General features: G+C 39.9%; 1 protein-coding gene across 3 annotated transcripts; it reads left to right on the forward strand.

Moving 5' to 3' along the window:
- Nucleotides 1-36,239: 36,239 nt before the first annotated feature.
- ZNF638 (zinc finger protein 638) lies at nt 36,240-121,262 on the forward strand. Of its 3 annotated transcripts, XM_062209624.1 has the most exons (27): nt 36,240-37,754; nt 42,699-42,760; nt 47,975-48,013; nt 49,157-49,455; nt 51,880-52,154; nt 55,062-55,208; nt 56,469-56,594; nt 61,302-61,360; nt 61,758-61,810; nt 74,060-74,110; nt 78,614-78,682; nt 79,658-79,744; nt 79,973-80,041; nt 81,110-81,150; nt 82,459-82,590; nt 85,919-86,047; nt 87,607-87,648; nt 88,835-88,969; nt 90,677-90,802; nt 102,850-102,887; nt 107,772-108,990; nt 109,592-109,657; nt 110,506-111,457; nt 113,165-113,269; nt 118,404-118,505; nt 119,408-119,526; nt 120,941-121,262. In XM_062209624.1, the coding sequence occupies exons 1-27, from the start codon at nt 36,438-36,440 to the stop codon at nt 121,004-121,006; spliced, it is 5,925 nt and encodes a 1,974-aa protein (XP_062065608.1). In that variant the 5' UTR covers nt 36,240-36,437; the 3' UTR covers nt 121,007-121,262. The 3 variants fall into 3 exon arrangements, with proteins under 3 accessions (XP_062065608.1, XP_062065609.1, XP_062065607.1); XM_062209625.1 differs by lacking the exon at nt 113,165-113,269; XM_062209623.1 differs by lacking the exon at nt 109,592-109,657 and having other exon boundaries at nt 36,347-37,754.
- The last annotated feature ends 2,432 nt before the right edge of the window (nt 121,263-123,694 follow it).

The raw sequence follows: 123,694 nt of genomic DNA on the forward strand, positions 1-123,694 counted from the left end.
TCTGCTGATTTAGTCCACTACAGCCAGGACTGGGCTAGACCAGACAGGAACCTAGAATTCAGATTTCCTTCATGAGTGGATCCCGCTGCCTCTCAGGATGTGCATCAGCAGGAAGGTGGAAATGGGAGTAGAGGCAGAACCCAAACCCAGGTGGGATATGGGATGTAGTTATCCCAAATGGAATCTTAACCACTAAGCCAAATATTTACCCTTCTTGTGACTATTCCTTGTTTACCTGAAAAGCATGTAATTTCTGTTGATGAATGGAGTGGTTTATAAATAATAATTGGATTTATTTGGTTTATGATGTTATTCAGTCCCGTAATATTCTTGCTGCTTTTCTGTCTGCCAGTTCTATTTGTAACTGAGAAAGGAGTGTTTAAATTCCAACTGTGATTGAATTTGTATATCTTTCCTTTCAGTTTTGACAGGTTTTGCTTAATGTAATTTGTATTCTATTGTTAGGTGTAGACATACTTAGGATTGTTATGTCTTTTTGGTGAATGTATCCCTGTTAACTTTATCCTTGCTAATTTTCTTATCTCTTATGTCTACTTTTATCCACTTAATATGACCACTCAGCATTTTGTGATTAGTATCTGTACGGTGTATAATTGTTTCACCCTTTTACTTTTAGCCTAGCAATGTCATTGGCATTTGAAATGAATTCCTTATAGACAACATATATCTGAGTTCTGTATTTCTATGTATTTTGACAATCTCTGCTTTTAGTTGGTTTGATTGGACCATTTATACTTAATTATTGGTATGTTTGGAATTAGAAAAACTATCTTGTTATTTTCCCTTGGTTCTCTCTGCTTTTTGACTCATGTTTCATCTTCATTGCCTTCTTTTGGGATATTTTAACATTGTTTAGTATTTTTAGTTTTTTTTTTTCCATTGTGATTTTTGACAGTATATTTATAGAGTGTACTTCAGTTTCTGTCAGTATAGTGACTTCTTTAGCTGTGTTTGGCACCTCACAATCTTCCTAGGGTCCCTGTTTTACCATTTTTGTTTGAATTTGGTAACATGACTACCACATAGGTCTGCTTGTCCTTTCCTGTACATGCTACAGTTTTCCTTTATATTGTACCTAAATATGTCAAAACCCCAGCAGACAATAATTGTTGGTTTCAAAGAACAAATATAAGAGCAAGATTTTTGTGTAGTAATCAGTCCCTGCTTGGGCCACCCTCATCCCATATTGGAATATCCCATATTGGAATACTTGGGTTTGAATCCTAGCTCTGCTTCCAGTTTCAGCTTTTTGCTTAAGCACACCCGAGGAGGCAGAAGGTGATGGCTTAAGTAGTTGGGTCCTTCCACCCATGTGACAGACTTGGATTGAGTTCCTGGACTTCCTCAGCCCTGGCTGTTGCAGGCATTTGGGGAGAGAACTAGAAGATGAAGGATCTCTTTGTCTCTTCCCACCCCACCTCCTGTCTCTTAAATGAACAGCAATAAATAAATTAAAAGATCAAACATATTTAAGGAATGAAAAAGGAGAAAAACCTTTTTACCAAAGTACTTTCTTTTCTTTTCTTTTCTTTTTCTTTCTTTTTTTTTTTTTTTTGACAGGCAGAGATAGACAGTGAGAGAGAGAGAGACAGAGAGAAAGGTCTTCCTTCCATTGGTTCATCCCCCAAATGGCCGCTATGGCTGGCACTGTGCTGATCCGAAGTCAGGAGCCAGGTGCTTCCTCCTGGTCTCCCATGTGGGCACAGGGCCCAAGCACTTGGGCCATCCTCCACTGCCTTCCCCAGGCCACAGCAGAGAGCTGGACTGGAAGAGGAGAAACCAGGACAGAATCTGGCGCCCCAACCAGGACTAGAACCTGGGGTACCGGTGCTGCAGGCGGAGGATTAGCCTAGTGAGCCGCGGCGCTGGCCCTAAGGTATTTTCTTAAAAGTTTTTTTGTAGGGGAGGGTTGTGGGTGGGAGGGAAGTTTTGGGAGGGGGAAGCCATTGTAACCCATGAGCTGTACTTTGGAAATTTATATTCATTAAATAAAAGTTAAAAAAAAAGTTTTTTTGTGCCTCCTTTATATACTTAATGTTCCAAATTTCTGTATGGTGTCATTACCTTGTGGTCTGAAGAACTTCCTTTAGCAATTCTTTTAGAGTAGTTATGTTTATAAACACTACTCATGCTCTTTCATCTGAGAGTGTCTTCGTGTTACATTCATTCCTGAAGGATATTTTCATTGGTTATAAAATTCTGCACTAACATTCTCTAGGCACTTTAGAAAAGGGTGTGTCACTTCATTTTGGCCTCCATAGTTCCCGGAGTCTTCTGTCCTTTTAAATTGCTTGTTGGGAAGTACAAAAATAAAGATACAAAACAAGTACAAAAAGAAGTCTTGAGAATGGTAACAATGAAGCAAAGAGCTTGTCTTGAGAACCATAACAATGAAGCAAAGGATGTCTTGGAAAAGATTCTTTTAGACTCTGATTGCTTTTCACATACTCCTTCTTCAGATGAGGAAAGGGCTCCAAGATAATGTTTCCCCTTATAAAGTTTTATGCTTTGCATCATATTAAATTACTGCCTTTACCATAGAATAATTAAAGTAGGAATAAGAGCTATATCTAGCAAATGACTTATGAGTGAATTAGTAGGAAATTAATTCCCCCCATAAAGGACAATGGGACCCAAGCAAATTCGAATTTGAGACCCTAATAAACAAAAAACAGAGCCAATATTTTATGTGAGGAAGAATCTAGAAATAGCGAGTCACTTGTGTGATAGACTCACCAAAGCAGGGAACAACAGCTGCCTACTTCAGAGGGAACGCCTAGATGAGGGAGCCAGCGGATCTGGGGCTGGGTCAGGAATGGTGACGAGATCATATTCCATTGCTCTGTGAAAACTGACCCTTGGGCAGCGAGCTGGAGACTTGTGCTGTTTTTCTTTTCTATGTAGCCTTAAAATAACTCTCATCAGTTAGGGAAGGAAGCTTTAAGATAAAAATTTTATTGAGATGTAACTCGTATCATATAATTATCATTGAAAGGATACCATTCAATGGTTTTTGGTATATTCATAGAATTATACAGCTATCACCACAATCTGTATTAGAAAATTTTAGTCATTTCAACAAGAAACTCTGTACCACAAGCCCAATAACCTCTCCTATCATGGGGACTAGGGACAGTTCCTTGCTAGCCTGTGTAGTTATTCAAACTATCCAGTAACATCCTCCTGTGGGAACCAGAGACCCCCACCACCATCACCCTGCCTTCCTGAAATTGCAATGGCTTTCTTCCACAGACCCTGCTTACTCATTCTATTCTGGAATACGGCTCCCATGTGGCCCTGTGATATCCTCACCCTGGCTGTGAGTATATGTAACAGCCAGCTGCTGTCAGCCTCACTTTTCAAGTGTCAGATGGTACGTGTTTTACCGTCCCTGTAATCCTGGGGTAGGAGTCTCCCCTTCATGAATGGGGTAAATGAGAGGCAGTTAAAACAAGAGGCTCAGCAATAGTGCAGCAGGCAGAAGAAGAATCAGCACCCTGGAAAATAGCTAATTGAGATTATCCAGTATGCTGAACAGAAAGAGAAAAAGAATGAAGACAAATGAACAGAGCCTAAGACACCTACCTGTAGGACACCATCACACATAACCCTGTATGCATAATGGAAGCACCAACAGGATAGGAGAGAGAAAATGGAATGGAAAGACTCCCCAAAGAAATCATGGCCCAAATCTTTCCAAATCTGATGAAAAACATGAAGGTACACATCCAAAAAATCCAATGAACTCCAAGCAGGCTGAATTCAAAGAGATCTATATGGAGATATAATGTAGTCAAACTGTTAGAAGATGAAGATAAGGAGAGAAGACAGAAGGCAGCAGGAGAGAGGTGACTTGTCATCTACAAGGAATCCACAATCACATTGATAGCTGATTGCTCCTTAGATGGTAGTGGGATGACATATTTAAAGTGCTGGAAAAAAGAATCATGAACCAGGAGGCCAGTGCTGTGGCATAGCAGGTAAAGCCGCTGCCTGCAGTGCCAGCATCCCATATGGGCACTGATTTGAGTCCTGGCTGTTCCACTTCTGATCCAGCTCTCTGCTATGGCCTGGGAAAACAGTAGAAGATGGCCCAAGTCCTTGGGCCCCTGCACCTATGTGGGAGACCTGGAGGAAGCTCCTGGCTCCTGGCTTTAGATCAGCTTAGTGCTTGGGAAAACAGCAGAATATGGCCCAAGTACTTGAACCCCTGCACCCATGTAGGAGACCTGGAAGAAGCTCCTGGTTCCTGGCTTTAGATTGGCCCAGCTCTGGGTGTTGCTGCCATTTGAGGAGTGAACCAGCAGATGGAAGATTCATTTTCATTCTCTCTCTCTCTCTCCCTCTCCCCCCCACCCATACACACACTACCTCTGCCTTTCAAATAAATAAATAAATAAATAAATAAATAAATCTTTATAAAAATCACCAACCAAAAATTCTATATCTGATAAAACTATCCTTCAAAAATGAAGGACAAATTAATATACTCGCAGATAAACAAAGACTGATGAAGTTTACCATTAGTCAAGCAGCCCCATACAAAGTACTGAAGACATCTTTCAGGATGATATGATACAGGGCCCCTGCCAACCACGTGAGAGACCCAGATGAAGTCCTGGCTCCTGGCTTCCACCTGGCCCAGGCCTGGCTGTTGCACCATCTGGGGAGTGAACCAGTGGAAGGAATTTCTCTTTCCCTGCCCCTCCCCCAACTCTGACTTTCAAATAAGTAAATAAATATTAAAAAAAAAAAAAAGAAAGTGTCATGTGAGGATAGATCACATTCACAAAACATGAAGCTTGTTGAATATCACTGGAGGGGGTAGGCATTTGGGGCATTGGTTAAGAGGCCACTGGGACACCGCACCCCTTATCAGAGTGCCTGGGCTTGAATCCAGACTCTGCTTTGGATTCCCTCTTCCTGATAATGCATACCCCGGGGGCAGCATGTGATAACTCAAATAGCTAGGTCCATGCCACCCATGTGGGAGACTTAGATTGACTTTTAGGATCCCAGCTTTAGCCTGTCCAAGTCCCAGCTATTGCAGACATTTTGGGAATGAATTAGCAAATGGAAGACCTCCCCCAAACTCCTGTTCTGCATCTCTCTGCCTTTCAAGTGGATAGAATAAGTAATAAATATGTATAATTAAAATGTATCAATTAAAGTAAAAATATATTTAAAAATAAACTTTTTATATTAATATCACTGAAATTAAGTGTAAATCTGACATAGATTCTGAAAGTTAAGGTGTATATGGGTAAACCCTAGAGCCACAACTAAGAAAACAGATTTTAACATATGTAAATAATGAAAAAAATTGCTATAGTAATTAGGATATTACACTAGAAAATATTCATATGAGAAAGAAACCAGTAAAGGAGGAATAGAGGAAATAAAGGCATAAGAGTAGTAGAGAATGAAAAAGAAAATGGCAGACATAATCAATAACAGTAAATGTGAATGGATTAAGTAATCCAGCCAATAAATGGGATTGTCACACCTTTAAAAACATGTGTAGGAAAATATGTTCTCTAGGGAGTACACTTTAGATTCAAAGGTACAAATAAATTGAAAATAAAAGGATGAGAAAGCAGATAAATGAGTAGCAAAAACAGAAAGCTGAGGAGGCCATACAGGTTCAATGTCTCATCTCCAAAATATTTGGGACCAGAGTGTTTCAGATCTGGATTTTTTTAAATCTTTGGGATATTTGAATATACATAATGAGATACCTTGGGGATGAGACCTAAATATAAAGAAAAAATTCATTTTTGTGTCAAATATACCTTATATAGAGAGACTGAAAATAATTTTATACAATATTTTTATTGTGCCTGTGTTTTGACTGTGACCCATCACAGGTAACAGGGGTAGAATTTTCCACTTGTGCATCATGTCAGTGCTTAAAAGTTTTGGGGGGCTGGTGCAGTGATGTAGCAGGTAAAGCTGCCACCTGCAGTGCCAGCATGAGTGCCAATTAAAGTCCTGGCTGCTCCACTTTCAATCCAGCTCTCTGCTATGGCCTGGAAAAGCAGAAGATGCCCCAAGTTCTTTGGCCCCTGCACCTGTGTGGGAGACCTGGAAGAAGCTCCTGGCTCCTGGCTTCAGATGGGCACAGCTCTGGCCATTGCGGCCAGTTGGGGAGTGAACCAGCAGATGGAAGACCTCTCTCTCTGCCTCTCCTCCTCTCTTTGTGTAACTCTGACTTTCAAATAAATAAACAAATAAATAAATAAATATTTTTTTTAAAAAATGTTTTGGAATGTGGAGCATTTCATATATTGTACTTCTGGGTTAAGGATGTTCAACTTGAACATTAGACAAAATAGACTTCATCTCAATTAGTGTTAGTAATACAAAAAAAAAAAAAAAAGAGGGGCTGGTGCTGTGGTGTAGTAGGTTAAGCCTCCACCTGAGGCACTGGCATCCCATATGGGCAACAGTTCAAGTCCCAGCTGCTACACTTCCAATCTAGTTCCTTGCTAATGGTCTGGAAAAGCAGCTGAAGATGTATTAAGTGCTTGGGCCCCTGCACCCACATGGGAAACCTGGGAGAAGCTCCTAGCTCCTGGTTCCTGGCTTCAGATCAGCACAGTTCCAGCCCTTGTTGCCATTTGGGGAGTGAACCAATGGATGGAAGACCTCTTTTTTTTTTTAACATTTATTTATTTATTTACTTAAGAGGCAGATAGAGAGAGAGAGGGCTTCCATCCACTGGTTCACTCCCCAAATGGCATCAAGGGCTGGAGCTGGGCCGATCTGAAGCCAGGAGCCAGGAGCTTCTTCCAGGTCTTTCATGTGGGCGTGGGGGCCCAAGCATATCTATTGCTTTCCCAGGCCATCAGCAGGGAGTTGGATCAGAACTGGAGCAGCTGGAACTCCAACCAGGGCCAATATGGGATGCTGGCACTGCAGGCAGATGCCTAACCTACTACACCACAGGGCCAGTGCCTGGAAGACCTCTTTGTCTCTCCCTCTCTTTCTCTGTAATTCTGTCTCTCAAATAAATACATAAATATTTTAAAAACAAAAGATAAGCTCATTAAAAAAAACTCTTGCTTCCTCACAGCTGATTTATCCTTCCTGTTGTGATGGTCACAAACTGCATCTTCATGGATTCATCCATTAAAATCATATAGAGGGCTGGCGCCGTGGTTCAATAGGCTAATCCTCCGCCTGCGGCGCCGGCACACCAGGCTCTAGTCCCGGTCGGGGCGCCGGATTCTGTCCCCGTCGCCCTTCTTCCAGTCCAGCTCTCTGCTATGGCCCTGGAGTGCAGTGGAAGATGGCCCAATTTCTTGGGCCCTGCACCCGCATGGGAGACCAGGGGAGGCACCTGGGCTCCTGGCTTCGGATCAGCATGGTGCGCTGGCCGCAGCGGCCATTGAAGGGTGAACCAACGGTAAAGGAAGACCTTTCTCTCTGTCTCTCTCTTTCTCATTGTCCACTCTGCCTGTCCAAAAAAAAAAAAAATCATATCGAAAAAAACACCAAAGAAGAAGAGTTGAAATCCTAATGTGCAATACTGGTTTTTATATATTTACTAATGTAGGCACTTTTAGCATTTGCTATGATTTGGGTATGGTGTGTCTCCCAAGTAACGGACTTTCATAATTACATATTACCTTTCCTGTGTTTTTGTTAGGATTTGAGTCAATGTCTGAGGTCTCTTGCTTTCCACCCCAACATATTTCCTTAGCTTTTCTTGTAAGATGGAATTTCTAGAAGTCCTCTCCATTTAAAAAAAATGAGATGTGTTTATTTAACTTTAATTTTTGAAAAATAGATACATTGAATAAGTTTCTTGGTTGACATTTCTTTTTCCTTTCAGAACTTTGAAAATGTCCTTCCACTGTCTCCTGGCTTTCATTGTTTCTGATTAGACATCAGTTTGTGATGAGTCTTTTTTTTTTCTCTTGCTGCTTTTGAAATACTTTGTCTTTTAGAAGTTTTACTATATATTTGTTTGTGGATCTCACTATTTACACTACTTGAGGTCGAACTTCTTGGATGTATGTATTACTGTTGCCATTAAAATTGGTAAGTGTCCAGCTGTTATTTCCTCAACATTTTTTTTGTTCCTTTCTGTCTCTTTTTCTTCTGGTAATCCCATTTATGTATTTGTTGGTGCACTTAAAAGTGTCCCATATTTTTCTGAGGATCTCTTCATTTTTGTCTACACTTTTTATTCATATATTCTTTGGATTGTACAATCTTCATGAGCCTATCTTCAAGTTTACTGATTCTTCTGAAAATTGAATTCTGTTGCTGAATTCTTCTAGTGAACTTTTTATTTTAGTTATTATACTTTTTACTTCCATAGTGCCCATGTTGTTCCTCTTAAAAATGATTTTGCCCTTTTTATTGATATTGTCTACTTGTTACAACATTATTAGCATACTTAGCAATTTTTATCACATTTTCCTGTAGTTCTTTCGGCATATTTATTATAGGTACTATGAAGTCTTTGTTAAATCCAACATCTGGACCTTTCATATGCAGCTTCTATGGCTATTGTTATTTTCTGTTTAGGTAACACTTTCTTGTTTCTTTGCATGTCTTGTGATTTAGGAGTTGAAAACAGGACATTTTAGAGTCTCCTCTTCCCTTGAGATTTTTGGCCTTTATTGTTGTTTGCTTGTTTATTTATTTGGTGACTGAACTGAACTGTTGTAGGGAAGTCTATTCCTCTTGCAATCTGCAACCTCTGTCCTTGTTCCTTAGAGGTTGTAGTCTTGGCTATGCACACGAGACGGTAAACGACTGGGATTTCTCTAACCTTTCATTAAGATCCTGTGTTTATCCCAATACTTAGCTCTGGATTCTGAAGACAGAAGAAGGGCAGTAGTTGTCCTGAAATCCTATGTATTAGGCTACTGTCCCTAGAGCTGAAATGGTGATGGGATTCTCTGGGTGATGACACAAAGCCCATTTACACAAACAGATCACAGGAGAAAGGTTGTGATGACTGTCCTTTTTTGCACTGAGCAGGCATTGAGCTGTGACTGTGCTGAGCTGGCAGAGGCCTGAGCTCTGCAAAGAGCTGCTCAGTACTGGCCGATCAGCAATAAGAGAGGGCAAAAGAAGAGGGTGGGGAATTGTGGAGTAGAGTGGTAGTAAGAAGACATTGTAGGCTAAGATAGCTTTTCTTTTCCTGGCAAGAGTATTGATGTTTTTAGGTGGTGTTGTGGACTGAGAATGTTTGACTCCTCCACTCTTGCAGACGTTCAATCTTAAAGGTCTTGTGTTAACAGTTAATTAACTGTTGATGGGCTCCAGTGGAGGTTTGATCCAACAATGGGGTTTGAAGGTGTGGCCTTTGGGAAGTGACTGGATTGGATTTAGAGGCTAGTGTGGAGCCCCATGATTGGCTCATGATGGCATAAGGAGAAGCCTCACAGAGGGTAGGGAGGAATCTGCTCTCTCTGTCTTTTTGCTGCCTTGCCCATGTGATCCATCCTTCAGCACCCTCTGGCCTTGGCCAACGCCTAACCAATGGGCCTCCCACTCCTGGACTGGGAACCTCTACACTGGAAGTTGAAATAAACCTTCTTTCTTCCTAAGAAGTACCTCACATGTATTTTAAAGTAATGAAAAGCTGAGTAATACAGATGGGAAGAAGGACTTATAGAAGCAACTGGAGAAGATAAGTTAAAATCTACTCTAGTCTCCTCCTGTCCCACCTTTTACATGTGAGAAAACTGAAACCCTGTAAGGTTAATGTCCAAGCAGAGATTGTGATTGCCAATCCAGTGTTCTATTCAGTGTAAGGCTTTGTATGATCTAATCCCTGGCTTCTTGTCCATCCTCTTCCTTCCTCTCCATCATTCTCCCTCAATTGAGCAATGTTTGCTCCCTGCCCCAGGACCCTGACTCTTTTTTTTTTTTTTTTAAATTTTTGACAGGCAGAGTGGACAGTGAGAGAGAGACAGAGAGAAAGGTCTTCCTTTGCCGTTGGTTCACCCTCTAATGGCCGCCGCGGTAGCGCGCTGCGGCCGGCGCACCGTGCTGTTCCGATGGCAGGAGCCAGGTGCTTCTCCTGGTCTCCCATGGGGTGCAGAGCCCAAGCACTTGAGCCATCCTCCACTGCACTCCCGGGCCACAGCAGAGAGCTGGCCTGGAAGAGGGGCAACCGGGACAGGATCGGTGCCCCGACCGGGACTAGAACCCGGTGTGCCGGCGCCGCAAGGCGGAGGATTAGCCTGTTGAGCCACGGCGCCGGCCCAGGACCCTGACTCTTGATGTTTCCTCGGGTTTGAAAGCTCTTCTTCAGATATCTGTTTGGCTTTCCCTGCCTTCTTTCCATCCCTGCTTAGCAGTTATGAGATAACTTCTCTGAATACCCTGGCTAAAACATCCCCCAACCCCTGCCTCACATTTTCCCTTACCTGTTGCATGGTCTTTATTTCATATTACCACGTTATAGATTTACTTGGCTATTGTTTGTTTCCACTAAAATGTAAATTCTACGAGGGGAGGTACTTGAATTTTGTTCCCTGTTGTATCTTCCAATGTTTAGAATACTGGCATAGAGTAAGTATCCAGTGTAACATGAGTCAATATTATGCTACTCCTATGCTCCAAACCTACCTTTCTCATTTACAGTAAAAACTAAAACTCTCAAAAGTTACGGACTGAGTAGTGTTTCCCAACAAATTCGTTGTTGAAGGCCTACCTCCCCAGTGCACCTCAACATGTGGCTGTATTTGGAGACTTTTTTCAAGAGTTGTTTAAAGTTAAATGAGATCATGGCAGTGGGGCCTAATTCAAAAATGAGTGGTGTCCTCACAAGAAGAGGCAGACACTGGGATGCCTGTGCTCAGGGGGAATGCCATGTGAGGACATAGTGAGAAGGTGGCCAACTGCAAGCCACAGACAGGACTCGGGAGAAACCAAACCTGTCGACACTTTGATCTTGGACTTGAAGCCTCCGGAACCGAGAAAGTGGAAGTCTGTTGCTCAAGCCATCTACGCTTGGTATTTTGTCATGGCAGCCCCAGCAAACTAACATAGCCTCTCAGTGGTCCCAGCTCCCCTCCCCCTTCTCCGTGTGATGGTAGCCTCTGTGGCTTTCTTGGTGTTTCTCAAATATTCCAAGCTGGCTTTCACCTTGGAGCTTTTATATTTTATGTTCACTCTACCTAGAACGCTCTGCCTCCCAGATGTCTATCCTGTGTGTTCACATGTCAGTCAGGTTTCTGCTTAAACACTGCCTTCTTAGTGATGCCTTTCTTCACCACCTTAAATCCAATTGTCACCTGAGGGAAGGGGGAAGGCCATGGGGTCCTTGTCTTCACGCAAGAAAGAATTCAGGCATGAGACAGAGAGCAGAGTGATAAGGCTTTATTGGGGATAGGGCATCCCTCAGAACGGAAGGCACAGAGAGAGTGCCCAGTCACTCAGTCTGGGGAGAGCAAGGTTACATGGCTGAGTGGAGAGAATACACCTGGGCAGGCCAGGTGGGCGGCTCAGCAGAGAGGCAGAGGGCTGAGCTAGCGGTCTGTTTGGACTCTCTAGGTTTTTAAGGGAGTCTGTTTACCCACCTCCCCCTCTCCTCTAGGACAAAGGATAGAGAAGGGTTTGTTGAGTGAAAATTAGCAGATTCCTCCCTAGATTTGCTAGTGCCTGGGGAAGAGTAAGGGGGCTTTCCTTAGGGCACCTGAGAAAGTTTTGTTGACCCCTGTTATCAGGTCAGGTAACTTCATTTGGTCCTGAGAGAGAATTCTCCAGGGAGCTTTCCCTGGGGGAAGGGCTGGGGCCACCTAGAAAGCTATCAGGGTCTGAGCAGGACTTTGAAGGCAAGATGCTGGGCTCCTGGAGCTTCTGCAGTGGGTGCTGGTCTTCAGGCCTTTCTCACACACACACAGGCTGAGTTTCTGACTTGCTACCTAACAAGACTGCAGCTTTTGTTACTGCCTCAGACAGCAGAGTGGGCCCTCAAAGAGTTTCTTGTTCGGTGTTCTTATATGTGATGGTCAGTCAGGTGAGCACACAAGAGGACACCCGGGAGAGGCTCAGAGTAACACCCAGGTCCTGGAAACACCCAGGTCAGGCAGGAGGCAGGAGGGCCTCTAGCAGAGAGAGCTCCGTCAAGGCCTCTATTGTTTCCAAGGGAAAGGCAAGGTCAGGGAGGGGGCAGAAGATTAAAAAGGACTGGCTCTTTTGAGGAATTTTAAGTTCCAAACTATGGGGGTTGCCCCCTGGGGTGTGTAGGGCAGGTAGAGGCTTAGATTCCCTTAGTTTACCCCTGCTGAGCCCCCTGCTGTCTTGGAGAATTGGCCAACCTCAGGAGGGGAAATGACGCTGACCCATGGGTTGACAAATAGATTGTTAAGCCAGACCTCTGGGTTCACAAGCCCATATTTCTATATGGGAATCAAGTAGTTTGTGTTGTTTGCTTTTTAGAAGGTAAGACACGTTTCAATTAAGGGGGAAAGGATGATTTACTTAGTATCTGGAACCTTTATGATTGGCTTTACTCATTGGGAAGAAAACAAAACTTGATCTCTACCTCACATCATAAAATATTAAATGTTAGATTGATTGAACATCAAAATGTAAGAAAATAAAATTGTGAAGTTATAAAGAAAAGTTTAGGCAACTTAGGGAAATGTCATATAATTTCTGGGTGTGTATATTTCCAGGGGATGGAAAAAACTCAGAAGTCATAAGGAGAGAGATAGATAGATTTGATTATGTGAAACATTTAAGTTTATAATGGCAAAGACCCTCAAGAACAAAATATCAGTGGGGAAAACCAAAGGCACCATTTGACAAAGGGTTTGCATTTTTTCCTATAATAAGAAATGCCTCCTGGTAAGAAAAAGTCAGCTCACCAGAAATAGAAGCAAAGAGTGTAAAAAGGAATTGTTTTTAGTGAAGAAATGTACTGGGCTAGTAGGTGGAGAAGACACTGACAGCTCCACACAGGAGATGGGAGAGATTCTCTCACTGCCTTTCAAACAGATAAAAATAAATGAGCATTAAAAAAAAAAATAGGAACTATATGGTTTACTGGAAGGATTGTTGGAAAGTAAAGAAATGGCAGGTTAACATGTATATTTTTGGGGAAAAAAAACTTTTCCTGTTATATGCAGATCACATTTTTGTGCATGTTTAAGTAAATATAAAGAAATGTATGGAAGGAGCTTGTTGGCTTTTTCTGTTATTTTTGGCTTGTTGCCTCTAGTAGGATTTTTAGTTTGAAATGAAAATCAGTAGGTATCTTTAAAAAAAGACTTAGGCGGTCCTGTGCTTTTTTTCAGGTAATTGGGGTGCTAGGTAAAACTGTGGGAGGCTCAAGGTGGGTGGTGTGATTTGTGTACTATCCAGAAGGCAGAGCTTGTTGAGTTTTTCTTTCCGGATTTTGTCTGATGAGTTTTTTTTCTTTTTCTTTTTTTTAAGATTTATTTATTTATTTGAAAGGCAGAGTTACAGAGAGAGAGGAGAGAGAGAGGTCTTCCATCCACTGGTTCACTCCCCAAATGGCCATCGTGGCTGGAGCTGTGCCGATCGAAAGGCAGGAGCCAGGAGCTTCTTCCCTGTCTCCCACATGGGTGCAGGGCCCAACACCTGGGCCATCCTCCGCTGCTTTCGCAGGCCACAGAAGGGAGCTGGATCGGAAGAGGAGCAGCCACGACTGGAACCGGCGCCCATATGATTGAGTTTTCGTTAGTGTAGTAGGGCTCTATTCAGCAGATTAAAGCATTGGGGAAAACAATCTAACTTCTCTCAACCCAATATTTTTCACAGGTAAAATGAATATTAAAAGTGTCTATCACACAGGTCTTTTTATTTTGAAATGACCTATAAAAGGATTTTCAGAGGCTTAAACTTTTAGCTCAATAAGGCTTAGTTGAATTCTAATTTCCTGACATTTTGAGTGGCTACGGTATACAGCATACCATTCCTACCGGGCCGACAAAAGGGTCCAAGGTGCGAGGGTACAGGCACGCAGAATTTTCAAACCATACAAAGCATGAGGAAATTAAGTGCCAGGTGAAGGTTATCGGGCTTAGTGCTATCACCGAAGGCAGAAGTGATCCGGGGAGACTTCAAGGAGGCGGCGAGGCAGTGCAGGTGTTAAGGGTAAGTTTGCGGAGGCAGGTCGAGCGCCCCCTCCCGGGAGCCGGCCGCCTTCCCAGCCTCGGCCGTACGCAGGCGCCGGCGCCCTGGGGCGCGCAGAGGCTGGAGGGGCGCATGCGTGTAGCTCTGTGGAGGCGGTAGCTTGTTCGGCGTCGGGACTGGAGGCTGAGGGCTAAACTGAGGCGCGAATGGGATCCGGCTGTTAGTCGGTAGGCATAGGTAGGACCGCTGTTTTGAGGGGGAGCAGGGGGCTGGCACACGCGGGCCGTGGCGTGGGGGTCCGGAGCCGCTCCTGGAGCTCCGGGCGGACTATTGTATCTGTGTCGCAGCGACTGCGCACAAAATGGCGGCGGGCAGGCGGCGGGGGCGGGAGGAGGCCGGGGGACCCCCGGGATGGGGAGGGGAGCTGGGCGGCCCCGCGCCCGAGGTGCTGCGCTCACGCCCGGGCGGGCCGGGCCCCCGCGCGGGCCCCTGCCCTGGGAAGAGCCGCCCGACGCCGGTGCGCCGAGGAGCGAGAAGAGACCTCTGGCGAGGCCGGGCTGCCCCCTCCCCATCGGCGCGAGGCCTGCGGCGGCCGCGCGTAGCCTGACAGCCGCGGGAGCCCCGAGGAGGGAGGAGCCGTGGCTGTGGGGCACGAAGAGCGGTGGAGTTTGAGCCGAGCCCTTTGGCCCGCGACGTGGTGCAAGAAGCGATCGGAGAGGAGCGTGTTTGTGTTCGGGGCTGGCCTTGAAAGGGGGAGGTTTCGAGCGAGCGGCTTCTGCGGGCCGGGGTGGCCTGAGCCTGCCCGGCGCGGGAGTGGGAGCAGCGCAGGTGTCACCCGTGTGCGCGGCTGCAGGCCCGGGAGTCGTGGATGTGGGGCGTGAGCGATCGGTTTTTGTGTCATTGCGAGTTCGCTCCCGGTTCTTTTCCCGTGGGGAAAGTGTGTCCCACGTCCTGGAGACCTCTGTGACAGATCTTTTGTTGTTTGAGGTAATTGCAAAAGAGGGAACCCACAGTGTTAACAGCATCTTGAATTAGGCTGGACCGGGGAGGCAGCTTCAAGCTGGTTTTTCTTAAAAATCTTGAAATTCGTACTCAGGTGGCGTTTCGAGATAGGGGACGGGAAAGGAGTTCTGAAGTCAAACTTGTCACCAGCTGCTTGTGTTGATGTAATTCATTCTCTAACCAGCTTTGGAGTTGTGTACAAAAAAAAAAAAAAAACATACACAAAAAAACCTTTCCCCCTCATTTGTTGCAAAGGGTTAACTCAGTTTTCAAGAATGTTTTGTTTGCGGATGCAGATTTGGAATCAAAAATGGCACCCTGGAAAAATAAATTTGCCAGAAAAGATGTATTTAAGGAAATTTACGCAAAAAAGTAAATGCATAAATAACATCACTTCAGAATTGCTTTCAATTTTATTACTGATTTAGTAGTTTGAGACTCACTGGGCTCATGTTGCGTTTTTTAAAAAAAATTTTTTTGACAGCATTTCGTATACATTTTATTTTATATTTTCATATTCTGTAATGGATACTTTCAGGTAATTTTGTGGTATACAACGTGTACATACACCAAAATTTGCCAGGCCATCCCCTCCTTGGTCATTTGTGTTAGAACCAAGCTAAGGGTAGATATAAAACCGTTGGAAGAAATCAGAAAATTGCATTCGTTTTTCTAACTAGTTTTTAGAATGTATTTGTTCATGCCGTACATACCTACTGCCTTATGTATTGGTTATATTTGTAAATTTTTTGCATTTTATTACAGAGGGTTTGTACAGCGGAAACTGTAGTTTTGAAAAGCCTCATAATCGTCTCTTTGTATTTCATGGCTGCCTTAAAATTTTTCTCTTGGGTGCTTTTAAGAAGGTGATTTTTGTAAATTTTGTTTTTATGCAGTGGAAGAAAATTAGAGACAAATGGTTTATTGGAAAGCCAGTGGGCTTTGGGAATCAGAGTATCTGGATTCAAATCCCTGTTTTAGTGTGCTTATGAGACTTAATTTTATTTCAGTCTTTTGAACTTTTGTTTCTTTATCTGTGAAATGGTGATGATAATACTTCCTGTTTGGGATTTTTTGGACTGTTAAGTGAGACAACCCACGGAAAAACTCTCATTCCGTGGTGTACACTGGTTTCTTAATATATATTAGCCATTTTATCTCAAATTTTAAAATGTTGAGGTAGTATATTTTGGTAGAAAATTGCAACCTGTGGATACACTTAATACGAAAGATCATCTAATTTAACTTTCATTAAAATATTCTGTGCTTCTATAGATGTGAAGCATTTCCCTCTTGCAGTCCTTATCAAAATATTTTGTATCCATTTACTTACACAATTGTTAAAAATTATTGTATCAGCCTCTGTGTCTGGTGTATATTAGATGCTCAGATGTTGAGTAAATGAACTTAGCTGGTAGTTTGCCATTGCCTGGACTTTTTCTACCATTACTTAATGTATACCAATCAAAGTTTGAATAAACTTGTCCAACTTAATAATGAAATGCTTTATATACTAGGAAACAGTGCTTTAAGTGTGAGTACCCTAAACAGGAGCCAATGAATGTGGAAATGTGGTTTAGAGAGCCTCCAAATTGAAAACAACTGTTTAGCTAACACCAGTAAGCCCACATCTATATCTAACTTTTTTTTTTTTTTTAAGATTTATTATTTGAAAGAGTTACAGAAAGAGAGAGAGAAAGAGAGAGAGAGAGAGAGAGATGGATGGCTGCAATGGCCAGGGTTGGGCCAGGCTGAAACCATCTGGGTCTTCTATATGGGTGGCAGGGGCCCAAGTATTTGGGCCATCTTTTGCTGCTTTCCCAGTCTGTTAGCAGGGAGCTGGATTGGAAGTAGAGCAGCTGGGACAAGAACTGGCAACCACATGAGATGCCAGTGCACAGCTTTACCTGCTGTGCATAATGCCTGCCCTAATATTTCTAACTTTTTTACTCTTTCACTGTTTCAGCATTGTTTTGTACTGAAATTTTTGGATAAAAATGAAAGAAAAATAGGTAAATGGTAGATGAGAACAATGGGAAGAAACAATGGTGAGGAAAGGGCAGGGTATAGAAATACAATACAGCTGTAACAATGAAAGTCAAGCATAACAAGGGTTTTGAATTGAAAATAAAGAGCCAGAAGCATAAGAGAAATAGCTTTAAGATACGAATATTTTCATAGTGGTTACCTTGGGATCCATCGATTTTAGATTATTTTTCAGTTCTTTTTGAACTTTCTGATATTTAATCCAAAATATATTGATTATCCCAGTTTTCATTAAGTGTTTATACTTTTAACTGTCTTGTTTCCCTAAGTCGTCTTCTTATTGAACTTTCAAATAAATTTTCTAATGTTTTTCTGGGTGTAACTTGCTGACTTTCTTTTCCATTGAACTTTTTACAAAAAATTTTCTTGTAGAAAATTTTAAACATGCATAAAAGTAGAATTATGTAGTAGTTCACTCATGTTACCTATCAACTTCAGTAATTAAAAGCTAATAGTTAATATCTTTGTCTCTGCCTCTCACCTTATTTTTAAGCAAATTGTATACATTTCATCAATATAGTGTAAAATTTTTTCTAAAATACTTAGGATAAACATGTTTGTCAGATCTAAAATAACTAATTGCTAACAATAACTCAATAATTGCATGGATTTTTTTGTTGTTGTTGTTGTTGCTTATTTGGGAGGCAGAAGGATAAGTCCCATCTCTAGTTCACATCCCAAATTCCCTCTGTGGACCCTGGCTGGGGCTAGGGCCGGGGCTGAGATTTAGGGTGGAGCTGGGGAGTTGGAATCTCAGTCTAGGTCTCCTAAGTGAGAATCAGAGACCCAGGTACCTGAACCATCACTGCTGTATATCAGACAAAGTCTATATTAGCAGGAAGCCGGAGTCAGGAACTAGAGGCAGGTATTAACCCAAACACTCCAGTGTGGGATGTGACCATCTTAACTGCTAGACCAAATGCATGCATCTTAATAATAAATCTTTTTTAAAAAATTTATTTATTTATTTGACAGGTAGGGTTACAGACAGTGAGAGAGAGAGAGAGAGAGAGAGAGAGAGAGAGAGAGAGAGAGGGGCAGAGAGAAAGGTCTTCTCTCCATTGGTTCACTCCCCAAATGGCCACAATGACCGGAGCTATGCCGATCCGAAGCCAGGAGCCAGGTGTTTCTTCCTGGTCTCCCATGTGAGTGCAGGGGCCCAAGCACTTGGGCCATCCTCCACTGCCTTCCCAGGCCACAGGAGAGAGATGGACTGAAAGAGGAGGAACCAGGACTAGAACCCGGTGCCCATAAGGGATGCTGGCGCCGCAGGCGGAGGATTAAACAAGTGAGCCACGGCGCTGGTCCCTAATAATAAATCTTTAATATCATACATTCAGATTTCCCCAGCTGTATCTCATACACCATGTAGAAACAAAATTTCCATAAAATTTGTTGAGGTCAGGCTCTGTGTAAGGTGTATAATGAGAACAACTTGTTGATAATTGGTAAATACAACTCCTAAGTCTATTTATAAGCTCCCCACCTTGTGTGTATTGAAGAAAACTTTGCTTTTTATATATTGATTTATAAATAATATTTTGTTTCATCAGCATCTGAATCCATCAATTTCAATGGGACTTTAAAAATGTACTCAGTAGTTAGAATTTTTTAATTAACAAGTGTGTTCTGCTAGACCTCGATTTAGGATATACTGAAGACAAGTGAAAGTGAGCAGTTAATTTCTTTATCTAGTATATTGTGATTTTCAGATTTGTCCAAGTCTTAAAGGAATAAACACCCACCTCGTTAAGTAAAGCATTTTGTTTTATGTTTTTTGAGTACCTATTATCTTTCAGGAGATATAATTTCAAGTAATCCTCACAACATTTATAAAAAATTAATTTGTTATTTATTTGAAAGGTAGAGACAGAGATCATCCATTCACCAGTTTACGTCCCCAAGTGGCTGGAGCTGAGCCAGGCTGAAGCTGGGTTTCTCACTTGAGTGACAGGGATCCAGCTACTTTAGTCATCACCTGCTGACTCCCAGGGTGTGCATTAGCAGAAGCTGGAATTGGAAGCAAATTCAGGACTGGAACCCAAGCACCCTTTTGTTTTATTTTTCTTTCAAGATTTATTTTATTTATTTGAAAGGCAGAGAGTTAAGAGGGAAAGGGAGAGAGAGAGAATCTTCCATCTCCTCAGATGGCTGCAGCGGCTGTCCAAGGCTGGGCTAGGCTGAAGCCAGGAGCCAGGATCTAGGAGCTTCTTCAGGTCCTCCACATTGGTACCAAGCACTTGGATCATCTTCTGTTGCTTTCTTAGGCTCATTAGCAAGGAGCTGGATCAGAAGTGGAGCAACTGGGACTCTAACTGGTGCCCATATGGGATGCCAGCATTGCAGGCAGTGGCCTAACCTGCTATGCCACAGCACTGGCCCCGATATTCAAATATTTTTGAATGCTCTTATGTTGAAATTATTCAGATAGTTCTTTGAACTATTCAGTTACTGGCCCTGAACCCAGATACTCTAATAGGGTATATGGGCATCCCAAGCTGTATCTCCAGATGCTTGTTCTACTTCACAACATTCTAAATGAGTACTGTTTATATTTCCATGTTCACTTGTTGGATTGAAGTTTGGGTTAATCAGTTGGCTCATGGTCACACTGTTAGCAAGCAGGAAGACCAGAATTAAAATGCAGATGAAGGACCTGCATTTCAAAAAACATTATACTGCACTGCTTCTCTAAAGCCAAATTAATAGTGATAAACTTTACTTACGGGAGTAAACCAATTTTGCATGAAGTCATTTGCTGGCACCCCTCCTAGCAGGGTGGGTATCTTCAGATCAGTGGAAATTTCCCCAAAGATCAAATTATTATGAATTGCATAGTGGACTGACTAATAGTCAATAGGGAGGCCAGCGCCACGGCTCACTTGGCTAACCCTCCGCCTGCGGCGCCTGCACCCGGGCTCTAGTCCCAGTTGGGGCGCCGGGTTCTGTCCCGGTTGCTCCTCTTCCAGTCCAGTTCTCTGCTGTGGCCGGGGAAGGCAGTGGAGGATGGCCCAAGTGCTTGGGCCCTGCACCCTCATGGGAGACCAAGAGGAAGCACCTGGCTCCTGGCTTCAGATCAGCGCAGTGCACCAGCCGTGGAGGCCATTTGGGGGGTGAACCAACGGAAAAGGAAGACCTTTCTCTCTCCCTCTCTCCCTCTCTCCCTCTCTCCCTCTCTCCCTCTCTCCCTCTCTCCCTCTCTCCCTCTCCCCCCCCCCCCACTGTCTAACTCTGCCTGTCAAAAAAAAAAAAAAAAAAAAAAGTAGGGAGGCAACATAAGAAGGACCAAATTCAAAAGTGTGTTTGGAGCTGATGCTCTTTATTATGTTGCAGATTGTCTGCCTCTTGCCATGCTTGTGTGTATTCTTTTTTTTTTTCTTTTTTTAAAAAATAAATTTATTTGAAAGGCAGTTAGAGGGAGGGACAGAGAGAGAGAGACAGAGAGAGAGTGAGAGAGAGCTTCCTTCTGCCGGTTCATTCCCCAAATAGCTGAAGTGGCCAGGGCTGGGCCAGGCTGGAGGCAGGAGCTGGGAGCTTCCTTCAGGTCTCCCACGTGGATAGTAGAGGCCCAAGCAGTTGGGTCATCTGCTGCTTTCCCCTGGGCACATTAGCAGGGAGCTGGATCTGAAGTGGAGCAGCTGGGAATTGAACCCATGTCTTTCTGTGATACCTGCATTGTAGGCAGCAGCTTTACCTGCTATGCCACAATGCCAGCTCCATTTATAGTATTTTTGACTTTGTTTACAGTTAAGAAGTTACATGGTCATAAAATGGTCATTGGGGCCGGCACTGTGGCGCAGTGGGTTAAAGCCCCAGCCTGCAGCGCCAACATCCCATATGGGTACTGATTCAAGTCCTGGCTGCTCCACTTTCCGATCCAGCTCTCTGCTGTGGCCTGAGAAAGCAGTAGAAGATGGCCCAAGTCCTTGGCCTCTGCACTGCATGGAAGACCTGGAAGAAGCTCCTGGCTTCACATCAGCTTAGCTTTGGCCATTGCATTCATTTGGGGAGTGAACCAGTGGAAGACCTCTCTTTCTCTGGCTCTACATCTCTCTGTAACTCTTTCATAGAAATAAAATAATTCTTTAAAAAAATAATATATTGACAAGGTTCAAAAGTCAGTATATCTAAAGAAAGTTTGGTCATTAACAAATTTTTAATGAAAATAAGCTCCAGGTGATAAGGTAATTCTTTTTTGCACCCCCTTTCCTAAATTATTTTATAGTACTTGTAAGTTGCATATATTGTGCTCCTTTATCCCTGAATAATGTGTATTTCTAAAAATGGGATTTTTGCATTCATAGTCATAGTACAATGACCTGCTTCAGTAAATTTAACTTAAAATTCTTCCATCTACTATTTTTATTTCAGTTTTGTCAGTTGACTGAGTGGTGTTCATTGTAGCATTGCCCCCACCCCACCCCACCCCACCCCAGCAGGATTATTCTGGGATCAAATACTGTATTTAATTATTAGATTTCTTTAGTTTTCTTTATGCTGGAATTGTTTTTTAAAAGATTTATTTATTTATTTGAAAGAATTACACACAGAGAGGGGAGAGGCAGTGAGAGGTCTCCATCCGATGGTTCACTCCCCAATTGGCCACAATGGCTGGAGCTGCACTGACCTGAAGCCAGGAGCCAGGAACTTCCTCTGGGTCTCCCACATGGGTGCAGGGGCCCAAGGACTTGGGCCATCTTCTACTGCTATCCCAGGCCATAGCAGAGAGCTGGTGGGAGGTGGAGCAGCCGGATCTCGAACCGGCGCCCAAATGGGATGCTGGTGCTTCAGGCCAAGGCTTAGTTAACCCACTGCACCACAGCACTGGCCCCAGCTGGAATTTTTCTTTTTTTGAAAGATTTATTTGTTTGAAAGGCAGAGTTGCAGAGAGAGAGAGCGAGAGAGAGAGAGCGAGAGAGGTCCTCTATCTGCTGGCCCACACCCCAGATGGCTGCAGTGGTGGGAACTGTGCCAGGAGCCTCCTCTGGGTCTCCCACATGGGTGTAGGGGGCCCAAGGACTTGGGCTATCCTTACTGCTTTCTCATACCATAGCGGAGAGCTGGATCAGAAGTGGAGCAGCCAGGACTTGAACCAGTGCCCACATGGGATGCCAGCACCACCACAGCACTGACCCCTAGGCTAGAATGTTTTGATAGCTTGCTTCTTATGTTTTGTGAGGTTGACTTCAATACATTTTGCTATTTTTAATATAACATTTCTCAATTGGGTTTGCTAATGTTTCTTCTTGAATAGATTCAAATTATGCATTCCTGTACAGAAAAGTTACACAAGTGATGATAGGTCCCCAGAGTATCACTCCTCCATGAATAATATTGTTTGGTCATGTGTTTTAGTTAAAGTGTGTGCTGTGGATAGACATTCTAAGATTTCCCTCTGGATATAACATCCATTCATAATCCTCACTTGAAACATTTTTAATTTGATGGTTCCAAAGTGATATTTTCCAACTCCAGCTTTTCCTCTACATTTACAAACAGGAACTGAGAATTCAGTAAGAACCTTTCTCTTTTCTACTGATTGATTCATCGGTATGGACTTAGGGACTCCTGGATTTATGAGTCTTTATTACTGTTACATTCTTGCTTTTTCCTCACTTCATATCTGTGTTGTCTTCCACAGTGAGGGCCTTAGTTCCTAAAGCATTTACTTACTTGATGAGTCTTACCATAATATATTAAAGTAGTTTCACTATTTCTTCATCCAAAAAAAATAGCTAAGAAGAATGGAAATTTGTTGTTTATCCTTTCCTCTGCTTCACTAAAAATGAAGGTCTATAGATTGAATAGTGGTTTCATAAATTACTTGGATTAGTTTTCTTTCTTTTTTTTTTTTTTAAAGATTTATTTATTTTATTTGAAGGAGTTACACAGAGAGAGAAGCAGAGAGAGAGAGAGGTCTTCCGTCCGATGGTTCACTCCCCAATTGGCCACAATAGCCAGAACTGCGCCAATCCGAAGCCAGGAGCCAGGAGCTTCTTCCGGGTCTCCCATGCGGGTGCAGGGGCCCAAAGACTTGGGCCATCTTACACTGTTTTCCCAGGCCATAGCAGAGAGCTGGATCGGAAGTGGAGCAGCCGGGTCTCGAACCGGTGCCCATATGGGATGCTGGCACTTCAGGCCAGGGAGTTAACCTGCTGAGCCACAGCGCGACCCCTGGATTAGTTTTCTTTTCCCCGTCAGTGGGTTGTGGTATTTAGTGGAAATATGATTGAATTAATTTGCTTTCAGTTTTGGGTGTTTCTTTATCCTTACTGATTTTATTTTTAAAACATTTCTATTTGTTCTCTTAAAAACAGACACACATCTCCCATACACTGATTCACTTTCAAATGGTTAAAGCTGGGTGAACTCAGTTCAGGTCTTCCACATGGGTGGTGGGAACTCAAATATTTGAGTCATCACCTGCTGCCTCCCAGGGTATCCATGAGCAGGAAGCTTGAATCAGGAGTGGTGGGGGGACTTGAATCCAGGTACTCTGATATGGACTATGGGTATCCCAAGTGGCATCTTAACTACTAGACCAAGAATCTGCCTCTATAATTATGTCTTGTGTTGGGCATTCTGCTGCACAACAGTAGAACAGGTGGGGTGTGTGTGTGAGGGGGGAGGGTTGTAGATTGTTAACACAGTTCCAAAGGTTAAAACAGTAAGGGGCCATAGTTGTGGCACCACAGATTAAGCCACTGTTTGCAACATCAACATCCTATATTGGAATGCCAGTTTGAGTCTCCCGTTTGGCTTCCTGATGTGCCTGGGAAGGCAGCAGAAGATAAACTAACTGCCTGGACCCCTGCTACCCATGTTGGCAGTGGGGGAGGTCTAACTTCATCATTTCTTATTATCCTTCCTGTGTTTCTTATAATCATGAGCATATACTTGCGTATGTGTGTTTTAATATTTCCTTTTTACACAAAATATAGTTTACCATGTATGTTCTATTTTGTAAAGATTGCTTTTTGGCATTTTTAAAGTAAAAAAAAATTTTTTTTTTTGACAGGTGGAGTGGATAGTGAGAGAGAGAGAGAGAGAGAGAGAAAGGTCTTCCTTTGCCGTTGGTTCACCCTCCAATGGCCGCTGCGGCCAGCGCATCTCGCTGATCCGAAGCCAGGAGCAAGGTGCTTCTCCTGGTCTCCCATGCGGGTGCAGAGCCCAAGCACTTGAGCCATCCTCCACTGCCTTCCCGGGCCATAGCAGAGAGCTGGCCTGGAAGAGGGGCAACTGGGATAGAATCCAGCTCCCCAACTGGGACTAGAACCCGGTGTGCCAGCGCCGCAAGGCGGAGGATTAGCCTGTTAAGCCACGGCGCCGGCCTAAAGTAAAATTTATTTATTTATTTGAAAGGCAGAATTACATAGAGAAAGGGAGAGACAGGGAGATCTTTATTCTAGAGAGAAAGGGAGATCTTCCATATGCTGGTACACTCCCCAAATGTCTGCAATGGCTAGGGCTGGGCCGGGCAAAAGCCAGGAGCTTCTTCCTGGTCTTCTACATGGATACAGGGGCCCAAGTGCAGGCAGCAGCATTACCCACTATGTCCCAATGTGGGTCCCCATTTTTTGGAGTTTTTAAAAGCATATAGTTGGATAGTTTAAATATGCTTACTTGAAGATTCTGGAGCCCACTTTAGGCAGATGGGACTTTTTTTTTGGCTCATGCCTCCATTAATGAAACTAAAAAATGACAAAGAAGGCAAAGATGCAGTTAGGCCTCAGAAACAGTTGGAACTGGGTATTGAATGCCTTCAATATTGTGTTTACCTCTTGGACCTACTTAACTTTCATGTAATGGTTTATTTTGTTTCAGTGCTGTGCTTTCTCAGTAAGGCAGTAAATCTGGCTGTGAACACTACATATCTTCTAATTTATAGTTTAAATTTCCACATATCTTCTAATTTATAGTTTAAAAAGATACCAGAGAGCACTTCTTTATTCCAACTTGGCTCTTGAACTAATCCATTATATTTATTAGGGGTGGTAATGTAGGCAGCATCACCAGTGCATATCTTTAGGGGAGCATCATTTGCAATGAATACAGTACTGTACTTTAGAAATTCTTATAAGGATTGGTGCTGTGGCTTAGTAGGTTAAGCCTTCGCCTGTGGCTCTGGCGTCCCATATGTGCACCAGTTAGTGTCCCAGCTGTTCCTGTTCCGATCAAGCTCTCTGTGTATGGCCTGGGAAAGCAGTGGAAGATGGCCCAGGTGCTTGGGTGCCTGCACCTTTGTGGGAGGCCTGGAAGAAACTCCTGGTTCCTGGTTTCAGATCAGCTCAGCTCCGGCCATTGTGGCTATTGGGGCATGAACCAGCAGGTGGAAGACATTTCTCTCTGTCTCTCCTCCATCTGTCTGTAACTCTACCCCTAGAATAAAGTCTGTGAATAAATAAAACCCACCCTATTTTTTTTTTAAGAAATCCACTTTATATTTGAAGTGATATGCTCCTAAAAATAAAAAGGTGTATCTGATTATACTCAACCCATTTATTGTTTTCCTGGAAATTCATTGCCTTATGGAGTTGTTACTGTCTGTTTTTTTTTTTTTTTTTTTGACAGGCAGAGTGGACAGAGAGAGAGAGACAGAGAGAAAGGTCTTCCTTTGCCCTTGGTTCACCCTCCAATGGCCGCTGCGGCCTGCGCACAGCGCTGATCCGAAGGCAGGAGCCAGGTGCTTCTCCTGGTTTCCCATGGGGTGCAGGGCCCAAGCACTTGGGCCATCCTCCACTGCACTCCCTGGCCACGGCAGAGAGCTGGCCTGGAAGAGGGGCAACCGGGACAGAATCCGGTGCCCCGACCGGGACTAGAACCTGGTGTGCCGGCGCTGCAAGGTGGAGGATTAGGCTGTTGAGCCGTGGCACCGGCTACTGCCTGGTTCTTAAAGTGATTTGTTCAAGCATTGAGCATTAATAGAAGTTACTTTTTTCAAAAAGAAGTTCATGGTGTTTGTCCATCCTTTAAGGTAGCAGTAAAGTTTGTGATGCCCTTCAAGATGCCAAATAAACGTTTTAATTGTCTGCCTGTTAGCTTTCTGTTTCTTTGGCCATTTTATTTGCCAAATATTTGAGTCATCACCTGTGCATATGGGATGTCGGCACTGCAGGGATGGCTTTTACCCGATGTACCACAGCGCTGGTCCCTGGCCATTTTCTTGAGGCACCACATTTTGGCATTTTAATTTCTAAGAGGGTACTCTACCCACACTTGTAGCACTTCTGCAATTATGAGTTGTGTGAAACTCAAGGTAGAAAAGAGTTGGCAGAGTGGATATGTGGTCTGTTTCCATAGTGGGAGAGATTAACAGATGGATGGACAGTTAAATTGGAGAAAAACACAGAATGACATGTTAGCTTCTTGATTGATGAACAATTGGATTCCTGTGTTAACTGGCCATTGTAATAATTACATTCTTAAGTGCCAAAGTGGATTTATGTACTGTTCGACAAGCAGTGCTCTAACAAAGTAGTACCAAATGAGGTATATGAATGTAATACCTAGAAAAATGTTAGTGGTAGTTTTCCCTTTGTAGTAAGATTATATAAAACTTTTTATTCTTTTCTACATGTCATAAGGGCCATTTTTTCTTTTGGGGGTTTGTGAGTAATGGATGCTTTTTTTTTTTTTATTTAGAGAAAAGCTGTAAAATTTGCATTCTGTGTAGCTGGAATACAGCATGGAAGGAATATTGAGAGAAGATTAATTTTTTTTAGATTTTATTTATTTATTTGCAAGAGTTACACACAGAGAGAGAGAGAGAGAGAGAGAGAAAGGTCTTCCATCTGCTGGTTCACTCCCCAGTCGGCTGCAACGGCCAGAGCTGTGCTGATTTGAAGCCAAGAGCCAGGAGCTTCTTCTGGGTCTCCCACATGGGTGCAGAGGCCCAAGGACTTGGACCATCTTCCATTGCTTTCCCAGGCCATAGCAGAGAGTTAGATCAGAAGTGTAGCAGCTGGGACTCGAACCGGCGTCCATATGGGATGCCAGCACTGCAGACCGTGGCTTTCCCCACTACGCCACAGCACCAGCCCCGGAAGATGTATGTATTTTTGTGATCTTGCTTGCTAACTGCTTTCCGAGGTTTTACTTAATCTGTAAACTGGGATTCTTTTGCTCTCAGGGTTTTTGTGAAGCTCAAATGAGATAATGTTAAAATGTTTTGTAAACCATGAAGTACAATAAAGTCCAAGTGATACAAATCTCTTTATTATGAGTCTAGTGGAGCCATTATGATCTGGCTGACTAATTTATTGATGGTGTTTCTAGATTCTGAAATCTTAGGTCTGTCAACATCTAAAAATTAAAGACTCCCTTCCAGAAGACTGCATCAAAGTAATAGGCAGTTCTTGATTTTCTGTGGTAATGGGCTTCTCAAATACTTCATAGGATCTAGTAGTGATAGCTTTTTAATCTTTTAAGCCATTTCTTCATGCCTGCCTATTTCTGTTGTGTGCTTATAAAATAATTTTTATGATTGTCATTGAATATTTCTTATTGTAGAGTGACAATTTTTGGTTCTTAAAAGGACATGGAAGAGAATTCTTTTGGAACTTTAAAAATTTTATTTGAAAAATAGGGGGAGAGACAGAAACAGATCTTCCATCTGTTGGTTCACTTCCCAAATGCTTACAGTCATTGGGGCTGGATCTGGTCAAAGCTGGGACCTGAGTCTCCCAGATGGGTGGCAGGGACCTAATTACTTGAGCTCTTATCTATTGCCTCTCAGGATTAGGATTACATTAGTAGGAAGCTGAATTTGGGACATGAATCTAAGCACTGCAATATGGCATGTGGGCATCCCCAGAGGTGTCTTTTTGTTGTTGTTTAAGATTGATTTATGTTCATTCATTTGCAAGGCAGAGAGATGCAAGTGTTCCAAGTGGCAGCTTAACCCTCTGAGCTACTGCATCTGCACCATCCCTGCCCTGGGGTGGGGGGAATTTAAAGTGTTAATTGTCAAAATAGTTCATAGGTGCAAAATGTTTTGTGACCATTAAATAAATACCCTGTTTTTGAAAAATATTAAATACTCAGAAAAATGAAATGTCACTTGAAACAGCAGATACCATAGTTATGATTCTACACAGTGTTTGATGTTGCCTCCCATCACACTTTCATGCACATACACAGGAATAGAAGAAACTGTTCCAGAACGCGAGTTTGTGCTCAGTGATGGCTTTAAGGATTTTATTCGCTGTTTATTTTTTTGTTTTATTATATTTATTTGACAGGCAGTATTTAAGAGCGAGCTAAGTTCAATCTGCCATTTGCTACTCAAATGACCTCAAGAGCTAGGGCTGGGCCAGGCTTAAGCCAAGAGCTTGGAACTCCCTCAGGGTCTTCCACATGGGTGGCAGGGGACCAAGCACTTGGATCATCTTCTACAGCTTTTCCAGGCACGTTTAACAGGGAGCTGGATCAGAAGTGGAGAAGCTGGGACTCAAACCAGTGCCCATATGGGACACTAGCATCACAGGTGGCAGATTAACCCACTGCGCCCAATGCCAGTCCCATTTTTATTGTTTTCTATAAGTATCTTATATAATTAGGAATACATTTCTATTTTAAACCCTTTATTTAACTGCAGCTATTTTCTAAAATTGATGATTAAAAACTAAGAACTCAACTCTGGCTTTTCCAGGTTAGTTTAGTAATTCCCTGAGTTCACTGTCTATAAAGTTCTCTGAATGAACAAACCTGAATATGATCAGAACTCCTGGGTTAAATTAAAAGGGGTTTTATAATAACTGTCTTAACTTGTTTTGTTGTTTTCTAGGTGTTATGTCAAGTTCACCATTGTATTTTTGCTTCTTATCTTTGGTCAGATTGTTTCAGGTTTTACCATAATGATTCTCAAAAGGCAAGAAATTTATTTTCTTCCTTTTTTCCTTTCTTTGCTTTTAAAGATTTATTTATTTATTTGAAAATCAGAGTTAAGGAGGGGAGAGAGATTGATATCTGTATCGATATCGATCTTTGCATTTGCTGATTCACTCCCCAGATGCCACTGTAGCTAAACCAAAGCCAGGAGTTTCATCCAGGTTTCCCTTGTGTGTGGCAGTAGCCCAAGTACTTGGGTTATCTTTTGCTGCTCTCCCCAGGCCATTAAGAAGAAGCTGGATCGGAAGTGGAACAGGAACTGGTACATGTAGGGGATGCCAGCATCGTAGGTGGTGGCCTTACCTACTATGCCACAATGCCAGCTCTGAGTTTATTTTCTTCAGTATGACATGACCCAATTCTTAATCAGAGGTTTCTTATTGAGAATCTTTTGCTTGTTTCTCTTTTTTTACTTTGTTCATTTCACACAAAAAATATTTTTCTTTCAAAAAAGAATGAAACAAAGATAGTGAAATATGGAACTACTTAATACTTAATAAAATGTCAGAGAAAGGTATGAGGAATAATCAAAATTTGATTTTAGACTTAAATCTGAATTTACTGTTTACACATTGTTGTTAATCACACAAAATTAGCTGATTCTGGTTTTTGTTAGACCTTGGTGTGATATGTTAGGTTGAGAATCATAAAATCATTTTCAATAGCCAATATTGGTTGATTTATACTGCCCCTCAGTTTTTGTTCTCTGTTAAAACAGTCATGCCTAATATTTAACACTTAAAGTTTGTAGTCTGAAGTTTTTCAAACACAGAAAAAAGCAAAGGAAGGGTAATCCTATGGACCCATCACTCAGCTTCCAGAACTCATTTTTATTAGTTCTTCATTAAACTTTTCTTATCCCCCTCCAGATGCTCTGTAGATTACAAAAAAGAAGAAAAAATATCTAACACGCCTTATTCCACTTGTTAAGCATCTGAATCTGTAACATGACATGTTAATGCCAGTGGCTTTATCTAGATATGTGTAGATTAGAGCTCATAATAGCCAAGCAAAAGCTGTTAGTTGCAGAATGAATTGAGATGGATGCCAGGTTTAGCCATGAAAGCTTGTAAAAGGGTGGTGATAAGGAGGAAAAGTACATATGAGAAGTATTGACAGCAATGCATAGAATTTTATAAATAGGTAAAAATGGAGAATAAAATTTTGCTGAACTTGGATGACTAAAAGGAATTGGTGTAGAGACAGAGAAGAGGAGGATTGAGAAAGGATTGTTTTTAGAGAAAGTTTAAAAGCTGCCAAAAGCAGTAGCTAATGGTTGGCATAATGGAGATGGGTTTCTAATAAAAATTTTCTTCATAGATTATTTCATCAAATGGTCTTGATGTTACACTAGATTTGAGCATTTTAACTGATGCTTTATTTTGGACTAGAATGTCATGGTTTTGTCAAGACAAACAGGCAGTTTAAAAATTTACTTATAATTTATTTTATATCATTGCAGCACAGTTGTCTCATCCTAAGGTATTTTATTCAGAAACTATTTTCACAGTATTCTAAATTTCCTAAAATTTGATAAGCATGTTTATTAAGACCTTGTTGTCTGAAAACTAATTGTTTCCTAGTTCCTGTAAAAGATACTATCGTACACAACTGAAGCGTTCATTGCCTCTCCCAGAAATCCTTTTCTGATAGGTTAGCATTGCTATATTGACAAACTGTACTGTAGTTCATATACTTTGTTTTTCCTGTTATATTACTAACACTTTGTAGGGATCATGTTTTATTTATCTTTGAAACTTTAGGAACTAAAATAGTGACTGTTTTGTTAGGCTCTCAAAAAAATGTTAAATAAGTTGAAAGAGTAATTCTGAGCTCATTCCTTTCCACTAAAGCCAAAAAGAAGGGGGGAAGGAGGAACCCATGATTATTGATCTCCCCACTTCATCTTCTAGTGGCATGTGTACAGGTTTGGAACCTTACAGGAAGAGCTTTCTAAACTACATTGCCTATTAAATGTTCCTCCCTGTCAAAATCAATCAAAAACAATGTTAGCACAGCTGAAATGTAAAAAAATGATCATAGCAGCAAGCATCAGGCATGTTGTGTAGGAAGGCCAGTAGCTAAAAATTGGATAAGAGAGTGGAGTGGTAGCTAGGGAGTTGTCTTGGTTACATGGTTTAATCTAAGCATTGAAGGCCTACATTCCAAAACCTCTAAACAAGGTTTCTTAACGTTTTTGGGTCATAGGCCTTTTTGAAAATTAAATCAGTCTCAGTTTGGATTTAATTCTGCCTGCCTCCCACCCCCAACCCCAAACACATTTCTTGTCTTCTGTACTTTCTGTTTTCAACATTAACAACTTGCCCTCTAATTTTTGTCTTCAGATTCTAAAGTTTCTTTCCAACCCAGAGGGGATTGTCATATCTTTTCTGTGTGGTTAGTTACTAACTCTGGCCACTAAAAGCCATTCTGGGCCGGCGCCGGGGCTCAATAGGCTAATCCTCCGCCTGCGGCGCTGGCACACTGGGTTCTAGTCCCGGTAGGGGCGCCGGATTCTATCCCGGTGGCCCCTCTTCCAGTCCAGCTCTCTGCTGTGGCCCAGGAAGGCAGTGGAGGATGGCCCAAGTCCTTGGGTCCTGCACCCGCATGGGAGACCAGGAGAAGCACCTGGCTCCTGGCTTCGGATCAATGTGGTTCGCTGGCTGCAGCGGCCATTGGAGGGTGAACCAACGGTAAAGGAAGACCTTTCTCCCTGTCTCTCTCTCTCACTGTCCACTCTGCCTGTCAAAAAAAAAAAATAAAAATTTTAAAGTTACATTTAAAAAAAAAGGCTTCAGAATTATGTAATTGCAGAATTGAGGTTTATAATACCTTATAAATACAAAGTTTGCAATACAAATACAAATGTCCTTTTATAAAGTGCTTCCACCAAAACAAATTTGTGTTTCAGTTCTATTTTTCCACCAACTTTTTGAAGTAACCACATGATTTCTCTTTTTAATGATGATTCACTGATAAACTGGTTGTCAGAAACGTCTCTACCAGGATTAGAATAATATAATAGCACCAGAAGATGTCCAGTAGTTTTATATCCTATTAGTCTGAAAATATTACTAAATATAAGCTAAAATGATATAAAGTATACTAAACTTAGAAGTATAAAATGTATAAGAAATCTTAGGATAAGTTAGAAGTATTGTCTTAAAGCTCAGGATTAAGGGAACTTCTCAGAAAGGAAGTTGACAGAAATGAGAAAGTACTGATTGTAGCCAATAGGTCCTGGGTCCAGAGGGCTTAATAAATAATGATGGCTGAGCAGTCCTCTAACTTGTCCTCCCAAAAATGAAAGGAGAGAGATCTCTTATGGAGAGTTAGGGTTGTTAACTTACAATTCTATTCTTATTAGATTGGATTTTATGAGGCTAGCCATATGAAAGGTTTAGTTTTTTTTTAAGTTTCCAAAAAATGGAAAAAGCCAAACCTGCTGTTGATAGTTGAAAATTCCTCAACCTGGAAAAGACCTTTACTTTTCATGTGTATTCTAGACTGTCTGTCAAAGTCTGGTGTCTTTTCTGGACTGATATTCAGTGACTGCACACTGATAAAGCTAGCTGTACTAGCTGTTTTTTTTTTTTTTTTAAATTTTATAGGCAGAGTGGACAGTGAGAGACAGAGAGAAAGGTCTTCCTTTGCCCTTGGTTCACCCTCCAATGGCTGCCGCGGCCAGCGCTCTGTGGCCGGCACACCGCGCTGATCCAAAGGATCCGAAGGCAGGAGCCAGGTGCTTCTCCTGGTCTCCCATGGGGTGCAGGGCCCAAGCACTTGGGCCATCGTCCTCTGCACTCCTGGGCCACAGCAGAGAGCTGGCCTGGAAGAGGGGCAACCGAGACAGAATCCAGCGCCCTGACCGGGACTAGAACCCGGTGTGCCGGCGCCACAAGGCGGAGGATTAGCCTGTCGAGCCATGGCACTGAGCACTAGCTGTTAAACTACACAAATATTCCTGCTCTTGATTGGTAAGTAGCTATGGCTACAAGATTGTCCCTCCCTTAGGGCTGCCTTATCACACTACCTCCTCCTGCTGCAAGCATCTGAAATCTTAAGGATGATGGAGGAAGGAAGGATTCTGTTTTGTGTATTGTAAGACAGATGTGTTTTGGTTGTTCTTTACCAGTTACTAGATATTTCAGACATCACCTCTGGGTATGCATAAGGAAAAGCTCAACTTTGGAAACTGCAAAATAAAAGTCTTTGATAAGAGGGTTCAGACCTTTAATATGCTAATAGGAATTGTGCCCCTCTAAGAGTAGTAGCAAGTATAGCACTTTTCAAACTGTCTTGACCAAGAAACTCCTTTGTAGAAAGCCAATCTTTTTTTTTTTTTTTTTTTTTTTTTTTGAGAGGCAGAGTGGACAGTAGAGGGAGACAGAGAGAAAAGTCTTCCTTTTTGCCTTTGGTTCACCCTCCAATGGCCGCCACGGCCCGTGCACCGCGGCCTGCGCACCGCGCTGATCCAAAGGCAGGAGCCAGGTGCTTCTCCTGGTCTCCCATGGGGTGCAGGGCCCAAGCACTTGGGCCATCCTCCACTGCACTCCCTGGCCACAGCAGAGAGCTGGCCTGGAAGAGGGGCAACCGGGACAGGATTGGTGCCCCGAACGGGACTAGAACCTGGTGTGCCGGCGCCGCAAGGTGGAGGATTAGCCTAGTGAGCCGCGGCGCTGGCTTAAAGCCAATCTTAAAAGAATAGAATAGAACAGAATAGATTGTGAAGCTCACTAACATTCTATAAATATATACTTCTGTCACGTAAGGCAGTACTAGACAAATTAGAAATTGCATAGGTAGGTTTTTGCCTTTAAAGAACTTAAAATGCAGATACTTGCAGCTGATAATTGTTCATAATTAGATGTAATAATTACATGGCTGATTGAAAGCTGTTCCTTTTCTGTTTTGTTTTGGAGAGAAACAAAATCTGAAAGAGCTTGTGTTCCTTAAGTTGTAAGAGGAGTTTTCACCAGATGGGGGGAAATGGTGCAGAAAGAATTTGAATAACTAGACGAAAAACTGCTTATATAAGCAATGATTGTTTTTAAGAATTGGGGTAAACAAATGTTCTTGGAAGTAATTTTATTATGTAGAAGATAGACATGGTTTCATATGAATGTTTAAAAAGATTGTTGAGTGCAGTGGAGAATGGCCCAAGTGCTTGGGCCCTGCACCCCATGGGAGACCAGGAGAAGCACCTGGCTCCTGCCATCGGATCAGCGCGGTGCACCGGCCACAGCGCGCTGCCCGCAGTGGCCATTGGAGGGTGAACCAACGGCAAAGGAAGACCTTTCTGTCTGTCTCTCTCTCTCACTGTCCACTCTGTCAAAAAAAAAAAAAAAAAAAAGATTGTTATAAATGAACATATTTTTTGTGGAGAATTTGGGTGTCATTTCAGTAAGTTTGTTTCTGCTATTTGGTGAATCAAGCCTCTGCATTTTTTGTGTTTCATTTTAGTTTGAAAATTTACATGTGCTAATGATGAGGACTTTGGATATAGTTGTTCAGATTTAACAAATATTTGAGGATCTTTTGAGTAAGTATGGCTTAGATGCTTGAGAGATAAGACTTAAAGTGAGGGACCAGCTCTGTGGTGTATTGGGTAAAGCCACTGCCTGCAGTGCTGGTATCCCATATGGGCGTCGGTTCAAGTCCCAGCTGCTCCACTCCAATCCACCTCTCTGCTATGGCCTGGGAAGGCAGTGGAAGATGGCCTAAGTCCTTGGGCCCCTGCACCTATGTGGGAGACCCAGAAAAATCTCCTAGCTCCTGGTTTGGATTGGCAGGGCTCTGGCCGTGGCGGCCCACTGGAGAATGAACCAGTAGATGGAAGACGCCCCCCCCCCCCGCTCTCCCCTCCCCCCGCCTCTCCTTCTCTTTCTGTGTAACTCTGACTTTCAAGTAAATAAATAAATCTTAAAAAACAAAAAGACTTAACAGTGAACAAAATAAGTTGACACTAGATTGTTGAAGAAAAAGACCATGCATATGAGCACAGAAACAGGACCATGAAAAGCGTGAGTCCAAAACTGTTGGAAGCAATAAGTAAGAAAGGTTGTTGGAAGACCCTCTTTGGGCCTTGGTGGTCAAGTTTAGTCACAGTGTATGCTGTTGTTACAAACTGGGAGAGGATAGGCAGGTTGTGGCTGCTGACCTTGGTCCTGAATGATAACGGTATTATTTTGCTAAGAAGTGGTTTGGACTGGGTAGTGTTGCTCTCCGGTGGGCTGTTCAGCAGCCAGCTTTGACTAACATAGCAGGAACTGCAAGATATTTTTACATCTGTGAGTGGTTAAGAGCATGGTTTATGGGGCCAAATTACTTTAAGTGCAAATCCTGGCACTGCTACTTGTCTCTGTTTCTTAACCTGTCTCTTAATATACTCTATAAAACTAAGTGTCTGAATTGTGAAAACTAAATGATATAATCTGTAAAGTGTTTAGAAGGTAGCTGATATATGAACAGTGCTCTGTAAAGTTAATTGTTGTTTTCCAAATATACAATTTGTTTGTACTCCACTGTGGTGGGAATTCAAGAGACTGGTGACTGGCTTTGTTAAAGTATGTTGTATCTTACTACCAATTTCGTGCTGTTACATACTCCTTTGTCAGACTGTAGTCAAGTTATTGGCAAAAATTTTTATCTTACAGGAAACAACTATTTAATAACAGGAACATAAGTGTAGTTTAATTGCCTCATGGAATTTATTAGATATGAAGGCTGAGTCCAGGGAAGAATGTGTCTTACAGAAATGAGTCTTACAAAGCTTTAGGGTTACAGTTATTATTTCTATTGTTTTTATGTCTGGTAATATACTTAACAAAGTGTGTGCATTTCTGAGTATTTTAATGCCTTCATCTTTTTTTCCAGTATTAAAGCATGAAATAAATCCTCATTGTTTTTCAAGATTATTTAAAAGGAGTTGTAATTACTGCTCAGAACCTAGGACAGCACCCACCACAACACAATGTACATGAACTCTGGCTTAAGGTTTGGGGTATATTTTCTGGATTCGGGAAAGGAAAGAAGAGAAAGTTCTGGGGGAAGTTTAAGATCCTTGTGAGTTCCTGCTCTAAAAGTATATGAAATGCAGGGCAGTTTTATGGCTTTATTTCAAAATGTTTTACACTGGCTGTAGAACCCACTTCATGAAGTAGTTTGAGTTAAAATGATCTAATATTTGTGTTTTAACTTTCAGCTTTGTGTTATTCTTGGAAAATTTCGCACCACTTGTGAATTCCTTGAACCTGGGCATTGCAAATCCACTTCTGTTGGGCCCATCTCCTTTGCACTTTGCTCAGATTAAGACTCAGTTGGCGCTTCAGCAGCTGAATGCCGTTGCCTCACATGGTTCAGTACCACCTTATACTTTATTAAATCAGGCTTTCTTGAAAATAGCCATGTCGAGACCCAGGTTTAATCCTCGAGGAAACTTTCCACTTCAAAGGCCACGAGCACCTAACCCTTCTGGGATGAGGCCTCCAGGACCATTTATGAGGCCTGGATCTATGGGTCTTCCAAGATTTTACCCAGCAGGGAGAGCCCGTGGAATTCCACACAGATTTGCTGGCCATGAATCTTATCAGAACATGGGACCACAGAGAATGAATGTTCAGGTAACTCAACACCGAACTGATCCAAGATTGACCAAAGAAAAATTGGATTTTCATGAAGCACAACAAAAGAAGGGGAAGCCTCATGGTAGCCGGTGGGATGATGAGCCTCACATATCTGCATCAGTAGGAGTGAAACAGAGTTCTATAACACAGGTTACAGAGCAGAGTCCTAAAGTACAGAGCCGCTATACAAAAGAGAGTGCCTCAAGTATCTTAGCAAGTTTTGGATTATCTAATGAAGATCTAGAAGAACTTAGTCGTTATCCTGATGAACAGCTAACTCCTGAAAATATGCCATTAATTTTGAGGGATATAAGAATGCGAAAAATGGGGCGCCGATTACCTAATTTACCTTCTCAAAGCAGAAATAAAGAAACGCTTGGTAGTGAAGCAGTTTCAAGTAACGTGATTGATTATGGGCATGCAAGCAAATATGGCTACACAGAAGATCCCCTTGAAGTACGTATTTATGATCCCGAAATTCCAACTGATGAGGTCAAGAATGAATTTCCATCACAGCAGAACATTTCTGCGTCTGTTCCCACTCCAAACGTAATATGTAATTCTATGTTTCCTGTTGAAGATGTGTTTCGCCAGATGGACTTCCCTGGTGAGTCCTCCAATAATCAGTCTTTTTTCCCAGTTGAGAGTGGAACCAAGATGTCAGGCTTACACATTTCAGGAGGACAGTCAGTCCTTGAACCTGTAAAATCCATCAGTCAATCTATTAGCCAAACAGTTAGCCAGACAATGAGTCAGTCTCTGATTCCTCCTTCTATGAACCAGCAGCCTTTTTCATCTGAATTAATTTCAGCTGTAAGCCAACAAGAGCGGATCCCACATAAACCTGTGATAAATTCATCTAATGTACATGTTGGCTCAAGAGGAAGTAAAAAGAATTACCAGTCAGAGGCTGATATTCCCATTCAGTCTCCATTTGGGATTGTGAAAGCATCATGGTTACCAAAGTTTTCACATGCTGATGCCCAGAAGATGAAGAGACTTCCAACTCCTTCTATGATGAATGATTATTATGCAGCATCTCCAAGAATATTTCCACATTTGTGTTCTCTGTGTAACGTAGAATGTAGTCATTTGAAGGTGAGTGTTTTTCAAGATCCCTGTATAATGATGCTCAGCACCCAATTTTCTCTAAATTCTGATGTGTGTGCTGGTATTAACTAGGCCTTTAGGAAATGGCAGAAATTTTGAATTCGGTGTCAACGCTTAGTTGTAATCTTAACTAGCTCTGGCCTTAGTAGTGAATTGAGTGTTAGACTTTCTAAAGCATTCCTATAACTGGATACACCACATAGTTTGCCGATTTATTTTGAACTTTTAATTATCCCACTTATGAAATTTATATAATGAACTGTACTTAAAAGACTGTCACATGAATCACCTTTGTCTAAATAAGAGAATCTGTTGGTGTAAAAATATAAAAAATTGGTATAACTCATTTGTACTGCACAATTTTAAAAAACAGTGTATTTTTACCTTGATTGTACCCACCTGTCTTAGGTTAAAGACAGTTAATATTGATTTAAATATTTTTTAACTTTATATGCACTAGTGGTTTCTTGAAAAGGAGCTTCCTAAAACGACTTCACTGCAAAATTAGTCAAGATGTATTAATTATGGGGCCAGCTATGGGCTCAGAAACTAGGGTAAAATAATAGAGATTTGAAGAGAAAAATGTTTGTAAAATAAGTTTTAAATATTTCCATGGTTAGTATAGTTAGAAAGAAGTGTCTTGCAGAGGTGCTGAAAAGTAGAATAATGAAAATGTACTTACTATTTGGTAGTAATCATTGGTAGACCTGAGCAGAGATTCCTGTTTTATTTACATATAGGTATTTGGAAACCACTGGTTCTTCTATTTACTAATGTGATTTTTAGATTAGACTGGAAGTGGTCAGGAAGGAGTTTACTTCCCATTGGAAGAAACTCATTCAAAATCATAGTATACTTTGAACAGGCTTGAAAATCCATAGGTGCTAATTCCCTTGTTTCTTCTCCTTCTGGTACTTCCCTTCTCCCTGTTTTTCTCTTCTGCTCACCAGATTTCAGTCAGCAAGAATCTGATACATAGATCTGATGCCGTTGTGTTAAGGTTAACTATAGAAAGAAAAAAGGCAGCATTTTACCCAATCTTAGCCAGATTTCCTGAATTCTATTAAAAATAGTAATTGTCTTATTCCATCAAAAGGGATAGCAAAGCCTTACCTTGAAAAAGAAAAATCTCAGAGTAATTCCCAGCAGTTAGTTGCAATTTCTAGGTAGCTCTGGCCCAAGTACTAAATTGAGTATTAGGCTCTCTGGATGAAGCACATCATTTTTTGCATTTATTTTAATTAGTCACTATGAATCAAACAAAATATCTTAAAGACCTTTAATTTTTAAGTTTTATTCTGCAGTGTAGAAAAGGAATACATTTATTTTATGTTTTTTATAACAGTTTTTTGTATGACTATTTTTGATTATCGCGTAGAAATGAATATTTAAAATTTAAATGTTTTTAAGGTGATTATACAGTCCCAGAAGAATTACACAATGAAGGAATTAAAAACATTAGAGGGCAACAAATGGAGATTTATTTATTGAACTTGTTTGGGTTTGCTGTAGAGGGGGAGGTGATATAATATTTCTGTCTTCATTTTAGACTTGTACCAGTCAGTATTATCAATTTACCAACAACTCATGTGTGTCTAGCAGTATGTGATTTTAAAAAATATATTCTACTTCCTGAGATCAAAAGACTTTGCTAGTGTAACTTAATATAGTGGTAGTTACTAATGCGCTAAGTCTTTCTGGACTAGAATGATCTGAAAGGGAAGATGTAATGAAGGAGGTTGAAGATGGGTCTTCCAGGTCTTGCATGAGTGGGCTTTAGATATGCCTACCTAAAGGGGGAGAGATGAATAACATACAGAGGAAGAGGTCCTGAGAAAGGACTACATTGCCTTGTGGTCAGAGACTATTAAGAAAGAGTGATGAACATGTTAAAAATAAGTACAAAGGGCCTTGAAAATCTAGTGTAAGGAGTTTGAACATTTGGTATGAGACATTAGGAAGCTAAGTTTCTTGATACATGAAGTGACGTGTTCAAAGTGTGTTTTAGGAGAGATCTGTCTGAAGCATTCATAGTAAATAGGAATAAGAAGAGATGGGAAAAGGCACCTAACTGGTGGCTTCTTAAATATTCATGTGTGAGAGGATGACAGTCTGGGTTAATATGGTAAAAGTAAACATTTCAGAGGAGGGAAAGTAATTTAGTGATCATTAGGGCTCTTAGGAGATTGCCAGTTAAAGACACCTCTTCATGGACAATACAACAGAATGGTGTTTAAGTAATGATTCTTCATTACTGAATGTTCAAATGATAGGGGTTTGTGAACATGGCTTTAGAAGGCAAATACTACCTCTCATTACTGCGATACACTTTGTTCCCTCAAGTGTGTATATATACATTTTAAATAGGTAGCTGATGAACGAAAGTTATGCAAAATCTGACAGTGTCTGTGTTCCTCACTTTTAAGTCTTTAAAACCATAGCCTTAAGATATACTTTGAGAATGCAACAGAATGTGAAATGTATTTCCTTTTTAAATTGGAATTCAGAATATAGAGGAGGTGCTTTTTTTGGTTTAAAAACACTATTTTTTTCTGATTAAAAACAAATGAATTCCAAAAAGGTTTTTGAAGTATTTGGAGAATAGAGAGTGAACTCTGATCTGGGTAGGTAGTTTTCTTAAGATTTACTTATTTGACAAGCAGAGTGATGGGGTGGAGGTGGAGGATCTTCCATCTTCTGGTTCAGTCTTCAAATGCTTGCAACAGCTGGGGCTGGGTCAGGCCAAACCCAGGAGCCCAGAATTCCACCTGGGTATCCCATTTGGGTGGCAGGAACTTAAATGCTTGAGCCATCATCTCCCTTGCCAGGTGCATTAGCCAGGGAGGTGTATTGGAAGTGGAGGAGGCAGGACTCCATTGAACACTCTGATAATGGGATGCAGTTGTCCCAAGTGGCTGAACCCACTGCACTACGACACCCACCCAGTAGTTTCATTCTTAGCCTGCCCAAATGTACTGTCCTTGTAGCATCACCTGCTTAGTGTTAATTAGTACTTTTTCTATGGAGAGGCCTTGCTGCTTTTGGAACATTATCTAATCTGGTACTGTTACTTCAGAGTCTAAAAATTGGGGTGTCAGGGGCTGGCACTGTGGCGAAGCAAGTAAAGTCTCTTCCTATGTTGCTGGCTTTCCACATGGGCACTGGTTCGAGTTCTGGCTCCTCCGCTTCCAATCCAGCTCTCTGCTAATGCACCTGGGAAAGCAGTAGAAGATGGCCCTGGTTCCTGGGTCCCTGCACCTATGTGGAAGATCTGGAAGAAGCTCCTAGCTCCTTGCTTTGTACCAACCCAGCTCTGGCCCTTGGGGCCATTTGGTGAATGAACCAGCAGATGGAAGATCTCTTTGTCTTCTCCCCCCACAACCCCCATGTAACTCTGCCTTTCAAATAAATTAAAAATATAATAAAAATATGATTATAAAAAGAAATTGGGGTGGCATACATCTATTTACTGAGCTTAGAAGCATGTTAAAAAGATGGTAGAGTATGTGTTGCACTGGAGCGACTATACCTTAGATAGGGCAGCTGTCACCTTCAGCTGATTACTGCAGTAAGAATGCATATCCAATATTAGATATCTTCATATTTCTTCCAAGAAAAGCTGGACATCTGGATTTGGGGATGAAATCTATGGGTTTTTAAATGTTGGCAATTTAAGTAAACACCGTGTGCTCCAAATAAATCATGCTCAACCTCCTTCCCGCCATTGTGTCTGTTTGATGTAAACAGTGTCTAATTATTATCAAAGACATGGCTGTAGCACCACTAGAGACTCTTTAACTGCCAATCTTATCTGGCTTTCTCATTGTATCACTGAGCAGAATATGAAACTTTTTTCCCCCCTTTTGCAGTCTATAGTCAGTTCCATGGCTTAATGAAATAATTCAGGGTTTGTCGTAACTTGTTGAGTATTGCAGGTACTTTCAGATAGTTCTTGCCAAGGCAGAATCCAAATTAATGTCAAATGGTGCTCTGTGATACTTCTGGTTTATCTTTAGCAATGATGTAAACTAAAATATTTTGAAATGGAAACAAATGTTTTCCTCAAGGAAAGTTTCAAAATACAGAACTGCTTAGTAAGTTTTCTGCCTTTCCAAATGCTGGAGGAACAATAAAACATTGAGTAATATATGTGTTGCTTTTATGTACTTGTTTTATTTTGGAGTCTGTATCTTTGAAAATTGTATTGGCTTTTTTTTTTTTTTTTTCTAAAGGAGATGTATCACCCAGGAACTGATGGTTACATATTGTAATTTTATGGCAGATTAATTGTAAATGAAGAAATGTATAAGAAAGCATTTTGTTAATTGTAAAGATCTATATGTAAGGGATTTTGTGTCTTTAAAATGGTGTTATTTTCTCTTAAATTTTGAAAATAAATTAGATTTGATAAGCAACAGTTTTTCATATTTTTACTAATCATTTGTCAATATAGTGAGTACCTTGTTTGGAATGATTCTGGCCTATGAGATAGTATTTTTTGATTGTTGGTGGTGTTAACTTGAATATTGGAGGAATAAGTCAATAAGATACTGTATTTTGAAGATGCTGTCTTACAGATACCCTTTTACTTACAGAATTTTTTATGTTCTTAGGTGTTGTTTTCATATTGGAGAGAAATTATTTTCTGACCATGCTTTTATCCAATTTTAAATATTTGTTGATTTCAAAGTGTTAATCTGTGGGTATAACTTTTAAAATGTTTTCCATATGAAATAGTTTTAAAGGGGATCAGAAAGGTATGGTATTAAGTGCATTTGTTTGGAGGTCTTAATTTTTGTGAAAATTTTCCTGTGACAAATGCAATTTATACCTAGTTTAATTTTTGAAAAGATGTATCTTGACATTTAAGACATCCTGTTTATTACTCAACATAAAGAATATTCTAATTTCAACACTTTTGTCTTACAATAGGATTGGATTCAACATCAAAATACATCAACTCATATTGAGAGCTGTCGGCAGCTACGTCAACAGTAAGAATATTCTTTTTTATATGTAACAAATTTACAAAATAGTTAATGTTCAGTTATGACTTAAATACCTTTAGTGTGATGCTTTGTACAAAAATATTTTTAGAAAGCTCTTGCCTATTTAAAATACTATTTTTGTAGATGTATGTTTAAGATTATTCAAAAGGGGAGAATTCAATATGATCCTTGCCTTGGATTCCTTCTTAACTCAATTTCCAGTAGGTGAATTTTTTAATATCATTGGTTTTTTCTTTGCTGGCTTGCCTTCCCTGAAATAGTTTATCTATTTCAGAGCAGATATCCTTCCATTCTCTTCTCCTTTCCCCCAACAGTTATATTTAACTAAAAACTAACGGATACAGCACACCAGTATTTAACTTTAAGCCTACAGCTCTGCTTTGTCTTAGAACTTGTTTTCAGAATAAACCTTAAGTAAGGGATGAACAAGCTAGTCTTTGTTCCTCACAATTACTTCTTCAGCTCTTCCATATTTTTCTTTAAGACAAGGCACCTGTGAATATTTCCCCTACTAGCCTTAGAGACAAAAAGTGTGATTATAGCAGTATTCTCCAGTGTCCTTTGTAATAACAAAAATAAGTTAGGTGTTCCCCTCCCCTTTAAAAAGTTTCTAGTCACCAGACTTGGAATATATTTTGAGGTTATTATTCAGGACTCTTCCTGTTGCATGTGATTAACCCAGCTAGAAATAGCTTTTAAGGGAAAGAAATTTATTAACTCATTTAACTGGGAAGCTTCAGGGGTAGCTCTAATTTCAGGAACAGCTTAACTTAATCACAAAGTATCGGAAATATTTCCATTTCTTGACCATTCTCTTCTGTGTAGGCCTTATATGATCTCGGGCATACTTCTTCCACCCTCATAGTTCTGGACTTAAGTTATCTGTTTACTTATCTCCAAGACGGTTTTGTTTGTTTAAGATTTACTTATTTGAAAGGCAAAGAGAGAAAAAGAGATCTCAAATTTGCTAGTTCACTCCCCAAATTGCTCTAGGTCCCCCCTGACAAAGCCAGGAGCCAGGAACTCTTTCTCGTTCTTTCCCATGTGTGACAGAGACCCACTGTCTCCTAGGTGTGTTAGCAGGAAGCTGTGTCAGAAGCTGTGACTCGGTCCATCACTCCCAATGCCTGCCTCTTAAGCATTTTATGTTTTGTTTTCTTAAAGTACTTCTTTGCCTGTAACTCCTGCAGAGGTCCTAGGTTTGACTTTTTGGGACCACTTTGGTTTTGTTCTCCACCTTTATAGTAGCTGAAGGAATACAGTACTCAACTTTGTTTGGTGTCATTGTGCATATTTCTGGTATAGAGAGTGGGGTAACTGGTACTCGAATCATAGAAGTAATTGGGGTTGTTTCTCCGTATACAAACTATACAAACAAACATAGGTCATCTCAGGGAGATAATATATCACTTGAATTAGATATGCCTGTGGATATGCCTGTAAATGGAAACCTTCCCCTAAGTCACATTTTCCCACAGATACACAGTGAGATGTCTAGTTTTATGAGGATGAGGGCTTTGCAGAAGTGAGTTATTTGCTGTAGATACTCACTCATGATGATAAGAGGATTCTAGCTACATGTACTGCCATTTACTAAAGAGCATGTATATGCCTATTAAAATTTTTTGTGTAGATAAGCTTATATTTTTCATGCAGATGGGACTTAATTTTAAAGTGTGTCATTTCCATGCCTGCCAGTTCAGTGCTCTAGCCTACTTTTTTACCTTACTAATATCATATACTCTTGATTAATTACTTCATGGCTTTTTTTTTCCCAGCAAAAAAAATTTTAGCAAATAAATTAGTTTGAATTGGCTGCTTTAGATCCTGATTCTGTGTCCTTTTAAAGGTGCATTGTGTTCCATTATGTAGAATTCTTAATCCATTTACTAATTCCTATATTGATAAATATTTAAATTCTTACTCCTTTTCTTAAGAGCTTATTGTCTTGGCTGGTGCCGCGGCTCAATAGGCTAATCCTCTGCCTTGCGGCACCGGCACACAGGGTTCTAGTCCCGGTCGGGGCACCGGATTCTGTCCCGGTTGCACCTCTTCCAGGCCAGCTCTCTGCTGTGGACCGGGAGTGCAGTGGAGGATGGCCCAAGTGCTTGGGCCCTGTACCCCATGGGAGACCAGGATAAGCACCTGGCTCCTGCCTTTGGATCAGCGTGGTGCGCCGGCCGCAGTGGCCATTGAAGGGTGACCCAACGGTAAAGGAAGACCTTTCTCTCTCTCTCACTGTCCACTCTGCCTGTCAAAAAAAAAAAAAAAGAAAAAAAACAAAAAACTTATTGTCCTCTATCTTTGTTGGCTCTTTCTGGAATATAACACATGGGTGGTTAGCTTGAGAAGAGATACAGTGTGTCAGAATTTTGGTATTAAAGATTTGCGGTGGGCTTTGATCTAGCCCACATTGTATTCAATGACCCAAATCTACCCCTAGTTCTAGCTTCCAGCTAATGCAGATCCTGGGAGGCAGCAGGTGATGGCTCAAGTTGTTCATTTCCTGCCACCCACGTGGGGAACCTGAATTGAGTTCCTAACATCTGGTGTTGCAGGCATTTAGGGAATGGAACAGCAGATAAAAGTTCTCTGTCTCTCAAATAAGTAGATTTTTAAAAATACTTTATTTTATTTACTTGAAATGCAGATTGACAGATTTTCTAATTACTGGTTTACTCCCTAAATGACTACAGTGGCCAGGACTAGGTTAGGCCGAAGCTAGAAGCCTGGAACTCCATCTGGTCTCCCAAGTGGGTGGCAGGGGCCCAAGCACTTGAACCATCTTCTTGCTGGTTTCCCACAAGTATTAGCAGGGATCTGGATTGGAAGTGGACCAGCTAGGACTTGAATACACACTCGTATGGGATGCCAGCATCACAGGCAGAAACTTAACTTGCTGTGGCCTGGAAGAGGGGCAACTGGGACAGAATCCGGTGCCCCGACCGGGACTAGAACCCTGTGTGCCGGCGCCGCAAGGTGGAGGATTAGCCTGTTGAGCCACGGCGCCGGCCAGGTTAATTTATTTTTAAAAAAGATTATTTATTTAAAAGAGAGGGAGGGAGAAAGATTTTCCATCTGCTGGTTCACTCCCCAGGTGGCCTCAATGGCCAGGGCTGGCCAGGCCAAAGCCTGGAGCCAGGAGTTTCTTCCTGGTCTCCCATGTGAGTGGCAGGGAGTGGCACTCATTTTATGTAAGCAGTTATGTCATCTTTTGCTGCTTTTTCCAGGCCATTAGTAGGGAGCTGGATTGGAACCAGGACCCATTTAGGATCCCGATGTTACAGGCAGTAGCTTAATCACTGTGCCACAATGTTAACTTCAAAGCTAATTTTTTTGTCTTTATCAATTTAAATTTTTTTTTTTTTTAATTTGAGTGAACAGTACCATCTGATTTATCCCCTAAATGGCTGCAAGGGTCAGGGCTGGGCTGGAACAAGGCTGGGAGCTGGGAACTCAGTCTATTTGGGTCTCCCACATAGTGGTAGGGATCCAAATACTTGAGCCATCATCTACCTCCTTTCAGGGTCTGCATTGGCAGTAAGCTGCTGTTAGGATCTGGGGCCAGGTGCTGAATCCAGCTACTCCAATATGAGATATGAGCATTTTAACCATCATCTTAACTGCTAGGCTAAACACTTGCCCCGTCTTCATAGTTTATCATCACATAATCACAAGATACCATGGGTAACTTGTCTGCTCTCAAAGCAGGAAGAAAGCAACAGGAGATTTCTCAGAATTTGTCAGCAGTCTTGCTCCTTTGTTTGGTTAGAACCTACCACTGGCTATCTTTTAAAGAAGCTAGGCTGGGGAAAAAATATTTAGCTTTTTAGCTTTTGTTACAGAGGCAGGCAAGGAAAAACAGTTGAGAATTGCTGTTGAGTTAGTTCATTAACAGCATCTGAGGCAAAGAGCAACACCAAAAAACCAATTTACTTTCACTGAGTTTATGACCTAACTTTATATTGATGACTTGTTGAAAGTGTTGTCTCCATTTCCTTACCTGGCTTTCATCTTACTATGGAAAATATATCCTTGAGTACTAGCCGTTTAATGATTTAGTATGTTCACCATGTCTAGTTAGCTCAGGTCCTTTAGAAAAGTTGAAGGTAGAGATGTCTGTCTTCTATGATACTGTTGTTCCTCCTCCTTTTTCTTTCTGTGATTATTCCTTTTTGTTTTAAATGTTCTTGTGCATAAGATTTCTGTCCTCAACCCTCTTTTTTCTGTAACTCCATCCTATGTTAGTCTCACTCTTCAGAATATAGCTGTAGCTTCTTTCTAAATATCTCAGCCTTCTTTTCCTAGTTTCAGATGTTCATTTATAAATGTTCTGAAAACATTCTTATGTTATCTTTGCTTCAGAAATGGTCAGTGAATCCCTCATTGCTTTCTCTTGTGTGAAGTCACATGTGATTTTAAGGTTGTTCATAATTTTGTCTTTACCTGAGACAACCTTTCCAAGTACTTTTATAGTTCTTTTTCATCATTTCCGTGCTGTTGCAGACCAGTTTCTGGAACAGAATACCAGTATTTTGCCACTGGTCCTTCGTTTTATATATTTTCATGCTTGAAATCTAAACTAACCCATTCCAGCTGATGGATTTTTTTTTTAAGGGCTACTTGAAAAGCAGTGTCATCTTTGGACTATCTTCTGATTGCTCTCACTTAGATGTATCTTTCCAGAGACCACTTGGTATCACTTAAGGAGCATCACTCATATTGAGCCTATGGAAGTACCCTAAAATATGATAAGAATCATGTCCCCCTGGAATTCTGCTTAGAGGATGAACTGTCTTCTGTCTTTTTAACCCCTTTCAATACTTGTATCTTGTACCTCTTCTGTGCTTTTAAACACTTTTTTGTGTGTATATTGCCTATTATACTTAAAATTTTAGGCCTTTAAAATGTGTTTCTCTGTTGCACCTACTAGCATAGTATTTATTGAGTTAGACTCTTAATATTTTATTTCTAAGAAAAATTTCACATTTTAACCTACAAAGGTACTTCAAAAAGTTTGTGGAAAACACATTATTTTTACCTGTATTTTTCCATGAACTTTTTAAAATAACCCTGTTTAATAAATCACTATGTAAACTAAGGTTTTGAATAGTTCTCCTGATATATTGAAGGTAAAGATTACTTGAGCCTTATAGTTTTAGTTTAGCTGTTTATTAATATTGTTTATTCTCAAAATAGGTATCCTGATTGGAATCCTGAAATCCTTCCATCAAGAAGGTAATTTTTAAAAAAAATAGTATTATTATTGAAACTTGATTTTCTTTTGAGAGTAAACAGTTACTTTTTAAAAAAGTTATTCTTTTGAATTGAAGCCTGCTTTCACCATTTTTACTTTTGAACAGAAGACAAATGCAAAAATCTCTGTGAATCTTCCTTCACTTATTCCAGCTTAAATGCAGTACTTTCCCCTCACTGAACTTCTGTTTTCTTTAATCTTTTCTGAAAATACTTGTTCTGATTATTTTATGTTTGTGGGATCTTCTATTGTAAATGCCTTAAAGGCTGAGAGTGGTCTTTCTAAGATCTATAGCCTCTAGGGGTCTGTACTTAATTTGTGTTTATATTCATAGAAATATTTGTAGATAGCTTTGTTCATTTTTCCATTACTATAACAAAGTACCTGAAGTTGAGTAATTTGTAAAGAAAAGAGGTTTATTTGGCTCACAGCTCTGGAAGTTCTAAGAGTGTAGTGCCAGCTGTGCTTGGCTCTGGTGAAGGTCTCAAAGGGAATGGTATCACAGTGGTAGGGCCTGGGTGGGAGAGAGAAATCACTCAACAAGGAAGGAAGCCAGACTCAAAGAGGGATTCTTCTATAACAACTCACTCTCATAAGAACTAACTCTGAGTTGTCCAAGAGCTACCTTCCCTTCTGAGGCAGAGCCTCTAGTGATCTGAGGATGTCCCACTAGACCCCTTCTCTTAAAGGTCCCACCAACTCTTGTTATCACCAACACATGAGTCCTTTGGCAGGGGAAAAAACCACATTCAAACCTTAGCAATAACAATCTTTCAGGGGAAAACTGTTGAAAATGTTTATGTAAATCACTTTCTAAATTCTTTGCATATCTCTTTCAAACTATTAGTTATAATGTTGGTACAGGAAAAACCCAGGGCATTTATGATGATACTTTTCTGTAAACGAGGTAGCATAGCAATTGGGGGGCTTATCATTTGTTTTCATTTTTTCTTCCTTACCTACAAGGCCGAATTACATCATAACAGGTGTTTATTTTTGTTTTAAGTATTACTAATGCTTGATATTGCCAAAAGTCTCTTTTTAGTCAAGTGTTGTCATTTAATGTCATTTGAGCTTACATTAAATTGCTGACTCTTGGCTTGTTTTCTCTTACTCCTTTGTAGAAATGAGTGCAATAGAAAAGAAAATGAAACTCCAAGAAGACGGTCTCATTCACCCAGCCCCAGGCGATCCAGAAGATCAAGCTCAAGTCACAGGTTCCGTCGATCTCGAAGCCCAATGCGTTACATATACAGACCAAGAAGTCGAAGTCCAAGAATTTGCCATCGTTTCGTTTCTAGATACAGATCAAGATCCAGATCTCGTTCACCATATCGAATTAGAAATCCATTTAGAGGTAGTCCAAAATGCTATCGATCAGTTAGCCCTGAAAGGATGTCACGGAGATCAGTGAGATCATCAGGTACTCTAATAGCTGTGAAATAATCAGTCTACTTATTTTGACTAAACCTTTTCAGTTTTTTTATGTTTGGATTTTAAGAAATGAAATAAATGTTCTGTATGGTAAATTTTAGAATTGCTGCATGAAATCTGATTCACATCCCATACAGTCCATTATTCCCTCTAGAAACATTGTGTACAGAAGTCTGAGAGAGTGTATCTGTTTACGAACATCAAATTTAAAAACATGGATGTAAAAACATCTGATTTTGTCTTGAGAATTACTTATATAGAGCTCTATGAATTCATTTAAAACTTAACATGAAATTATTCATATTGTTAATTTATGTCTTTTTTTAAAATTAATTTATTTATTTGAAAGAGTTACGCAGAGAGAGGAGAGGCAGAGAGAGAAGAGAGAGAGGTCTTCCATCCACTGGTTCACTCCCCAATTGGCTGCAACGGACAGAGCTGTGCCGATCCAGAGCCAGGAGCTTCTTCGGGGTTTTCCATGTAGGTGCAGGGCCGAAGGACTTGGGCCATCCTCTACTGCTTTCCCAGGCCATAGCAGAGAGCTGGATCAGAAGTGGAGCAGCCAGGACTCGAATTGGTGCCCATATGGGATGCTGGCACTGCAGGCAGCAGCTTTACCCACTATGCCACAGCGCCACAGCGCCGGCCCCTACCTTATGTCTTTTTTTTTAGATTTTTATTTTTTTATTTTTGACAGGCAGAGTGGATAGTGAGAGAGAGAGAGAAAGGTCTTCCTTTTTGCCGTTGGTTCACCCTCCAATGGCCGCTGCGGCAGGCGCATCTCACTGATCCGAAGCCAGGAGCCAGGTGCTTCTCCTGGTCTCCCATGCGGGTGCAGGGCCCAAGGACTTGGGCCATCCTCCACTGCCTTCCCGGGCCATAGCAGAGAGCTGGCCTGGAAGAGGGGTAACCAGGATAGAATCCAGCGCCCCAACCAGGACTAGAACCCGGTGTGCCGGCGCCACAAGGCAGAGGATTAGCCTGTTAAGCCACGGCGCCGGCCACCTTATGTCTTAATACCAGTTTAATGACCTTTCAAAAATAGCCTTCTATAATGAGAAATTATTGTAAATGTTCAGGAAGTATTTTGAGTAGGTCTTTTACTGTTCAGTATACCAATAGATTGGCTGCAATTGAGAATACTTTTAAATTTATTATTACTTTTAAAATTTATTTGAGAGAGAGACAAGAGCTCCCATTTGCTTTTTTACTCCTCAGATCCCTTCATTCATTGGGGCTGAAGCTGAGTGCCACTAAATCCAGATCTCTTACGTCAGGGACAGGAACCCAGTTACTTGAGCTATTACTGCTGCTATCCAGGGTCTGTATTAAGCTGGGAGCTGGATTCAGGAGCTGGAGCAAGGCATGGAACCCTGGTACTTCATTGTATTTCATGGTGGGATATGGGTATTCTAAGTGGCTGGGCTAAATAAATGCCTGCCCCTGGAAATACTTCTGAATGGATAAAGCAGTCATTCTCAGTGTGTGGTCCAAGGACTCTTGGAACCTCATGTTCTTTTCAGAGTTTTATAAAATCTTTGTTTTTTCAGTTTTGTGTACACTGAACCAAAACACTCTATCCAACAGATTCACTGCAGAAGTAGATATGATAATTTAAAGGTATCTTTTAAATCCAACATTAACGTGTTTGAAAAAAATGCACAGTGATGCTACTAATCTCACTATTTCTGTTTTGTTTTGAGAGTTACACTCTTTTTTTTTTAAAAATAAATATTCTTTATATTAACAGATAGTATTCACTGAATTAATATTCTGTTTTATTTTTAACATGTTAAATAAGAATGCATATAACACAAAATACCTTGGAAGTTCTCAATGAGAGTATAAAGGAATTCTGAAATTGTGTGAGGACCACTGAATAAAGGAGCTTCTTATAAAAGCCTTTTGAACAATTAAAGACTTAACAGTATTTTTTTTTAGGCGGGGGGGTCCAGCGTTGTGGCTTGCCAGGTGAAGCTGCTGCTTGCGATGCTGGTATCCTGTGTGGCGGTTTGTGTCCCAGCTGCTCTGCTTCTGATACAGATCCCTGCTAATAGTCTTGGAATAGCAGCAGAGGATTGCCCAAGTGTTTGGGCCTCTGCCACCCACATGAGAGATTCACATGAAGCTCCTAGCTCCTGGCTTCAGCCTGGCCTAGCGCTGGCTGTTGCGGCCAACTGGGGAGTGAGCCAGTGGGTAGAAGATCTCTGTCTCTCCCTCTCCCTCTCCCTCTCTCTCTGTAATTCTTTCAAGATAAATTAATAAATCTTTAAAAAATATTTTTTTCTGTGTATTTGCTCCCTATTTATCTTGAGAATGGCTGTATGTGATAAATAATGTTTCTTTCACTATGTAACGAAATGGTTCTTTAAGTTCTTTTCAATTGAAAGCATGTTGATGTCCTTCTTACTAGATAGAAAAAAAGCTTTAGAAGATGCAGTACAACGATCTGGGCATGGGACAGAATTTAATAAACAGAAGCATCTTGAAGCAGTTGAGAAAGGACACTCACCAGCACAAAAACCTAAAATTGGCAGTGGAACAAAGCCATTAATTAAAGCTACAAGCTCTGCAAAGAGTGATCCCAATTCAGGAGGACATTCAGCTCGTAAATTAAAGAATCTAGAAGATGACACCTCAGCAGAATGTAAGCAGGTGTCTGATAAAGCTGTTTCTCTCCAGCGTAAGGTCAGTAAATCTTTGTTACTACAAGTATATGTACATTTTTTTCTTTTGCATGGTATATGGTTTGTTCATTTTTTTTTTTTAAATTTTAGTTTTCACTAACAAAAAGTTGTACATTTTATTTTTGACAGGCAGAGTGGACAGTGAGAGAGAGAGACAGAGAGAAAGGTCTTCCTTTTGCCGTTGGTTCACCCTCCAATGGCCGCATCGCGCTGATCAGAAGCCAGGAGCCAGGTGCTTCTCCTGGTCTCCCATGGGGTGCAGGGCCCAAGCACTTGGGCCATCCTCCACTGCACTCCCTGGCCACAGCAGAGAGCTGGCTTGGAAGAGGGGCAACCGGGACAGGATCGGTGCCCCGACCGGGACTAGAACCCGGTGTGCCGGCGCCGCAAGGCGGAGGATTAGCCTGTTGAGCCACAGCGCCGGCCAAAAAGTTGTACATTTTTATAGGGTACCATATGATGCTTCTATAAATATGTACACTGTGTAATGTTCAAGGAGGAGAAAACATAGCTGTCTCCTCAACCATTTTATGTTTTATTATATGAAAGCTTTAAAAATCTTTCTTTCAGGACTCAGTCCAGGTCTTTCATGTGGGTGACAGGGACTCAAGTACTTTAGCCATTATCTGCTGCCGCCCACGGTGTGTCTAGCAGATAGCTGGAGTGGAAGCCAGAGAGCTGGACATGAACCAGGCACTCCAATGTGAGATGCTGGTATGGTGTACCAAGAGGCATCTGAATAACTGCACCAGAAGTCCACATCATGTTTTCTTTATCTGTTCACATGTTGATGGACATGTTGGTTATTTCCATCCCTGGGCTATTGTGAATACTGTTGCATAATCATGGGAGTACAGGTGTCTCTGACACAGTGATTTCATTTCCCCATACATTTGTTTAATGATAAATAACAAAATTCTATGAATTTTTTATTCCATTTTTCTGAGATATTTGAAATCACAAGTTGGTAAATTACATTGATGGGGAATTTTACTGGTTTCTCTTAAGAACACAGGGTCTGGCCGGCGCCGCGGCTCACTTGGCTAATCCTCTGCCTGCGGTGCCAGCACCCCAGGTTCTGGTCCTGATTGGGGCGCCAGATTCTGTCCCGGTTGCCCCTCTTCTGGTCCAGCTCTCTGCTGTGGCCTGGGAGGGCAGTGGAGGGTGGCTCAGGTGCTTGAGCCCTGCACCCGCATGGGAGACTGGGAGGAGGCACCTGGCTCCTGGCTTCAGATCGACACAGTATGCCAGCTGTGGCGGCCATTTGGGGGGTGAACCAATGGAAGGAAGACCTTTCTTTCTGTCTCTGTCTCACTGTCTAACTCTGCCTGTCAAAAAAAAAAAAAAAAAAAACAGAATCCAATAATTCAAAGTCTTGTAACTTAGTAATGCCATAGGCTTAGCATTTGATTTATTATAAGAGAACATTTTAAAAGTTGAGTGGTGTTAGCTAATCTTAAGAGTAGGTCATTGTGGTCAATTTCACTGTCTGGGGAAACGAATCTAATTGCCAGCAGCAGACTTTCCTGGGAGTTGACCACTTTCAATCTGTTGTAAACTTTTTATGTAAGTAGACTTTTTATGGGAAGTAGAATTTTTTTTTGGACAGTATAGAATAGTTTTTTTCTGGTTTATTGGTGTATTTCTACTTAATTTGCAAGTTGCAATACTGGATATTCTGTATTTGTTAATTACTCTTTAGAGTACTGATGGAGCTGATTATCAAATGTTTAGTGTTTTTTTTTTTTCTTTTAAAGATTTTATTTATTTATTTGAGAGGTAGAGTTACAGACAGTGAAAGGGAGAGACAGAGAGAGAGAGAGGTCTTCCATCTGCTCGTTCACTCCCCAAATGGCTGCAGTGGCCGGAACTGCGCTGATCCGAAGTCAGGAACCAGGAGCTTCTTCGGGTCTCCCACACAGGTGCATGGGCCCAAGGACTTGGGCCATCTTCTACTGCTTTCCCAGGCCATAGCAGAGAACTGGATTAGAAGAGGGGCAGCCAGGACTAGAACCAGTGCCCATATGGGATGCCGGCCCGCAGGCAGAGGGTTAACCTACAGCACCGCGGCATCGGCCCCCACTGTTGGGTTTTAAAATAGAAAACATTTTGTCTTTAGCGTTAAAAATTTTTTTAAAAAGATTTATTTATTTATTTGAAAGGCAGAACTACACAGAGGCAGAGGCAGAGAGAGAGAAGTCTTCCAGATGCTGGTTCACTCCCCAAATGGCCACAATGGGTGGAGCTGAGGCAATCCAAGCCAGGAGCCAGGAGCTTCTTCCGAGTCCCCTATCTGGGTGCAGGGGGCCAAGCACTTGGAACATCTTCTACTGCGTTCCCAGGCCATAACAGAGAGCTTGATTAGAAATGGAGCTGCTGGGACTCGAACCCAGCACTGCAGGTGGCAGCTTTACCTACTATGCCACAGCACTGGCCCCAATTTAAAATTTTTTAGGGGCCTGCGCTGTGGCATAGAAGGTAAAGCCTCCACCTGCAGTGCCAGCATGCCATATGTGTGCCGGTTTGAGACCTGGCTTCTCCACTTCCAATCCAGCTCTCTATATGGCCTGGAAAAGCAGTAGAGTATGGACCAAGTCCTTGGGCTCCTGCACCTACATGGAAATCCCCAAAGAAGCTCCTGGCTCTGGATCGGCACAGCTCTGTCCATTGCAGCCAATTGGGGAGTGAACCAGCAGATAGAAGACCTCTTTTTCTCTCTCCATGTAACTCGGACTTTCAAATAAATAAATAAATCTTTAAAAAAATGTTTTTTAAAAATTTTGTTAAAACTATTTAGAAAAAAGTCTTTAAAGAAACGAGATTAGTGGTAGAAGAAAAACTATCTAAGGAATTATTACTATACTTCATGGTTTATTTATGCTTAATTTTTTTTAATTTCAAAAAATAGCTTCGGAAAGAGCAGTCTTTGCATTGTGGCTCAGTTCTTCTTATATCTGAGTTACCAGAAGATGGCTGTACTGAAGAAGATATTAGAAAAGTATTTCAACCATTTGGAAAAGTTAATGATGTTCTGGTTGTTCCGTATAGAAAGGAGGTGAGTCATTTAGTTTGTTCAAAGAACTCAAAAGTTAGTAGTTCTATAAATTATTGTTGTGTCTTTTAGCTGCTTGTATCACACAGGAGAGTACTTCAAAGTGTTTGTGGAAAATGGAATAAAAAGATAAAGCACATTTTCCATGAAGCTTTTAAAGATCCCATATATATAGTTGTTCATTAGTTAAGTAAATGTTGGAATATGAATGAACTCCCAAATACTGTTCTATATCCTTTATAGTAAGGGTTGGCACAATATTTTTATAAAGGGCCAGATGATAAGTATCTGTGATTTTATGGTCTGGCCAAAGGATCACAACTACTTTGTCATTGTGATACAAAAGCAGCTGTATATAATACATAAGTGAGCATGGCTATCTTCCAAAAAACTATTTTTTTAAAAGATTTACTTATTTATTTTGTAACTCAAAGTTAGAGATGAGTGAGAAATTTTATTCACTGATTTACTCACCAGATGGCTGGAAAGGCCATCCCTGGACCAGGTCAAAACCAGAGCCTTGAGCGTCACCTTGGTGTCCCAAATGGGTGACAGGAGCCCAAATACTTGGAACATCCTCTGCTGCTTTTCCCTGGTCATTAGCAAGGAGCTGTGTTGGAAATGGAGCACCCGAGATGTGAACCAGTGCCCATATGGGATTCCAGCATCACAGGCAGCTGGTTTTATCCACTATGCCACAACACCGGGCCTCCCAAAAAACTGTTTAAAAAAAATAGGTGGTATGCCATAGTTCACTAATAATTGCTTTAGGACACTAGTAATATAACAATAAATGATATTTTTATACAAGAACTATTATTTGCATGTGGGTTATATTCATGTAATACATAAACTGTGAACAACTTTTCTTAGACTAAACAGAACGTAAAGTTATGAGTTAAGACAGCAATGTACTGCTAGTGTCATCTTTGTTGCAAGAATCCTTAAAAATGTCAGATTTCAAACTGGGTCAAATCCTGCTTTCACTCCTGTTCAGTGAGCCATGCCTTCCTGTTTCATTCTATTCAGTGAGCCTGCCATGCTGTCTCTTGGCAGTGGCCTAGAAATTCTATAAGGTTAGATGTCCATTTCACGTGTGAAAAACATCAAAATACTCTTTAGTGAAAACAAAGACAAAATCAACTAGTACTTGAAAGTAGATTCATGGTTTAATGCTTCCAAGGAAAGTTTCACGTTTTCTATAAGATGCCCAGGCTTTTAAAAGTAAATTTTTGACTAAAAAAGGAATAAATTTCATTTTAGGCTTATTTGGAAATGGAATTTAAAGAGGCCATTACCGCAGTAATGAAGTACATTGAAACAACACCTCTTCTAATAAAAGGAAAAGATGTGAAAATACGTATTCCAGCAGGAAAGAAAAAAGTACAGGTAAACCGAAGTTAGGTCCTACATAGTTTATCATTGTTGATGAGCTGAATTTTTTTTAAGGTATGGCATGTGTGCAGAAAAATGTGAAATAAACATTTTAGCTGAACAGATAACAAGTTTGCAAATTTAAATGTACTGAAATGTAAAACTTCTGAATATATACATATGTATAGTACTGTAAACAATATTAAATGACAACAGAGTGGTGGAAAATATCAAATATAAAATAAAATTAGTAAATGTCTGTGAAACTGCTACCTAAAGTGAATAAAATAGTACATCTGCCAGCATCTTGGAAGCCTCTGAACTACTCCTTTCCAATCCTCAAAACCCTTCATTCTTTCTACAGGTAGCCTTTAGCTTGATTAACTTTATTTCAGAGACAGACAGGTATATATACTATATATATGCTATATCTATGCTAGTTAACTCCCCAAGGCCTGCAAAGCTGAGGCTGAGCCAGCCTGAAAGTAGGAGCCAGGAACTCAGTCTGGGTTTCCTACAAGGATGGCAGAGATCTGGGTACTTAAGCTGTATCTATCACCTGTCTTTCTAGGTACTTGGATATGGGATGCTGACATTCAAACCCAGAGTGTGTGTGGGGGTTTTTTGTTGTTGTTGTTGTTGTTGTTGTTGTTTTTTAAGATTTATTTATCCACCTGAAAGAGTTACACAGAAAGAGGAAGAGACAGAGAGAAAGAGAGATCTTCCATCCACTGGTTCACTCCTCAAATGGCCGCAATGGCTGGGGTTGGCCCAGGCCAAAGCCGGGAGCCAGGAGCTTCTTCCAGGTCTCCCACGTAGGTGCAGGGGCTCAAGTCCCTTGGGCCATCCTCTGCTGCTTTCCCAGGCGTGTTAGTCAGGGGCTGGATTGGAAGTGGAGCAGCCAGCTCTTGGGTTTCAAACTGGCACCCATATGGAATGCTAGCATCACAGGCAGCCGCTTCATCCACTATGTCACAATACTGGCCCCTAAGCCTAGAGTCTTAATTGCTATACAACTTGGTTTCTAATTCCATAGTTTTGTCTATTTTGAACTTACAGAATATATTGAGAAAAACCCCTTTTGCTTCCTTAGAATTATCAATGTTAGTTTGGTCTTTGTAGATTCTTTTCTATTTTGTTTATATGTCCAAAAATAATATCTAAGAATTACTGTAAAATATCCAGTAGGTTTAATTTTTAATTTTTTATTTGCTACAGAATGCCTGCTTTTAGAGATTCTGTTGCATACATTTTTCAGTTTGATTTTCAGTCTGATCATGTTAGTTTTCTTCATTGCTTTTAACTTCTCTATAGTATTACTTTAATGACTATACCAGTTATTTTACCAATTCTTTATGGATTGACTTTTAGGATAATTCTAGTTTTTCATTATTATACACAAGATTTTTTTGTAATTTGGTGTATGTTTCTCACAAGGCCATCCTTTTGTATTTTTAAGTTGATGCCTATCAATGAAATTGTCAGGTTATAGGGTGTACAGTAATAGATCATATCAGATTGCCCCTTCAGTAGCTGCGATAGTTTGTTAATTTTTGAGAGTACAAGTGTTTCTGTATTATCAATATCATCTTAATTTCTTTAATTTTAAAAATCCAGTATTTTAAAAATAGTATCTGGTTTTAATTTGCATTTTATTCAGTTTTTTGCTTATATATAAATTTTTTAATTTCCCTGTCTTCAGTTTTATTGGTATGTTCTTCAGTGGCTTTTGCTTTTTTGTGGCTTGTTTTAGATGGCCTTCTCTATACTAATGTCAAAAAGAAATGCTTCCATTATTTTCTCAATCTGCTTTTTGTAATGTGTGATTAGGAATCTTTAACTGTTTCTAAAATGGATAGCAAATTAGCACAACACCATTTATGATTAATCTGTCTGTGTTGACTGGGGGAAAAAAAAACCTTTTTATATATGAATTACCCTGTATATCTAGATTGTTTCAGACTATTCTGTTGTATCAGTCTGATTATTTTTATGGTACTGTGTGATTTTAATTAATAATCTTTTAATATTTTCATATTTCTGGTAGTTATTTTTCTTTGCTCTTAAATTTTTTGTGGAATCTTGAGCATTTATTCAGGCATAGTGGTTTCAGAAACAATTCAGGTTTGTTTCTTTTTTTTAAGATTTATCTATTTGAAAGGCAGATGGCCGGCGCCGAGGCTCAATAGGCTAATCCTCCGCCTTGTGGCGCCGGCACATGGGATTCTAGTCCCGGTCAGGGCGCCGGATTCTGTCCCGGTTGCCCCTCTTCCAGGCCAGCTCTCTGCTGTGGCCCAGGAGTGCAGTGGAGGATGGCCCAAGTCCTTGGGCCCTGCACCCGCATGGGAGACCAGGAGAAGCACCTGGCTCCCAGCTTGGGATCAGCGTGGTGCGCCGGCCGCAGCGGCCATTGGAGGGTGACCCAACGGCAAAGGAAGACCTTTCTCTCTGTCTCTCTCTCTCACTGACCACTCTGCCTGTCAAAAAAATTAAAAAAAAAAAAGAAAAAGAAAAGGCAGAGTTACAGAGAGAGAGAGAGGAGAGGCAGAGATAGAGAGGGGTCTTCCATCTGCTGGTTTATTCCCCACTGACCTGCGCCATTCCGAAGCCAGAAGCCAGGAGCTTCCTCCAGGTCTCCCACATGGGTTTAGGGGCCCAAGGACTTGGACCATCTTCTGCTGCTTTCCCAGGCCATAGCAGAGAGCTGGATTAGAAATGGAGCACTGGGACTCGAAGCGGCACCCATATGGGATGTCGGCAATGCAAGCAGTGGCTTAACCTGCTACGCCACAGCAGCCGCCCCAGTTTAGGTTTCTAAAGAAATCTCACTGGGATTTAACTGATATAATATTGAATGGATATTGATGTTTTTCCAGTAATAAGTTTTTCTATCCAAAAACTTAGTTATCTCTCCATTTATTTAGGTTTCATTTCATGTCCTTTAGCAAGTTTTGTATTTTTCTCCCTTGAAGTTCTTCTACATTAGGGAGAGGAATTCAGTTTATTTTTTATATATACATGTATATACACACAGATAAAATATTTATATTCTATAAGAAAAAGGGTCGTTTGTTTCAACTAATGGAAAACTTCACCAGTGATTTATTAAACATGTAGGAATTATGTTTGCATAGTAACAGGAAATGTTCAGAAGTGTTGTCCAGGGCTGATGTCAGCTCTATAATACTTTGAGGACCCCAACCTGTCTTTCTGCTCCACAATCTAGCATGTGGCTCTCATCCTCAGTTGTAAGATGATGACTATACCTCTTGGCATCATTTCTATCTTCTAAACAGGAAAAAAATGAATAAAATTCATGGACAAAATGGAGTTTGAGTGACTGAATTTCCTAGCAACATTTGTTCTATTTGATTTACTAGAACAAGCATACATGATTATCTCTTTGCAGAGGAGGTTAAGGAGAATCAAGAATTGGATATGTAGTGTAAGAACTTCAGCTTATACACAAGTAAATTTTACTCAAGATTTTTAAATAAGGGATGTGACACTTAGAATGTATTGATTAAAAAGAGTGTTCTGTAAGTGGCCTAGAGAATGAGTTAGTCCAGCAAATGAGACTGAATGCAGAGAAAGCCTAGCAGATGAATTAAAGTGGAGAAGAGACAAGAGTACTGAATTCCAGTCAGATAAATCATCTGTAAATGTTTTTGGGTGGTCTAGTAGCCTTGAAAATAGGAAGGAAAAGTAGCATATACAAGTGACTGGCAAGTGGGACCTAGCTGATCGTTACATTTAGAGAAATGAGAAGGCCAGTCTTAAGTTCTAAGACGTTTAATCTGGAAAACAGATTAAGGATACATTTAAGGAATTAGACTATGTTAAACAGATCAGAATTCTTTTGGATGACTTTCTGATGAGGCTGGTAAGGTAACAACAGAAGTCTAAGAGCGCAAACCATATTTACTATCAAGATTTTTCATAAAATATGCCATCTACATCTAAGAAACATTGATATTCTTTAAGTATGGTTTGAGTTATGCTGAGTTGAATGAGACTTGGAAGGCTAACTTAGGACTCTTGTGCTGTGAAAGGGCAAGTTGCCCAGGGATTTATGGGAGGGAATTCTGGTAAGAATTCTGATTATACCTTCTTCATATTGGAAGTATGTAGATGGGACAGGCATTGTGGGGTAGAAGGTAAAGAGAAACTACTGACTTTTACTGAGTGTAATGAAAATTTTTGAGTCTAGGAATGGCCTTTTAAATCTAGTTTCATGTTGTCATGAGAGTGTGGGTTGGTGGAAAGTCAAGGGCAGAAGCAGAGAGATCTTTATGAGGGTTTTGTAGTTATCACAATATCACAATAATCTACTCTGGTGAATTAGACCAGGGTGATAGCAGTTAGACATCTGAAAGCCACAGTGCTGTAATAAGTCATCTTATTGAAAAGTAGTTAACGTTAAGAAAAATATAGATGAGTGGTAAATGATGGGCATGCAAAACTGTGCTGCAAGATCACAAATTGGGGGCAATCATTGTGGCATAGCATGTAAAGCCGCCACCTGCCACGTTGGCATCCCATATGGATGCTGATTTGAGCTGCAGTTAATGCAATAGTAAAAGGTAAATATTTAACTTTGGAGTAGGAAGATTTTTAAATGTTTTGTTGTTGGATTCCCTTTATCCTTTTTTGTATTTTCTGAATTGCTTTTTATAAATGGGAGAAAACTAAATATTTTTCTTAAATACTTTTTGTTCATAGAACAAAGAAGTAAAGAAAAAGACTTTAGATTCAAAGAAAGTGTCTGCATCTGCATTAAAGTAAGTAATTCCATGATTTCATTGACAGAGAATGTGTGTATGAGTTAAGAAATAATTAATTTGTAAAACATTTTAATATGAGGATACCAAAATAAAATATAAATTTATTTTGGGGCTAAATTTTAGAATTCAATGTGTAGTTTTTTTATAATACACATTTTCCACAAACTTTTTGAATATCCCTGGTATGTGTGGATTTCAAAATCTTTTGCACCAAAATTATGTTTTAATTCTATTTTGCATGAATCTTCTGAAGTACCCATGTAATTTCATCACCATAAGGACAAACTAAATGGGACATAGTTCCAGTTGAGTTGCTTTAAACTTTTTTAGATTTAAATAATTCATTTTTGGAACTTTTTAAGATTTAGAATTTCTGATTTCTTCTTTTAAATAGGAAAGATGCAGATCCTTCCAAAACTATTGAAACTGTTACTTCAACTTTTACTGGTAAGTCGTTCCTTTTTCTCCAGATAAGTGTATGTTGTCAGTTTACTAGAACTTTTTAAAGATGATTCTAGAAAGATTTATTGTGCTTTGAAAGAAGGTATCCATATTGCATCCTTTAATTGGCACTTGTGTTAAGCAATTGGTTAATGTGTAAGTGCTACATAATTACATTCTTTCTTCTGAAATAAATCTAAGACCCCTATGAGACAATATTTGTGAAATGCCTATCATAGTTTTGTAGTTAATGGCTGTTTTTTACATGTTTAGGTAGTTTTGAAATACTTCTCTCCATCCCCTCATCATAAACTCACAAGACGAAACGTAAAGAAAAATATGTTAAAATAGCTTATCTGATCCCCTTTTATTTTGAAAGGTAGCTGAAAAACACTAAACAAAAATATATATTATCATATATATATACATGTTCTAAAAATTGTACCTTTACAGTCATGAAAACATTTCATGTGTTTAAATTTAGCTAAATGAATTTTACCTAATTTTAAAAAATATTTATTTATTATTTATTTGAAAGGCAGGTTAACAGAGGGGTAGAGACACAAAGACACAAAATCAGCTGGTTCACTTCCCAAATGGCCGCAATAGCTGGAGCTGGGCCATTCCAAAGCCAAGAGCCTGGAGCTTCTTTCAGGTCTTCCACGCAGGTGCAGGGGCCCAAGTACTTGGGCCATTTTCTACTGTTTTCCAAGGCCATAGCAGAGACCTGGATCAGAAGAGGGGCAGCTGGGACTCAAATCAGTGCCCATGTGGGATGCCAGCACTGCAGGCGGCCCTAATTTTACATAACTTTTTAAAACTGGGTGGAGAAATTGCTGCCAAAATAGCACTCTTGAGGTGAGTGAAAATAAACAATTTCATAGTGAGGAACAAGACAGAAAACCTAAAATCAAGCAGACTTAAAGAAATTCAGAAAGTTAAATTGTGTTTTATATGTTCTGCTTGGGGAAAGGCAGCTATATAATATATTTTGGATTCCTATTCAGAATAGAATAAGAGTTGAGGTTCTTTTTTTTTAATAATGATAATTTTTTTCTTTTTATTTATTTATTTATTTATTTGACAGAGTTAGACAGTGAGAGAGATAGACAGAGAGAAAGGTCTTCTTTCCGTTGGTTCAGCCCCCAAATGGCCACTACAGCCGGCACTACACTGATCCGAAGCCAGGAGCCAGGTGCTTCTTCCTGGTCTCCCATGTGGGTACAGGGCCCAAGCACTTGGGCCATCCTCCACTGCCTTCCTGGGCCACAGCAGAGAGCTGGACTGGAAGAGGAGCAGCCAGGACTAGAACCTGGTGCTCATATGGATGCTGGCGCCATAGGTGGAGGATTAACCAAGTGATCCATGTGAGCCACGGTGCCGGCCCCCTAAGAGTTGAAGTTCTAAAGCAATCAAGTGACTGGAAAGTTAGATTGTATAAAAATCTCCTTTCTCCTAATGTTTAGTTAGATTGAGTACCTGAAATATTGTACTATGGATAGCTTCTGGAAGGCAATGTATTTTCACTAGGATTTTAAATTAGGTGTTGTGTGTGAACAAATATACAAGAGGGCTTCAAAAAATTCGTGGAAAAAAATCATACTTTAATACCATTTTCCGTGAAGCAGAAAATGACTTCATGTGGGTGGGTGACATAACAAAGGTAACAAAACTAAATAATCATCCTAAAGAAGACTTTGAAGATCATGCATTTGACCCCATTAATAGCATTTTTCAAAACATGTTGTGTGAGACTAATTCCTAGAAGATGTTTTGGTTCAGATTATTTGGGGTAATCAGGACCTCATATGAAAAGGTTAGTTAAAATGGTGTAGAAAGGTAAAATTTGAATTTTATTATCTGGAATATTTTAGTGAATATAATATTAAAGTTAAAAGAATAACTTTTTTCCAGGTTTCATACAAGATGAATTCTATTAGAGTAGTGTGGTACTTTTGATTATAATTGGAAAACTTAATACTTTTTTTATATTTGGGGCCAACTGTTAGCTGAACTTTTGAAATGTTCAAATCTAAGTTATCAAAGAATATCTGTTAGAGATATCTTTTATTTTGACAGTTACATGTCTTCAAAAGTAGAATGCAGGTGCCTGAGAAACTGTTGTTCAAGGTGTAGATTTTGGAAATGACCTTATAATAAAAGTAATGAATATAAGGGGGATAAGTGCATACATGTGCAAAGAAAGAGAAGAACTTATAAATCAAGTACATGTCAGAAAGATAAGGGTGCATAATATCTTTCTGAGGTCAGCTGTATCAGATTAAGGATGATAGGAAAAGTTAGGACAGTTTAAAGCTGATTTTGACTATAAGCACAAATAAAGGAAGGGGAATGGGGCTGGTGCTAGGGTGCAGCAGGTTAAGCTGCAGCTTGTCACAATATCCCATAGTGGACTTCCCCTCCAGCTCCCTGCTAATGTGCCTGGGAAGGCAGTGGAAGATGGCCCAAGTACATGGGCCCCTGCACCCATGTGGGAGACCAGGATGGAGTCCTGGCTCCTGGTTTCCCCCTGGCCCAGCGGTGGCTTTTGGTGGCCATATGGAGAGTGAACAAGTTATGGAAGGTCCCTCTGTCTTTGTCATTCTGCCTTTCAAGCAAACAGAACAAATTTTTGAAAAAAGAAATGGGAAGTCTAAAGAAGAACACAAATGCATAATTTGATAATAAAGGGAAATTTTAGAATTCTTATATAGTGTGATTTTGAAAAAATGTTTGAGTGCCTACTACATGTCAATTACAGGAAGCGTGTTCTAGAGGCTTAGAGTAAAATAGTAAACCAAATTACTTTCCTGTCCCCAAGTAGCTTACATTTAACTTGAGGTGACAAACATTAAATGATATGTATTCTAGAAAGAAGAGGCATGACAGAAAGGGAAAGTAGACAGGGTGAAGGTGATCCAGGATGAGTTGATTTAAGGTTTGAATTTAATGCACAGAAAAAGGCAGTAATGATTTTATTAAAGCAATCAACCAACATAATCTGTGCCATCAGGGAGAAAATAAAAGGAAGAAATTTAAATTTCAAGGATCTGCTTTGTGGTTGTTATTCAGACGAGGCACATTTTATATATATATGTATTTTTTGACAGGCAGTGTTAGACAGTGTGAGAGAGACACAGTGAGAAAGGTCTTCCTTTTCCGTTGGTTCACTCCTCAAATGGCCGCTACGGCCGGCGCACTGCGCGGATCTGAAGCCAGGAGCCAGGTGCTTCCTCCTAGTCTCCCATGCGGGTGCAGGGGCCCAAGCACTTGGGCCATCCTCCACTGCGCTCCCGGGCCACAGCAGAGAGCTGGACTGGAAGAGGAGCAACCGGGACAGAATCTTGCACCCCAACCAGGACTAGAACCCAGGGTGCCAGCGCCGCAGGCAGAGGATTAGCCTAGTGAGTCGCGGTGCCGGCTGGCACATTGTATTTTTAATTTAGTTTTATTTTATGTGAAAGGTAGTAAGAGCAGAGATCAGACAGAGACCTTTCATCTGCTGGTTCACTTCCTAGATGTCCACAGCAGGAGGGTTGGACCAGGCAGAAGCTAGGAGTCTGGAACTCCATGCCAGTCTTTCATGCAAGTGGCAGGAACCCAGGTTTTTGAGACATTACCTGTTGCCTCCAAGGGTGCTTGCAGGAAGCTTGGCCTGAAGCTGAGGAACTGGGATTCAAATCAGGCACTCTGATAAGGGATGTGGTTGTCCCATGTAGTGACTTAATTTCACCAAACCTGATGAAACTGACCCAGTATGTTTATGTTACTTGATCCTATAAGTTACACTTTGTTCATTTTATAGATGAAGAAACAGATTTTGAGAGGTTAAATAACTTACTCAAGGTCACATGAATGAATTAGGTATCAAAAATCAAAATTAGAATTCTAAAGCTTTTAGCCTCTATTAAATTACCTCTTTCTTTTTTTTTTAAACTTTTATTTACTAAATATAAATTTCCAAAGTACAGTTTATGGATTACAATGGCTTCCTCCCTCCCACTCGCACCCCTCCCATCTCCCGCTCCCTCTCCCATTCCATTCACATCAAGATTCATTTTCATGAATCTTTACATGAATGGAAGGGGAAAGGGAGCGGGAAAGGGGAGGGTTGCGGGTGGGAGGGAAGTTATGGGAGGGGGGAAGCCATTGTAACCCATAAGCTATACTTTGGAAATTTATATTCATTAAATAAAAGTTTAATAAAAAAAAAGATTCATTTTCAATTATTTTTATATATAGAAGATCGATTTAGTATATATTAAGTAAAGATTTCATCAGTTTGTACCCACACAGAAACACAAAGTGTAAAATACTGTTTCAGTACTAGTTATAGCATTAATTCACATTGGACAACACATTAAGGACAGATCCCACACGAGGAGTAAGTACACAGTGACTCCTGTTGTTGACTTAACAATTTGACACTCTGGTTTATGGTGTCAGTAATCTCCCTAGGCTCTAGTCATGCATTGCCAAGGCTATGGAAGCCTTTTGAGTTCGCCGACTTCGATCTTATTCCGACAGGGTCATAGTCAAAGTGGAAGTTCTCTCCTCTCTTCAGAGAAAGGTACCTCCTTCTTTGATGGCCCCGTTCTTTCCACTGGGATCTCACTCACAGAGATCTTTCATTTAGGTCGTCGTCGTCTTCTTCTTTTTTTTTTTTTTTTTTTTTTTTTTTTTTTGCCAGAGTGTCTTGGCTTTCCATGCCTAAAATACTCTCATGGGCTTTTTTAGCCAGATCTGAATGCCTTAAGGGCTGATTCTGAGGCCAGAGTGCTGTTTAAGACAACTGTCTGCTGTGTTTGTTCTAGTACTATTGGTTGAACTCTGTAATTAACACACAATTATTCTTAGGTGTTTAAATTTAACTGAGAAGTGATCGCTGTGAAATATAAGAGTGGGAATAAGAGAGGGAGGAGATGTACAATTTGGGTCATGCTCAATCGGACTTGCCCCAAATGGTGGAGTTAGAAATGTGCCAGGGGATTCCAATACAATCCCATCAAGATTGCATGTACCAATGCCATCTCACTAGTCCAACTGATCAATTTCAGTTCACAATTGATCACACTGATAGGTCTAAGAGTCAAAGGGATCACACAAACAAGACTAGTGTCTGCAAATACTAACCGATAGAATAAAAAAGGGAGAGAATGATTTTTTTTTAAATTTTTTTTTTTTAAGGAAAGAGTTTGTTGGGGGGAAACCCGACAGACTGCAGGGAAGGAATGAAGAAGAAAAAAAGGGAGAAGGAGAGTTTAAGAGATACAGAGAGAGAGATCAAGAGAAAGAGAGCCAGATAGTGAAAATGTGTTTTTTTTGTTGTTGTTGTTATTTAAAGATTTATTTATTTATTTGAAAGCCAGAGTTAACACAGAGAGAGGAGAGAGAGAGGGGTCTTTCATCCGATGGTTCACTGCCCAATTGGCTGCAATGGTCAGAGCTGTGTCAATCCAAAGCCAGGAGCCAGGAGCTTCTTCCGGGCCTCCCATGCAGGTGCAGGGGCCCAAGGACTTGGGCCATCTTTTACTGCATTCCCAGGCAGTAGCAGAGAGCTGATTAGAAGTGGAGCAGCTGGGTCTCGAACCGGCACCCAAATGGGATGCTGGTGCTTCAGGCCAGGGCATTAACCCACTGTGCCACAGCACTAGCCCGAAAATGTATTTCTAATTTTATTTGATCACTGTTCTTTTATTCTCCCCTAATAGTTTCCAAAAAGTTGTTCTTTTCATGTCATGCTTTCCTTTCTGGCCGGTTTTTGTTTTTCTTCCCTTTCCATGTCTTTAAGGACCAGTGCCATCTGCTTTACACACATAAATCCCTGTGTCCTCTCAAGTTTATTCCTCTCATTTAACATTCTATACTAGTCATCCATTGTAGAAACTCATGAGTAGTGTGTAAACCTATCTTGTTTTCTTCTGTCCTACCCAATTAAATTTAAGTAACACTCCTTTCATCTCATCAGTGACTGATTCATTTTAGTTGTCCCTTGACTCTTCTTCAGCTCTCAGATGCTTTCGCCTTTGTTTGTTCACTCTTGTAATTCTTTCAGTTCATTCTCTTATATTTAAACTTTTGAAGATAGCTTCCTGATTGGTAGTTTTGTTCCATTCCCTGCTCCATTAGTCATTCTGTTGCCTCTTTGAAGCACATGTGATCATTTCACTCCTTGTGACCCATAGAATGAAGTCCAAGTCCTTCAGTTTGTATAAATTACCCTTTAGCCTTGTAATACTTTTTCATTCTCTTAATATACAATTTAATATTATATTCCAACAACTCAGGACAGTTTATTTTCCATATGTGCCTTGTTGTTTCATTCCTTGTTCTTCATCTGTGCAGCCTGTATGCATGGAATAGTTGTCTTATAGCCAGTGAACTTAGAAAGTACCTATTTAATAAGTGTCAAGCAAGATACAAAAGATACAAAATCAATTGAGACTCCTTTTGGGAGGTGAGGTGAGACAAATCCTAAGTTATCCTTTAAGGACCATCTCAGGTGAAACATTATGGTACCTTCCCTGACTCCTAGGTCCTAGAAGCTTCCAGCTCTCTTTTGGTAATAATTTGTACATTAAGTCAAGTAGTATTAGCAGTTTGTTAATAAATGTCTACTGGACAGTTGAGGTAATATTTATATGTTTTCATTCTTTAATATCTAGTTATACTGTAAGGGATTAATGAATAAACATTTGTAGGAGAAACAGTACAGGTATAATTAACCAAGGTTTATATTAACATTGTGATTGAATACATGGGAAAAGTGCACAAAACCTTTTTTTTTTTTTTTTAAGATTTATTTATTTGAAAGTCAGAGTTACACAGAGAGAAGAGAAGCAAAGAGAGAGAGAGAGAGAGGTCTTCCATCTGATGGTTCACTCCCCAGTTGGCTGCAACGGCTGGAGCTGTGCCGATCCGAAGCCAGGAGTCAGGAACTTCTTCCGGGTCTCCCACATAGGTGCAGGGGCCCAAGGACTTGGGCTATCTTCTACTGCTTTCCCAGGCCACAGCAGAGAGCTGGATTGGAAGAGGAGCAGCCAGGACTAGAACCGGCACCCATATGGGATGCTGGCGCATCAAGCCAGGGCATTAACCTACTGCGCCAGAGCGCCGACCCTTTTTTTTTTTTTAAAGATTTATTTATTTGAAAGAGTTACATGGGTCGGGGGGCACACAAAACCTTCTTGTTTGTCATCTATAAGCCTTTTTTGCTTTCCTTTTTAAAAAAAGTATCTTTTTGGGCTGGCGCCGTGGCTCAACAGGGTAATCCTCCGCCTAGCGGCGCTGGCACACCGGGTTCTAGTCCTGGTCAGGGTGCCGGATTCTGTCCCAGTTGCCCCTCTTCCAGGCCAGCTCTCTGCTGTGGCCTGGGAGTGCAGTGGAGGATGGCCCAAGTGCTTGGGCCCCTGCACCCGCATGGGAGACTAGGAGGAAGCACCTGGCTCCTGCCTTCGGATCAGCGCGGTGCGCCAGCCGCAGCATGCTGTCCACGGCAGCCATTGGAGGGTGACCCAACGGCAAAAGGAAGACCTTTCTCTCTGTCTCTCTCTCTCACTGTCCACTCTGCCTGTCAAAAAAAAAAAAAAAATTATCTTCTTGCCTTTTCAGTTCCCAGTTGAAAATGAATTAAATTTAAATATATTTATCGAAATAATAAATGTTTATTGTTAAAAATTCCATTTTTCAGATAATGTTTAAAGTGATTCCTACTACCTAGATACTGCCTCTGTTAAGTCATTTATTTCCCCAACATAATTTTTTCCTCAATGAAAACACTCTGCTGATAAGTTTTCCACATGCGAATTCCCACCATGTGGAAAACAGTAACCATAGTTATATTCCAGTATTCCATAGCATTCAGAAGAAAGGAAAGCTTTCTTTAAAAAGGAATGGGGAGGTGAAGAAAAGAATAGAGACAGAGACATGAGAAAAAAACAAGCTAAATGCTGCCTTCAGAGACATGTACACTTGTCAGAATGGCTGATAATAATAGTAATAATAATAATAATAATACCAAATACTGATGAGGATATAGAAAAACTCGTAAGTTGCTGATGGGAATGTAAAATGGTACAGCTATTCTGGAAAAGCATGTGGCAGTTTCTTAACAACCCCACCTATGTGCTTACTACATGACCCTGCATTTGTCCCAGAGGAAAGAAGACTTATGTCCACTCAAATACCTATGCATGAATACTATAGCTATTTCATTCATAATAGCAGAGATTAGAAACAACTCAAATGTCGTTCATTGGATAAATATGAGACAAACAGGTATATCCTTAGCATAGATTACTACTCAGCAAAAAGAAAGGAATGAACTATTTATATGTAAGCAACTCAGATATATTGCAGAGGAATTGTGTTGATTGGAAAAAAATGTTAAGTTTTTTACATTATAAGATTTAATTTGTATCACACTCTTGAAATAATAGTTCTGGAGTCTCTATAGGTGAGTGATTGTCAGAAGTTTGGGGAGGGAAGGAGGTGCCACTTGGTATAAGTGGCCATAGTAGAGATCCTTGAGAAGGAATGTTTTGTATCTTTAGTGGTGGTGGTTAGACTAATATACACAGGTTTATGTCCTGTAAGTTTTACAGAGTTGAATTTGTACTCTGGATTATAAAACTAGTACAATTTGTATGTTAGTAGATTTGTAGCAGTATGTTATGCTATGGTTACTCAAAATGTTGCTGTTGGAGACAAACCGAGTGAAAGATATATGGAAATCTCTCCCTGTTAACTTTTTAGAACACCATGTCAGTCAATGTACAATTATCTGGTTACTGAATGAAAATTTTAAAGTATTTATTTACTGATAAAGGGTTCATAATAAGTTACAACTGTAGGATGATTTAACTTAGGAATTTAATTATAGATGTAGGGGTTAGGCATTTGGTGCAATAGTTGAAATGCTGCTTGGGATGCTTGTTTCCTGTATTGAACTGCCTGGCCTTGAATCTCAGCTCCACTTCCAATTCTGGTTTCTTGTTAATGTGCATCCTGGGAGGCAGAGGTGATGGTTTAAATACTGAGATCTCTGCCACTCCCAGAGGAGACTCATGTTGACTTTCCCAGGCTTCTGGCTTCAGCCTAGTCCAGCCCTGACTGTAGCAGGCATTTAGGGAATGAGCCATTAGGTGGAAGATACCTCTCTGTCTCTGCCTTTCAAATAAAATGAAAATAAAAATTCCCCTCCCCCCAAATATAGTTATGAAACTAGTATACAAGGAGTCTTTTAAAAGTTCATGGAAAATGTATATTATGAAAAGATTGTATATGAATTTAAAAAATTTTTACAGCAGGGCCAGCATTGTGGCAGAGCAGGTAAAGCCGCTACCTGCTGTGCCAGCATCCCATTTGGGTACTGTTTGAAATCCCAGCTGCTCCATTTACAATCCAGCTCCCTGCTATTGGCCTGGGAAAGCAGCAGAAGATGACCCAAGTCCTTGGGCCTCTGCCACCCATGTGTGGGACCTGGATGAAGCTCCTGGCTGCTGGCTTTGGTCTGGCCCTGCACTGACTGTTGCAGCCATTCGGGGAATGAACCAGCGGATGGATGATCAATCTCCCCTCTTCTGCTCCCCCTCCCCCATGCAACTGACTTTCAAATAAATAAATAAATCTTTAAAATAATTTTACAACAAAATAAGTATACCTTTTAATTCCATTTTTCCACTTTTTTGAAGTATCCTTGAAGTATCTGGAAGCACTGTGAATGATATACTGTACACAGGAGAGGGTCTTACTGGAAGTGTAAAAATGTTTCAAAATGAGAATCTTTTGATTCTATTTACCATATAAAATATCATGGTTTTTTCTCTAGAGATATTTGCTGAAGCTTAACATTCATTTCTTACATTCAAAAGAAATTGTCAAAGTAGACAGCTACTTACTGAAGTATGATTGTTTCTGTACATGTGCTTTATTTATGTGCACATGTATGTACACAGGTACACGTGTGTCGACTTAAAAGCCAGCATATGCTTAATGGTAAAACATCAGATGCATTTCCGTCAAGGTTGGGAACTAAACAGTATACTCATCATTATCCCTTTAAGTTAACATAAATGCTTTTTTAAAAAAATACTTATTTATTTATTTGAAAGAGTTACAGAGAGAGAGGGAGAGGCAGAGAGACACAGAGGGGTCTTCCATTCACTGGTTCACTCCCCAGTTGGCTTCAGTGGTTGGAGCTGCACTGGTCCGAAGCTAGGAGACAGGAGCTTCTTCCAGGTCTCCCACGTGGGTGCAGGGGCCCAACGACTTGGGCCATCTTCTGCTGCTTTCCCAGGCCATAGCAGAGAGCTGGATGTGAAGTGGAGCAGCTGGGACTCAAAATGGCACCCATATGAGATGCTGGCTCTGCAGGCAGTGGCTTTACCCGCTACATTACAGCGCCGGCCCCAGTAAATGCTTTTCTAAAACGTAACAGTCACTAGCCAGTGCAACACAAATCAAAAAGCATGAAAATTGGAAAGTAAGATGCCACTTTATTATTTGCAAATAAAATAATATGAAAAACTCAAAAAAGAAATTAGTTAAAATGCCAGTAAGTTGGGGCCAGTGCTACAACATAGTGGGCTAAGCCTCTGCATGCAGTACTGGCATCCCATATGGGCGCTGGTTCTAGTCCCAACTGTTCCTTGTCCGATCCTGCTCTCTGCTGTAGCCTGGGTAAACAGTAGAAGATGGCCCAAGTTCTTGTGCTCCTGCACCCATATGGGAGACCTGGAGAAAGCTTCTGGCTTCCTGACTTCGGATTGGCCTAGCTCTGGCCATTGCAGTCATTTGAGGAGTGAACCAGTGGATGGAAGACCTCTTTCTCTGTCCCCACTGTTTCTGTAACTATCTCTCAAATGAATGAAAAAACAAAACAAAACAAAAAAAAACAAAAAAGAACTTTTAAAAAAAGCTAGTAAATCGAACTATAATTACTCATCTTAATTCTCTTAAGTCGGTATGTGTTAATTGCTTCATTATATATAAACAATATGTAATCTAATAAAGTGTTTAAAATAATAAAAATGGTGAGAACTTTAAAAAATTTGAATTAAAAAAAGTATATATATATTTTTTTTTCTGAGAGGCAGAGAGATAAGAGATTGTCCGTCTACTGGTTCATTCTCTAAATGCCCGTAACAGCTAGGGCAGGAGTCAGTAACTCAGTCCTGGTCTTTCTCATGGGTCACAGGTACCAAGCACTCCAGCCATTGTCTGCTACCTCCCAGGGTACACATTAGCAGGAAACTGGAATCTAGAGCAGGGCTGGGTCTTAATTTCAGGCACTCTGATAGGTGATATAGCCATCCCCAAGAGTCATCTTAAACTGTCAACCAAATGGCCACTCCAGAACTTTGAAAATATTACTAACAGGCGTAAAACATGGCTTAAAAGACAGAACTCACCCTTGAGTGGACAACCTTTCCATTATAAAATGCCTGTTTGTTGTAATACAGAAATATTTTGAACTTTGTAAAAATTATCAGTAAGAATTTTTTAAAATTATTACATTACATCTTTGGTCCACCTGTAATTTGTTTTGGTATAAATGCTTTACTTTATCAAAAGTAAAGAGTGATACATAGAATGGTAAAGACATTTAAAAATATGGACGATATTTTTTCTTTAAATTTCAGAGTGAGGAAATCCTTCCCAATCAGGAAGACGTTTGACTACATTAAAAGTATTTTGCATAAGTATTTTGATACAGACTAATTTTCTTAATATATAAGAAGTTCTCATAAATAACAAAAAAACTCAACAATCCAAAAGATAAATTATCAAAGTAATATGGATAGGTATATTACAGACACAGTAGAGATGACTTTTAAACATATGGAAATTGATACAACTTTATTCAAAAGTAAAGAAGCAAAAATTAAATCACACCAGTTTCCATCTCATATTGGAAAGGTTGGTAACTTTTCTTACCAAGTTAGACTTTTGACTTGATAGCATTGTATAGAAATGAATAGAGAAGTTTCACTCTTGTGCTATTAATGGGAATATTTTTGGTACATCCTTCCAGGAGAACAGTTTAATGATAATCTTTAAAATTTAAATTTATATGCCTTTTAACATATGAAGTCCATGTATTAAGATCAGTCCCTATAATTCCATGGACATACAGAGATAAGTATAGGAGTATTGCTTATAGTAGTCTATCAAAATTATTGCCAGATTATTGTTATCTAAATCCATATGATGTTATTTGTGATGTGTTATTAAAATAATTTCTTGTTATTTTAGCCAGAACTGGACAAGCCAAGACATCTGCATCCAAAGTAAACAAATCTGCAGGTATGTTTTTGATTAGGATTCTAGCTATACTAATTTTAAATTATTTAAGAAGTACTTAATAGTTGTCTTGGATTTTATGTGACATATATTGAATATGTACTGATCTTTGAGATTTATATAGTCACAAGAAGTTTTCATAAACAGGATGATTTTTTATGAAAATAAAATTCTGGATTGGCATTGTGGCTCAGTGAGTTAAGCTACTGCCTGTGATGCTGGATCCCATATGGGTACCAGTTCATGTTCCAGCTGCTCCACTTCCAATCCAGCTCCTTGCTGATGGTCTGGAAGAGGCAGTGGAGGATGGCCAAAGTGCTTGGGCCCCTGTCACCCAAGAGGGAGTCCTGGATGAAGCTCCTGGCTCCTGGCTTCAGTCTGGCCCGGCCCAGCCCTAGCCATTGGCAGCCATCTGGGAAGTGAACTAACAGATGGAGGATCTCTCTCTCTCTCTCTCTCTCTCTCTCTCTCTCTGTAACTCTGACTTCAAATTAAATAAATAAATCTTCACTTGATTTTATCCAAAGACCAAGAAGCGATAAATCTTTAAAAAAATTTTTTTTTCTGGAGAAAGTACTAGAGTATACTAAAAAGTTTATGAAAAAGTGGAATTAAATAAAAGTTTATTTTGATGCAAAAAATTTTGAAACCCATACATAATGTTCTCTTGCTATTTATTTTCTATGAGGCTTTTTGAAAGCCTTTCATTTTTCTCATAATGCATATATTGGAATCTTCTCTGTTTCCTTTTTTTTTTTTTTTTTTTAAGATTTATTTATTTATTTATTTGAAAGGCAGAGTTAACAGAGGAAAAGGCAGAGAGTTAGAGGTCTTCAGTTACTGGTTTACTCCCCAAATGGCGGCAATGGCCAGAGCTGGGCTGATCCGAAGCCAGGAGCCTGGAGCTTCTTCCAGGTCTCTCACATGGGTGCAAGGGCCCAAGGACTTGGGCCATTTTCTGCTGCTTTCCCAGGCTATAACAGAGAGCTGGATGGGAATTGGAGCAGCCAGAACTTGAACTGGTACCCATGGGATGTAGGCACTGCAGATGGTGGCTTTACCTGCTGTGCCACAGTACCGGCCTTTGTTTTCCTTTATTCAGGTAACAATTCTTATAATTCTTATGGGCTATAATTTTTTTTCAAAGATTTATTTATTTATTTGAAAGAGTTACACAGTTACACACAGAAGGAGAGGGAGAGGGGGGAGAGAGAGAGAGAGAGAGAGAAAGAAAGAGAGGTCTTCCATCCGATGGTTCACTCCCCAAGTGACCGCAATGGCAGAGCTGCGCTGATCTGAAGCCGGGAGCCAGGAGCTTCTTCCAGGTCTCCCACGTGGGTGCAGGGGCCCAAGGACTTGGGCCATCTTTTACTGCTTTCGCAGGCCATAGCAGAGAGCTGGATCGGAAGTGGAGCAGCCGGGTCTCGAACCGGTGCCCATATGGGATGCCGGTGCTTGAGGCGAGGGCATTAACCCACTGTGCAACAGCACTGGCCCCTATAATTGGTTTTTAAATAATTATTATTCTCCTTCCTCCTTTGGCATAATCCTCCTGTTTTTTCCTACTGTCTCTACTAAATGAGGGTTAATTCAGGATCATCTCTTTTAATAGAGGTCAGTGTATTAAATTTTCTGCCCCATAATGTTCAAAAGGAAAGGAAACAGCATTAAGCTGGGAAGTCCCACTGTTAGTGGCAGAGAGTTTTCATATTGTCATATCTTAGAAGGAGTAATCTGGGGGCCGGTGCTGTGGCGCAGTGGGTTAATGCCCTGGCCTGAAGTGCCAGCATCCCATATGGGCGTTGGTTCGAGACCCGGCTGCTCCACTTCCAATCCAGCTCTCTGCTATGGCCTGCGAAAGCAGTAAAAGATGGCCCAAGTCCTTGGGCCCCTGCACCCATGTGGGAGACCCAGAAGAAGCTCCTGGCTCCCAGCTTTGGATCAGCGCAGCTCTAGCAGTTGCAGCTAATTGGGGAGTGAACCAGCGGATAGAAGACCTCTCTCTCTTTCTCTCGCTCTCTCACTTTTTCTGCCTTTCCTCTCTCTGTGTGATTCTGACTTTCAAATAAATAAATCTTAAAAAAAAAAAAAAGGAGTAATCTGAATGGAATTATGAGTTGCTAAGAAACTTGTCTTGAAGATGCATTTATTTTTACAAAATTAAATTATTACTTTGATAATAATTGTGTGATACTCATAGTGGAATTCCACTAGCCTTCCCATAGCTATTGAAAATCAATGCTATTTTTCCTGAAATTCTAGCTCTTAGGCGGTATTAGTAAAATGAATTAACTTGTGATAGCAATATAAAGATAGTGAAAGAAAAGTCTGTGGCCTCACCTAACTAGTGTAGAGGAACTTGTGAATAACTAAGAATTGATTAATTTAGATAGCAAACTGTAAGAGTTGGTACTGTGGTCCTGCCTTACTTGGGACAATACATTTCAAGACCTCCAGTGGATGCCTGAACTGTGGCTGGTACAGAACCTTTTATAAACTATGTATTTTTCCATATATTCCTGTGATAAAAACTTTATGAATTTGACACAAGAAGAGATATAACAACAATAATAGAACATAGTGTGTGAATGTGAGCTCTTCCTTTCCCCTCAAAATATTTTATAATACTTTCACTATTCACTTAGGAAGTGCTCTGCTGTTTTTCTTTGGCTATCAAATTGCCAGCATCACTGCTCTTGTGCTTTGGGGCTGTTATGAAATTACATTTCTGTTTAACTGGGACACTGAGATGACCAGTCTAACAGCAGAGATGCTACTATGTAACAAATGGCTCAGAAAGTTTGTGGCAAGTAAGATTAAAGTATGTTTATTTTGGTAAAAAGAAAATAATCTTAAAACCCATAAGTGTAAGTTGTCTTTAAAGTTCTTAGTGAATAGGTGTTATGAGAAAACTGTACATGAACTACAAAAATGTTTTGCACCAAAGTAAACTTACTGGTAAATTGCAGTTTTTCACAAATACTATGAAGTCTCATATACAGCATGGATTCACTGGACAAAGGGACCACACATGGAACAGCTGGATATTTCATCATGCTACTGAGCACAGCGTACAGTTTAAAATTTAATGAGCTGTTTATTTGTAGAGTTTTCCATTTTGTACTTTCAGACCATGGTTAACTGTGGATATCTGAAACCATGGAAGCCAAAACTGCAGATAAGGGAGGACTATTTGTGCTGCCTTTTTGGACTAAAATTATGGTCTATCTTTGAATATAAAGGGTGGATTTATAAACACTTTCAGTTGATTTTTGTGGATGTCAGTGATTGTCTCTCTTTTTTTTTTTTTTTTTTTTTAAGTATAATAGTGTTCCCTCACAGGGTTTCTTCCCGTTAGGTAGTTGTAGCAGTCACCACCCTTGTTTATATATGGAATAGTCTGGATAGGAATCTTGTGAATGCCCTGTGGCTCACTTGGTTAATCTTCTGCCTTTGGCACCAGCATCCCATATAGGCTCCAGTTCTAGTCCTGGTTGCTTCTCTTTCAGTCCAGCTCTCTGCTGTAGCCTAGGAGGGCAGTGGAGGATGGCCCAAGTCCTTGAGCCCCTGCACCCGCATGGGAGACCAGGAGGAAGCACCTGGCTCCTGGCTTCAGTTCGGCGCAGCACTGGTTGTTGCAGCCATTTGGGGAGTGCACCAATGGAAGGAGGACCTTTCTCTTTGTCTCTCTCTTCTCACTGTCTATAACTCTACCTGTCAAATAAATAAATAAAAATAAATAAATTTTAAAAAAATGAAATCTTCTGAATGCCCCAAGGCTTCTCAGTTTATCTTGGGAGTTCAATTTAGAGCTATGATTTCTGATCCTGGATTTTTCCTCATACTTTATTCTTATGAATCCTGATTTTCAGAGCTAAGTCTCTTGCTCTGTTAAAGATGGTTTTACTCCCTGTTCAACATCTGTACTGCAACTTTGATCATAGTCCATAAATAGCAACATCTTGGAAAATAAGCAACAGTAATAGCTAGGTGGCAAAGAATGGTTGGAGAGATTTTAATAGTCCTGAGCAATTTAAATAGTCCTGTACAGCAAGAACATTCTAGCAGTGAATCAAAGCAAACTTTATGTGACCTCACCATAATTTAGATGTTACTGAATACTTTTTAACCAACTGGGAGCAAAGCAACTAAGCATGGGTTGTAACTATTAAAAGCATGGTTTTTTTGCTTTTTATTTTTTTCCTCTTATCCTTGAAGTTGGTAATTTTCCTTCTGGTTGTTGGACACATTCACAAGTTTACTTAACCTGCCTGAATGCTGTACCCCATCAGGGAAGTGAAATGTTTGTTCAGTGATGTATTGTTTCCTGAAAATTACCATAATTGCTAGATTTAGAAAATGTCTTGTGCCCCCAAAGATGATAGCATTTTACATTTTGAACAAAAATCTAATCTGTTGTTCTTATATTCTTTTCCTGTGAGGTTCTTTGGAGATTATTCATACTAGTTAAGTAAATGAATTTTGACTGAAGTTTTTGTGATTTAGGGAAATCAGCAAGTTCTGTAAAATCTGTGATAACAGTAGCTGCTAAAGGTAAAGCTTCAGTCAAAACAGGTAAGACTGTTGGAGAAGCAATATGTTGTTAAGTTTATTCTTAATTCTCCTTTAAAGAATATAATAAGTATAATATCAAAAGCAAGTTTTAAATTCCTAAAATAGATTTTAGCATCTTATAACATTTGAAGAAATTAATAGATACTACACAGCTATATGATACTATATAAACACTATATATACACAACTTTTTGACCGTACATTTTTCATAGCTACATAATCACATGCTGGTCTGTCACTTCCTCTCTATAAATATTAATCGTTATTTTCCTCTTTGTTTTTGAATGGTGACTCACATTACCTTCCTCTGCTTATACATTTCCTCTGATGTTTGTTACTTTTAAAAAGATTACTTCTTTCCATGTTAGAAGAATGCTTTTTTTTGTTTGTTTGTTTTTTGTTTTTACATATTTTATTAGATGCATATAAGAAGTTCACCCTAGCATCTGTTTTTTTTTTTTTAGAGAAAAGTTAATTTATTTTTTTTCTTTTTTTAACTTTTATTTAATGAATATAAATTTCCAATGTACAGCTTATGGATTACAATGGCTTCCCCCTCCCATAGCTTTCCTCCCACCCGCAACCCTCCCCTCTCCTTTTTCTCCATAAATAAGTGGAATACTATTGAAAATGAATATAGCACATTGAAACTACCAGTATCTTTTTAGTAATCATTTTCCAGTAGCCTAGTCTTACAGAACTTTTGTAGAATTAGCAAAATACAAGTTTTGGAATGTGTTCTTAATGATGTGCTTCTATCACTTGAGGTTTGAACTAGTACCTCACTTTAGGATATCATCCAAAAATGGCATCTCAGCTTAGTAAAGCAGATAATGAATATAAATAGAAAAAGTGAATGTTTGGAAAGAACTGCTTTTATAATAAACCTCTACTTATTCACTAATATATTAGCATAAGACATGTTGCATTGTTGAGCAGACCCTTAAAATAATGGATCAATTCTACCTTTAAAAGCAAAATCTACTGGAAAGAAGTCTCTAGAATCAAAAAAAGCCGGGAATATCAAAAACAAAGACTCCAGTAAACCTGTGACTGTACCAGGTAAGTTTGAAATGTTGTTATTTCAGTAGTTTTTTATCTTAGACCTTCTTGGTGTTATATTCAGTGTACATCTTGTAATTTTGCTTAAAAATCTTCAAAGGCCTTGTTTTTAAGTTAAGTCAGATCAGCCTAAGGAGACCTAGACTGACCAATAAGCTTAAGTTCCTTTTCACTAGTTGAATTATATTAGTGCTTTTCAACACCGCTAAAGCAGACTATTTCGTGCAGAAACCTCTGAAATAAAGACTGACATGGAAGCTAAAGCTACAGAGAACTCTGCTAAAGAAACTACTTCAGGTAGGTCAATAGAAATTTTATTTTGTTTTATAAAGGTGGAGGAAAATCGAAGTTTTAAGAGCAGAGGTACTTAATTTTGTTGTATTACTATGAATACATACCTACACACATTTTTTCCTCCATCCTGAAATAAAGGTCATACCTAAATAAAATTAAGAATATTATGATTCAAGGGGTCAGCATCATGGCACCTCAATTCCAGCATTCCTTATTGGAGCACTGGCTGCTTTGATTCCTATCCAGTTCCCTGCTAATGTGGCTGGGAAGGCAGTAGAAGATGGCCCAAGTACTTGGACCTCTGCCACCCACATTGGAGACCTGGATGGAGTTCCTGGCTCTTGGCTTTGGCCTGGCCCAGCTCTGACCATTAGCCATTTGGGAAGTAAACCAGTAAATGGAAGATCTCTTTCTGTCACTCTGCCTTTCACAAAAGAAAAAAAAGAAAAGCAAAAAAAGAATTTTTTGATTTAGATTTTCACCCTTTTAAATGTGATTAATGCTGTCAGAAGAAATAAAATTAAATGTATTATTTATTTTTTTTAATTAATTTATTTTTTTTTTTATTTTTGACAGGCAGAGTGGACAGTGAGAGAGAGAGACAGAGAGAAAGGTCTTCCTTTTGCCATTGGTTCACCCTCCAATGGCCGCCGCGGCTGGCGCGCTGCGGCCGGCGCACCACGCTGTTCCGATGGCAGGAGCCAGGTGCTTCTCCTGGTCTCCCATGGGGTGCAGAGCCCAAGCACTTGGGCCATCCTCCACTGCACTCCCTGGCCACAGCAGAGAGCTGGCCTGGAAGAGGGGCAACCGGGACAGGATCGGTGCCCCGACCGGGACTAGAACCCGGTGTGCCGGCGCCGCAAGGCGGAGGATTAGCCTGTTGAGCCACGGCGCCGGCTAAATGTATTATTTAAAAGCCAGTGTCACTTTTGTAGCTGTTCCCTTCTGGTTCTCTAACTCTTTTGTGAGCTGTATACGCTTTCAAATAGCTCCTGTTTAATCCACTGTGGAATAAAGTGAGATCTTGATAAAGTATATCTATTTATTTTTTTTCTTTTGTTTTGTGTTAAGAAGCTGCTTTGGAAACTACAGAAAATGAACCAGTTAACAAGGTCAGTTTTTTATTCCTTTAAACCTTAAAACATTTTGACAAAAAAGTTTTTTACAAAATTGAAGTAAAAGTTATTATGGTGTTTGGCATTTTGAAAAACTCCAGTCACTTTTGATTCTTTGATTATGTTTTCAGTTCTAAAACTTTGAGTAGCTCAGTAAATGAAGGATTTATTAATATATGATTAATAAATGTACATATTTTTGAAAATCACTTTTTCATTGGGAATGACATATTGGCCAAAATAAGTCTTTTTGGTACAGAACAGGCTATCAAATTAGAACCAGGGGAATTTTCTGATAGCTTTTTCTCCCCCAGGAGACAAATGTGAGATATGTTAATATTTGGAATTCCAGTTGTTTCTTTGTGTTTTGGAAGGAACAAGTAGTGTTTTCGGTTCTGTTTGAAGGATATAAACTTCACCTTATTGTTTTCTTGTGATATCTGTTATTATGAATATATTAAAATATCTTTAATTTAGAATTTACCAGTTTAGATTTTGCCATAATTTAGTTGCTAAGCACAAGTTTATTTTTATGTGGTAACTCCATTCTTCAAGTGGTAATTAAGTAATACATCTTATAGGGATAATATTTTAAAGCACCAACAGTCCTTTAACATAAAGGACTTCAGGGAAGGAGCCATTTATTAATATAGCTGACATGGTAGTTAAAAATCACAGTTGATTTATGGAAATCATAAAAATTTACAGTTTTTTTTTTTGTAAAACATTGTACTATGGCTCATTTTTAAGAATTTCCCCAAAATTTTCAAAGGAAAAACTGTCATTGATAAGAGAGCCATCTTGAAGAATAAAATAGATGTGAAAGGATGTTTAGTAGGAAAATAGTTCTCAACTTGCAGTGGTGATTGAGTTGTGTGGTAAGGATTGTAAGGAGATACTCCCAGAAAGGGATGTTCCTTTTCAATAAGGTAAAAGGATACTGACTGATTTGGAGTTTGGAGTTTGTGCCCATAAGGCACAGGAGTGACAACAGTACATGAATGGCATTGTAGTCAGAGATAGGTGAACTCAAATTTTAAAGCACCAGGTGAAAAAGGGATGTTATAGAACTAAATTAGATGATGGATAGTACCTCTATTAATTTCCTGTATTTGAAGAACATAAATTTGCAAAATAGGAAGGGGGTGTTGTTTTTAATTTGAAGTTCAGATCAGCCTACCGAATTGATCAGACTTGCTCAAATATTAAATGCAGTATACATACTGACATATAATGTGTAGTATAAACTTGAATAAATCTAAAACCTGTTAAACTTTAATATCAATTTTTAAATTTATTTTGAAGGAAACAGAGGAAATGTGTGTGATACTTATTTCTAATTTGCCTAATAAAGGATATTCTATAGACGAAATTTGCAACTTAGCAAAACCGTTTGGTGGTTTAAAGGATATTTTGATTTTATCATCTCATAAAAAGGTAAGAGTTAATAGGTATTCATACTGACAGCACATTTTGAAAGGTGTTAAATTCATAACATGGGAAGAAAAAGTTTAAAAGCACCATCTTAAAGTAATCCAACTATTTCAAGCTAAAGACATTTTAAAAGGTAAAACAGAAAGATTATGTTTGAATTCTAAGCAGGCATAATTTTGATGCTGGGGAAAAATGGCTTACTAATAATTTCAGAAGTTTTGCCAGAAAATTTGCTTAATAAAAATGTTATACATCTGTAATCTGTTTAACAAAGAATTTCCAAATGATACTTAGCATTTTGTAGATCATTTCCACTAATATTTCTTAGGCTGTTTTACTAATGATATTCAAATGGAAAGTAAGCTTTTTGAGACTCAAACTAATAATGGCAGCAGTACTTAGAATGATCCAGGCTCTAAGTTTTCTATCAATTTACATTGCTTTTGCATTTTAAAACAAATTTATTGTTAACAACAAACTTGTGGGAAGTATTTTGTATGAAATATGATTCCAAAAATGAGTTTAAATAATGGAACGGACATCATTGTAGTGCCAAGGAATATTGTTTTTACAATAGAAAGGCGTTGGTGAGTTCTTTGAGAATAGAGTATGTGTTTGGTGATAATCAGAATCAGTGTGCTTGAGAAAACAGGAGAGGAGACAGAATACAGTTGAGTTGTATATAGCTTGACATTATGTTACATATAGATTATTTGAATAATTACACTACTTTGTAAATTGTATATTCTTAAATGATTGAACTTTTTTTTTTTTTTTTTTTTAATTTTGACAGGCAGAGTGGATAGTGAGAGAGAGAGACAGAGAGAAAGGTCTTCCTTTTTGCCGTTGGTTCACCCTCCAATGGCCGCTGCTGCCGGCGCATCTCGCTGATCCGAAGCCAGGAGCCAGGTGCTTCTCCTGGTCTCACATGCGGGTGCAGGGCCCAAGGACTTGGGCCATCCTCCACTGTACTCCCAGGCCGCAGCAGAGAGCTGGCCTGGAAGAGGGGCAACCGGGATAGAATCCAGCGCCCCAACCGGGACTAGAACCCGGTGTGCCGGCGCCGCAAGGCGGAGGATTAGCCTGTTAAGCCACGGCGCCGGCTATAAATGATTGAACTTTTTATGAAAATTATATTTCAGTAGTTTCTTTAAAAGTATATTATTTATAATGTTTTAAAAACATAACAAAAACATGTTTTTAATGTGAGTTTTTTCTTTGAAAGCTTTTATTTAATAAATACAAATTTCATAGGTACAGCTTTAGGAATATAGCGGTTCTTCCCCCCATACCTACCCTTCCCCCCCCACTTCTGTCCCACTTCCTGCTCCTTCTCCCATCTCATTCTTCATTAAGATTCATTTTTAATTATATACAGAAGTAATGTGAGTTTTTTAAATGAGTTTCTTAATACATTGAGATAGGGGAAATTGTGAGTGTTTAGAACCAATTTAAGGCAGGTGCCACGGCTCAACAGGCTAATCCTCCGCCTGTGGCGCTGGCACACCGGGTTCTAGTCCTGGTCGGGGCGCCGGATTCTGTCCCGGTTGCCCCTCTTCCAGGCCAGCCCTCTGCTATGGACCGGGAGTGCAGTGGAGGATGGCCCAAGTGCTTGGGCCCTGCACCCCATGGGAGACCAGGAGAAGCACCTGGCTCCTGGCTTCGGATCAGCGCGGTGCGCAGGCCACAGCGGCCATTGGAGGGTGAACCAACGGCAAAAAGGAAGACCTTTCTCTCTGTCTCTCTCTCTCACTGTCTACTCTGCCTGTCCAAAAAAAAAAAGAACCAATTTAAATTGATATTTTATGTAACATGTCAAAGTGCATGTTATACCAAAGTATATGTATAAACAAGTAATAAAGTATATGTTCCAAACCCAAATATCTTAATTATTATCTGCCCAATTTTGATTAAACTTAAATATTCTGTGATTATTAAACATTTCCAAGATATTATATAGAAAATACCTGGTTCAATTTACATTAGTCCTCCCTTTTCCTCTCAGGGAAGTGTTTGGGTTCTGCTGGATGCCTAAAACCAGGGTTATTACTGAGCCCTATTTTATGATGCTGTTCTTTCCATATGCATATGTACATAAATTAAGCCTTTTCCATTTTTAGATAAACACTTGTAATACACTGGGGCCATTATGTTTGTATTTGAAGGTACTGTAGCAAAACTAGCATGTGTTTCTTTTTCCTTTTTTACAACTTCACACTTTTACAATTTGTTCTTATGTAATCTCAACATGATTGTTTGGTTTGTTCTGTATTAAGTAGAAAACTTAACCTCTTCATTTAACGGTAGTACTTTGTAGCTTCTCTTTGCCATCTCTGAATTTCCAACAGCTTTACTCTTGTGCTTTGATTCCATTATTAAGGAAAATAAAGGGTGCTTAAAGACAAACAATGGGATATGGAAACCATCTATCTGATAACAGCTGTTAATTGACCAGTTGGCACATACATGTGGATACCTAGACAAAGGATTCATTTATGTGCTGGCCAGTCAGAATGAGATTTCATTACATTATAGAGAATAGCTCATGGTTTAAAACTTACTGTTTATTTCTGGAATTTATCATTTACTATTTTCAGATCATGCTTGATTTTGGGTAACTGAAACTGTGGAAAATGAAACCAGATTAGAGGGAAGGATTGTATATAATGCAAATATTTGTAACTTAAAATTAACATAAAGCAACATGAAAAAAATTTTGTGTAAACTGGGAAACAAAATTCATATCCACATTTTATTATGATATATTAAAACTTTAGTACATTGGCAAATGGCAGATAATTCATTAAATTATAGACTAATAACTTTAAACATATAGACTGTTTATACCTTATTAGTTATGGTTCAATTTCTTTATTTAGGTATGAAAGTTAAAACCAAAATATTTGGAGCTCCAATTTTACACTTAGGAAAACAGCAAAATGAAAAATAACTTAACAGTCCTTATACATTCAGTCATATATTTTTAGTTCATATTTCTCCTTTTATCAATTGTTGGATTTATTTGCTTAAGAAATAGTCTTCTATATACCAAGGATACAGTGATGAATAAGAGGACTTTTGTTAATGTTGGTTACTAGAATATCCTTGTTTCTGTCTTTAGTATTGACTTCTGAGTTCAGTCATTTTTTCTTGCTTATGGTTTTTAACATTAGTCTGTGGGACTCAATTTCTGAAGACTGTATTTTTTAATTTTTAAAAGTGCTTACTAAGTGTTCAATTCATTTGATTCAAGTATTAAATCTTTCCAAGAAAGAGTAACTGAAGTTAAGACTTACTTATGTTTTCATTCTTGTAATTTCTATTTTAAAAGGCATATATAGAAATAAATAGAAAATCTGCTGATTCTATGGTAAAATTTTATACCTGTTTCCCAATATCCATGGATGGAAATCAACTCTTAATAAGTATGGCTCCTGAAATCGTGAATATAAAAGACGAGGTAAATCAGACTTAGCATCATGTTTACTAAATTTTATTAAATTTCTTATCAGATTTATTTTAGTCTGTTACATTTTGTAATTTTCTTTGAGTTCACATTTTCTCTCAGGCATTGAGAAAAGTACTTCCTGTCTTTATAATAGTTCACTACACTGTTTGAGTTACTTTCTTAGTGGAACAATCCTGTCCTTCATGTGTATTGATCTTGAAAACAAATATCACCTCAGCATTCCTATCTCAGTGCAACTATCTGTCGTTCAAACTGGAATCCCTGGACTGTCTTTGATTTTTTTCTCTCATTCCTTATATTTGGTTTATCAATAGATGTTGTATATTTTATCTGTGAAGGTTGTTTCTTTATCTCAGACCATCTTCTATTGTTTCGTCTCTTTTTTTTTTTTATTTTTTTATTTTTGACAGGCAAAGTGGACAGTGAGAGACAGAAAGGTCTTCCTTTTGCCGTTGGTTCACCCTCCAATGGCCGCCACGGCCAGCGCGCTGCGGCCGGCGCACCGCGCTGATCTGAAGGCAGGAGCCAGGTGCTTCTCCTGGTCTCCCATGGGGTGCAGGGCCCAAGCACTTGGGCCATCCTCCACTGCCTTCCCGGGCCATAGCAAAGAGCTGGCCTGGAAGAGGGGCAACCGGGACAGAATCCGGCCCCCCGACCGGGACTAGAACCCGGTGTGCTAGCGCCACAGGCGGAGGATTAGCCTATTGAACCACGGCGCCGGCCTATTGTTTCGTCTCTTAAAAACTTCTGCTGGACCACTGGAGTAGTTGATATTTGTACCTTCTACCTTCAGTTTTGTTTCCCTCAAGTCTTTTCTCCACAAGGCCCTCTGACTGACTTACAATTCAAATCTGTCCCAATTTACCTTTAATGTCTCTGTGGCCTATAAACACTGACCATCAACTGTTAAGAGGCAAGAGGTAAAGATGGGGAAATCTCCAGAGTAAGATGGATATAAAATGCATGTAATTTGAGAAAAACTTTCATCAGAATCACTCTCGTTTGATTGAATTGGTGGTGGTGTTTTATACATGTCAGTAAAAAGAAAAAAGTTTAAGAACCATAGTCTTATAACATTTCAGTTTCTTTCCTGAACACAAAGCTGAGTGTTTGTTACTCTCTGCCAGCTCTGACATTGTAGGCTCATGGTATTCTTGGCCTGCTTATAATGCAGCAGCAGCAAGTCACTGTGCTATTTTCTGTTTTGTCTGCATTTCTATTTTTGCTATTTTGATTTGCTTAATTTTTCTTTATAATTTGATTATCTTCCTGTAATCTGAATTAAGTCTTTTATTCCTTGTATTTGAACTTGTGTGTTCATTCTAACTATATTTAGGGGAATAGGAAGAGTTAAATTGTAATGGGAAGATAGGACTTTGATAACTTGTTTAGAGGGAAAGATTTTTGAAAGGAACAAAACTTTTGCTGCTTCATTTTATGAAATGCTGTGTAATGTATATTTACATAGATTATTATATTACACATCTTGACTAAGTATGTGAATGACAAAGAACTTACACTTTGAACCTTTGTATAATTTGACTTTTTAGGAAGCTATGTTTATAGCCTTGATTAAAGAAAATGACCCAGAGGTAAGTTTTGCCTTTGATTACTTTTTTACCCATATTTAATTGATAGAAACCTTGAGTGTTTTATTGTTCACCTTTGAGTAAATAGAGAAAAACTTAGTAATAATTTTAAGATATTGAGGGTGGGGCCAGCACTGTTGTATAGCAGGTAAGAGCCCTGGCATAGCAGGTAAAAACTGCTGTTGGTGGTGCTGGCATCCCATGTGAGTGCTGGTTCAAGTCCTAGCTGCTCCACTTCCAATCTGGCTCCCTGTTGGTGTGCCTGAGAAAGCAGCAGAGGATGGCCCAGATGCTTGGACCCTTACACCCAAATTGGAAACTCACACTGGAAACCCACAGGAAGCTCTTGGCTCCTGGCTTCAGATTGGCCCAGCTCCAGTTCTTGTGGCCATTTGGGGAGTGAATCAACGAATGGAAGATACCTCTGTTAATTCTGCCTTTCAAATCAATAAATAAATTTTTTTTTTTTTTAAACATACTGGTAGTAATGGAGATGTCAGATGGGTTGTCTTCTAGGTAAAATAAGAAATAAAGGGTCATGGTAATCCTTTATATGAATTAAATTCCCCATATATTGGAATATATATAGTAAGTGGCCATATAGGGCAATAGCCCGACAGAGGATGTTTTGGGTAAACATATTGATAGTAGAAGTACTCTATTTCTTGTTTTAGTATATTGTTTTACTAATTACTCAAACAAATAGACTTCACTGTCTTCATATATCATTTTCTCACTCTTAAGAAAGGACATTATCTGGAGTCTGTAATATTTTTATTTATATATATTTATGTATTTTACTTGATAAGCAGAAGGAGACAGATGGAGAGAGAGAGACATCTCCCATCAATGTTTTATTCCCCAAATGTCTGCAATAGCTAAAGCTGGGCCAGGCCAAAGACAGGATCTGGGAACTCATTTGAGGTCTCCCACATGGGTGGCAGGGATCCAACTACTTGAGCCATTCATTACCTGCTATCTCCCAGGATGTGGCTTGGCAGGAAACTGGAATTGGATGCAGAACCAAGAGTTGAACCCATGCACACTGATACTGGATGCAGTTGTCCCAGGCTGCATCCTAATGGCTATGCTAAATACCCATCACCTATAATGTTAAATTATTGTTAATCTGTGTGTATAGTGTGATGCTACAGCATTTTGTTTCTTATGCTGTCTCTTTTTTAAATAGGCAAATATAGATAAAATTTACAATCGACTTGTACATCTTGATAATTTACCGGAAGATGGACTTCAATGTGTACTTTGTATTGGACTTCAATTTGGAAAAGTAGATCACCATGTATTCATGAGTAATAAAAGCAAGGTAACAGTTTCCCTCTTAACATAGTTATGTAGTCTGTGGAGAATATGTAGCTGGAACCCTATATTATGATCAGCATCTTATAATTCAGCTTCTGAACTGAAGCACTTCTAATCATTACGTAACTGCTTACCAGAATATATACTTACCAGAAATGTGCTAGGTTAGGATATTTTCTTCTGGACTATGACAAGACAGAAGAGGTTATCTCTCTTTCTCTTTAGAGCTCTTAGTCTTTAAGGAAGATAAGACACAAGGGGAAAAGGTAATATAGTACACAGAGCATTATTTTAGTGGAATGTTTAGTTTGTTCTGCCCTTAACTATTTTACTTTGGCTTAGTTGATGCTTATTTGTAAAGTTAAGGATTATTACCAGATATTTTCTTTAGTAACTTACAGTCAAAAGACACATAGAATTAGGTCTGTTTATTTCTGTGGAAAGAAGTATAAATAAAATAATTATTCTTTACCATCATGACTGAACTTCCTTCCTTAAAAGAACACAAAAAATTGTGTCATCTGTTCACATTTGTATTTAACATGTATTTCAGCTGTCCATTAAAATTAAATTTTTATCAGCTACATATTACCCAAAAAGGCAAGATTTTATGCCAAAATATATAGTATTTCATTTAAAAAGTATATAATTGAGCAATAATTTTTTATTTGACATGTTCCTAACTGACAAATAGAGCATGTTTTGTACTATAGAAATAGTTTCATATAGGATGGAATGTGAGGACAGAAGGCTTATAAGAATTTTGAACCTTTGCTTTATAGATCCTTTATTGTTCATTTTAAACAAAAATTTTTATTTATAAAAAAACAGATTTCATAAATACAGTTTTAAGAGCATAATGATTCTTCCTACCCTACCCTCCCTCACTCACTCCTACCCTCTCTCCTCCTTTTCTTATTTTTCTTTTAATTTGCTTTATAATTACAAGCTTAATGCTTCACTGAAAAGCATATGGCATCCTCTTAAATTTTGCTTTGCCTTTGCAACATTCTAAAAATTGTTTCTTTGGTTTATTTTATACAAAGATTGACCTTACCTTTGCAATAATGTGTCTAGAGCCTGAAATAAAAATACATTCAATTTTCTAAAATAATCTTAAACTTTTATGTGATTAAAATATGAAAATTTCATATTTGTAAAACATAAATCTATAGTTCTGATTGTGTTTAACTGTCAGATCAAAGGCATTAAGTACATTCGTGTTGTACAACCATCACCTCCATCCATATCCAGAACATTTTCCATTTCTTAAACTGAAGCTTCCTGTCCATTAAACAGTAACCCCCTAGCCAGTGTTAATCAATATTCTGTTTATGAATATGACTACTTAGGTACCTTGTGTTTGTGGAATTCTGACTGACTGATTTCATTTACCATATCTTCAAGATTTATTCGTGTCAGAATTTTCCTCTCTTTTTAGGACTATTAAATACTCTGTTGCATGCTTATGTAACATTTTTTTATCCACTTATCTGTTCATGGACTACTGGGTTGCTTTTTTTTTTTTTTTTTTTTTTTTTTGCTACTGTGAATAATGCTTTTATGAAATGGGTATACAAATATATGTTCAAGTCCCTGCTTTTGGTTTTTTTGGGTATATACTGAAAAGTAGAATTGCTGGATCATATAATAATTTTAAACTTTTAATTTTTTTAGGAAGTATTCATGCTTTTATTTATCTTCTCCAAAGGCAATTCTTCAATTAGATAGTCCTGAGTCTGCTCAGTCAATGTACAGCTTTCTGAAAGAAAATCCACAGAACATAGGGGACCACGTGTTAACCTGCAACTTATCTCCAAAGATAGAGTCTTCAGAGGTAAGTGGTTTTTGTATTATCTTTTGTGCTTTTAGCTTTTTTTTTTTTTTTTAAGAATTAATTATTTATTTGAAAGGCACAGTTACAGAGGAGAGACAGAAAATGATCCTCTGTTCATTGATTCACTCCCCAGGTGGCTGTAGTGGCCTGGCAGGCTGAGGCAGGAGCCTAGAACATTATCTGGGTCTCCCATGTGGGTGGCATGGTGCATTGGCAGAGAGCTGGATTGGAAGTGGAGCAGCCGCAACTTGAATCGGCACTCACATGAGATGCTGGCTTCAGAGATGGCAGCTTAACCCATTCTACAAGGCCATTGCTGTATTTGTGCTTTTAGAAAATGGAGAAAGCATAAAGGTCTTTCTCCCAGAAGTTACATTCTGAAGATGACCTGAAGAATTTTTCTTGGGCAATAGTCAAACTGGTTCTGAATTTAGATGTTCTTTTTTTCTCCTCCCTCCCCTCTCCCTCTCTTCTTGGTTTTGGAAAGTTACAATCCAGGATTGGAAGAGCCCCATCGATTCATTTGGTGATAACATTCTTGTTGGCATAGTCCTTAGGTAGGACAAGGCAGCAGTTCATGGCAAAAGACAGAAAACACATAGAACTGTCAGTATCTGGTCAGTCTCTCCCCATCTACTTCAGTCGCTCTCATTTTAAAGCTACCATAATTGAATCATGGAGAGTGAGACATGCCCCTAATATAATCACATCCCAAAGGTCCCACTATTAAACACCATAGACAGATTAAGACTTTAGGGACTAAGCTCATGTGTTGGGAAGAACAAATATTCAAACCATAGAATTCCACTCCTTCTCCCCCAAAAGTTGGATTCTTTATACATACAGCATACAGTCGTTGCATCTCCAGCAGTTCCAAAGATTTCACCAAGTCCGGCATTAATTCAAAAATCCAAAGTCTCATCTAAGACTCAGAACAAACTGCTTCAGCTGTGAGCCTATAGAAATCCAAGTGGCATGCTTCCAAAACAGTAGTGGGATAGGCACAGGCCTTTATACGTTCTGATTCCATAGGAGGGAAATAGATAAGTAAAACATGTTAATTGGCCCCAAACAGATTGAAACCGAGGGCAGATGTTGAATCCTGAATCTCCCAACTCCCCAAGGCCTTGGGCAGCCCTACACTTAGGGCTTTTCTGGGCACAGCCCATGCTTCAGTTCTTTTTTTTTTTTTTGACGGCAGAGTGGTTAGTGAGAGAGAGACAGAGAGAAAGGTCTTCGTTTTTGCCGTTGGGTTCACCCTTCAACGGCCGCTGCGGCCGGCACGCTGCGGCCGGAATGCTTCAGTTCTTACCATCTTCTGTTGCATGTTGATAGCTCCATAGTTCTGAGGTCTTGGTAGCCTCCCATACTCCATATTGCTATTTTCTCTACCTTTCTGGGGTCTTTAATTTTATTGACACAGCTTTACTAGACATCACCTCATTGGAAACTCCTCTGACCCTCTGAGCCTCTGACCCTGTAGCAGACTTCTGCCTCACCTCCCAGTCTTTCTTTGAATTCTTGGTGGAAGCTGCCATGAACTGAGAACTCTTAAATCCTGTACATAACAACCCATCATCATGTGGACTCCACCAAGTTTTGCTTCCTGCAGGAGCTGTGCCTGCAGCTTTGAAGTACCTTGATGCATGAATTGTGAGATAGTCTTGGGGATACTTATGGACAGGAGTAGGAGTTGTTTCCTTAAAATAATTCTGGTTTTCTATGCTTGGAGCATATGATGCAAGTTGGGGCTGGAAAGATTTCTGGGATATCCTCAAGACAAGTTTGCTGTTATCCTAATGTGAAGCATTCAGTAATATTTTTCAGAGGGTTCCTCTGCCTCACTGATTTGTACTTTTTCTTCACTCTGTGCCTGGACAGACTGTAGAATTTCCCTCTTTAAATTGTATATTTTGCCTTAAATCAAGCTACTGCTTTCAGATACTGTGTGCAGTTAAAAGTAACCAAACATTAACTTGATGCTTGCTTTCTTTCCTTTTGAAATAGCTTTTCTTTTAATCCTATTATTCTGTGAACATTTAGAAATTTTCAATGTTTTCCTTTTATTTGAAAGACAGAGGAACTGAAACAGAGAGGAAAATCTGTTTATCTGCTGGTTCACTCCCCAAACACTTGCAACAGGCAGTGCTGGACCAGGCCTCAGCCAGAGACCTAAAACTCCATCTGGGTCTCCCACATGGGTGGCCAAGTATTTGAGCCATCATATGCTGCCTGCCAGGAGATGTGTCAGCAGGATAGATTGGAGTGGAACAGCAATGACTTGAACCAGGCACTCTGATATGAGATGCAGACTTCCCTGTGGTGTCTTAACCTAGTGACTGAGCCAAATGCCCACCTTTCCAAATGCTTTGTTATTTAGATGCTTCCTCTACCAGATTTCCTCGCTAGTCACTTTTGAACACAGTTCATCCAAGTTCTTTATAATGGTCTTTACTCCAGTTTTCCATAGAATAGTCTTCCATTTGCATCTGAGATGTTGTTAGCGTGGCCTTTACTATCCATATGCCTGTTCACATTCTGGTTACAACTACTTAGCCATTCCAGCTCTTCTCTCGTCTTCTCAGCCTATGCCAGAATTACCCATAAGGCTTTGCTTAAAACAGTCTAGATCTTTTCTAGCCTGCTGTTTAACACTCTTCCAATCTGTTAGAAACCAATGCCAAAGCTGCCTCCATATTTGTAGGTATAGTTATAATGTTTCCTAGCCCATGCAGGAGGTTAAGAGGGCATGGCATACCATGCCCCCCAGGAAAAGCACTGGTCAAGGGCTCAGCACACTGAGACCCCCACATATGTTATGACTGCTGGCAGGTGGCAGAACCCAGGCACATTTCTCCCACCTCCACTTCCTGTTGAGGGGCCTTGTAATTGTCAACTAGGTAAACAGCTCCCGGTTGTGGCCCAGACCCCTAAGACCACCTGGAAGGCTATGTAGGCTACATGACCTTCAAGCTGATTGGAGAATCGTAGAGTATCTGCTTTATCCTATAGAATCAGTGTTGCTACCCTGAGCTAGCTACTCCCCTTTGCCTGCCATATATATGTATACATACATATATATATATATATAGATATAAAGCTTGTGCCCCACTGTTAATAAATGAACACATTCACCGAAACTGTCTCCGGTGCTTGTCAAAGAACACCATCTCTGCACCATCCTGACAGTGTGGGCCTCACAGGACGAGCCTACAACTGGCGCTCAGACAGGGACCTGAACTTGTAAGGTAAGCAAGGGTGGAGCCCTCCCTGCTAGGTAAGGAGGCATCACCCATTAGTCGGGCCCCCATTCCCTCTCTGCTAGGTGAGAGGGTACCTCCGTCCCTTTCTAGGGGCCCTCACTGTGATCGTTGGCTCCAACCCCTCTCTGCTAGGTGAGAGGGTGCCTCCATCCTTTTCTAGGGGTCCCCGCCATGATCATCAGCTCCCCATGTGGATCTTCTATTGTTTGCCTATGATAATTTTCTTGATTGTTACCTACTTTTGCCCTTCACTCTGGGCCAGATCCCGAGTAAGAACCCCAGGCCTAAGCTCTTGCAGGCTTTGTTGGAAACTCATGGCCTTAAACTAAAATGGGAGGAAGCCAAATGATTTTGCAAAACCTCTGTGGGCATGTGTCTGTGGCTTGAGGCAGTAGACATTTATGATCCATCCGTCTGGGAGAAGATTCACAAGCCGCCTGTCGGCAGGAGGTAAACACCAACATACCTGCCCCCTCCCCAGTTGTTTGACCAGGTAAAGCTTTGCACCCTCTATGCTTGCCTGAAGGAGGGGCCCCAATCAATCTCCAAGGCTGCATCGAAAAGCCTCTGAGGATCTTAAACTTCCTTGCCAGAATGGAACAGGCTGTACACAGCAAGGTTGCTCATGAGGAGGCCAAGAGGGCCCTGATCTGTGACCTGATATGGGAAGGCTTAAATAAGGAACACTGTGCTGCGATTGCCCTAGTACATATGAAGTCACTAGATGAGTGGATTCTCACATGTCGGGATATTGGGGTACACTCTTCCCAAACTGAGAAGCTCACCCAGACACTTAATGCCCAGAGATACTTTCCCAGGCTCTGACTTCTGTGGTACAGGTTCAGGACCCTGAATTCCTCCATGTTACAGTGGATACCTATTCAGGATTTATAATGGCAACTCCTTCAATGGATGAAAATGCCCCTAAGGTTATTGCTCACCTCCTGTCTTGCTTTCTTGTTATTGAACTCCCATTTTACATAAAAGCTGATAATCGCCATGCTTATACATCCAAAGTGTTTGCCTCCTTTTGCATTAAATGTGCCATTTGTCATATCACAGGCATACCCTGTAACCCCCAAGGCCTTGCAAGGCATTGTAGAAAGGAGACATTAGGACCCTAAGCTTGAAAAACAGGGGGAGGGAGTATGGTACCCCCCAAAAGAGTGTTAACTTTGCTCTTCTCACCTTAAATTTCTTAAAAGTCTCACCCTCTAGGGCACCACCAGCAGTGAGACACTAGAGACCTCTCACAGGCCCAACCCAGTTGCCACTGGTCCGATGGAGGGACCCGACTACCCAACAATGGAAGGGACCTGATTCCCTTATAACAATGGGAAGAGGTTTTGCTTGTGTCTTTCCAGATATCGCTCCACAGCCTGTGTGGATACCCACCCGAAATGTCAAACTCTGGACCCCAATCTCCAAAAATAAGCCAACTTCAGCACCTTTCCCTAAACGAGCCACCGATGAAAAGACCCTGGAAAAGGAGGAAGCCTGTGCCCTCCCAACTCCCAATCCAACTGGCTTGGTGCTGGTGGTGCTGATCTGTGCAGCACTGATGTCAAACTCTCAGGCTGCCTGTTACTAGGCTAGGTCCCAGGATAGCCCTGGCAATTTGACTTCCTACCCAAATACACAGTAACTGGACCAGACCCTGGGACCAGTCCTTCAAGGATGTGGCCAGGCAAGTGGTAGAACAGACTAAGAGGGCCCTTGGATGGATCATCTCTGCCGTTATATCCATTGTCACTGTGGTAGCTGGTGTGGCTGTTGCCACAGTTTCCCTCATCCAACCGTGCGCACCCCCAGTGTGTTCACTTCACAACTGTTTGTGTCACCGATGTGCCTGTCTTAGACTGGGAAACTGGATATCGTAACTTGGCAGCCTATATCAGGGGCCCTTAGGATGAGGAGTTTTCTCAGGTGCTCTTCAATTTAACCCAGAACTTAATGCCACCCACATTTCTATCCTGGTGGTTACCACCTTTACACAGGGACTGGTTGATTACTGGTGGGGACTCTTGAAATTTTGGTTCCATCCCTATACGTTGATTATTGCAGTCATGGTTATTGTGGGTTGTAGCTTATTGATCTGGTTTTTTCATGCCGCACTAAGCAGAGTCACATCTGTCAAGCGAAAGGCTGCTCTGCTGGCTGAGATTTTGGCCATAGTATAGTCCACCCTAAAACGGCGGGGGAGATGTGGGTGATCCTGTGCCTGACTGGGAGACTACCTGCCTAGCCCATGAAGGAGGTTAGAAGGCATGGCATACCATGCCCCCTGGAAAAACCCTGGTCAAGGGCTCAGCACACTGAGACCCCCACATATGACCTGACGGCTCTAATTTAAATTATTTCTTTTCTCCTACTAGTTTTGAGTTTGGTTTGCAGTTGTTTCTCTTGGACCTTCAGATTCATTGCTGACTTATTTATTGGTGTCTTTCCAATTATTTGATATAGGCACTAGTTGCTATAAACTTTCCTCTTAACACTGCTTTTGCTGTATCCCATCAGTTTTGATATGTTGTATTGTCATTTTAATTCATTTTCAGAAATTTTTTTATTTCTCTTTTGATTTCTTCTATGATTTCTTCATTCAGGAGCATGTTTTTCAATCTCCATGTGTTTGCATATGTTCTAGAGATCCTTGAGTTGTTGATTTCCAGCTTCATTCCATTGTAGTCTTATTTATTTATTTGAAAGGCAATGCTTTCCCAGGTCATAGCAGATATGTGGATTGGATGGGGAGCAGCCAGGACTGCAACCGGCGCCCATATGGGATGCCAGCACTGCAGGCAGCAGCTTTACTGGCTATGCAACAGTGCCAGCCCCTTGATATATATATTTTTTAATTTGCTGAGACTTGCTCTATGGCCTAGCATGTGGTTTTTCCTAGAGAACATTCTTAGCACTGATGAGAAGAATGTGTATTCTGCCACTGTTGGGTGAAAGGTTCTGTAGATATCGGTTAGGTCCATTTGTGTCAATTAACTCTGTTGTTTCCTTGCTGATTTTCTGTCTGGTTGATCTATCCATTGCTGAAAGTGGGGTGTTGAAGTCTCTCATTACTATTGTATTGAAGTCTATGTCTCCCTTTAGATCCTTTAACATTTCTTTTAAATAACAAGGTGCCCTGTAATTAGGAGCATATACGTTTATAATAGTCACATCTTTCTGTTGAATTAATCCCTTAATCATTGCATAGTGCCTTTTTTTCTCTCTTTTAACAGTTTTTGTGTTAAAGTCTATTTTGTCTGATAATAGGGTGGCTACACCAGCTCTTTTTTGTTGCTGTTAGCATGGAGTATCTTTTTCCGTCCTTTTGTTTTCAGTCTGCATATATCTTTGTTGGTGAGATATGTTTCTTGTAGGCAGCAAAGAGAGAGTCTTTTTTTTTAATCCATTTAGCCAATCTGTATCTTTTAATTGGAGTTGAGGCCATTTACATTCAAGGTGATATTGATAAGTAACGACTCGGCCTGCCATTTATCCATAAATATTCCTATTGTTTACTTTAGATTTCTTTTGTAGTTTTACTGGGAGATTTTCTGCCTCCACCTTTTTTTCGTAGTGGCGACCATGTTTCTGTGTAAAGCACATCCTTAAACATCATTTGTAAGGCTGGGCAAGTGGTGACAAATTCTTTCAGTTTATGTAATGGAGGGTCTTTGTTTCACCTTCATTCATGAATGAGAGCTTTGCAGGGTACAGTATTCTGGGTTGACAGTTTCTTTCTCTCACGACTTGGAATGTATCTCATCATTTTCTCCTAGCCTGTAGGGTTTCTGATGAGAAGTCAGTTGTTGAGTCTAATTGGAGATGTTCTGAAAGTTCTCATACACATTTTAGAATCTTTTTTTTTTTTTATGTTTTACTGTGGAGAGTTTGACTACAATGTGTTGTAGTGAAGACCTTTTCTGATCATGTCTTTTAAAGAGTTCTATGTGCTTCCTAGACTCAGATATTCCTTTCTCCATATTAGGAAAGTTTTCTGTAATTATTTCCTTAAAAAGGCCTTCTAATCCATTTTCTCTGTCCATGCCTTCAGGAGCTCCTAAGACCCATATATTGGGTTGTTTGATAGTATCCCATAAATTTCCAGCACTGTTTTTTAGTTTTCTGATTTTTTTTTTGGTCTGACTATAAAATTTCCAGTGATTTGTCTTCTAACTCATATTCTTTCTTCTGCCTCACCCAGTCTGTTGTTTAGGGTTTCCACCACATTTTTTATTTGTTCTGTTGAATTCTATATTTCCAGTATCTTATTTTGATTTCTCTTTAAAATCTCAGTTTCATGGGCAAATTTTTCATGTGGTAATGTATGGATTTCTTTAGTTTGTGGATTTGCTTTTGATTATTTCTAAATAATCTTATGATCAATTTTTTGAATTCTGTTTCTGGTATTTCTTCAATCTCTTCATCCTCATATTCTAATCTTGAAGTGTTGTGCTTTTTTGGGGGCATCATGTTGTCTACCTTATTCTTGTTTCTTGAATTGCTGCATTTATTATTAGGCATTTTTGGAGATACTTGCTGGTTTGTTTTTTTTCCCCTGTAATGGCTTTTTATCTTTGGACTATGCCTTTGTGGCTTAGTGGAGTGTCTGCTCTTTCAGTGAACACCCAGAGACATGTGCTGGGTGTGGTCAGTGAGCTTTGTTAGTGCTCCAGGGTGAGAGGAGTGTCCAAGGTGACACCCAAGTTGGGAGTGGTAAATCTCTTTACTTTGCCTTTTCCTTTCCCTTCCCTTTTGTTTCCTTGTTCACCTTCTCTCCTCCAAGGAGACCAGTGAGTGCCTTGGTGCTTGTCCTAGTGAATATAATATTGTCTGCACTGCCACAAGAACCACAGAAAAAATCTGTTCAGTCGTCAATGTGAGCATGGATCCCACAGCAGTGACCCTCACCCAGAAATCAGGGATCTCCAAGCATGTGCATCCATCCACAGTGGCTGCCCAAAGTCCCAGGCACACCCTGTGCCCTCTCTCACAGCCACAGTTTTTTCACAGTCCCAGCACATAAGACTCCCACAGTTACGAGCACCCAGCCAGACTCAGGTGTCTCCTCTCAGCTGGCTGCCAGGCCTGTGGACAGGAGCTGGTGCAGCTGTTACGTATGTCCAAAATGGCACCTGCCCCCTCTTGCCAAGTGGGTGGGGAGAAAGAAGCGTGTCCCCCCTTTTTCCCCTCTAGGTTGGCAGGAATACTGTCCTCCACAGAGCTCCAAGCCAGACTCGAGCCAGGCTCTTCACACTGCTTTATCACTGATAGCTTGGGCTACTGCATTCTGGTCTCGCCTCACTCTCCAAAGCTGGTGCTGAAGTTCTTGGCTGCTGGGGTCCTAATTTGTGTGGAGTTTCCTCTCTGACTCTCCCCTGAGACTGCTTCCCTCCACTTTTTTATTTTTTAACTATCTTCCCCTTAGATTAGAGCAGTAAGCGCCCTCCCTATTCTGCCATCTTGGAAACTCTCCTAGATTACATATTATTTATTTGAAAGGCAGAGTCTCAAGGAGACACAGACAGGGGGAGCGGTAAGGGGAGAGAAAGAAAGATAGAGTAACCAATTTTCTTATTTGCCGATTTATTCCCCAAATGACTGTAATTGCTGGGGCTGGTCCAGGCTGAAGCCAGTACCCAGGAACTCCAGTTTGCTCATGTGGGTGGCAAGGGCCCATGAATCTACTGCTTTCTCAGGCCGATTAGCAAATCCAAAATGGAGCACTCAGGACTTCAAAAGGAGTTTCATTATGGGATGCTGACAGTACAGTCAGTGGTTTAGCCTGCTTCGCCATAGTGCCAGCCATTAAAACATTGCATTTTTTTTAAGTTTATGTCATTCATAATTTTCAAGTTTTTTTTTCAATTAAGTTCGTATTACACAGTGGCTATATAAGAATTCTTCCAGCTATATAGTACCCAAATTCTTTAATGAAAGCAGTGAAAATTTATAAAATTTGTACCTTGATTGGTACTTTACTTCCCAAACCCTTGTTCATTCTATTTTATTAAGTTGGAAAGTACATTTGGCTTAATGTGAATGCTTCGTTTCACCCTCAGATTTTTGTCACTACAGTTTTTACTACTTAAAATGAGTTACTATTACTTAAGTTAGTTATGTCTATATTGCTGTCTCAATACCTCCCCACTTTCATTAGTTGTAAAGGTTACTTCATTGTATAGAACATTATAGCCTTTAGTTATTTTTTTTTAATGTTTTCTCTTTTTATTTTTTAAGATTTATTTTATTTGAAAGAATTATAGAGAGAGAGGAAGAGACAGATCTTCCAGCCTTTAGTTGACTCCCCAAATGGCCGCAATGGCTGGAGCTGGGCCCAAGTCAGGAGCCAGGAGCTTCCTGCGGGTCTCCTGTGTAGGTGCAGGGGTCCAAGCACTTGGGCCATCTTCCACTGCTTTCCTGGGCCATCAGCCGAGAGCTAGATTGGAAGTGAAACAGCCAGGTCTCAAACCAGCACCCATATGGGATGTCGACATTGCAGACAGTGGCTTAATCCACAGCGCTTTAGTTCTTTAATTATAGATAATATGCATACAAAATCTATAGTACTCAATTCTAAGTATTGAAAAGCAATGTTAGCATTTTTAATATCTTGATTATAAATTAAGTAATAATGAGAGTGGTTCTTTAAAAAAGGAAATATATATATACATATATATACACTTGTGCACTCAGAGATGAATTTCTTGCATTTTGTTTTTGAAAGGGGAAAGAAAATATCTTCATTATGTAACTCAGATTATGTAGTTTAATACTTCTGTTGAATAGAATCTATTCTCTTAGAGCTATTCTCTGGCTTCCTATTCTAAATGATGGCTATTTGTGTGCTTTGTAAACCAATCCTTTGTTTTCTTTTCATTGTTATTCTGAGTTATTTCTGCTACTTCTTAGACTTTGTAGAGCAATCCATAAGTGAGAAATAAAGTTTGCTAGAGTACGTCTTCAAATAATATTTTACCCCAGAAAATATAGGAGGTAAATTTTCTGAGTCCTTTCATATTTGAAAATTATTTCAGGCCGGTGCCGCGGCTCAATAGGCTAATCCTCCGCCTTGCGGCTCCAGCACACCGGGTTCTAGTCCCAGTTGGGGTGCTGGATTCTGTCCCGGTTGCCCCTCTTCCAGGCCAGCTCTCTGCTGTGGCCAGGGAGTACAGTGGAGGATGGCCCAAGTGCTTGGGCCCTGCACCCCATGGGAGACCAGGAGAAGCACCTGGCTCCTGGCTCCAGATCAGCGCGATGCGCTGGCCGCAGTGCGCCGGCCGCGGCGGCCATTGGAGGGTGAACCAACGGTAAAGGAAGACCTTTCTCTCTGTCTCTTTCTCTCACTGTCCACTCTGCCTGTCAAAAAAAAAAAAAAAAAAAAAAAGAAAAAAAATTATTTTAGCCGGCGCTGTGGCTCAATAGGCTAATCCTCTGCCTGCGGCGCCAGTACACCAGGTTCTAGTTCCGGTCAGGGCGCCGGATTCTGTCCCGGTTGCCCCTCTTCCAGTCCAGCTCTCTGCTGTGGCCCAGGAGTGCAGTGGAGGATGGCCCAAGTGCTTGGGGCCCTGCACACGTGTGGGAGACCCGGAGAAGCACCTGGCTCCTGGCTTTGGATCAGCGCGGTGCGCTGGCCGCAGCAGCCATTGGAAGGTGAACCAACGGTAAAGGAAGACCTTTCTCTCTGTCTCTCTCTCATTGTCCACTCTGCCTGTTAAAAAAGAAAAAAATTATTTTATTACTTTCCTCCTATATACTTTATCAGTAGTTGGTCTAGGTAGAGAATTTGGTGCTCACATTATTTTGCCTTTGATTTTCAGCAGCTAGTACTGTTGGGAAGACCAATTCTTACCATACCTGTAGGTATTCTGTATCTTTGATAATGTTTAGGGCTTATTCATTAAACTAATCTTTAATTCTTTTCTGTGCCATCACTTTTAGACATGTTGAAATGCATTGGTGAATAGCAGGGTCACTATTCCATGTCCCAATCCTACAAAAATTGTATTTGAATGGAGTAAATAGATGATAAACAGATACACAAATTTGTGTCTGTGTGCCTGCATAAATGTCAACAAGTTAAAAGTGTTAATGAAACAATCGGGGGGAAAAAAAGAGAGAGTGATCAGTGAGAAGTTGTATTTCCTAGACTGGTCAGTATTAGCCCCCTACAGAACAGCTACTAGCGAGATCTGAAGGAAGAGAGAGAGAAGCTCTACAAATACATATCAAGGAGAAGTTTTTAGAAAAATAAGGGCGAAGGCCTGAGGAACATACTTATTAATGTATAAATTTCCAGGGAGGATCAGTATGCATAGTCCAGTAAGCAAAATTTTCTCTTAGTTTGTAGCTTATTTCTTTTTGTTTGTGTTTTGAAAATTTATTTATCTGAAAAGCAGAGTTACAGAGAGAAGGGGAGAGATACAGAAAGCTCTTCTGTCGCTGGTTCACTCCCTGAAAGACCACATTGACCAGAGCTGGACTAGTCTGGAGCCAGGAGCTTCCTCCAGGCCTCCCACATGTGTGCAGGGGCCCAAGCACTTAGGCCATCCTCTGCTGCTTTCCCCAGTGCATTGACAGGGAGCTGGAGTAGAAGTAGAACAGTTGGGTCTCAAAACAGTGCCCATATGGGATGCTGGCATCACAGGTGGCAGCTTAACCCAATATGCCACAGTGGTGGCCCCTAGTATTGCTTTTTGTATTTTCACTGAATGTGTTTCACTGATAGGTTAAATATACTTAAAGTCCAGTAGAATTGCCTCTAATAAAATGTCAATTATATTACAGGCACAAACTGAGAATGACCCAGAACTAGGAAAAGAAAGGTATGTTGCTTTTTAAGTGTGCTAACATTTTGAAGAGTTTTTTTTTTTTTTTTTTGAGTTTCATTTCTGCATTTTAAGTAATTACTCATAGCAAAAAGTTCCTGTCTTACAAGGTTTTTTAATGCATATGTGAGCTTGTTGTGGGTTCTTTCATAGTTGTTTGAACTAGGGGTTTGTTACTTTCTCTGTCTCATTAAGGTATCTCTTGATTATTTAGAGAAGTTGAGTGTACAAACATAGATTGAATTAAATGTACAAATATGACTTCTTTATAAAATGTTTTCAGAAGGCTGTTAACTAAACTCTAAGCAATATTATATGTTGTTGTTGTTACTTTTTTCTGTCTCAGAATAATTAAACACAGTAATAATGTTTGAACTATCTAAATTGCATTAACTTAAAACAAAAAGGTAGCTTTCATGTGTGTTTTGGTAGTTTTTAAAAGCAACTGTAGTTTGAAGAAGGGATTTTTGTCAAAGTTAAATACACTGCTTTTTATTTTCAGAGGATGAAAGCTTGGTTTTCAAAGTCTACGAAGTAGAGACTTATAACCTGGTTTGGGCTACATAAAAGACACCTTCCCCTTAGTCACTTTTTTATTCTGATGGATACCTTTCTTGTCACCACCGTTGTCCCACCAATTATTAACGTGCCTCTCACTGTTTTACATTATTTTAAAAAAATTATTTTATTTATTTGAAAGACAGTTACAGAGAGAGGTAGAGCCAGAAAGAGACAGGTCTTCCATTCTGCTGGTTCACTTCCCAAATGACCATAAAGGCCAGAGCTGAGCTGATCCGAAGCCAGGAGCCAGGAGTTTCTTCCCGGTCTGCTACACCAGTGCAGGGGCCCAAGGACTTGGGTCATCCTCTGCTGCTTTCCCAGGCCACAGCAGAGAATTGGATCAGAAGAGGAGCAGCCGGGACTTGAACCGGTACCCATTTTGGGATACTGGCGCTGCAGGCTGGGGCTTTAACCTGCTGTGCCACAGCGCTGGCCCCTGTTTTACATTTTAAATCACTGATTTGGGATATTTATTTTCCTTCCTGTATACTAACTGAATCACTAGTGTTTGCTAGCCCATGTTGTATAAGCATGTAAGTTTGAAATAGCATTTTCATTCTGTTTTAAAGTGTAGTGTTTGTTATTTGATGTACTGTTTTGAGATGCCTACAAAACAGAATGTCTTACTGGATTTTTCTTAGTAAATATTTCTTAAAAAATCATATGGTTTAGATAAAGGTGATTGTCAGTACATTGGTAACTTCAAGCAAAACAGGCTTGGTGTGTTGGTCAACACACTTTTTGTAGTTGTTGACTTCATCATAACAATTACATTCATTTCCCTAAAGCATAATACCACCTGTTATGTTTGTTATAACAGCTTACAAAGGGCTTCCTAAATAACAGTACTTCATGGAGTAGTACAGATAGACTTACAATTTGGCTATAATAACTGTTGCTGCTAAGTAAGTATGTTCTTCCCAAAATTCATTTTATCTATTTCATTTGAGGTCTGCAAGAAGAACTGTTGTCTGTTTGAGAGGCAGAGAGACAGAAACAGAAACAGAGATCCCAGCCCACTGATCAGTTCACTCCCCAAATGCCAACAACAGCCAAGGCCCAACTGAAGCCAGGAGCTGAGATACAGTCCAGATGCCCCGTGTGGGCAGCAGGAACCCAATTAGTTGAACTATCAACACTGCTTCCAGAGCCTGTTTTGAGTCAGGAGCCAGTGGCAGGTATCCAACTCAGGCACTTGATATGAGATGTAGGTGACTTAATCACTAGGCTAAATACCCACTGTGGTTTTTAAAAATTCTTATTTATTTTCATTTATTTGAAAAACAAAGAGAGATCTTCCATCTAACAATTCACTCCAGAAATGTTTGCAACAGCTAGGGCAGAGCCAGACCAAAACCAGAAGCCTGGAATGCAGTCTGGGTCTCCCACATGGATAACAGGAATCCAATACTTCAGCCATCACTTGCTGCCTCCTGGGATGCCCATTAGCAGGAAGCTAGAATTAGAAGTGCAGGCAGGACTCAAACTCAGACACTCTGATAATGGGATGTAGAGTTTCAAAGTGTGTCTTAACTGCTGCACCAAATACCACCTGCACCTAAAATTTTCTTTTGCCATCAATTTTTTCCCTCTTATATTTATTAGAGAAAAAGATGTGGGATATGACCAGAACACTATACATTTCTTTTGGAGTAAACTGTTGCTGAGAAGAGTTGTAGTGGTAGTTTTTAAAGTACTTATGGTTGCCAGCTCATCATGAATGTGATCTTTTTGTTTATGATTAAACTTTAAGTAGATTTCCTATTTAGAGAAGATCTCACATGGATATATTTTTATAATTTAATAGTAATCCATGATGCCTGTACTCACCCTGTGCTGTATAAACAGGGTTCATTTCATATATTTAAAGCTCCAAATAAGGATGCTAGATGATTCATTAATATTGGAGCTCTGAAATAAACACTGATCTCCAGTATTGTGAAGTCCAAATCTAAAGTTTCTTGGGATGTGTGTCTTACAGTGTTAACCTTTGTTCAAAATGCCCAGCTTTTATTGTATGCATTTTCTGAAGGTCTTAAGATTCGGGCGTTAATGCAGATGAGAAGGAGAATGCGAAATCAGATGCCTTCCTGAGATCCTTTTCTGTGCCTTTCCCAGAATATGATTTTGTTTTGCTTTAATCTTTAAAAAGACTTGTTTAACTCTGATATTAACAATGTCATTTATTTGACATCTCAGACTGGCTTTGTAAGCTACCTTTCTCACTATTGAAGCCTTTGCTTATTTTAGCAAATAGATACTAATGATACTAATATGTGGTAAATGATTTCTATGAAGAAAACTGTTTTTTTTAAAGACCAGCACACAGGACATCTATGGAATTAAACCATTTTTCCACATAGGTAGTCTTTGTTCTCTGTGTGAGGATGGCACTACTTAGTGATTCATTTTGTGTAAAAATAGTAACTTTTTTTGGTAGTAAGGGAGAATTCTATGAGCTTGAGCTAGGAACCAAAATTTCCCTATTATCTTTCTATACCATTGAATATTTTTATGGCCCTAATTTAGGATTAATATTCAGCTCAGTAATGAATGTGATTTTCATTATGGGAAGTGAATTTTGTAATTAAAAAACCAAAGTTTATATTTTGAGAAATAATCTTTACACAACTGTTGTAACAGTGAATGTCACAACTGTGTCTTTGTCGTTTATGCTGAGCAACAATTTTTATTTTACGTGGTCCTAAGAATTTGGAACACTAAAGTTAGTCATTGATAGTTGACTAATAAAGATGTGAATTGTTTCAAATGACCTTTTCAGCTTATGATTAATAGAATCTGTGTTGACTAAGGTCTATGATTATTGGTTTTTCAACTTAAATTATGCAAGTGCTGTGGCATTTGCAACATTTAAAAAAAAAAGATTTATTTATTTTAAGTCAGAGTTACACAGAGAGAAGAGGAGATTCAGAGAGAGAGAGGTCTTCCATCTGCTGATTCACTATCCAATTGGCAACAACGGCCAGAGCTGCACCAATCTGAAGCCAGGAGCCAGGAGCTTCTTCCAGGTCTCCCACATTGGTGCAGGGGCTCAAGGACTTGGGCCATCTCTGCTGATTTCTCAGGCCATAGTAGAGAGCTGGATCAGAAGAGAAGCAGCTGGGACTTGAACAGGTGCCCATAAGGGATGCCGGCACTGCAGGCAGTGGCTTTACCTGCTGTGCCACAGCGCCGGCCCGCATTTGCAGCTTTTGATCAAGAGTTATTTCTCTGATCTTATAGAAAAGTTCTCTCCTTTGGAACCTTAAACTTATATCTTTGTTGGAAGTGAGGGATTTTTCAGTTCATTGACTATACTGATGTTATAGCACTTTTTCTAAACTTCTGAAATATGATTGACATCATCTCAGGACACAAAACCCTGTGTTGCATTGTTAACTAAAGGATGTTTGGCCACCCTTTAAGAAGCTTGTTAAAGGGAATTGGTTATATGCCTCCTTCTTTGAAAAAGGGAGAAAAGTATTATTTTTTATTGTGAGGTATTGATATGGTTTGATCACTTTCTGATGTCTTTCTCTAACCTGCTTCTAATGTAATTTTGTGAATGTGTTTGTTAACTTTAATTTGTGTTGGTAGAATGCTAGACATTGTCTTCAGAAGCTAAGATTTTCCTTATTCAGAATAATCTCTGACCTATGGAACATTAATATAAAGATAGTTCATTTTGCCTTTGCTTCCTTGAAAGTAATGAAATTACAAAATCACATTCATTTTCTTTTGATTTGGAAAGACTAGATGAGGTAAGATTAGTTAATCAGTGCAGTTCTTGAAAATGTAAAAGCTATCGCATCTTTTTTAAAAAATGGTATGGTTAGGAGTATAGCCTTTTCCTACTACCTTTTTTGTTTTTAAAAAATTTCACTTTAAATTTCAGTGCATCACTCATCAATTTCATTATAGAACAATACCAACATTTTACTGTTTTAAAAACTGTTGGGAGGTTAGGATCATATAATTTGAGTATCTCAAGTTGACATAGTAAGAAGCAAAATTGGTTGTAACTCCCATGAGTAAAAGGAGCATATCAGTGCTTGTAGATTTGCCATTGTTTCCTTCAAATTAAAGAGAAAGCTTCATTGAGATGGAGTATCTCTTTTAAATTTTTGTATTGTTTACATATTTCCAAAAACTTTTTAACAGTTTTACTGTTAATTGGCTGGATTTTCCAAAGCTTATTTATGATACATCAGGAAATCTTTGCAAGTGGCATCAATAATTATAATGGTTGAATCCTCATCATAGTTTGATTTTGGTTTGTGTTCTTTTTTTGTTGTTGTTTTTGTTTTAAAATACTTTTAGCCCTGGTTTGAAAAACAATCCAGTTGATGAAAGTGAGGTACAGACAGCAACTGATAGTCCCTCTGTTCAACCTAATGAGATTGAAGAAGAAATTACTCCTAGCCTACAAACAGAAACTTTGGTACAGCAAGAAGAGCCTTGTGAGGAAGAACCTGAAAAAGGACAACGTGACTCTGGTTTTACTATTGAAACATTGCAAGTTGAAAATCAAGAAGAGGTGGTCAAAGTAGAAATTCCTCTTTTAGCACCCACTCCCACCAGTATTGAGCTATTCACTGAAAATATAGAGGAGTCTGCTTTAAATCAACAAGTATTTTCTAATGACTTTGAGAAGGAAGAGGCAGAAATTAACGCTGAAACAGAATTGTCGACATCTGACAGTGCATTTATAAAAGAAAGGAACATCAAAGAAATTCTAGAAGAATCTCCATCTGAAGCAGATTTCCTTTCTGGAATTACACAGTCTGTGGTAGAAGCTGTAGCTGAAGTGGACAAACATAAAGCTGTTTCAGAAATAATGCCAGCTGCTTGTGTTGTGACTTTAGTACCAGGAGTTTCCTCTAGCGATGAGAAGGCATTGAGCAAAAAAGATGTTTCTGAACAAAGTAACATTGATGAACATGAGGAGAATGAATTTGCTGCTAAGGAAACCAGAGTAGATACACATATAGGAGCAGAGGAGGCTGAAAAGAATGAAGCTAGGATGGTTGCAGAAAAATTGGAAAAGATTATGGCAGCAGTGAAAGAGAAACCTGCAGAAAATGCTGTAAGTAAGGTATACCCAAATAAAGGAGTGGGGCAGACTATTAAGCCTGATGAAACTAGTAAAACCAGTGTGTTGGCTGTATCGCATGTATCTAACAGTAAATCAAGCATCAAGACTACAATGATCTCTACTCCTAAGGCAAAAGCTACTGCTTCAAAAACTGAAAATCAGAAAAGTTTTCTGAAATCTGTGCTCAGAGATCAAATAAATGCAGAAAAGAAACTTTCAACCAAGGAATTTGGTCTACTTAAACCTGCAAGTGCCAAGTTAGGCTTGGCAGAAAACAGCAGTAAATTCAAACCCACTCAGAGTGGTGTTACCAAAGGAGGCAGTGGAAAGATCTCAGCTTTGCAAGGCAAAGATTCTAAACTGGATCACAAGGACATAACAAAACAGTCTCAGGAAACAGAGGCTAGATCTTCCATCATGAAGCGGGATGACAGCAACAATAAGGTGAGGAGAGTAGAAAAAATGGCTCACTGTGTCTTTGAAGTGTTTAGCTCTGTTGCTATAGCTATGGAGTAGAAGATGTAATCTTGTTTCATGTTTGCATCTGCTTACTTTCAGCTCACCCTAAGCTCCCATGATCCTTCCTTAAACAGTTTCATTGATTGAAGCCAATAGCATTTTAGAGTATGAAACTCGAGTTCATAATTTATTAACAGGTTTGAAAAGCATTGTGTGTATAGAAGTTGATCAGAAATATACCTATGTGGTTTAAAGAAAAAGTCTGCAGTGGATCTCCTTAGCTGATTCAGCACTTTGCTTCTGAATGGGAAGTGATTTCCTCTCTTAAAATGATGCTTTGTCAGGTTTCTAATTGCCCAAATTAGACATTGTGGATCTAAGGAAGAAATGATCAGAAAGACTGAATTTAATTCCAACTTTGAGAGTTGCTTATACCATTCAGTGACTGTTGACTTAGTTTTGTGTACTTGTTAGATATATATACTTGCATAATTGATTATAGTTTAATAATGTTTTATGTTTAAATTCTTTTTTGAATATTAATAACCTGTGTAAATTCTGGTTTTTGTATTATTTAATATTTCAGACTTTGGCTGGGCAAAACACTAAGAGTTCTAAAAGCACCACTGGTAGAAATTCCAAATCTAAGGAGGTAAAAAAAATCCAGTAACATTAACCTTTCATTTCACCTTTCCATGGTAGAGTTTGTCTATCTTATAACTCATACCTGCTTACTGATGTGTAATGAGTGAGAGCTGTTCAAAAAGGTACAAGAATGAAATGTCCTTTTTTTTTTTTTTAAACTGTACCATTAATTCTACCATGAATTCTTCACTCTTTTACCTTGAACTAGGCTAAATAGTTTATCACTGATAGCAAACTAAATGTATAGAAATCCCACTGGAAATTTATTTTCTTTAGGCACAATATTTCAAATTACAGATTTTTTTCATTTACAGTTATATTACATATTGTCATAATAATTTTTTCATATAACTTTCTCAATATATAAACTTTCTAGCTTAGTACTGTGTATCTTAAAATATATATTATAGATGTATAGATCACTGGAACAGTCTTGCTGGCTACTTACTTTGTTGCCTTTTTTGGAGTGCTGTTAAAAGTCCAGTAAGTCTCCAAAAACACTTGGTAGATATGTACAGAACAGTAAATTATTTGTTATATTGTTTGACAGATGCTTTAAATGAAGCATTTTTTGCATTTATATTCAAAATATCATTTAGGAAGTAATTTTAATCTTAATTGAAATTAGGTAAAAATAGAAGATTGATATTGTTAGGATTTTACTTTTGGCATTACTTTTAGTAGTTGATTCATTTGTGGTGCTTTTAAAAAAAAAAAAAACGAATTTTGACCTTTAGGAAACTTCTTTGTACTAAAATTCCCTTGAAAGACATACACCACATTTATTGTGACTTACGGGAACTCAGCCAGTTGGTTAATAGTTGTTCACAACACTGATTCTTAACTCTCCAACAGGAACCATTATTTCCATTTAATTTGGATGAATTTGTTACTGTGGATGAGGTTATAGAAGAAGTGAATCCTTCTCAAGCCAAGCAGAATCCATTAAAGGGAAAAAGGAAAGAAGCTCTCAAAAATACTCCTTCTGAACTTAACTTAAAGAAGAAGAAGGGAAAGACTTCTGCCCCTCGTGGTGTTGAGGGAGAATTATCTTTTGTAACATTGGATGAGATTGGGGAAGAGGAAGATGCAGCTGCACACCTAGCACAAACTCTAGTTACTGTAGATGAAGTAATTGATGAAGAAGAACTAAATATGGAAGAAATGGTAAAAAATTCAAATTCACTTCTTACATTAGATGAATTAATTGACCAAGATGACTGCATTTCCCATAGTGAACCTAAAGATGTTACTGTTCTGTCAGTGGCTGAAGAACAAGATCTGCTCAAACAGGAACGCTTGGTAACTGTGGATGAAATTGGAGAAGTAGAAGAACTACCTTTAAATGAATCAGCAGATATAACTTTTGCTACTTTAAATACTAAAGGAGATGAAGGAAATAATGTAAGGGAATCCATGGGGTTCATTTCTTCTCAGATGCCTGAAGACCCTTCTGCTTTGGTCACTGTTGATGAAATACAGGACGATAGTAGTGATTTGCATTTAGTGACTTTGGATGAAGTAACTGAAGAGGATGAAGACTCTCTGGCTGATTTTAACAACCTAAAAGAAGAGCTTAATTTTGTTACTGTTGACGAAGTTGGAGAGGAAGAAGATGGAGATAGTGATTTAAAAGTAGAGTTAGCACAAAGCAAAAGTGACCGTCCCACAGATAAAAAGGGGGATAGGAAGAGAAGAGCTGTGGACACAAAGAAGACAAAACTTGAAGCCTTGTCTCAAGTGGGTCCAGTAAATGAGAATATTATGGGAGAAGATCTGAAAATGATGATTGAAAGACACTTAGCAGGTAGATACTTGGAGGTGGTAGCTTTTCTATTTTATGAGAGGATTACATTTAAAATTAATTTAAAAATATATGTTGTAGAGGTAGGTGTTTGGCACAGCACATTAAGCCACTGGTTAGGATCCCCACATCCTGTATTGGAGTGTCAGTTCAAGTCCCAGCTCCTCCACCTCATATACAGCTTCCTGATAATGTGTCTGGGAGGCAGCAGATAATGACTCAAGTGCCTGCATCCCTGACACGCATGTGGGAGACCCAGATGATGCTCTTGGTTCTTGGCTTTAACCTGGCCCAGCCTTGGCTATTTACAGGCATTTAGGGTGGTGAATCAGTGGATGAAAGATTGATCTGTTTCTCTCTGTGTGTCTCTTTCTCCTTCCCTGTCACTCTGTCATTCTGCATTTTAAGTAGATGAAAACAAATGAGTGTTTTAAAAATAAATTTATATTGTGGCGTTACCATTAATTCGCCCTTTATTAATATTCCAAGCCAAAAGATTATGCTAACCATTAATAAAAGAGAACTTTAAAAAAAAAAAAGAGAGAGGGGCCGGCATTGTGGTGCAGCAGGTTAACGCCCTGGCCTGAAGTGCTGGGATCCCATATGGGAGCCGGTTCGAGACTCAGCTGCTCTACTTCTGATCCAGCTCTCTGCTATGGCCTGGGAAAGCAATAGAGATGGCCTGAGTCCTTGGGCCCCTGCACTGCTTGGGAGACCTGGAAGAAGCTCCGGGCTCCTGGCTTCAGATTGGCGCAGCTCTGGCCATTGCAGTCATCTGGGGAGTGAACCATTGGATAGAAGACTCTCTCTCTCTCTCTGCCTCTTCTCTCTCTCTCTCTGCCTCTCCTCTGTGTAACTCTGACTTTCAAATAAATAAATCTTTAAAAAAGAGAGAACTTTAGGAAGTTCATGAAAAATTGAATTATAAGGTAAGTTGATTTTATTGCAGAAGATTTTTAAAATCCATACATATAGGGAATTTTCAAAAAAATCATAGAAAATATGTATTAGAGAAAACTGTATGGATTTCAAACGTTTTTTTTTTTTAAATAAGCAAAAGGATGTTCACACCAGATTGTCTTCCAGTTTTTGTTGTATATTTAAGATTTAGCGTAATTCATAAAAATATTTTTTCCTTCATTTATTTTACTTGAGAGACAGTGACAGATGGAGAGAGCGCCCATCTTCTGGTTCATACCCCCAAATGTCCACAACAACTGACACTGGGCTAAGTAACCACCCAAGTACTCTGATGTGGGATGTGGGCATCTTAAAACAGTAGGCCAAATGCTACCCTAAAGTAATATTTTTAAATTTTTTTATTTAATTTATTTGAAAGAGAGACAGATCTTCCATCTGTTGATTCACTCCCCAAATGCCCCCAACAGCTAGGGCTGGGCCAGACCGAAGCCAGGAACCTGGAACTCCCATCTGGGTCGCCCATGTTCTTGGCAGGGACCCAAGAACTTCAGCCATCACCTGCTTCCGAGGTTGTGCATTATCTGGAAGCTGGATCTGAAGCAGAGCTGGGACTCAAGCCCAGCAGTCTGATTTGGGATGTCAGCATCTCAAGCTTAACCACTGTGCCAGACACCTGCCTCTTGGGTAGTATTTGCAAAAATGTAAGGTGTTAATATTCAGATAATTTAATGTGTTTAAAGCAGTTTAAATATAGCTACTGTAGCACTAAAGGAGACTTTGTTTTTAAAGCTAAGACACCAACCAAAAGAACTAGAATTGGGAAAGTACCACCATCAGACAAAGCTGCTGGAACAGAAGTAGGCAGAGGTGAAGAGGCCTTCCACATTGAGGAAGGTAAACCAAGACTGTGGGAGTGTTGGGGGAAACATTTCAAAGATCTGCCATCTGAGAAGAAAAATAGAAGAATGGTGAAATAGAGCAGGGATGCAAAAAGGCAATAATTATTATTATTATTATTTTTAGTTTTATTTGAAAGAGATCTTCTGTCTTTCTCTCCAAATGTCTCACCTGAATAAAACTGTATTTAGATAATGAAGCATTAGTATTTGGAATGTGACACATTTGTGGACATGATGTATGAAAGGTTTTTATTTTTTAATATTTTAGTTTTGGCCGGCGCCGAAGCTCAATAGGCTAATCCTCCGCCTGCGGCACCGGCACCCCGGGTTCTAGTCCTGGTCGGGGTGCTGGATTCTATCCCGGTCTCTCCTCTTCCTGTCCAGCTCTCTGCTATGGCCCGGGAATGCAGTGGAGGATGGCCCAAGTGCTTGGGCCCTGCACCCACATGGGAGACCAGGAGAAGCACCTGGCTCCTGGCTTTGGATCAGCGTGGTGCGCCGGCCGCAGCGGCCGTTGGGGGGTGAACCAACGGAAAAGGAAGACCTTTCTTTCTGTCTCTCTCTCTCTCTCTCTCACTGTCCACTCTGCCTGTCAAAAATATATATATATATTTTTTAATTTTTTTATTTGAGGGTGTTACAGACAGGGTGAGAAAAAGAGAAAGGTCTTCCATCCACTGGTTCACTCCCCAAATGGCCACAATGGCCAGAGCTGAGCCAGTCCAAAGCCAGGCACTTTTTCCAGGTCTCCCACACGGGTGCAGGAGCCCAAGCACTTGGGCCGTCTTTGCTGATTTCCCAGGCCATAAAAGAGAGCTGGATTGGAAGAGGAACAGCTGGGATTAGAACCAGCACCTGTATAGGATGCCAGCACCACAGGCAGAGGCTTAGCCCATTATGCCACAGCACTGGCCCATGAAACGTGGTTCTGATCACATTGCAGCATTAAGTAAAAACCATTTATTTCCTTTTCCTTATTGACTAGATCCCTTGTTTTGTGGATGCTTCCAAGCAACTAATCAGTGAATTAAACAAGATATCTTAATAATATTAATAAAATTTAAGTTGAAACAAATAAGAAATAGAGTCTAGTGAGGGAGAATACTTAAGATACTCAAGAAGGCCGGCGCCGTGGCTCACTTGGCTAATCCTCCACCTGCGGTGCCGGCACCCTGGGTTCTAGTCCCAGTTGGGACGCCGGGTACTAGTCCTGGTTGCTCCTCTTCCAGTCCAGCTCTCTGACGTGGCCCAAGAGGGCAGTGGAGGATGGCTCGAGTGCTTGGGTCCCTGCACCCACATGGGAGACCAGGAGGAAGCACCTGGCTCCTGGCTTCGGATTGGCGCAACACCAGCTGTGGCAGCCATTAGGGAAGTGACCAACGGAAGGAAGACCTTTCTCTCTGTCTCTGTCTCTCTCTCACTGTCTAACTCTGCCTGTCAAAAATTAAAAAAACAAAAAGATACTCAAGAAATGTTTACCCATTATATTAGACAATGGACATTGGACATAGCAAAATGCTGAAAAAGGTACAAAAAAGAAAAACAGTTTGGTATCCCACAGAGTTTGTTTCAAAAAGGTAAAGCAAAAATTAACCATTAGTGTGCCTCAAAACACTCGAAGAGTATCCCTCTTACCATTCTCTTTGAAGCACCTTTCCTGTCATTTTTTTTTTAAGCTTTACCCATTTGAAAGTCAGAATTACAGAGAGAGGAGAGACAGAGAGGTTTTCCATCTGCTAGTTTACTCCTCAGATGGTCACCATGGCCAGGGCTGGGCCAAGCCAAAGCCAGGAGCTTCATTACGGTCTCCCATGTGGATGGCAGGGGCCCCAGTATCTGGCTCTTACTCTGCTGCTTTTCCCAAGCCATTAGCAGGGAGCTGAATCAGAAGTGGAGCAGCTGGGATATGAACTGGTACCCATATTTTGGCTGGCATTGCAGGTGGCAGCTTCATCTCCTGTGATGTACACCAACCCCTTCTTTATTTATTTATTTATTTATTTATTTATTTTTGACAGGCAGAGTGGACAGTGAGAGAGAGAGAGAAAGGTCTTCCTTTTGCCGTTGGTTCACCCTCCAATGGCCGCCGCGGTAGTGCGCTGCGGCCGGCGCACCGCGCTGATCCGGTGGCAGGAGCTAGGGGCTTCTCCTGGTCTCCCATGGGGTGCAGGGCCCAAGGACTTGGGCCATCCTCCACTGCACTCCCTGGCCACAGCAGAGAGCTGGCCTGGAAGAGGGGCAACCGGGACAGGATCGGTGCCCCGACCGGGACTAGAACCCAGTGTGCCGGCACCGCAAGGCGGAGGATTAGCCTAGTGAGCCGCGGCGCCGGCCAACCAACCCCTTCTGTTGTCGTTTTTTTTTGTTGTTGTTGTTTTGTTTTTTTGTTTTTTTTAGAGATTGATTTATTTATCTGAAAGGCAGGGTTACAGCGAGTCAGAGGCAGAGAGTTAGTTCTTCCATCCATTGGTCCACGCTCCAAATGGCTGAAACTGCCATAACTGGGCCAATCTGAAGCCAGGAACCATGAGCTATTTTGGGTCTCCCACGCGGATGCATGAGCCCAGGACTCAGGCCATCTTCCACTGCTTTCCCAGGCCATAGCAGGGAGCTGGATCAGAAGTGGAGCAGCTGGGACTGGAAATCTCAGCTGGACCCTCAGTGCTGCTCCACAGTCTATCAGATATCTCCTGCCTTTCCCGTTTCCTGATCAGTATAAATAGCTTTTTACCCCATTTGTGTCATTTAGCCCATTCCTTACTGGATGACCTGCCAGAGCAAATGTGGAATCTCTTTGTCTGTCAAATTGAATTTTACTTATGTTGGCTGCTTTATATGACCAAGTCCTACCAAATTTTTTTTCCCCTAGGGCTAGCATTGTGGTACTGGAGGTTAGAATACCATTTTCAGTGCCAGCGTCCCATATTGGAGCACTGGTTCAGTTCCCAACTGTTCCACTTCCCATCCAGCTTTCTAATGCACTCGGGAAGGCAGTAGAAGATGGCCCAAGTGCATGAGTCCCTGCCACCCAGATGGGAGACCCAGATGAAGTTGTTGGTTCCTGGCTTCTGCCTACCCCAGCTTTAGGCTATTGTGGCAATTTGGGGAGTGACTCAGTGGATGGAAGTGTGTGCGTGTGTGCTGTCTCTGTTCCCCCTTGCCCCCAACGCAAACACTCACTATATATTTCAAATCATTTTTTAAAAACTCTCTTAAGTTTGGGATCCCTGTGGCTCCTATCCTTTCTTCTTCCTTTCAGAACAAAGCACCTAGAAGCAATCACCCTTTTTTTTTTTTAAAAAAAAAGATTTCCTTGTTTATTTGAAAGCTAAGAGTTAGAGACAGAGAGCACTTCCATCCACTGGTTCACTCCCCAAGTGGCTGCAACATCCAGGGCTGAGCCAGGAGCTTCATTCAGGTCACCCAAGTGGGTGACAGGGGCCAATGACTTAGGCCGTCTTCTCCTTTTCCTAAGCCAATAGCAGAGAGCTGGATTGGAAACAGAGCAGTCGGAATCCAAACCATATGGAATGCCAGCATTGTATGTACTGGCTTTACCTGCTGGGCCACAACACTGACCCCAGAATCACCCATTTTTACTTTTTCTTTGGCTTCATTCTCTACCACCTTCTAGAAACTGATGTTGATAAACCCCATTGGGTTGTCAAACATGATTTTTTAATTGTGTTACCTCTTAATTTAGTCTCATTTTAGTTTTCTCCATCATTGTTGCTATTGATCGCTACCTCTTTTTTGAAGATCTTTCTCATGCTCAGTAGGTATTCCTCCTTCCTTGTCTGGTCTCTTCCATAAACAATCCATGATGTCAAGCTTTAGGTAGTAACTTAATAATCTGATTAATAGTTTTCCTCTTTAGGATTTCTTGAATAATATAGAAAGAATGATCTTATTTACTACTTACGTAATAGTGTATTTCAGTTAATGGGCAGTATGTTTGACAAAAGGACCTAGCTTTAGAAAGACATTTCCCCAAACATTTTTAAACGTAAATGAACTGTGATATATTATTAATATAAAGGTGCCTTCAGAGTGGCACAAGCCAGATGTGTTTTGAGAAAGTTCATTAGCTGGGTAAGGAATTAAAGTGTTTTAGGAAGAGGTTAGAGGCAGGGAGATTAAGCTGTTTAACCATCAAGTCAAGCAAAGAAGATAGCTTTTTTTCCCCCCTACTTTTAAATAGACTAGGACTTCCTAACCAGTAAAATATGAAAAGTAAGAGAAGAAGGAGTAATGATTTCAAAATTTGTAGCTCTACCCTCCGATTTGGTAAAGAGTAGCCCAAATGTGTGGAGGGAGGAGCACTGAACTTAAAGTCACAAGTCTTGGTTTAGCCTCTGTCACCTGCTGGCTATGCACTGGAATCATAATAGATTATTACTTCTCTTAATCTTGTTTTCTCCATCTATGAAGAAATATTTAATAATTAGTCTTATCTCATGTGGGATAAAAGCTAAATGAATAATGTAAAAGGAGTTTGTTTACTACTGTGGTAAACAGTAGGGTGTTTCAGTTACTGAAGGTAACTAGAATAACTTGAAACCAGTTTCCATTTTTATGTCTGCCCCAAGACCATGTTAATGCGGGATCTGCTAGCACTGAGTGGGCTTGAATGTATGTCATTTCACTGGTGATCCTGCTTATTAACAAGGATCTTAAGCTGTCAGTTTAGGTTAAGTTGTTTAGGTTTGAAGCACCACAATACAAGGCATCAGAATTATCTCTGCTGGTATCCTTTTCTCCTAATCTTCACTCTCTTCTCAACTCAGCATCTTCCATACATAAGTTAACTCTTGCCAGTAACTATAGAAATTGGACTTTTTCCCTTATCCCTCTAAATTATTTCTGGAACAATATATAAATAAAAATTTGTTAGCCTTCATCCTACACCCCCAGATCCATTTAATAATTCTGAATTATTTACTCATTTATTTCTTACATCAGAGAATCTTAGAGAATATTGTATGAAGAGTGGTCAGGTGGGATTAACCAAGGAAAATGTTTCCTTTGAATTTTAAGTTAGTCTTTGAAAGTAGGGATTACCCAATGTTAACTTCACAAAATCTATAATAGCTTTTTTTTCCCCCCCTTAAAAAATGCAATGGCTTTAGTTGATGAAGATCCTGGATTAAAGGATTCAGAACCAGAGCGAAAACGCAAGAAAACTGAAGACTCTTCTTTAGGCAAATTGAGGGCACCTGATATTCCTGAAGGTAAAGTAAAATGACATTTTTTTTCCTTACTCCTATGAAATAAAAATTCCAGATCATAGTTAATGTTTTTGTTGATTAAATAATTGACACTTAAAGTGCTGCTCTAAAGTGGAAACTAGCAAGTTTTACACATTGATGGTTATGAGGACATCTTATTAGATTGATCTTTCGGTCAAGGGTATTTGTATTGCAGACACAGAGAGAGACAGAGAGAAAGGTTTTCCTTCCGTCGGTTCACTCCCCAAATGGCCCCTATGGCCAGCGCTGCGCTGATCCGAAGCCAGGAGCCAGATGCTTCTTCCTGGTCTCCCATGCGGGTGCAGGGGCTCAAGCACTTGGGCCATCCTCCACTGTCCTCCCAGGCCACAGCAGAGAGCTAGACTGAAAGAGGAGCAACCGGGACTAGAACCCGGTGCCCATATGGGATGCTGGCGCCGCAGGCAGAGGATTAACCAAGTGAGCCACGGCACTGGCCCAGGACCTTATTTGTTTACTTGCATACTCCTCAAGTAGACAGCTGCCCATCATAACGCTGCTTCTCCCTGTTTTATTTCAGCTGGGGTTCCCAAGAGGTTTATTTCAGACTGCCACATTCTTATCCAGTGAATTGTTCTGAAGCATAACTGAGGAGTTCTGTGTTATCTAATCTATTTAACTTGCAATATGTCATTGTACTGGCATTCTGAAATTCCCTGGAGGTTCTGGACCATTGTAGAGTTTGTTAAAATATAATGACCTATGTTTTGTGATACTGCTTTTGATCTCTAAATGCATAGCAGTTATATTATGCTTGTATGTAAGCATACACTATAGTTAGCAGGTTTGTCATGTTTGGACAAATTGATTAACAACAGTTAACAATTTTTTCTCCTTTTTCTTTCATCTCAATTTCTGTCTTCTAGATTTAGACTTTCTTGTACCGAAGGCTGGATTCTTCTGTCCAATTTGTTCTCTTTTCTACTCAGGTGAAAAAGCAATGACAAATCACTGCAAGAGTACACGTCATAAGCAAAATACAGAGGTAATTTTTTTTTATTCTTAATATATAAAATTTTCAGGTTCTGTTGTCTTGTAATTTAACTGTTTAAGTATCTACACAAAAGATACCTTTTTACCCATTGGGAGAATTTTTGAATATTTATGCCAGTTTTTCCTCTTAAGTCCAAAATCCTATTTTTTTCCTTCACTGTACCTTGCCAGTAATTTTTAGTCCTTGTTCCTTTTCCTTGGATAACATTTGCCAGAGTGGATTCAGCAGATTGGTAATCTCAAATGCCACTCTGTTAAAGTGTGAGAAACTGTATTCAGATGCCCTCTTATGAAGTCGTGTACATCTTACCATAGTAAAGTTTGGAAATTGTCTAGTTTTATGGTTGTTTATATTTAGCCCACTTTCCCAAACCACCAAAAATTCCTGTACATGTCTTTAGATAGAAAGTGCTACTCTGGAGGCTCATCCTTAGCCAGTCATATAACAGTTACTGAGCTGTTGTTTGCTGGAAGCTTACTTAATGTCCTCATCAACTTTAGGAGGTAGATGCTGTCATCTGATTAAAGATGAAGGAACAGACTTAAGGTGATCGACTATCTAAACACAAGGTCACATTGCTAGTTAGCGTTAGACCTGGTGTTTGAACCCAAGTCTGTTTTATTCTAGGCTCAAACCATCACACACTTTGCTATGCTATCTGTACTCTTTCATATATATATATATATATATATATATATATATATATTTAATATATCTTATCATTTTTCCATTTAAAATCTTCCAGCACCTTCATACTGCACTTAGGCTAATAACCAGTCTTTTCATTTTGGATCTGTAAATCTCTGCATGATCTAATTGATTATTTTCCTACTTCTCTGAACTCAGTTTTTTGTTTCTCACTACATTCTAGCTTTTTAGGTTCTCTTTGTTCATTTTTTCATACGTGAACAGCCTCTTGCTAACTTTATATTGCTGTTCCTTTGCCCTCTCCCAGTCCCACTTGCATGGCCAATTCTTCTCTTTGATTTCAACGCAAATATCAGCTCCTCAGAAAGCCTATGCTCAAAAGACATAGCTAGAGTGGAACACCTTCTCCTACCCCATGCTTGATCAATTACCTTATAATTTTAGAGTGCTTACTACCACCCAGAATTATCTTGTTTGTTTTTCCTTCCCAAATAGAATATAAGCTCCATGGTATAAAGGGCCTTACCTTATCTTGCTGACCAGCTACATCCTCAAGGACCAGGTGTAATGCTTGGTATATCATAAATATTAGATGATTGATGAATTAAAGGAAGCAATTACTTAATATACTATGTTTCTAATTTTTATTTTGTGGGATTACCCTTTAAATGGTAAATATATGGAAGTACATAAGATAGGTTTGCACACACAGCAAAACATCTAATAAGTATTTTATATTGTAAATTGCTTTTAACAGAAATTCATGGCCAAGCAAAGAAAGGAAAAGGAGCAGAATGAGGCTGAAGAAAGAAGCTCTAGGTGATGGAGGCAGAAAAGGGAAAAATATTCATTAGAAATTTGTTTAGGGTACAGTTGATTTGTGTATTTTTGTTATCACTTAATTTGTAATTTTTGTTTAAGAAACAAATATTCATGTTGTACAAATTTCTGATTATCCTTGATGTAGAGAGACTGAGGGGGAAAGTATGATGGGTTTGATTTTTATATCAAATCATCAGGCATGGAGAAATATCTTTTAGAAGTGTTAAAATAAATGTTCCTACTGTATATTTAAAATATCGTCTTGTTTGTGACTGATTTATTGAAGACTTGCTTATCTCTGATTGCAGACAAGGTTCTCTACAACCCCTGTGATTTGGGACATATAGGGGTTTTTCATGTATTACTAGAAGTCATATAGCATGACAGTGTTTTAATTTGCTTTAACCGTTTATGTACAGGTCAGAGGTTTCCTAAAACTCAAGTTTTTCAGGATAACATTATATTACATCATATTTTGATGAAATAGATTTGAGTCCAGCGTTGCTTGATCTTTTAAGTGTTGTGGGGAGATAACGTCTTCTGTTTCTGATAACACCTGTTATTTCTGCCAGAACCTATTTAAAATATCTTCTAACAAGTCACTTAGTATTAGTTTGAATCTACAGAGCAAGCTTTACTTTCAGGGGACCATCAAATGTTACTTTTTAAACCATTTGAATTCTTATGTAATTTGTAAATATACAAAAAAGTAATTCAGTGAACTGTTAGTAGAACATAGCCCTATAGGACTATACTTCAAATGAAAGTCTGTTGACTTTGAATTGTTTTAGTATTTGATTCCTCAATCTCTTCCAAGAGTAGAGTGTACCAGTTGGTAATAGAAGGTGAATGAAGGGGAAACAACAGCAACAAAAAACCCAACTTTGTAAGTATTTCTTAACTTACAAGCACAGGTTACCTCATAGTTGACAAGAAATAGGAAAAAAAAAAGTCAGTACTTCGTTGTCGCAAACTCACCACACACTCAGTTTAGACTTAGCTACAACTTAAGCGCAATGACAGAATGCTACACGCCACACATTATTAGGGAGTGGAGTGGGGAGGAAAGTGGCTTTTGGGTGCCAAAAGTCCTGGAATTAAAACCATATGGGTGAATGAGGTAATGAGAGGGATAAGGGCTATTCCAAGGTCAGAGAATCAGGTGCCAGGAAGCTGAAGCAACATGGTCAGAATAAATAAATATCCTCTTTTTTTAAGAATCTTCTTTTACTGCTGAGCTTGCTTCTGGGATATTTATGACCAGGGAAATTATAAACTTCTGAAACTTGTTTCAATCAATCTTGAAGTCTTTAGGATCTAAGTGTGAAGCTTAATTCTAATTATCCAGAAAAACACTATTTTACTTTTAGAATTAGGATCCAAGAAAAAAAAAACTCTGAAAGCATGAAATTGGAAGGGTGATTATTGTGTTTTATCCTAGTAATCAATGTTGACAGGTAACTACATCCTAAATAATGTTTCTTTCTGGTGCTTTTTGCACTTAACACTAGTAATTTTTGTCAGAGGGCTCTAAATACAAAAGATTTTTGGGAGGTTTTCTAAAAATGAATGTGTTCTTTGCATGTAATGTTAGATGTTCTTAAAAAATCTTGAAGTAACCTCCCTCCTTTAGTCAGCTACACAATGTAACATTTGTTGGTTGAGGAATATAATTTGAATTGCAGCTTATGTTAAGTTTCTGAAATTTCATCATCTAGATGTCAAAGAAAAAATGGACTGCATTCAATACAACTTCTGTAAAAATTCTTAGATTTTTATTAACCTTTTGACACAGAATGCTGTGGAAATTTGCCTCTCTAAAACTGGTCTTTTGGGATTTTTTTCCCTTTAATATATGGGACAGGTTTTTTTTTAAATCTTACAAGTTTTGTTTTGATGTTTGTTTATGGAGCATGTCAAGCATACTGGAATATCAAACTAGGATAATACACCCTCATACACTGATTCCTAGTTTTCAACAGTTAATGAACTCAAGAGCAGTCATATACCTATGATTGAAATACATATGTATCCACTACTAGCCCTCTTACTTCAAAGGAAATCTCAGGGGCTGGTGTTTTCACACAGCTTGTTAAACCTCTTGCAGTGCCAGCATGCCATATTGGAGTGCTGATCACTCTGCTTCTAATCCAGCTTTTTGGTAGTGTGTCTAGGGAAGCAGTGACAGCTGTCACAAGTACTTGAGCCCCTGCTACCCATGTGGGAGATCAGGATGGAGTTCCTGGCTCTGGCTTCAGCCTGTTCCAGCCCAGGCTGTTGCAGCCATTTGGGGAGCAAAGCAGCAGATGGAAGACCTCTCTAACTCCCCTCGTGTCTTTCTGACACTCTGCCTTTCATATAAAGAAGTGAATTTGTTTTTTCAAAAGTAAATCTCTGGGGGCCAACGCTCTGGTGCAGCCAGTTAAAGCCCCAGCCTGCAGCACTGGCATCCCATATGGGGACTGGTTCGAGTACCAGCTGCTTCTCTTCTGATCCAGCCCTCTGCTATAGCCTGGGAAAGCAGTGGAAGATGACACAAGTCGTTGGGCCCTTGCACCAGTGTAGGAGACCTGGAGGAAGCTCCTGGCTCCTGGCTTCGGATTGGCACAGATCCAGCCAGTTGGGGTGTGAACCAGCAGAATGGAAGACCTCTCTTTCTCTCTGGCTCTACCTCTCTCTCTAACTCTGT

The sequence above is a fragment of the Lepus europaeus genome, chromosome 13, assembly GCF_033115175.1.
Source record: "Lepus europaeus isolate LE1 chromosome 13, mLepTim1.pri, whole genome shotgun sequence".
In the NCBI taxonomy this organism is placed as follows: Eukaryota; Metazoa; Chordata; class Mammalia; order Lagomorpha; family Leporidae; genus Lepus; species Lepus europaeus.

Coding starts and splice junctions, on each gene's coding strand:
- ZNF638 (XM_062209624.1), top strand. CDS start 36,438: ATGTCGAGACCCAGGTTTAATCCTCGAGGAAACTTTCCACTTCAAAGG. Junction 37,755..42,698: donor TAGAATGTAGTCATTTGAAG/GTGAGTGTTTTT, acceptor GTCTTACAATAG/GATTGGATTCAACATCAAAA. Junction 119,527..120,940: donor GTCATAAGCAAAATACAGAG/GTAATTTTTTTT, acceptor TGCTTTTAACAG/AAATTCATGGCCAAGCAAAG.